Raw genomic sequence first — 122,666 nt, forward strand, 5'->3', positions numbered from 1 at the left:
TGTGTGAAAAAACATACAATGTGCCACATTGTCATATTGTGTGACCTGTGTTGTGGTTATTGCAAAGCCAGTGCTGTGTTTAATGTGGTGTGCTCGTTTGAAATACAGGTTGATTCAAACTGCAACTTGTGTGGTTTTCTTTGTATTTTATTATTATTATTATTATTATTGTTGTTGTTGTTGTTATCAGTAGCAGTAGTAGTATTATAATATTTAACATTCTCCATAGTGTTAATATAATATGAAACTTATTCAGTGTTAAAACAACACAATGATAGTGTTAATTTTTGACACTACACACTAGTGTTAGATAAATTCAACACTGGTGAGTGTTAAATTTCAACTATTGTGAGTGTTGTTCCAACTCTGTCACAGTGTTAACTGTTTAACACTTTCAAAAGTGTTATTTTAACTCGATTTAGTGTGGACCAATATAGACACTTTTAAAGTGTTGAATTTAACTCCCTAGGAGTTGAATTAACACTTCTGAATTTGCTGTGTACATCTGACAAATGCAAAAAAACTTTAAATAATTGGCTGCCAGGGGATTTAACGTTGTTTGGTAGGACAATGTTAACCAAGATTGAGTCTTTATCCAGATTAATCTATCCAGCATACTCCCTATCCCGCCAAGAAGTATGAAAAAAGAAATCAATAGAACAAATTTCAATTTCATATGGAAAAATAAACACCACTATATCAGAAATAGAGACTTGACAAAGGACTATTTGGATGGTGGTATAAAAGCAATTGATTTTGAAATTATGAATGGAATATTAAAGATCAAATGGCTCCGATCCTTCTTAAGGAATGATGATGATATTTGGTTTACCTTCTCTGTTTTCAACAAAGTTGGAGGTACTGAGTTTCTATTTGTATGTGACTTTGAAATATCCAAACTGCCCATAAATTTCACCAACAGGTTCTGTTAAATTGGAAAATGATGTTCAAGCATAACTTTAGCCCCCATAATGTGCCATTGTGGAACAATGGGGTGATATGGAGTCAGGGGAGATCTATGTTTATGGAAGACTGGGTGTCAAAACGAAGATGGTCTGTGATGCATTTAATGGATGGGAACGGAAACATACTCAAACTGAATGATTTCAATGCCAAATATAGCATGAGCTGCTCCATTGAGATTTATAACAAAGTCTCACAGAATATCCCAAAAGTCTTTATCCAATCGATAAAAAGTAATATCTTGAACATACCAACTCTAAATTTACATAAAGTGAGAATAGATGAGCTCAACCTAGTGAGCGTAAAAAATAAAACAGTAAAATTTTAAGGAAGTTTTTAGTAAACACCTTATATCCAGGTAAAACAAAAGGCTCACTTACTAATACCTAAAATTCCCAATTCCCCCAAAGTCGAAAGAAATTTATGTTAAAACTATAATTAATACTTCCCTCAATAATCCCTCAAATGAATTCATGAAAATTATATTTGAATTTGTGGTAGATAACTGTTGTATTTGTAAAACTAATCTGGAAACGACAGAGCACCTGTTTTATGAATTGTATAAAACGCAAAATGTTCATAGATCAACAAAATCGTTTCAACCGGAAGTGTTTACACGATCTTATTTTGTAGTTTTTGCTTAAGTTTCCTGTCCTGACTGTGACGCTAACTTGAGAGCAGAGTCTGCACCGGAAGGGACCCGACAGACAGAGGACTTGTGAGCAGACTCTGAGGGCGCGCGAGGGTCTCACGCCTGCTGCAACGTGTTCACGAGGACCATCAGGTAGGCTCACCTTTGCTCTCGTTGTCGCTGTCGGTCATTCAGCAGTACGTTCAAGTTAAACAAACATGTCGTTAATGCAAAATGAATGAAGACTCCCAGTAAGGTTCCGACTCTGTTAAATGTGAATACACCAATAAATAAACATGTAGAAAGTTCGGCAACACGAGCACCTGAACGTTTAAAATACGGGAAATGATGTGTGATTCGGTGTTGGGTCAGTGAGCATGTGTTAGAGGACGTCACCGAGGTCCATGCTGCTGTCGACCCGCCGGAAGTAACAGCCTGCACGTGTGTATGTTTGCCGCTTCTCGCATTTTCTTTGAGGTGCTCATTACAGGGTGGATCTCATTTCTCAAAATTGTCGTCTCCTCGCTCCTCGCTCGAACCGGAAGTACTTCTGGTCCGCCATCTTGCCGGCCGTCCCAAAGCGCAAATTGCGGTTCTGAGGAGTGAGGATCGAGGAGCGATGAGGGCCCTCGGAGGAGCTATGAGCGAGGATCCTTTTTTATTTTTTTTTATTATTTTTTTTTTTTTCCCTTTATTAATGTTGTTCACGTTGACAACAGGGAAAAACTAGGGAGTGAGAGGGTTACATGCGCAAATAAGGAAGTCTCAAATAAATGTTACATGAAGTCAAAAAGTGCAGGAAAAGAAAACAGAATGTACAGTATATCTTTTACAGGCCAATAGAAAATCAGTATAGAAACACGGAAACAAAGAAAGTAATTCTAGAGTCCTTATGGCTTTCTTGTTTTCAGATTGAGTAATTGTATTAATGTATTGTTTGATTTCCCTTTCAAGACGGTAAGTACATGGTATTTGATTGGTGAATTTCCGGTTGTGAATATGAGCTTTAGCTAAAAATAAGATCAAATTAATTATGTAATATCGGTCTATTTGGGAGGGTGGGAATGAAAAGAAACCAAACAATACATTTTGATAGTCCATAGCAAAGTTTTTGTCAATATGCTGACGGATGAAGGTAGTGAGATTTGACCAAAAAATCTGCAGGTGGGGACATGACCAGAAGAGGTGGTGAAGATCCTCTGGAGCATGTTTACAGAAGGAGCAGAGTTCGCTGATGTTTTTTTTTTATATCTTTGCATATATAAATTGGAAGGGTAGATTCGGTGAATGAGTTTGAGGGATACTTCTTTGGTTTTATTTGTGATTAAATATTTGCAAGGGAGAGACCATATGTTTTTCCAAATCAGATTTGTGAATGTATTGTTCCAGTATGATACGGCATTGGGAGTACTGACAATGTCTTTTTGGAACAGTGCTCGTACGGTTCGATTGTTGTCTTTTTCACTGAAAAGCAGGTTCGACCGACTTCTGTCTGCACAGGCTCCAGAGGTAGTGGGTCAGTTTCAGGCAGCACTTTTGAACAGCATAATTGCACCAGAGGGTACTGCATCAAATACTATTGCGTATCCTTTCGGAGGGATGGGAAATGTATATTTATTTAAGAATTCTGGGTATGATAACAATGTGCCATCTGGTCTGAGGAGCTGACTGACTAAAATTATGCCATGGGTGAACCAGTTTTCTATGAAAAGTGATCTGTGTTTGTATAGTATGTCCCTATTGTTCCAAATGTAGTATCTATGGGGGGAGAAGTTATGTTTATAAATCAGAGACCAAGAAAGAAGTATCTGTGTGAAAGTTGGCTAATTTTATGGGAAGTTTGTCAATATTGTAAGAGCAGAGTAACAAAAAATTAAGCCTGCCCACTTTAGAAAATATGTAGTTGGGAATGAAGTTCCAGATTGATGTTGGGTTTCTAATGAATTGTCTGATCCAGTTGATTTTGAACGTGTTATTTAAGGTGGAGAAATCAAGAAAGTTAAATCCTCCCTTTTTATGAGAATTTATTAAGGCTGATTTTTTGATATAATGGATTTTGTTTTTCCACACAAAGTTATAAAGAATTTTGTCTACAGCTGCAGTGGTCTGTTTGTTTACATCTAAAGACATTGCTGTGTATGTTAGCCGAGATAAGCCCTCTGCTTTAGCTAAGAGGATTCTGCCCTGGAGGGACAGATCTCTCTGGAGCCAGGAGTTGAATTTTCTCTGTGTCTTTTCTATGATATGATTAAAGTTCATCAGGCACCTGGTGCTTGCATTTTTGTTGATGGTGATTCCCAGATAAGTGACAGACTCTTTTACAGGTATGTTGGAGATAGATGTACTATTGCAGTTTTTGAGTGGGAGCAGTTCACACTTACTGAGATTTAGGTGAAGTCCGGATGCTCTGGAAAAAACTGAAATTCGGTTAATAGCAACTGAAATTTGTGAGGCATTTTTTAAAAATAAGGAGGTGTCATCTGCCAGTTGGCTGATGATGATTTCCCTGTCTGCTATAGTTATCCCTTTGATGGGGCTCTGTTTAATAAAGTCAGAGAGCGACTGAGCACATATCAGAAATAAATATGGTGATACAGGACAACCCTGCCTGATTCCACAACCTAAATCAAAACGTGGAGAAGTACCTGTGTGCATTTTAATTGAGCAGTTTGCTTTCTTATACATGGTTTCTACTGCTGAACAAAAGTATTTACCAAAGCCAAATCTCTGTAGAGCCTGGAACATGAATTTATGTTCAATCGTGTCAAACGCTTTGTGAAAGTCAGGAAATAACATAAAGCTGTCATCAGGGCAGTATTCAGCATAATCAATAAGATCCAGAACAAGTCTTATGTTGTTTGATATGTGTCTGCCCTTCATGAATCCTGTTTGTGTTTCATCAATAATGTCATCTAGTACTACTTTAAGTCTTTTGGCAAAGATTTCAGCTAAGATCTTATAATCATTGTTAAGGAGACAGATTGGTCTCCAGTTATCAATGCAGAGTGAGTCCTTATTAGGTTTAGGAACAAGTGTTAAAAGCCCTTGATATAAGGTCGGAGGAAGAGTCTGGTTATGGATGCTTTCGGTGAATACAGCATGGAGGAAGGGGGCGAGTTTGTCACAAAATGTTATGTAAAATTCAGATGTCAAACCGTCAGTTCCAGGAGATTTATTTAATTTAAGTTGCTGAATGGCCGATCTGACTTCTTCTACGGTTACATGTTTGTCACAGAGGTCCCTTTGGTCGAAGCTAATAGATTTGAGCTGAGAGAGATGTCCAAAGAAGTATTTTGTTGCATTTTCATCATATTGTGATTTATACAAGTTCCTATAAAACATTGAGCAGTGGTTAGATATCTTTTGTGGATCATCTGTGACATCTCCATCTATACTAAGTTTCTGAATGCAGTTCGCTCTGCCGCGTGACTTTTCTAACCTAAAAAAATATGCTGTGTTTTGCTCCCCTTCTTCCAGCCATTGCTTTCTGGATCTCACATAAGCTCCTTCTGCTTGAACTCTGTAGATTTCGTCTAGCTTGAGCTGCTGCTCAATTAGTTCTTGTTTTTCATGTTCTGTTAGACTGTCAGGCATACATTGAGTGAGAGTGGCAATTTTGGTAACTACTTCTGTTTCTTCTTCCTTTCTTAGTTTGGCTAGGGAGGATCCATACTGTCTTAAGTATTTCGCTATCTCGAACTTCAGTAATTCCCAGTTTTTTTGGAAACATTTCTCACTCTGCTATGAGCGAGGATACATCAGTGCATCCTACCCGGAAGTCTGTCAACTGAACGGTATGGAGACTGCGCCCCCACAGCTGTCACGTTTGAACGAGGTGGAGGAGAAAGTGCGCTAGTGTAAATATCCTGCAGTGAATGGCTGTAATTCAGATGAGCCTAACAACGCTACGTTCTCCAAAGAGCGATAATACAAGAACATGAGGATCCGTCATGTTTCAATCACGTAAGAGATGATGTTTAGTGAGCAGGGACGATAGGAACCTGCTCACTATTATCCCGCTTAGAACTCTGCTCACTACTAAAGCATTCAATATAAAGTGACACAAAATAGTGATTAAAACATATTTCTTGATTTAAAATGAGCCTACTCTCGTCTGTCATCGCTCTCACTGCGCAGCGGCTCTGAAAGTAAACACGTACGTTGCCTAGCAACCGCCTCTCACTGTGTGCAGGCCGGCAGGCAGGATAACTTATTACTTTACAGATATTCAGAGAAATCATGTCAAATGTGGAGAAGTGACGGGACATCCCAGACCTGAGAGAGACGTAGCTGGAGACAGAGTTTGGTTTACCGCTGTTATTTCTACTGATGGATAAAAGTCCCGCAGCAGCTGATTCCTGCGTTCAGCGTCAGACATTAAAACATCTGTCTCCAGTTTTGTCTCCACTCAGCAGTCTTTTATCTTCAACCTGTTCTAACACTAACACATCGGCCTCTCGTCACTCGTTCTGCGTGTTATCTGAGTGAAATAATGTGTTTCATGGCTCGTAGGTTTCTCTCCACTGACAGCTCTGAAATGTCTCTCATTGAACAGGACAGAAGACACAGCGAGGCTGATGAAGTTCAGGTCAGAAAATTACCACCTGTTCACCGGGAAGAGGCGTCCAGCCAAGAATGAAGCGTTAATAAAAGTGTTTCATATTTATTTGCTAGTGCTGGAGACTTTTTCTAAATAATGTAAATATAAGTATAAAATATAAATATATCCAGGGCGGGGGGAGGTGGGTGTGTGAATATAACGGTAAACGCAGCAGCTCCAGCTGTGTCGCGTCATCAGAAACAGACGTCGCTTCACGTGACGCTTCAGAGGAAAGGACGTCTCAATTCTCATAAAACATATTTCCTCGTTTCTTTTCTCCCAGGTGGTTTCCTTGCGTCCTCTCATGCATCCCTGGTGGGAGGGACTAAGACACAAGGAAAAGACGCAAGTGAGGGAAACGAGGATGCAATTTTGAGAAATGGGATGTACCCACAGCCTCTTTTCGAACAGACACGTGACCAAAAAAAGCTTAAACAGCAGTACAAAATCAATAGGTCTGTCCAATCAGGTGTCGTTATCTCGGTCTTAGTGCCATTAGCTGATGATAACTTAATCATGACACTAATGTAAGCAGGAAAACCAGAAAACTGCAAGATGTGAATCATCAGTGTGAGGTGGGATTTATGGCTTAACTATGTCTTATTTATCAGGTGCACCGTCTTCAGTGACCCAGTTAAAAATGTCACGCTTGTCCTTCAGGTTTCCTGCTCCTTCGGTCCTAAAGGCCAGCCCCTCCCCTCCTCCGTCAGTCATGAGTGACAGCGATGACGGCGACGTCCCCACACTGTCTGCTCACACGCTGGCCGCCCTGCAGGAGTTTTACGCCGACAGCAGGAGCCGTCCCACTCACTGCACCACGCCAGAGGACCAGTTCACAGTGGGAGCAGTGGAGGAGGACTGGGTGAGTTGGAGAAACCAGCACTGTGTCTCTCCTGTGTTGTCTGCAGTGGTGGTGGGGGTGGGGGGCTCAGGTCTTTTCTCGCTGCTTGTGTCCGCCCAGCCGTGACCTGGAGGATCACCAGCGTGTCAGCTGATTTTATTGTCTTATCCCAGCTATTTTCTTGATCAACCGTTGTTGCATTGAAGTGTTATTATGTGATTTCTTAGAGCTCGTCTGCAATCAGATCAAAAGATGCAACGTTGTTGGGGTGTGTGTGTGTGTGTGTGTGTGTGTGTGTGTGTGTCTGTGTGTGTGTGTGTGTGTGTCTGTGTCTGTGTCTGTGTCTGTGTCTGTGTGTGTTCTCATTCGTCCACCAGCGGCTGAGCCAGTTCTGGTACAGTGACGAGACAGCAGCTCAGTTAGCTGAGGAGGTCGTACGTGAAGCTGGAGAGGGAGGCAGGTAAAACTGCGCGCACACACACATGGTGGTTCTCAACCTCGGGGTCACAAGATAAGCCTGAGGTCACGAGACATTTAACCTGTCGGAAAATCAGGAAGAAACTCTGTTCCTCAACATGGAGTATATTTATTCAGATGTTCCTGTGATGCTTTCCTTCTCTTGGAGGACTATAAAACTTTTCAAGCTCAAACGGGGGTGGAACGCTGTTTAAAACATAAATACAACAGAATGTGATCATCTGCTAATCCTTTTTCACATGTTCTCAATTAAAAACAGTACAAAGACAACATATTTGACCTCATCAGCTTCATTGATTTTTGTAAATATCTGCCTATTCTGAATGTGATGCAGCAACACGTTTCAAACAAGTTGGGACAGGAGCATCAAAGACTGGGAAAGCTGTGGAACGCTCCAGAAACCCCTACCTAATGCTTCGTGTTTCCTTCCACTGACAGGATCGCGTGTGTGAGCGCGCCCAGTGTGTACCAGAAGCTGAAGCAGGGTGTGGTGGACGGCTCGGATCGGGTCTCTGTCGTCGTGTTGGAGTACGACCGCCGCTTCGCCGCCTACGGCGACGACTTCATCTTCTACGACTACAACGAGCCGCTGTCTCTCGCAGCCAGCACGGCTCCTCAGAGCTTCGACGTCGTCCTCGCCGACCCGCCGTACCTGTCCGAGGAGTGTCTGAGCAAAGTGGCCAAAACCATCAAGTACCTGAGCAAAGGCAAAGTGCTCCTGTGCACAGGTGAGGGGGGGGGCAGTTTGCAGCCGGCTTCTCACTCACTTCTTTTACTGTTAAAGCCTCTGTGTGTCGAGTTTTATGTGCTCGCAGCATCAAGTTTTTTCGGTTTTAAGAAAAACGGGCTGATCCCAGCGTAGCGGGTACATGGCCGCCTGCTTTAAGCTAGTATCACTCATGTTGGTTGTGTCCCGTCCGCTCCACAGGAGCCGTCATGGAGAACCTCGCCAAAGACCTTCTGGATGTCAGAATGTGCAGCTTCCTGCCAAAGCACAACAAACACCTGTCCAATGAGTTCCGCTGTTTTGTCAACTATCCATCTCGCCTGCTGTCCTGCTGAGGAGACGGACACCTGTCTGGTCAGCAGCCTGATCGAGGGAGACTGTTTCCATGAAGACCCTGAACTGGCGTGATGAAGAACAAGTATTTGGTAATGTGTTTTCTGTGAAAATACATGTTTTAATCCACGGAAAGCTAATTGACTTTCATTATAATTCATTTAAAAGTTGGTAATTAGACAAAAACAGCAAATCTAAAGTTGAGCATCTCCATTGTGAGGTGTTTTTTTTATATATAATTTCATACTGGACATCTTTGGACTCTTAGTTGGACGAATGATGATGTCACCTTCAGCTGGAGCTGTGATGGACATGTTTCCAGATACCTGCACAAGGGGAACTCCACCAGTTGAACAGGTGGAGCACGGCTCAGCTCGGGTGGTGCTTTGCTTTTTGTCGGGTGATGATGTCATTGTGATCCCCAGTAAAGAAAGAATGCTGAAACTGAAATAAACTAAATATTACAACACTGAGTATACCTGACTGTGTTACAATTGGACTATTGTAAGTATACTTCATATACTGCAAACATACTAAGTATTTTCTATTCGCTCATGCTATTATTCAATTTAAAGTACAACTGAAATACATTTAGAATGTAAGTTGTACTTTGAGTGAGTATTAAATCTAACATTAATAGAATACAAATGCACCTACATTGTGATACTACTTTATTTTTACTTGCTTCTTGAGCATTTTCAACACACTTTAAGGATGAGCAGGATGTACTGAACATGTGTGTCCTTAGATATATGATGCTTTCAATGCACATTCCTGTCCTTGGTTTATCTGGTACCTCTTATTGTCTGATCCTTGAAAAATGTTGCTCACTTCCTGTTTCCAGTCATTGACAGCATGATACATCATTCTGTATGTTTTTAATCTTAAGATGATAATAAAACAAGCTTTGAAAATGTGACACGATCATTGTTGTTCTGACAAAAGTATTAAATAAGTTTATGTATGACTCATACATACAGTATGAGGCCTTGTATGGACACCCTTCTGTGCATCTGTTAGTGCTACACTGAATGGATATTAGATATGTACTGTTTAGCAAGTAAAAATATTCTTTTGAGTATGTGATTACAGTATAAAATTAATAGACTTTTAGTCTGAATAAGGGGATGAAATTTTTTTTAATCTGAAGCCACGGCCATGCTGAATGCACACTGGAGGAGCAGTTCAAGACCCGATGTGGAGCAGGACAGGTTGTAGCATCACCAGCAAACAGGGAGAGCTCAGAGAGTGAAGTGAAACTTTAATGGGAGTCTTCAAACTGACGTTCACCTCCTCAGCCAGAGGATAAACACCTTTCAGCTGATCCCTCAGCAGAGGAGCACCAACTGTGGAATGTTTAACAAGAAGAAAGACACAGAAAGAATAAATAAAAAAGGAAAGCTAATCTTTTATGTAGTAGGCCTGTGTATTCTCTCGACCCCTTTAGTGATGACGATCAGCTGAGAGGACATGTGGGGGTTTGAGAATGGAACCACATCCTGTATCCTGAAAATGCAAAATGAGCCTGAGAAACATGCAGGTGCTGAGGTTTGGTTGTTCAATTACTGGGAGAGGTGAGCAAACGCTTTGCAAACTGATGTTTTGTTTGTTTTGTTTTATTTTGACTATGACACATACAATCATGTGGAATGTGTGTTGTTCTGATGCCAGCTCGTGTCAGAATAACATGAATGTATTCTCAGGTCTCTCCTGGTGGTCAGAGCAGAGGGCTCAACTTGCAGTTGTCTACCTACACCAGTAGGTGGCAGCGTTGATCAGCTCATTGATAATAATGATCGATATTGGTCGTTTGCTTTCATTTTCAAAGTAGCTCAGTCTGCAGGAGCTCTGTGCTAAAACCTTTAACATCCCAGAATTCAATGTTCGCATATTTAGGCCCAGTTAAAGGAGCGTTTACTTCACAAGCAGAATCCATGAAGTTGTCATGAACTTGGTGAAAGTGTCCGGGGGGAAAGAGGAAAAGGGTATAGAAATTGTTCATCGGCCTCCTTCACACCCTCTTGCCCGCAGAGAGGAGCTGTCTGGCTTTGGGCTCGGCTCTCTCCAGGCTCTGGTTGCCCCTCTGGCCGTCCCGCTTCTTCTCCAGCAGCGGCACACAGGTGCAGCCCACCGCGATGGAGACGTAGATCTCGGTGTAGGAGTGGCGACCGCCGACGCAGGAGCCGGTTCTCTTGAGGATGACGGAGGGCGCGTAGACCGGAGTGCTGCGGTACTGGTCGCTCTCCTCGCCGTACGGCCCGACCAGGCAGCCCTTACACAGGCAGTAGGCCTCGGGGATGAAACGGGGATACCTGCTCAGGTCGTACGAAATCCTGAAATCATGAACGCAACAGATGCTTTATTTCCTTCTGCAGACTCAGAGTCAGTCCTTGTTCATATCTCTGCCATGTCAGAGCAGAGTACTTCAACAAACCATCTGGAGAAAAGACACTTGCATTGTTTTGTATTCTTAAAAAAGAAGCATTTGTTTATTTTATTTATTCATTATTTATTTTTGTTTATTTTGATTGGACAGCTCAGCCATCCACAAAGCTAATCTGTTCAGGAGGTGTTTCAAAGCAATCTGGAAACGTTGTGCCAGTGAAACTTTAATTACTCACTATAAATAACACTTAATGATATTAATAAGAACACCATGTTATTTGTTATGGAAGCGTTTCCATGACAAAATGCCACGTGGTGAAAGCTTTGTTGAGTGTTTGGGAAATAACTTGCAACACTGAGCACAAATAAATGCAATATTTGTTGTAGTACTTTTTTCCATTCTAATGTGATGTTGGTGTTTTCTGTTGGAATGCGTTTTAATTGTAAATGAATGAAGGTAAAGTCGTTTACAAGCCTGATGTCAGTCATGCGCAAATTGCAATTTCCTAAACTACAACGTTAGTCGTTTTGCGTTGCAGCTGCTCTCACCTGTAAGCCCAGGGGGAGATGCTGAGCAGGTTGACCGGGAGGCGGGTCTTCTTCCTGTCGGTCAGGGGCTGTGCGGTGGCCGGGCAGGTCAGGTTCAGCTTGTCCTGCGGCTCCAGCTGCAGGGCGTGATGAAAAGCGCTCATCACGCCCACCGAGAGGCGCCCGAACATCTGCTCCAGGATCTCCTCCGGCAGATCCAGGCAAGACCGGGTCCTGGCGGCCTTCTTTCGAACCCGGCTCGCCCCGGCCGACCAACCGAGGAGCAGCACAGCCAGGTGCAACAGCAGCAGGACGCGGATCCGATGCGGCATCGCTGTGGGCAGCTCGGTGCGGTGCAGTGCCAAAATGTGACTCCGCAGAACAAGTCTCCACTGCGCGCTGCGTCGTCGCCTTCGCCGTTCTTAAAAGCTGATACGTGAATTATCAGAACACAAGTAGCCTCAGTTAATGAGACAGCTGTCGCCGTTAACAGGTTACTTTCCTCTGCTATAACCCAGTGAAATGCAGGAAGCGGCGAGGAGTCAGCGGCAGGCTAACAGTCCTCAGTCCTGGCTTGGAAATCGAGGCGCAGGCGCGCCGCCAGGTAAACAGCGGAAACATTTGGCACAACACGTCCACAGCGTCACCAGGGGTAAAAATTACCTAACTATGAGAAATTATTACCGAGTTGGGAGTTAAACACCTGCTGCTGCCTGTTTAAGAAGAGAAACATGCCACCAACTGTACTTTCCTGTTGCATTTCTTCAGTGATGTGTGCGTAAAATCCGCTTGGAGCGCTCAGACGCGTAGGAACAGTGTGATCCACCTCTCAGACCGAGTCCGAGTCAAACTGAACTGACAGATAAAAGTCCCGTCTTTAACCTCCAGCCACGGTAGGAAAAGAGGCCAGCGTTCACGCAAGAGGGAGGTCCGGACTACTGGCTCTGCTGGATCCTGGAGTCACACTGGTCTCCTCACTTCAAGATAAACTGGATCTTATTCCAACCTCCTGTCTGCTGTGCTGTCACAAACTATAACGTCAAGGTCAAACGAGAACATACAAAGGATTTGATATGACCGCTGAAAGCACATTTTTGTGTCTTTTCTCTTTCAAAGACCCCATATCCCCCTGCCAGTATGACGCGTGCAGTGAATTTATGCCATCAAGATTTATGCGAGGCAAAAGCTTTCAATTATATTGTACATATAAAAAGGCACTTAAAGCTTAATTCAATACAGCTTAACCTCCACTAAATCTCCGGTTTGATCTGCTGCCTTGCCAGGGAAAACCTCACATTAATAACTCAGATTGTAACAGGACACATGCTTTGGTTTTATCTACTGTGCTCAGAAGGAGACTGCTCAACCTCTCTGCTGAATAGTTAAAATATTTTGTCTTTTAATCACAGAATGAACAATGTGGAAGTGAACAAGAACAAAAAAAAATAGTTCACTACAAATGAACATTTCTAGAATAAGGAGGAAAGGAAGCAGGACCCGATGCGTGTGCATTACATACGTTTGGTGTATCATGTTGATGGATTTTCCAGAAGGTTCCCAGTGCAGTCAAAACTATCAGAACAGTGATATGTTCATTGTGTTGGCTCTGTGCCTGTGTCCCAACACTGCATTTCAAATGAAAAGGTGACAGTGAGGTCAAAATGCAGACTTTCAGCTTGAGACATGTTTCAGGGCGTTCACATCCATATTGAGTGAACGGTATGGAACTCAGAGCTCATTAACTCTGGGGAGGATAACTCTGTAACTTCTACACACTTCATCAGACATGAATGTAAACACATTCAAAGGTAAAGTTAAAATCCAGCTCTGTAACCTCATTTTGATTCATTCATTTTAAAAACACTGGAGAACACAGCCAAAACGACACTCTAGTTCCAGACTGCACTGGAATCAGCTTCTTGTAGATGTTTTCTTGACATTCATTCCATGTATATAGGTATTCAGGGTACAAGCTAATTGGGTATGTATAAATATTGTGCTTTTCAAGCATGGCTACTCAGATGTAAGACAGATGGCCACTCTGACAGAGGTAAAGACATCTCACTCATGGACTCTAACATTTCTGGTTTTTGCTAAAGAGCTAAGTTCAACATTTCAACGGTGACAAAAGTGCAAAAGTTCCAACAACGCAGTGAAGGCAGAGGGTGGAAGCAGCTACTCCGGCAGCAGGTCGTCTCCCAGCTCTTCGTCCGCAAAGTCGTCGTCGTCCTCCACGCGCTTCTTGGCTCCCGTCTTTGGCCTCTCCATCTGAGGCCCCAGTGGGTCCACGTAGGACGCGTCTGCACACGAGAGGAGCAGAGGTTTTACTTGTGATCTTTTTTTCTATGAGTGCTCTTACATTTCTACACTGGTTTCCCATATCAGCACATTGGAGCCAGTGAACGCCACGCTGTTCAGAGCTTCTTAACGTTGGCTGGCTGTGGTGCTGAAGATGATGCTGCTGAACACTTTAAAGTAACTTTGCCTGTGAGCCCTTCTTTATATCACAAATACATCCATCAGAAAGCATAAGTGTTGTAAAGAACTGAGTCATACTTTGAATTCAGACATCAGAATAAAACTAGGACAACATGCAGTGAACAGTCTTCAGCCTTCAGCTCGCTGCCTTTTAGAATTCATTTGATTGAGGGGAAGAAAAAAACTTCTAACACCACACTCAAAGTCACATTAAACCTAAAATGAAGCAGTGGTGGTTCCTGTATGTTTCATGAACATGCAGGTCATCTATTGTGAATATCATCATTGTCAACAAGGTGCAGAACTTGAAAATATATCAGGAAAGTGGCATCAGATGAATATATGAGATTAGGGAGAGGAGGAGGACGACGACAGAAACTGTCACTGACAGAAAATGTTGTTCACGTGTCGTGTTCTTCGTCCAGCGACGTCATGTAAAATGAGTGATGTTTAAATTAGAAAATACAACTAGTGTTCATTATGAACGCAGACGGTTCTCAAACGTGTTAGTCAAAGGTCTCCATCTGATTTGTGTTCAAGGTCAGTGGAACAGTTCCTGCAGCCTCCCCCGCTTCCAGTCGTCGTGCTACGTTCAGTGAAAAAAGGTCTCAAATACATCCCACATAGAGGATCCCATAGAGGATTCTACATGTGTTAGTTCATGTTTAAGAAAATGTTACTGAGGATACAAAATAAATATGAAATAAATAGATAAATATGCTGACGAGCAGAACTCTCCACGCACAGACAGTGTTTGCAATCAGGTCGTAGGTACTTCCAAACGGTGAATGGACTGAAATTACACGCCACTTTTCTAGTCTACAAACCACTCGAAGCACTTCACCAAACACAGTGAACTGTTTGTCTTCTCGTGGTCGATCAGAGACTGAAAAAACACGTTTCCTGCTCTCCTTGTGGGAAATATTATTGTGGGCAACTTTCAGACAGCAGCGAGATGCAGACTCCGGATGACAACTGTTTGAATTCTGTCATTATCTGGTATGTCCATATATGAGATTGGTGGTTGAGACGTAAATGTTCAGAGACAAAAGAGGGTGAGTATGAATGATGAGCTCTCATAGGGTTCATTGGATAATGGAGCCGTTCCTGCTAGTGACCATCTTTTCATTAATCATAATTATCTATCCACTCCAAATCATGCCTCTCAGTTTAATTCACATCCTGTCTCTGTTATCCTGTTGCACAAGGCTGGAGACAGGAGCCATCCAAATAACTACACACCAAAATTGTAATTACTCTGCTTCGCTAAAACTCTGAGCCACTCATTAACTGTCAACTGAAGGAATTCCTCACCACAAACTCTGTTCTCTCTGGTCTACACATAAAACGCTTTCTGCTATCACTCTGGTTGTGAATGACTTTGCCAAGGCACATGATGCGGCAGATCATTCCTTGCTTTTATATATTCTGAATGATGTCGGTTCCAGGATCACCTGTCTGATCTGCAGCAGTCAGTGAACTGGAGTTGTTTTTTTTTTTTATAACAGATAATAAAATATTGTCCTGCATGGCTGACTCTGCTCAGCTAGCTGTGGAAAGCTTGCAACATTCCTGTAACATCCTCCAAGCTGCACTTAATGATCTTAAACTTCTTTTGAATGCACATAAAACTAAGTTTATGTTGTTCTCTAGAGCCAGAGATTAAAAACGCTTGATATATTCCACTGGACAAGGATCTAATTCTGAGAGAGTCACAGAATATACCTTGGTATTCAGATAGATGACAAGCTGACATTTAAATATACAGTAATTAACAGACTCTTTTCTGGATTGTCGCAGCAGTTTTTCTCTCAGTTATGGGTTATGGTGGTGTGATTTATAGGCAGGCTCCTGACTCTACTCTGCAGGCTTGGATGCTGTTTTTCATCCTGCTCTTAGATTGGTGGTGTTCTCTGTCTGTGAGACAGGATAGGCATATGTGTGTGTTTATCTGTAAGTCCCTTATTGGGAAGCTGACTTCCTGTATTTCACTTATGGTAGTTTGGTCAAACTCAGTCTAAAAACTGGCTTTCACTACAGGTCTGCCCCAACTACCTGGAACTCCTTACAAAGCATCCTAAAGATTACCACTGTGTTATCCCACAGTAAATTTAAATCTGTGATCATGAACCCCTAAGCTTCTGTATGCACCTGGTTTAACTGAACATTTTTTTGTAAGTTGCATCTTTTATATATTTTGTCTCTTTTACGTCAGTTTAAATTGTTACTCAACATCACTGTCGATGAGGGCCCGCCCTCAAGGATTTAATTTAATTAAAGGTTTGAAGTGAGGCAGCTTATATCATGTAATTGATTACAGAAGGGAGAGCGAGCCAGAGGAAAAATGTTTTCTCACCTATTTCTTTTGGGCTGCTGGCCTCGTAGGGCTCATTGGAACCAGGAAGTGACCTCATCTTGGCACTCAGTCGCTCTCCTTTTGTGCTGTTGCTGCTGTGGCCGCTATCTGCACAAAGCACACAAGCAGACACAAACACATACCTAGAATTAGCAAATGTACTGAATTTTGACCGTTTTAAAGCATCACTCATCACAGCTGTGTTCCTCTGATACAGTTAAAAGGTGTTTACATGTTCCTCAGTGGTGGAGCACTTATGTTTCGTGTAGTGAGACAAGTTTAATCTCGGGGTGTGCTGTCTGTGTTCATATCACTGTCATATGACGATGTCAGGTGTGGTGTGAGAAGCTTCATGACTGTTTGCATCCTCAACAGTTTCAAACTCAACTAGAGTCAAAACTTTACGGAGGTCAAACTGAAAGTAAGTTTGTTTTTCTCACATTCTGAAAAGTCAACATGGTGGAGATGTGAGATTTTCATCTCACAGAGACAGTAGGTTATGAAAGATTTGTGTGTGTGTGTGTGTGTGTGTGCGCGCGCATGATTTTAAAACTAAACATGAATTTAAAAAAACACAATAAACATTTAAATACAAAAAAGTTGATATTTGTACAATCCTTCTTCCAAACAAAACAACATGATCCTACAAGTGCCATTGTTTAGGTTTGATTTATATTTTTATGCTAAGTTGCTTTTGTCAAGTTTACTTTCATACAACAGTTGGAAAAGCAGAAAGCTTGAACCCTTAATCTCTTACTTTCAGCTATCGGAAGTATTTCCCACGCTGTCAAACGGGTGTGAGTGAGGTGTGTCCTGTGCATTGTAGCCGGTAGTTTAATGATAAATTTAACAAGACATTCACTACAGCTCAGCCTCACACTGATTTGATTTACATTTTCTAAATGCAAATGAGTTTTTTTGTTTCACCATATCATAAGTACATTTATTTTTTAACTAGCTGAGTTATTTCAGAGCACCCTGGTTAGGAATTACTAGCCTAACAGTTACAAGATACCATCAATCAACCAAAATGTAGCAGTACTGCATCCCATTAGTCCTTTAGCAAGACGCTGAAGAACAGCAGCTCGGCACCTAACGACACAGAGCTGATACTCTTCATGAGATGTAATGTACAATGTGTGTGTGTGTGTTCCAGGCTCAGAAGACAGGCTGACAGAGTGGTCTACTGAGCTAAAGGACAGACATGATTACAGGCAGAAGCAGCCCACATCTGGCTGCCAGGTAGCCTTGGAAACTGACGAGAGCAAAGGCAGAAAGCTGGAAAACAGGAAGGAGAAGGAGGCCCAATATTCTAGCTTCCTTCAAAGTCTCAAACGTCTCACATGAGGCCTCTCATACTGCTGGCAAACTGAAACCTCTGCTGGAAAATAGACCTTTTTTCTCCCTTTTTCCCTCTTTCTTGGCGTCTCTCTTTTATAATACACAACTGGGACACGCAGAAAAGAGGGATGACATGACAGGTTGGAAGCCACACTTCAAATTGCATGTAACAGTTTCCATAATTAAAGTTGCAAAGATTTATTTTCTCCATAGCACGATCAGCCAAAATATTTCTGTGACGGTGTGATTAAAACACTGATCAATATCATGAGTCAACTTTCTGGCTTTTGCATCTTTTTTTCCAGCCCATTCGTATTTGGAAAACCATGTGAAACACTTTAAGATCATAAAAGGGTCAAAAATAAGGAAAACAAATACTCAGAGCCACTTCATGATATTCATTCAATATTACAACCATAACCTAAATTTGTTCATTTATTGCACAGAGAGAAACAAGTTGAAAAACAAATATAGTAAGAAATATTTGGGCATGTGTTGGATCCTGCAGCTCACGCACTCTCTCTCACACACACACGCAACTTTGAGTGCTGAAAACATGCAGACTCTGCAGAAACGATGGAAAAGTCTCAGGTGCACTAGAGGTTTTCTCAAATGTCTGAAAGAGGTTTGGGTGATCAGTGCCTCCTCCTCAGTGAGCGCGCTCAGTGAAAACCCCGACCGCAGGCCAACATCACAGCTGCATGTCAGCCAAGATTTTTGGACCAGTTTCAGGTGTTTTGACCGTAACGCTATACTTAGGTTTCTCGACTTGTGTGTTTACCTACGGAAAACTGTTCTAACCACTCACATCTGCTGTGCAAGTGCACAACGCTCAAAACTTCACTCAGACAGTTCTGAGTAGTAAAAATGATTTGCATTCATTTCGTACTCCGTGTGAAAGATGCAGTACTTTTATAAAACAGATTAAGACGCTGGTATAAAGCCAGTGAAACTATGTGCGTTTTTCCATTTTCCTATTGCGATGTGGCCCTTTAAATGAAGCTGTGAATGGTCTGTATGAATAAACTTTTGCTTTCTTGCATAAACAGAAAGCCCACACAAATTACTACTGCTGTGGTTGAAAGCTACTTCTATCCAATTCTTTTTTTTAATCTATCAACATTTTAAGAACTTCTGATAGCAAATGGTGAATTAAAAAAAGAAAGATGTTCATGCATTATAGCGCAAAATCTAACATTTGACTAATCTGGCTAATCTAACATCTGGCTAAAACAACAGCTGAAGATTGACCTTTTGACTCATTTACAGTGATGCTGATTAATGTGAACGGTCCCTGTAAAAATAGATAAATGGCCATGAGATAAATGCAGGAGGTTCATGTGACTGGCTTTTAAGAGTTTAGCCAATCAGTAATACAGATTGGTAGAGTAAATTTAATCTGTTTTCAATGTTGTCAATTCTTGTGGAAACTTAACAATGTAAGATCTCAGTCTTGTGACCATATGACCAGAAGTACAATCCTACTAACCAGCATGTTTCACATGGTTGATCTGGAGTGAGAATCTTACCTCTCCCTGAGTCCAACTGTGGACTGAGTTGTTTAGACTCAGGCTGAGATACTGGGCAGCAAAGAGGAAGCGAGAGACAACAGAAATGAAGCCAGAAGAGCCAAAGACCAGCAGAAAGAAAAAAGACAAGAAAGATAACAGAGTTGACTGAAACTAATTGCACAGAAATAGAGAGCAAAACATAAAAAGTACAGAGAGAAATGATTACACTAGCATGTGTCCATGTGTGAGAAATCATTTGTTGCCATTTTATAAGCTTAATTCTCTCACCTGCTTTAACATCCATCTCTGACGTGCCGTGACAAAGTAAGAAAAGGGTTTGGGGTTTATTTAACAACTTAAAAGTGTCATGACCAGTATTAAACTACAAAGAATCGAGCATGTCTGATGATGTTGAAATGCTTCTTTTTAACAGATCCAGTTACAGCTCTGGAAGAATGAAACTAAATCGAAAAGCAAAAGCACAAAAGTTTGAGGTTTTTCTAATCTAATTTGTCAGGACACAGTAGAATAATTGAAGTCTTGGCCGAGTGGAGCAGCAGGCACATTAACAGGTGCCTGATATACTGTATATATTTAACTACACTACAGAAGGTTTAGCTGCACAACAGAGCAAAGCTGGGCCTTGTTACAGTTTTTGGCTACCCTCTAGTTTGTCTGGATTGCGTTTAAAATCTGCTGACGAGCCAGCTTTCCAGTCGTGGAGCCAGTCTAGAGTATGTGTCTGTATTTGTTGTGGATCTGTCGTGAAGGAGGGCTAAAACTGTGGACGTTCATCTCTGGTGTCTGCTGTGGACGACTCAGTGTTCACAGGTAACCCAAACGGTCTAATACTACAAAGACATGAGCCTGCATTAGCATTCCACATTTTTGTATCTCAAAATGACTCTAGCCAGGACTCCGTGAGGTGTATCGAGGTATACCCATGGTGCTGGCCTTCTTAGGAGAGGTGAGGACAGGTGTGGAGACACTTGCTACCCAGCAGCATGTGTGAGTAACAGGTAGAGAGAGGGAAGTCATGACATACATGCACAAAAACAACCCCTACATAAATAAATGACCTGACCCTAAAGGCTACCAAAACAAAACTTCTACTACACCTCACTCTGAAGAATATAAACACTGATATTTTCAGATAAATAATTTTTTCAATAAGACAAATATCCAAATTCTGGACTCTGGATGTACTTTTACAAAACGTGGAGTTATGATGCATCTTGCAAACATTTCCAGACCTATGCCCACTGACTCACCAGCACTTCCGGCGCTGCCCTCTCGGCCTTCTCTACGACCTCTGGCACTGCCCTCCCGCCCCGACTTCACCCTCTGCAGGAAGAGAAAGAGTCAGGAGGGATGGAGAAAAACTAAGATCAAATTAAAAAGACAAAAATGATTAAACACAATTCTAAAACATGTATATGGTTAAAAAAACAGAACAAAAAATAAATAATATCACGCCCCCAAAGAGGAAGAGCAGAGACATTTCATGCTTGATAGTTGGATTACAGTGATCTTTTCCAGTGCTGAGCCTGTGTTGCTTTTCACCTCTCTCTTTAATCGTCTCTTTAAAAGTCAGTTTTATTGGCACAAAAACAGTTTGTGAAATTATCTCACATGTAAGTACGTCTTGCATTTCCAGATTGTGTGAAATAAACCAGACGGGGAGTCCATTTAGGAAACACTACCACAATGAGCATTTAGCAGCAATGATTGAGACAAAATTGTGAAAATAATCAGCTACAGCAGTGATTTGATTTTCATATATACGTTTCGGTTCAAGTCATTCATCATTGCACTCATAATGCAGTAATATTAGTAGGATCAGTTGCTTTACGCTGACAATCAGTTTGGAAAATTTGGGGATTAATGAGTCAACCCTCTGGCTCTGTCAGTCTCAGTAGGATTGTTTCTCCGCTCCAGCAGCATCTCTGACTCAAGAGCAGCTGCTTGTGATTTGAAAAAGTCATCCTTCTCATCTGTTCCTGGCTCTAATGCATATCTCCACTGGACAAAGGCACACGACTCCATTGCTCTGAATCCCGTCCTTCAGAACCACACCTTTTTTTTTTAATCACAGGCCTTTCATCTATTTTGGGCGTGGATCTTAAATTTGGCAGCCACCATCCTTAGTAGTTATTGCATCCTTTAAGATAAGGATGCAATACAGAAATCAGTTAAATTATGTGATATTTAGGGCCTTTGGGTGATTTTCTGATCAAGCATTTATTTGCAATGCCAAATCAGTGGTGAACACTTTTAAGACAAAAATGAAAGAAGAAAAGAAGGCAAGAACAGCAGCAGAGAACTAAAGAGGATGCTAGTTTATGGTATATTGAAGCAGGTCTCGTAGGATCATTTTCAAGGTGTCTAAACCTCAGATACAAGCAAACAGTGCATGTCAATCTAGGGATATGTCTCCAGTTATTCTAGATAAGGAAAACACAGACTTCATTTTCACCGTACAGCTACAATCATCCTGACCGGCTACAATCAAACCACTTATCTAATCCAAACAACTGCATGTAGCATCAGATATGTTGACGACTCTCCAAACCAAACAACTGTTTTAAATGACCCAGCATCAGCGTCAGCCAGGTGTTGAACAGCTGTACATCCGCTCTCCTCTGAACACGGTCTGATTCATGAAAAAACAAAAGAGGTGAAAAACAGCTGTTTTTTTCATGCTTTTCTGGAGCTGTGGTGACCACTGACCCATGTTATGGCAAAAGGATGTGTGTATGTTTTCGTACAGCTTGTTCTTGTCCAGGAAAGTCGACAGGAGTGAGGAAAAGACGATTAATGAAAGTTTACGAAAGGTCTGTAACATAACAACTGCAAGACAAGCAGGTCATTTATGGGGCTGCATAATGGTAATATTATTCAGATGTTCAATGATTTAAACGCTGTTTCATTCAAATAAGCAGCTTGTTTTATGTTAGTTAAAGTAAATCTTACACATGAAATCATTAGTGAGTTATTTCTTTTGATGAGTTGGGACCCTTGAGCGGTAATCCAGAATATTTTTATCTGATCTCTATTTTAGGTGATTACATCTGAACAGATCTACTGTCAGTCTTATACAGTTGACAGCACTGTGACATCTTCCTCAATAGCTTTCTATTTCTAGACAGTGATGTTAATTATTGAGGTTCCTGCTAACTACCCATCTCTTCTTCTATTTGTTTCAAACAAACTGGAAATGTAATATACATCCTTTCCCTTCCTTTGTGCCACACTTATGAGTTATCGGACATTAAGTGATGACAGCTGTAAAAGCTTTTATAGACTGCATGCAGGGTGAATCAGTCGGGCAACTGGTGGTAGAGAACAGCAGAACAGAGGTTTATTTACATAGACATGCTACAAACTGCTTTAAAAGTAAAGCGTGACAGCCCAGAGAGACACACAGTACCTGCTCTCTGATCTCCTTCATCTTCTCCACCTTCTTCAGCTTGGTGGCGTATTCTTGGACTTCCTTCAATCCCATGTCTGTGGACAGCCTCACTAAGAAACGCAGGCCTGGACAAAACACACACAGTTTGTATTTTCTTTACACTCCACTGATCAGTGGATCGTCTGCTGTTGGTCAGGGGTTCTGTTGAAACTTGTGTAACAAACGAGATGAATTACATTCAGCATTTTCTGGAAACTTGCGGTGAATGTCTTTATATGTTTCCAGAGCTTTTTGGTAGTTTCCTGTAAAGAAAAAAAGAAAAAAAATCAGTGTTCATAACATTAAATAAACTCATCACTAGTTCACTCAGCAAAAAAGCAGACGAAGTCAGTGATTCTGAAACTGAGTTTCCTACACTTTCCTCACAACAGTCCACAGTCTGGGAGTGAATCTACTTGTCTATGATGTGGTTTTCAGTTTTTCAGTATCAACCTGGCAGAGGATAGGTGGTAACATGCTATTTTATTATGCCATGAAACACCAGAATCATTCTCACCACTTCTTCTGTAGCAGCTTGCCACCATTAGTTGCCACTTCACCTGGGTTGGTCTGAGAAACAGAGAGATACCCCATCAGTATGAACACAGAACCCTGCACTGAACTTTTTTTTAAGAGATTGGTACAAATCAATTGTGAATTCAGCTGGAAGGTGAACAAAGCCAAACCATCAGTCCTCTTTGTTCAATAAAGAAACTACTTCCAGATGAGAACACGCCTCACGATTGGTGAAAGAAGACAAACACAACAATCAAAACAAGATGAAATAAGGCTCGAACCACTTGATCATGTCAGAAAAATGTAGAAATAACATAATTTCACAGATATTTTTCAGCATGATAGAACTCCTCCTAAGACTTGATTTTACCAAAAAAAAAAATGCTCAAGCTGCTACTTGCTAAAATTATCATTCATTTTATGCACATCTGTATAATTTGTTACTTATCCTGCTATTATCCTCTACAGTACTATGAATTAGCGGTTACTTACTGTATGAGTGTGGCTCTTTCAAAGTACTGAATGGCATTCTCACAGAACTGTGTCTCAATGTAGTAAGCCCCGAGCCACTCAATCACGTCGATGTTGGAGGGGAAGTACCTGAAGGACTGGACAGCAACACAACCCAACAACATCAGCACACTTTTACAGCATGCACTGTAATGTTAAATTAATCGGTGAAATGACAAATGAGTCAATTAGGCCAAAGACAGAAAAACATTCAGCTAGGCTTCCTGTACCTCGCAGTAGTACTGGAAGGCCTGGGACTTGTCCCCCTCGCCATCATGCAGCGCTCCCAGTTTGGCCAGTGCCTGGGAGTCAGTGGGAGTTACACTGATGACCTGCATCATCCACTCGATTGCCTGTTGGGGATCTTCCAGAAGCTCATAGATGAAGCCAATGAGTCAAGGACCAACAGATGCTCACACGAATCCCTACATGAACACCTTCCCAGCAACATCTGCTGCGGTATAACAGTTTGAAGCAGTTAACCCATGTGACACACAGACAAACACATTCACCAATCACACTTCTCATTAGTTGGATACAGGTTGGCCAGCTGGTACATGACCTGGGCACTGTTCCTCAGAATGCCATGGAGCTTCAGGAAGCAGTCCAGGGCCTCCTCCAGACGATTCAGTCTTTTATAGGTCAGACCTGGTACAAGTGGATTGGAGGCAAACTTTCAAATCCAGCAAATCTGATACTGATCCAATAACAAGTTTCTTTGATGGCCACAGATATTCCCTTGGAAAGGTGACACACTAAGTCCTGACAGTATACTTGATACACAGCAAGTGGACATTTTTAACATCAGCTGAGTCTACCTCTGATGGCTGAATCATACTGTAGGCCAGTAGTGATCATTACCTCACAGAGACACTAAAAGGATCATGTGCGAATGCTCTTTCTTCACCCAAAGCTGTTCACTGAGACTGATATGAAATGATTGTTGTAGAGAAATCATTAGCACAAGTTTACTTGAACATTTGTCAAAACATTCTGGGATGATCCTTGCATTATGAGAGGAGCATGAATGAATGAACCAATGTGGAAATGGATCATGTCACCCAGGTTGTAGAGGGCCTCAGTGCAGGAGGAATCATTCCTCAGCGCTTCTTTGTAGAACTCTGCAGCCTTCTCATAATCTTGCTTGACAAACACTGTGTTGCCTTTGTTGATAAGTGCTGCCGGGTTGTAACGATCAGCGTTCATGGCGAGGTCAGTGTATCTCTCGGCCTGGTCATAGTCTTTCTCCTGTAACAGAGGATAGCATCTATTAGGGGCAGGTTGGTACAGAAAATGGGGGCTGTGATTGAGCCATCCTTATGACTATGCTTAGATTTATCTTTAAGTATACTTGACACCAAATGTGTTTTTCATTGCAGTTTCAGGGCAAAAAATATTTAATCTAATTTAGACATTAGGCTTCTAAAGTAATTCCAACCCCATCTGCTTTCTTTATGTGTGTTATCAGATTGCCTTTTGATCTTACCAGGAAGTAGAGGAAAGAGAGGTTGGTGGCTGCAGCACTTTTTACTCGGCTGTCCTTCTTCTCAAATGTCTTCAGAGTTTCCACTGCCTGATTACACATAACAAAAAGCTGTCAGGGTAAAAGTTACACAGCAATACTGTATATCTTAAGTACAAGCTGAATTCCCAGGAGTTAAATGTCTATTTTGGAAAATGACAGTATATAAAGAAGACCAGTGAAGGAACCATAAACACAAAGTAAGTTCAAAAAGCATGAAGAGGATGCAATAGCATACCTCATGAGCTTTTTCTCCAAAGACATAGCTTTTTGAAATGAAAGCCTTACCATTTAATTGGCCACTGTAAGTGTAATATATACTGGGAAGACTTTCCAACAGTATCTGTGTGTAAAAGCTCACATTGTGACAAACCACCAGCTAGGCTACAGCTGCACTGATCCTGCAGGTTACACCACCACCACATCTGTCTGTCTGTCTGAGTATAAAAGCACCACACACATGCATCAGATGTATATGGAGCTCCAAATTGTTCAATATTAAATAAGGAATAATCTGTGAAACAATTTAAGACATTACAGAAAGTCAATTATTGCATCATTATTGTAGAATGTTATTTCATCCTTCTTATTTTCCTCACAGTTTTATAGAACCTTTCATGACAGCGGTCACAGTTCCTCAGACAAAGACACACAAGCCTTAAAAGTTACAGAAGCTTAATTACTGTGTCCGTATTTCTTTACAGCAGCAGCCTCTAGTTGGTTGATTCAGAAAAATGGCTGTATTGTTGTTGCTCTAGCTGACAGGAGCTTACTGACCACATTGAGTGGCAGCTGTTGAGCTTGCTTGTTAAAGACAGGCAGCAGGTATGTGATTGGCTGAAGGGTGAGAGGGTGGTCATGAAAAGTGACATGAAATAAAAAGTGTCATTATGACATAAAACTTGGCGTGAAATGTGTTATCAGGGATAATGTCATGATGAAACAAAACTTTCTGAAACAAGAAGCATTTTGAACTATCCACTTATTATGAAAATGAACAATGAAATAACTTTTCATAATAATGAAAGTGAAGTTTCAATGATTTCTTCAGTGATTTCACAAATATTTTAATCATATTGTTATTTATTTCATAATGTCTTTCTTTTTTTATTTAATATTGCACGTTTTGGGGTTCCACAGATGTAACATCTGTCTGTGCAGGACAGTTGGCTACTGCAATTCAACAGAAGTGGAAAAGGTGCCATCAGTGTTCTACGGTTTGCCACAGAGCAGCTCCGCTCAGTGAGAGCTCAGCGGTATATTGTTAAAGAAGGAACCCTGGTTAGAATTTCCTTTCTGCCCCAGATTTTCCTCACTGGTCTGTGGGTTTTAAACCAATAACTGCTTCTCCAACTTCTCTTGGCAGTGCCGTTACATGGATCAGATATGCTCAAATAGTGACATGTAAGGGGAAACCAACACAATCTAAATGCGAACATGGAAACAGAAGGCACACATACCTCAACCTTAGGCATGCAGATGGGAAGGAAACAAGACAAAAGCAAGACAGAATGGAGGGCAATGAGAAGGGGAAAATTTGAGTCTGATGCTGCACACTTTTAAAACAGCCTTAGGAGAAAACTGACATATATAAACAACACTGGCTAATAACTGTACGGAAACACAATGTTGTATAAAAGATGGAAAAAACACATATAAAAAGAACAACAAAGAACAGATCGTCCTCATGTTACATATATTTAAAGGGAAATACCACTCACTTTAACAATGTATAAATGTAACTGCTACCCGGTGCACACAGCATTGCTGAGCTTTAATGAGAGGACCTTTTCTATAGCTGAGATTTTAGTTTCAGGGATTCCCATTAAATGTTTGGTTTGAACTACGACAATAATGTATCACAAGGTGTCAAATATGAGCACAGGGCGGCTCCCCCTTTGGCATGTTACAAGGAAATATTAAGATTTCCTACTGAGCTCTAATAAATCATTTGCAGGTAGAACATTAACGGTGGGGTGTGCAGCCTGTAGTTGACCTTTGCTGCAACTGTGGCAACAACCACAGCCTAAAGGAGTGAGGTGTTTAAACTGAGTGGTATTGCCCTTTAAACTGTTCAAACTGTCACCTGGTTGAAGTCCTTCTGTCTGAGGTAGGTGATGGCTTTGTTTATCTCTAGATCGTTGGCTAGCTCAACATACTGAGAGCTCTTCACCATGTCCACGCACCTAAAAAAACATATATACACAGCATAATACTTTATGTATCATGTAACATCACTCTCTGCTTGCTGCAAAGAGCATGTATAGTTATTTGTTTTGTCTAAACAAAAAGGTGCATGAGAGCTGCTATCCAGCCTACATTTGAATTTGTTTTTTTAATAATGTCTTTGTCAAGATACAGTACATGTTTATCTGGGGCTGATCTGATCTAGTTGATACATTGACAGGTGACAACCAGCTTTTTTTGGTTTTACTCAGCTCCTACAACAAAAAATGTCGTAGGTAAGCTGTGATGAAACTTACTCCCTCGTTAAAAAAATGCAACCGAATGGTTGTGGAGAGAAGATGTGGAGAAGAAGGAGGGGGGCAAGAAAGGATGAGGGGGTTGTAGCCACTCTTAAATAGATTCATTACAGCAGCAAGAGGCGCATCAAACCTGCCCAGTCAAAAATATCAAAGCAAATTATTCCTGTTTCTGATTAAGTCTAAACAGTATTCTGAGAGAAAAGGCAAATCTGCTGTTTTCAAACTTTGCTCTGACAATTGAAGCTTCCTCTGAAAAACTGCTATCTGCTGTTTTATATTTGCTTTTACAGTAACCTTTCCGGATGGGAAATCCATGACAAGTTTAAATCTCATTAAGAAGAACTATATCAATAGAAAACACAATATGTAATGGCCTTCCCCTAATTTTGATTTTCAGTCTGAAAACAGAGGATTTTGATCAAGTATTTGAAACAGCATGTCAGCAAAAGTGTTGATTCATGCAGATCATACCTATTAATATTGCCAGCTATCTTCAATTACACCTGCATATCAGCTCCCACCTTGAAAATCATGTCTCTGTGTTTCCTGAGTCCCTCAAAGGACTGTAATGGAGCTGGAGTGCTCTTGAACATTGTATGCCCTCTGGTGTTAAGATGAAAAAAATAAAAACCCAGTAACACACCAGTCAAATCCAGCAGCAAAAGAAGTCTCAATGGCTGGAGCGATGAGCTTGGCTGCGGTCATGATGTACTTCTCAGTCAGGACTTTTCTACAGAGAGAAAACAGGACAGGAACTCAGGAAATAAATGGTACGATCACTAATATTTAAACAACAGTATGCCTTGTATTTCAAATGCAGCATAAAAAAAGAAGAGAAAGTGTCAGTGTTTCAATGTCATTGGCTTGTAAGAACAAAACAATGATCGTGTTTTGCTGAATCTTACAGATCTCTCTCCATCTGGTGAAGTTTGTCGTTTTTAATGGCCTCAATGACCATATTTGAGCTGGTGTCATCCTGAGAAAGATGACAGGACAATGCTGACATTAAGATGTTACAGGCATCACATCCAATCAGACCTGTTTTGTAACAGATCCTGGGAAGATCAAATTACAACAGACATACGAAAGCATCGCTTGCAGTGAGACAAAAAGCTATACAGACAAGTTAATGTAAAGATGACCCTCCAAAATTTTGAAAACGCTACTCAATAGGAAAACCAACCTGCCTTTTGGGAGAAAAAGAAAAATTAAACTGAGGGAACATTTCGATTAATAAAAGGCCCACACACAGCCTACTCACTAAATTCTATAAGGTAAATAATATAGATAAATTACTGTCACTCACATTAGATGGGATGTACTTGTCTTCATCATCGATGCCCAGAGGAACAGAGATGAGCTTCTGAAAGGCCTTCTTCATCCTATCCCTATCGCTGATGGCATAGTAGCAGAGGATAAGGTTGAAGCCTGTCTTAATGTTGGGGCTCTCGCTCATGATGTGCTCGAAAGATGTTATGGCGTCAGTGTACTGGCCCATGCGGACAAAGACCACGCCGATATTCTGTATGATTTTGATCCTCATTTCCTTGTGAGCGTTGGAGATCTGATCCAGTGCCATTCGGTAGAACTTGATGGCTTTAGAGTAGTTCTTCTGTTTGACGTAGATGTTGGCCATGTTGACTTTCAGACGGCCTGGGGGAGCAGCACGGGCACAGTTTGATGGAGAAGCATAGCAAAAGTACAAATGACAGTCCGATGCATGAAGTTTGTCTTTGTTTTAGTGTTATCTGGGATATTTCAACCACTGCTGGAGACAAGATAATGACATAAAAAAATGCAAATTATTGATCTTAAGACAAACAGCCTGTTTCTAGAAAGCTGGAGGGCCAAAGACCCTGTTCCAGTCAGGTTTATACGACTCATAAAATGCTACAAACTATACTATACTGCTATACTATACTCCAATTTTCCTTGTTTTTCTTATTCCCATCGGCGTGCTACAGTTCACAAGACAATATTTCAGTCAGCAAAATGCAGTAGTATACTTTTTTACTTATACTAGTACACTTACTAGTTTTTTAATTTAATTTTATTCACTCTAGTAATCCCAAACTGGGAAATTAGTCTCTGCATTTCACCCATCGCACATGTATGCATGTGTGTGACACACATGCGGGGGGGATTTAATACTCCACCACACCCAAGTTTCTCTGCCAGTCCGGTGGGGGGAATCGAGCTAGCGACCCTCCGGTCACAAGCCGCTTCTCCAACCTCTAGGCCACGGCTGCCCCCAAGTTTTGTTTTTGAGGTGCTGCACTGTCAGACCAGAATCAGTGTAAGGAATATTTTTGGCCACACTTTGTTCAGCTGTTGTAAAAATCTTGTTTACTTGTTTACTGCCAGTTTTTGTTTAACTGTTTGTTCTCTCCTGTATTGCTTATTTGGGGAGGTAAGACTTATGTCTTTTGGTTTCTTTGTTTTTATTAGGTAAGTTATATCCTCCCCAGTTAGAATTGTTTTGTTGTTTTGGCCTTGGTGCACTCTGAAGACCTTAGTATCTTAAACATTCTGTTCATTCATTTTCTTTTTGTAAATAAATATTGTGATCGGTTGTAAAACTTTCTCTCTGGCTCTGTAGCTACTTGGGACTTGGGGAAGATGGGGGCTCTTCTTCCTGTTACGTCTGTGCTCCTATAGGCCAGGCGTAACACCCATATTAAACATGAGATTTATGTCCTGCCTGCATAATGTGTGATTAATGTGTGCCACAGTTTAGACATCTGTAAGGAATATGATTTTTGAGTGGTCTGCTCACCTGCGTTACTGAACATCTTGTTCTTCACAATGACCTGGTAGCTGTTTAGGGCCTCTGGGTACATTTCATTGTTTTCATACTGGTTGGCAAGGTTGAGCAAAACCTGGTAATGACAGAAACGTTGAATATTTCTAAATCAAATAATAGAAAACAGGCAATGAAGTCGGGAACTGATTTTAGACTTCAGCTTCAAAATTTAATTTGTCTTTTGGAGGCCGTTAACCACTCAGCTATGTGGGCACACTTCACAGAAGACACAGAAGACTGGCTGAGGTTCAAATCCTGACAGACACTTTTTTTATTGTGTGTCCATCCAGCATGAAAATATTACTGAATATGAAAAGAAAGAGAATTCCCACTGTCATCTAATAAGCATCACTGTATGTAAGTAGAGAACATAGAAGCTACATATAACATTATGGGCTCAACAACAATAAAAAGGAGAATGCATCCTAACATATACATCAGCTATTAATCGTGTACCTGACATTCCTGAGTGCATTTGTTGGTGAGTAATATCTGCTTAAACACACAATGTATGTAACCCTGACTCCAAAAAAGTCTTTTGTTGCTCCTGTCCCAACTCGTTTGAAACTTGTTGCTGCCATCAACTTTAAATAAGCAGATATTTACAAAAATCAATGATTCAATGAGGTAAAACATTCAACTACTGTCTGTCTTTTTTCAGTTGAGTAGATGTCAAAAAGGATTAGCAAATGATCACATTCAATTTTATTTTTGTTTTACACAGCATCACAACTTTTTTTGGAATAGGGGTTGTAAGAATGTAAAACACAACGGGTCAGTTTTTGCTATAAGTAATTAAAACCAGGCATAAAGAGTGTATCTTCCAGAAGGTGGCACTTAAGTTTTAAGGCATTTCATTTCAGATTGTAGGAAGTCAATGATCATTTTATTTACAGACACTGGAACAACTTACGGAGTAGGTGAGGTCTAAATTGATGTGGTCTGCATTGCCAGACTGTTCCCTCTGTCTCACCAGTGCTCTCTCCGTCCTCCCTGCCTCTTTGGCTTTTTCAAGAGCCTGTAGAAACACGCATGCATACACGCACCACGCACACACACACGCACATACACGCACACACACACACACACACACAAACAGTAGGGACACATGCACATGCCCATAGTGAGACAGACCCCACATGCACAGGTCAGCAGTAGTGACACCCATGTCCAACATTAACAATACCTTGTTTGAAAATTATTGTTCATCTCCAAACACTTACAAGAAGTCACTTTTTGAGAGAGCTTTTGGATGCTTCAGTTCTAAATGGATTTCTGGTGCACTTCACAAGTTTTATTAATGTTGAATCTGACAGAAAGTGTACAATACACTTTTGCCTGATACTCAGTCCAGTGTGCTGGAGTTTAGGGCTGACACAATGAAAACTTCATCACTGTGTACTGCTTAACTTTAAGGCCCTTCTCTCCAGATCCAAACAGCCATTATTACTAAACCGTACGTTAAAGAATGACAGAGTCTGACCAGTTGTGAGGCCCCCATGCTCTGTCCCATGCAGCTCTCTTCTATCAGGTCATTCACTTTCTTCTCCAGGATCTTGATCTTCTCCTCAGGGCTACAAGACCACAGACACAGCAATACAATGTGTGATAATGCTGCTTCCCAAGACACGGCTGTTTAGAGACAGATTAGCAATAACTAAATGTTAGAAGAGTGACAGAAGCCTTTTATAGTGGATGGATCCAAAATTTGTCCCAATACATGATGCATTTTGTGACATGTACAATATATTAGAAATATATAAATACGGTGGATTTATTAGTTAGTAGTCAGTTGAGTCGTAATTGTAGTTGAAAATATCTTAATTAAAATATTACAATTATAATATTCATTACATTATTTTCAGTTCCACTGCAAAGCGTTATTTTGCTTTATTAATTGCTTTTACATTTTGGATACATTTTATTTGGATAAAAGAATTATACCTAACTTATGAGTAAATGTGCACTTTCAGAGCCTATGTCACACACCAGCCACATACAGGTATTACTAAGGGAAAACACTAACCTTGGACAACGCAGGGAAAATTTTGAAAGAAACACTAAAACAGACAAATCAGTTTAAAAAGTGACAACTCACGTGTTCTCATTCTTTGCTTCAAGTGGAGGTGCAGGGCCTCTGGACCGGCCCAGAGGGTCAAAGTTGGAGCCTGACAAAAATTATCAGTGTATCAGGAATACTATATTGTCTACATAATTACAATCTTTCCTTATAAATAATAAAATATTAATAAAAAATAAAAAATAAATAAAATATTGCTTCAGGTTTCTAAATATTAGAACCAGTAAGAACCAGAATAAGATCAATAAGACTACTGCTCCCTGCTGCTTGTACCATGCTGACATTGTCTCTCTACAACTGTGTGTGTTCCAGAAGAAAAGGTTTCACAATTCTGACAGAAAAATGAGCAGCCACAGAATTCTGAAAAACAAATGATGTGTTTATCCAAATCTGTGATAGACAACTTCTCTTTAAGAGTCCTTTGCACTCACCACGGGTCAGGGACGAAGTGTAACCTGCTGCTCTGACAGCAGTCATTGGTCGGGCTGCTCCATTCTGTCACATTTGAAAACAGCAAAAAATCAACAACAGACATGTATCATGATAGCTTGCCTCATGTGCTTCATTTTCACAATCACAAAGCTATCATGTTACTTGATATCTGCATTTCAGGTCTGTTCCTCTGTTATTTGCTCTTTTGTCTTTTCTGTGAAGCACTTTGTGACATCTACTCTTGAAAGGTGCTATATAAATTAACTTACTTGGTTACTGAGCAAAACCTACACTGGTCATATTAAAATCACTACACACTAAGTACTAAATGGGATTAATGGATAGTAAAATCTACTCTGGATCTTAAATGCACACTTGAGTGGTCAGTCCTGCTCACCTGCACAGCTCCAGTCATGGGTCTGCCCATTGAAGAGGCCAGTGGAATCCGAGACTTCATGAAACAACAGGTATAAGATAGGTGAGACTATGTTTGTGTACCTAACAAAATCATTCAATATGCAAATATGAGACAAAAACATGTTAATTGATAAGCATGCATATGTCAAGTGCTCTTCACACAATGAGATGCTTATGTAATATAGTGTGTAATTCATGTCATGTTTGACAAAGACTCTCTGAAGTAAGTTTGCGAGGACCAGACTATTATCTTGTACTAATTTCATAAACGTCTTAAAAGGAAAAGCAGTGTGCAAGTTTACTGGAGCTGCAGGTGTAAGTATTCAAATCAGATCTTATTCAGAGTTATTCCATTTCATTTCACTTACTCCAAAGGAAGAAGCTAAAGGCCGAGCTCCAATAGCAGTGCCAGGAAATTTGGCAGTCATCTGGACAATTAAGGACAAAAATTGAACAAAAAATTAACAACAAAATTAACAATTAACATCAAATGGGTGCGGTGAGAACCAAAATGTATCCTCTCTCTCACACACTCACTCCCACACACACACAATCGCTACTCACTGGAGGTCTTCTTCCATGACTTGTCCTCACTGCTTGCTGGAAGCCCACATCATTCTCCAGTTCCTTGAAATTGGTCAGTAATTAGTCTTAATCCATATGCATGCAATGCAGTGCAATGTGCAATCCAGAGGTAGGCGCTGTACCCACACAACTTTATTAATTATTTCACAAATGACTTGTGCTGCCGTTCGCCACCTATCCAGCTCCTACCGTACGTAGCATGAATTTTATCAGTTATCTGTACACTTGAATGCAAACGGATTTGAGCTATCTAGCCGTTAAGTTCAGCGCTAGCTCATATAACGTTAGCATACAACTCACCTCGGAGTCAAATGTTGGATTATAGTCGTTGTAACCCGAGTAAAGATCATCCTCTTCCACAGCAAGATGCACATTTTCCATTTCTCTTTCTCCAGTGAGGTGGTGTAATGAAACGTTCATGAATACGGAACAAACAGACCTCTAACCGAAGAAACGGCAGAAACAATTTTGTGGTCGTTTCAGGATTCGATCCCACAATTCAAAGCGGCGTGGGTGGGACGCTTTCGTTCACAAACCTCTGATTGGTTACTAACGCGTCAATCATCAATCAGCATGAACACAATTGGTCCAAACTGATTCCATCCGTTGCTAGGATACAAGCCTACGCTACATGCCCATCTTATAAGTTTCCAGCACAATAGATAGATAGATAGATAGATAGATAGATAGATAGATAGATAGATAGATAGATAGATATACTTTATTTATCCCAAGCTGGGAAATTGCAGTGCAGCAGCAGCATTACACACAGTGAAATAAGTGAAAATAAGACTATAAAGAACAAACTATACATAATAAAAATATAAAAATAGCGAGCAGTAAACAATGTAAATATAACTTGAACAACTGCTGCTAAAACATGGCGGATATGTGGTTGTTTTTGTTTTTAGTGGGGTAAGTGTCGTTCATTGCAGTCGCTTGGCTCCTTTTTGTCCTTCTAGGTTACCGTACGCATGAGCAGCGTGACTCGAGAGGGGCGGTGCTACAGTTGTGATACAAGTGGACCCCTTCATCGGACCTGCATTGACTTTGTGTCACGTTTGTCCGAGCTGAACCCAAAACTTCTCAAAGTGAGCTCTGCTGACATGAAGATCATTACTGTGATCGGCAGGTGAGCAAGAAAAGATGCTTTTATGATGTCCACTGGTTATGGAATGCATTCATGTAGCTGGCATGAAAGTCAGCACACTTAGAAACTGTTTTTGTGAAATGATACTCCTGGTGCAATGTTTTGTTTGAAGTTCTGCATATGATTTCTGAATGCAAGCGTAGATCCCCTGGCATTTAGCTAATTGAGGTTGCTTTCAATCATTTTTCATTAACGTTAGAATCCTTGCTATTGTAGACAAGGCTCAGCTCACCTTATGAAGTAGCCTAGTAGTTGTATTGAGGCTCCTACTTTGTTTAGGCTTACATTTTAACCAGTTTTCTGTACTCAGAAAAACTTGGCAGACCTCTGAAATGACCTCTTGTAGTCCTGGAAAGTAAATATAAAGCGTCACAGCCATAAATGAACTCTTTTGTTCAAGTTTTGAGACTTAATATAAACATGCAAACATGTCCATAATAAGAAAATCAAAACCCACTAGAAATACATCTCCAATGCAGGATTTTGCAAATTGACACTTGTGCTTAGATATAGCAACAGCAAAACCTGCAGGGCCTTTGCTGTGTAACTAACCTCCCTGTGTAGGGGAAGTGAAGTGCCAGGAACTGCAAAAAGAGACAGACAAAGCACGTGAGATACAGCAGCAGGACACAGGCCCAGATGTATTGAAGCATGTCCATGGAGGAGGTGATGGTGCAGACACACCACAGCAATAAGAACAGAAGGACTAAGACCAAAAAAGAAATTGTCAATTGCCAATTGTCACATTCAGTGTTCAACTGTACAGATCATTTAATGGGATTTCAATTTCATTACGAAGAAGAGTGAACATCTGAAATGTCTTTTGTGTGTGTGTGTGTGTGTGTGTGTGTGTGTGTGTGTGTGTGTGTGTGTGTGTGTGTGTGTGTTTCAGTGGGCTGATAGGCCGCTCCTGGGCTATGGTGTTTGTAGGTGGAGGCTTCAGTGTGAAGATCTATGACAACCAACCAGGACAAGCTGCTAAGGCCATCACAGAGATCAGGTCAGGCTTACTACACAAGCATAAACCATCCTGTAATCTGGTCTCAGTTAATGTAATCCATCCACTAGCCATAGTAATAGACACACTCCAACTTCTTCTGTGCATTTAGATCATCCTGTCAGCCATGACAGGAGGAGTATTCTAAATCCATGTCTATAGAAATAAAGTGTAAAAGTTTGGATTACAGAAAAAATTTTGATATATTTTGGTCACAGTACTTTGTATTTCTTATTCGTATCCCCATAGCTTCCACAAAGTGGTCGCTTCTCTACCTGGGGTCTGTACAAAACAATTTCAATAGAAAAACAACAATCAAAGTTACATAGTGTCAACAAAAACGCACAGTACAAGCCAGATACAAAGGTCAGAAAAGACGTGAATCGACTTTACACATGAAACTGCAAACTGTAGCAACCTACAGCGGTAACGAAAACAAAATTGTCTCCCAAGGCTCCAAAAAGAGCAACAATAAAATAACATCTAGTTGAATATGGATTATCATAAGGATCCATTTCTTTATATTTGTGACATGGTTTTGAGATTTTCAAAACTGATTTTTTGGTGTTTGGAGCACCACAAATCAAATACCATTAAGATCCATTTGAGCTATAGCCAATATCTCCAAGCCTTGGCAAATGACATCAAAGCTATCTGCATGGTATATCACACTTAGGCTAAGATAAGAAATACTGTTCACTGAGTTTTGGGGTTGACTTTATTGACTCTCTGAAGCTTATGATGATCTGTCTCTGTTATTTTATTAGTATTAGTTTAGTTTTAGCTAACAGGAGTGTATGGCTTCAAAACACGAAGAGAACATTAACAAGACATACAGACTGGCCTCCACGCAACCATGACTCACGAGGATCCTGTCCAAAATATAACATGTTCTTCCTTCCAGTGCCTACAGAGAAAACACATGGGCATTGCATGATCAGTGACTTTCTCTCACTACAAGAACACATGGACAAACACATGCTCTAGCCTAAAAACTCCTTCACAGCCCAGTCATCGCTAGTTAAACATTGCTGGTGAATGACAAAGGGCTTTTGGTGAAAACTGCTGTAGAAAATACTGTCAGAAAAAACAACCTAATATAAAGAAGAGCTGCAGCCCTTGAAACTATGAAACAAACCCCAACTCTATAGCAGGAAGTCATTAATATGACTTTGATTTATCCTGTAAAAAGCTCATCTGCTGCTGCCTCTGGTATTTACACACAAACATTTAGACTCTTGTAGATCCAGCTGCCGTATGAACAGTAGAGGTCGTCATTGCACTGGTCTTTCAGTCTCCCTTTGTGTGTCATTTCCTGCTGAACAAGCTGTGAGGACTGTCCCTAATGCCGTACCCTGTTTTTGTGAAGTGTAATTTACTTTACGTCACATTTGTTTTGACAAATAAATTCATGTATGCATGTTGCTGACTCATCTGAAACAATGTCTTCCAAGTAATGGCTGTGCCTGTGCTACCATAAGTGGCTGCCAGTTAATTTTGATTTGTACTTTGGCTGGAAAACCAGCCTGACAGCATTCAGGCATCTGCCCACAAGCATTTCTGTATAATCTAATCTAAGGTTTTGGTTCAATTCTTAATGTGTTAACATAATTTAGACAAGGTTTTATCGAACTACTCAAATGCTGCTGAATTTGTATTGTGGTAATGACTCCTTAGACATTAAAAGATGAAGTTACATGTCATAAGGGCCAATTTGTCTCATGAAGTCTTTGTAGAAACTGTGAGCTTGAGTGTTAACCGTAGCTTTCGCTCTGTGTTGGTACAGGAAGCAGCTGGAGGAGCTGGAGGAAGCCGGCATGCTGAGAGGGGAGCTGACCTCCACGCAGCAGCTCGCCCTGCTCAGCAGTTATGATGACCTGGCTCAGGCACTGGAGGGAGCCTTCTTTGTCCAGGTGATACAGTTGACCACTCCCAGCACCTGCACATGCCAGTCTGTCTGTTCCTCCCTCATGCTAAACTACTACAGATCCAGTCCATCACACATTCGACACAACACACGTATCCTGGTCGTGGTCAGGCTTTGGTGAAACTTGGGGATGTGTTGCCTCCCAGCGCTGCAGTGAGGATATTTTCAAATGTACAGTATAGAGTTTGAGACCCAATGGGAAGCTATTTTGTTGGTTCATTTATTGGCTGAACCATGGATCACAAGCAAGAGTCTGTGTCATTAATCAACTTTTGGAGTTATTACAGCTACCTCAGTGTGGTACGTTCTGGCATTTTCAAAATGAGACTGATTATCCTCAAGGGGGCGCAAAAATCATTGGTTAATTTGTGCCACATATAGCATGATGCCTCAGACACCACTGGTGACATTTTGAGTAAACCTTAACATACAGCTCACAGCTGAGTTTTTCTACACTTTTAAGTTAAAGTTTAGACCGATATCCCCAAAAGCAGTCACTAATTTACGTGGCTCACTCCTCTTGCCTTATCTCACATTCCCTTGTGTTTCATGCACTCTAATCACTCATCTCGTCTTTGTTATAATGAGAGCACAAACACAGACTCAACAATGAACACTTGCTTATCATCCTAACTCAGTCACGTTTAACACAGCCACTTAAAATGGAAACCAGGAAAATGTCTTGTATCTGACTCTGGTAAAGCAGACAATAGTGCTCTTCATCACGCCAGTGGTGATCAATGTACAGAGGGACAGGTGAGGCTAGAATAAATCAATACTCACCCGAACAAGGAACAATAGTGGACTTATTAGAAATGGGGAAATACCCTGTCAGCCCCACGTGTCCTGTTAGTAGGATACCATCTGACACAAGTTTCACCCTGTAGTAGATCACAGTTCCTTGTGGAGTAGAGGAAGTATAGGTGTTTATCTCAGTCAGACTGGTTACAGAGCATATCAATACCCTGTGACTGTCATCAACCCATACTAACCTCCCAGCCACACAGTGTTGCACTTGGTGCATGGGAACAATATGGGACATACCAATTGATAGTGGACCGTACATACGGCGCCACTCCTCACATTCCTCACTTCTGTCAATGTGCTGTGGTAAATGGACTGTGTTTATATCGAACTGTTCTAGTCTCACTGTCCACTCAAAGTGCCTCACAACATGAGCCGGCATTCACCCACTCACACACTGGTGGCAAGGGGCCACCCGCTCCTTACGAGCAATAACCATTCACGTGCACACTCGCACACCGCTGGCACAGCGTTGGGAGCAATTTGGCCAGATGTGCATGTCATAGAAGAGGACTTTTAGCCTGGGTAGAGATCAGTGCTCTCTGCATGCCCTCCTTGTTACGCAGCAGGCATGCTGCTTGCCCAGCCAGTTATTGCAGTTCTACACACACACAAATGCCATTTGAAGAGCATATTGTCATGCCACTACATCTTTTGACAGCCACTCCTTTCCAAAAAAAAATTACAAACCAAGCCCAGCCTGGGCGTATCCAGTTTTTAAAATGTAAAACAATACCTTCAACATGCTATTTGTCAGAACACATTTTCAGTGGCTCAGTAGTTTGTAGTTTGACGCATACCATGGAACAAAAACTTGACCTTTTGTGTGTGTGTGTGTGCGTACATCTCTTTCTGTGTGTACACTTTCCCTGTATGCATGTGCCTGCATGTGTTTTCCAGGAGTGTGTATTTGAGCAGCTTGAGGTCAAGCAGAACGTCTTCCAGGACATAGAGCATCTTGTGGGCAAAGACGTCATCCTGAGCAGCTCCACCTCCTGCCTGGTGCCAAGCAACGTCTTCTCTAAAGTACAGAACAGGAGTCGCTGCCTCGTCTCCCATCCGGTTAGTGCTACTTCAGCCCTCTATCAGCGGTTGTGTAAAGGCATTTCAACATGATGGGAAGCCATTTTACACTTACCCTGCCGTTACTGCTGTATCTAGTGGAAGCCATTGTAAAAATACAGTAAAAAACAGCCATAGACACCTGTTTACATTTAAAGAAAAATACAATCAACAGTCACACATCTCAAACATATTTAGAAGACATTGTAAATAATTTACTCTATTTGATTGGGATCTTTGTAGTTCATTACTGGTCGTCACAGTCATCAGGTTTACTGTAACACTAACACAAATCTGCCTTACTAAACTACCCACTTTTTATATTCTTATAATTTACCACTAAAATAATTTATCTAAACAAACCAGCTAGATTCTAACCTGTCAGGTCCAATAGCTGATAGGAGAATACAGTTTAAAATGTTCTGTCACTCATTTTATCAAACCTCTTTCAATGTTGTAGCCATAAGGAGGATTTATAGAGCACAACTTAACTTCCGTGGTGGTCATTGCTGCTGCCATGTACAGTAAGTAGTTGGTAGAGTTGTCAAACTTCGTAACCACAGCTACACCAGACCCGTCTGTTTGACTGGGAAAGTGTTGCTTCTACCACCTTCCATGTTTCCTTGTCAACTTTGGACTGAAGGGTGTCTCAGCTCACCACAGTCAGCTGTGTTGTTACATATAGACAAATAAGCAGATGTTTATCAGTGTCCCAGGTGTTTATGAAAATGCCACTGTCAATGGCAGTGATGCCAGTTGACAATCAAAAACGTATAAAAGTATATATAATATATAAAAAGCATACCTTTTTATTTTATGTGATTCTGAGCATTTACACATGTACATAGTAAGAAATAGAAATCATAAAATCATCCACCTATGCCAGACCTAGAGAACATAATATTTGCATGAGAGCATTGGTGTTTTCTCTGCTTAGTGTATCAGATGGGTTGTCATTAGGGCTTAATGATATGCAAAAAAAAAGATATTAGGTTATGAATTCATGATTTTAGTTTGATGGTAATTTTTGCATTTTGTTTTCAGTGAAGAAAATATGAAAATGATGATTTAATTTTTGCTGGGGTCTGTACCAAACAAGCATGTTCCCTTACATCTGGAGAACATGATTTGCAGGCCAGGGAACTCTGTAGCACCACAATGCTTCATTTATAACGGTGACACATTTCACCTTTATCAAAACATTTTAGCTCCTGCGATTTGGATAATCCCTTGGTCATATTGTGATTTTGATAATATCTGTGTTAATTGTTCAGCCCTAGCTGTCGTCAACATTTTCGATAATGTCAAGTCAATTGCAAAGTTGTGAATCGCAAACTGAAATTGGCACTCAGTCTATTAACGTTCAAACCATTGCAGTTAAAATGACAGGTTTAGTTACAGCTCAACGCCAAGCTTAATAGGGATTAGCTGTCAGCTCACAATTACACTATTTTGTTCTTTTTCTGACACTGATACCTTGTTAGTTTGGAAAGGTGGTGTAAGGTGTCATGTCAAGGTGTTGGTGCAGGATAGCGTACTGTGGTGTGGTGTGGTGTGGTGAACTGTATCATCTTCTCACTTAAATTATACATATTTGTAGAATTACATCCATTCTGTTAACATTATAAATGCTGCATACTTTACATAATCATATGCGTCCATTATCACAGTACAGTTGGTTCCATAGCCAACAATAATCCACCGTTCACTAAGGTACAGTTTTAGCGCAGTTGGTGGTCTAGTCAGTTAATGTTGATGGTGAGGCTTTGTTAGCAGTACCGTGATATGTTCTAAAATATTTTGAACAAAAGATACTGCAACTACACAACCTCATTTTTTATTGCCCACAAACCGATTTAGGATTACACAAATTTAATAACACATCACAATATATGAGAAGTTCACCATGTCATTTTATATATATTATTAAACTCACAACAAACAAAAAACTAAGCTTGATACAGAAGTTGGATTTAATGTTACCATAGATGAAGAAACTGAGGAAGCATGAGGGTACTGTTATTGTTTGTAAACATGTTTTAATGGTATTTTAGGAATCATCACAAAAAAATACCGTGACTTGAATTGCCCCCCCTCCCATCCTAGAGTTCTGTGAACAGTAATGACAATATTAACAGAAACACATAACAATTAACAATGATAATAATGAGTGAGGTACATTAATGTAACAGGAAATAAATGACTTTAGAAAAAATTAAAAGGGAAGTGTTGTACATATATGTATGAATCATTGCAATGAATAGTAAGATGTTGAGAGATTTTCAATGATGTGCCAAAAGTGTAGGAATCACCTGCCACTTCGTGTTAATCATCTCATCCAAGTAGGCAGTGAGGGTGGTATTGTACTGTGTATTGTAAGATAACACTGCAGTATTTTGTAGAATAATTCAGCATACAACAGAATGGTGTTTAATGTGTAGCATAACACAGGTTAATGTCAAGATGAGTGTAATGTGGTTATAGTCAGGTGTATCATGGTGCAGTGCGGCCTGCTATTTGATAAAAGTCTATGATAGAAAAGTGAATGTAGTAACCCTAATGACATACCAGCTCTCAAGATTTTTACTAATATGTGGGACTAAGTGAAGTACCCACTGGATGGTGTGTTGTTGTCCTGTGCTCTCCAGGTAAACCCACCCTATTATGTCAAACTGGTGGAGCTGGTACCTCACCCAGAGACAGCAGCGACCGTTATGGACACAACCCACGCATTAATGACAAAGGTAAAGATCCCAGATCCCACAATCTTCGGCTATCAATTACTATGTACGTCAGATGCAAAAAACTTAAATGAAAATGAAAGGAGGCCAGAACTGGACTAATGTGGTGTGTTTAGTGTTGAATCCCACCTCACAAACCATTTCACAGTGTCCATTTGTTTGTAAGTTGGTTTCTAGGCCTGGTTATCTAACATCCGCGTCTGATTGTGTCGCTAGTCCCTGGATTACAACACAATGATAACAAACCTCTGACAAAAAATAACGGCAAGAAACACTTCACTGTGGAGGATTTTATTTTCCAAGCAAGTCTCAAATCCTTGCAAGTCTCTGCAAGCTGAATTTCATAACATGCTTAAATACACCAATGTTAGACCAATGGCTTCTTGGAAGCAAATCGGTTAAAGCCCTGAGTGTACTAAGGTCAGCAGAAATGTAAATGTTACATTTGTACACTTCTTAAACGTGTAGAAACACAAGTACTGGATCTTAGGAGCTATTGACATTCTTGTCATGACTGATTTCTCTTGGCTCAGGTTGGCCAGGCGCCCGTCTGTCTGAAGAAAGAGATTGATGGCTTCGCTCTCAACAGAGTACAGGCGGCCATAATCGCGGAGTCCTGGAGGCTGGTCCAGGTCAGAGTCTGTCTGGGTGGTGGTCTTGTCCTTAGGTGAACCAGTTAAGTTCTGTCAGTGGTAGGTCAATTGTTGCACTTGGCACAAACTTGGCTCAGGCTTGTCACAAAAGGAAGTGCACACACACACACACACACACACACACACACACACACACACACACACACACACACACAGACCAGAGACACAGAGGCTGCCCAGCAGAGAGACTACAGCCTGGGAGAGCAGTCTTTTTGTCCCTCTGGACCCACCCACCACTCAGGTGCAGCCAGTTTCTCTGACGACCCAAAACAACAGAGCAGCACGGGAAGTCGGGCGGCGGTGGTGGTGCTGGGGGAGGGGGGGTTTGCTTCTGGACATTGCATTTACCCTTATTTGACATGACATTAACATCAAGTCAGAGTTTGAATGGTGGTTACTGAGAATAAGAACCGAGTGTGAGGCTTTGTTGAGCTGCTGATGGTTTTGGAATAGAGTCAGAAAAGAGGAAGCCCCTTATCAGCCCGCTGCTATAATCTCCACGGCTCCTTCCAAAAAGAAACACAATGACAGCAAATGAGCTTTAGCCTCCGATGACAGGCACCATTACATGCTAACTCATGGAGGAATGGCTAGAATGATAATAAGGACAATGAGCGTGATGACAATAGTTACCTGAACTGAACTCACATCAAGATTAGCATTTCATTGTGGTTCAGGCCTCAAATACTGCTGACACCAGAACCTCACACGACCCTGCCTTTATTGAACACTGTGACAACAGATGTTTCTGTAGCAGGATCATAAACTTTTGTACCACGTATTCGGTGACAACTTTCTTTCTCGTCGTCTCTTTTTATGGTTCGTGCTTTTCTCTTTTGCATTTTAAATGTTGGATGTGGCCATAAGCATACGACAATGTGTTGCATTGTAATATTTTTTGTCCTGTGGAATCGCTGTCAGGAAAAACCTGAAAATGTAAGATGCAGCTGCCTGTTAAGCTCTGAGATATTGAAGACCTACTGCAGTGATTTTGCATTTGGCATTAGAAAATGTGATGCATCATAGGGGTTATTTTCTCACATTTGATCTCTAGAGACACAGAAAATATTATGCAGTTGTTTGAACAGGTTAAGTTATACTTCCCTTGGCTATTAAACTGATCTCTCAGGGTGAATTTGGTAGTTTCCCTTAAAGACAAAAAATCTGTTATCAGAAATAGCGTGTGTTCAAAAACAGAGTCATAAACAGAATTTATAATCTCACTGACAACCAATATTGTGAATGCCTGCAATCATTTTGTCAGAGTAGGTGTTAGTGGTGGATGGTCCGAGTTTGGATTGGGTCTCTTACTGGTTCTTCCTACCAAACAAAGCCTCCTTTGTGCTGATTGTTGACTAGATTACAAGATAATTAAAGCTGTAATGAATTAGCTCTGCCCTCTGTGGGGATTAATTGCTACTGTCAGAAGAAATCCCATCTCTCACTCCAAGGCTGACACACACAGGCCATAATAACTCCAAAGAGGGACTAAGATCAGTGTCTCTTTTTCTTTCTGCCTCTTCATTCCATCTCTTTTCAGTGTAGAAATGTCACAAAGAGCAGCTCTTTCACAACTAAATCAGCACATTGTGCTCTTGTCCCTGACACTACTGTACTCCTTTCCTAAGTACATAAGTACTCCTACACTTTGTAACTCTATCAGATTGATGGACAATGTCTCTCTCTCTCTTTCTCTCTCGATTTGTGTCTCTCTGTCTCTCTCTCTCTTTCTCTCTTTCCCTAACAAGAAAGGTGAGTCGCCACAATGCGAACATGTAAGCAAATCTATGTCCCCATTAATGAGTAATACAAGAATGGGTTCAAAAACTTAGTTTAAGCATGAATTCAAATGTAAATAAGAACAAGAACTATGACGGCGAATTTCCCCAATAGTTTACATAATGTCATTACGCCCTGTAACAATTAGTCAATATAACAATATAATCAATAAGTTGTGAGCTGTTAAATTAATTGATAGCTATTATACATATACAAAACAAGCACTTCATCTTGGGCTTTGGGAAATACAATGTTTTTCACCATTTTCTGACATTTTATGGACCAAACAGCTAATTTATTAATCGAGGAAATAACTGATGGATTAATCAGCAAGGAAAATAGTTGCTAGTCGCAGCCCTATATACTTTACAACTTTGCTTAACCATTAAAGGGCCTCAATGAGATCTATTACAGGCTTACAATGAATTAGATAAAGTATTAAGAGAATAATCAAGATTCGCAAAGCACAGATCAAAGAATGAGAGCATAACACCAATAAATATTCCATAACAAGTCATATAAAAAACAAACACAGATTACAATTTCAATAAATGTACAAAGGGTTGAAACGGTGAAAAAGGGAAAAATAATGTTCAAATAGTCTTGTTATACAGCCGTGGGACACTACAAGGAATGTCTAACAACTTGGTGACCTACAAACAAGAGAAATATATTTTCATTACTCATGTGACCTTACACTCAAAAGGTTTTTTTTACACCCTAAAGAATTCTCCACAGTGCTGATGAATGCATAAAGGCAGATTTCTTCTGCTGTCAACTCATAGTAGGCTTTCCATTGACTGGGATGAGATTATGACAGTGTAGGTGTAGACTGCTCTAGATCATTTTTTCTTTAAACTTCCAATTATTTGAACAGAGAGAGTGCAAGTTTGAATCATTGCTGATGGGTAATAATAATAGATATTATTTATAACGCACTTTACATTTGAACTCAAATCTCAAAGTGCACAGACCATGATGGGTGTGTACAAACAGCTTTGTTTCCTCCTTTTTTAAATACCAGTCATTACTTACTCTTAAGCTAGTGTTTTGGAAGACTGATAAAGTTTGTTTCACATGAGTTACTGATAGATTACGTTCTCAACCTTGATGACCCCAAAATGTAAAATCTCTGTAACAACACTTAAGTCACAAGGAGGAAATGTACATTTTCATAAGTAATAATTGAAACTGAAAATAATTGATTGCACACTGCACTTTTACACCTTCACCTCCACCTTCACCTGCACCTTCTGTGTACTTAACATTAGGTACACACATGCTTAACTAAATGGTCAGCCATTTTGCACTATATAAATTTTAGTATATGTTTTTTCAGCTGCTGTTGAGTATAGTATATTTTATGCTGCTGGTATATTTTATGCTGTGGTATATTTTACTGTTGTTCTAGTATATTCTTATTGCCTTTCATTTCTGGTATATTTTTATTGCATTTACACATATTTTTATCTGCATGTTAGTTAAGTTTATTCTAGTATCTTTATTTTATTTTATTATTACTTTCTTATATTTTTATTATTATTATATATCCTGAATCTTGAAATTGAAAATAACATGGAAAAAGATCGGCTATCAGCTAATGGCATTAAACTTTTATTTTTCTATGGTGAAATCAAATTATGAAAGCAGCACTACCATGATGTGAAAAGCGACTTCTTTTCTGATCAGATCATGTGACATACTGACAGATTTTAAACCAAAGAAGCTGACGACTTAAGTGTATTGCCAAGAGGAATGTGCACAAACTGTCACAACAGGCTGGTAAACCCAGTTACTACTTCCTCAGGGTAACTTTGCATCTCTGTGGCATGTGTGCTTTCAAAGGTTCATTTCAGTGTTGTGACCATTAGTTGCATTCTTCTTGATGTCAAGGCATCCTCCAAATAATTCCAGCTGAATGATTACCGAAAATGGCGAACAAACCCTAAAGAAATTATGCAGTAGCCTGGGGAAACATGTGCACATGGCATTCATATGTTGTTGGTTAAGTCATTAGGCTGCTGGGTGGATTTTTCAAGATTTCACAAAAAATGTATAGTATACAGACAATTGCCAGAACAATGAATTGAACTAAGTACAATCCAAGGCAATAACCAAATAAATGCAGTGCTTAACAAATTTATTAGACCACCTGTCATAAAAACTAGACAACACAAATATTTCAGAAATCTGTCAAAAACTTGTTTCAAACTTATAATTGTATTGTTATTTATTAGACAAATAACAAACTGGAGCAACTAAATAGGCCTTATTCACATGTATTAACCAAAGATCTTAATATTTTGTATGAGCTCTTTTGGCCCTGATAACAGCTTGCATTCTTGCTGGCATTGTTTAGTTCAAAGTTAGTTAGTTAGTTCAAACTTGGACTCGTCCGTCCAGAGTACCTTCTTCCAGTCATCTACAGTCCAGTGTTTGTGCTCCCTGGCAAATTTGAGGTGTTTTGGGATGTTTGCAGTCCTTAATAATGGCTTCTTAGCAGCTATTCTTCCCTTTAAGCCTTGTCCCTATAGTCGTATGCTTATGGCCATTTTGGAGACTGTCTCAGATTCTGATTTAGAAGCATTAATCTCTGCCTGAAGATCAGCAGTGGTCTTCCTTCTGTCTCTAGTACCTGAAATCTTGAGGTGCCTGACATCTGCTTCAGTTAGCTTTCTTCTTTGACACATTTTAGAAGTACCAGTCCCAGAGTCCAAGGCATACTTACCACACTGTGAGAACACTTTATGTCTTGCCCTATTTGTCTCAAAGACCATCCGGCATCATGAAATGCTTTAATTCAGACTCTTTCTTTCTCAGTGAGTTCTCTGTGCGTCACCATTTTGAACAGGAGTGAGGAAATTTAAACTGAATTCATGTTTTTATACCCAAATTTGAGCCAGCACGCTGGAATTCTCTGAGAAGTCGGAAATTAGTGAAGAACAACCACTAAAACAAATGTTTCTGTTCAGGAATGCATAATTAGAAATTTGAAAAAAAACATGCAAAAAGATTAGCTATTTCTCATTTAATTAAATATATTTTTCTAAAGTTAAATCAAAATATGGAAGCAGCACTACCATGCTATGAAAAACAACTTATTTTCTGATCAGATCATGTGACATACTGACAGATTTTAAACCAAAGAAGCTGATGACTTAAGTGTATTGCCGAGAGGAATGTGCACAAACTGTCACAACAGGCTGGTAAACCCAGTTACTACATCCTCAGGGTAACTTTGCATCTCTATGGCATTTGTGCTCTCAAAGGTTCATTTCAGTGTTGTGACCATTAGTTGCATTCTTCTTGATGTCAAGGCATCCTCCAATTAAATTCCAGCTGAATGTTTGCCAGAAAATGACAGACAAACCCTAAAGGAATGTGCAGTAGCCTGGGGAACGTGTGTCTTCATGGCATTCATATGTTCGCAGAAGTGCTTGTGTGTGTGAATTAAGTGACATCAGTCAGCAGGCTGCTGGGTGGATTTTACCAGGCTTCAAACATTTCTAGTATAAAGACAGTTACCAGATTAATGAATTGAACTAATGCAGTCCAATAACAATCCAATACAATGATCCTGCAATAAATAATAACCTCTGAGAAACTGGATCAGCTCTATATTTGTCTTCAGACTGTCAGAGAAGACTTGACTATATGATTATTTTTAGCCATGGCTCTATGGATGACGGTGTGGACCTGTGGGTCTGTCAGTCCACCACTTTTACCCAGACTAAAAGATTTCAGCAACTATTGGATGGACTTCTGTGAAATTTGCCATGAAACATTCAGGGTCCTCAGAAGATGAATTGTACTGAGTTTGGGGATTCTCAGACTTTCCTCTAGCGCCACCATGAGGTTGATGTTTGTGGTTTTGACTGAAATATCTTTACAACTATTGTAAATTATCATAGCCATTGTGAGCATGTTGGTATATTTAGCTTGTAGCACTGCTGAACCTAAGTACAACCTTACAGAGCCAGCAGCATGCTGTAGACTCAGAACTACACTGTCATGTAAGGTGTTTATATTGTTTTGTTGATTAAATGTGGGTGTATTTTAACATCAAAATGACCAAATGACACTAATTGATGGCTGTTTTGAATTTTAGCTTGATCAAATATTTTAGCTTTCTAAATATTCCTCATCAGTTCCCTTTCATGGCAGATTCAACAAACAAAAGCATCTTTTTTCTTTCATGGAAATGGAATTTTTACATTTGTTCTCACTCTCCTCTAATGATTTTGTGTTCTGAGTTCCAAGAGGAGCTTCTTGGTCCACCGATGAGCCAAGTGGGCGTGCAGTCAGGTGAAAGCCCTTGTTTGGTCAGTCAATTCCAAACACAAGAAAACAACAACAGTCACTGGGGGTGACATTCCACTGGCTTTCAGCTTTTGAGACTGAAAGCATTCAGCATACCTCAAGGAAAGCAGAGATTGCTGTGTCCCTCTCCCTCCAGACTCTGTACTGGCTGTAACGTAGCATCCATGCGTCCACTGTGTGATATTTGTGTCTTCACACAGGCCTGTGGAAGCTCAGACTCATATCGACATGACATTCCATATTGTCCATGGATCCGTCACTTGTGAGGCTTCTGCTGTGTAGAATTGACCCTCAGGGCACTATTAGGTCATAGCTGACAAAAATGCCACTTTGCTGTTAAAAGTGTCAAACTTAGCCCTGAAAGGAGCTCCAGCTAAGTGCATTATAAATCATCTTGATGAACTGAAACTGTTCACAGTGAAGTACAAATGAAATTAAAAGGCTAACTGACTAGACAGAATAAAGGCAACAACTTGTCTTTGCACTGTTTGTACCATGCAGTTTGTTTGGGTCCTGTGTCTGAAACCACAGGACCACAAATCAAGTTATGTGTAGATGAAGACAGAGCTTTGAACTAATGGCAACTGGGCCTGTTAATGTCCACAGTACAATTTACCTGCATTAAAAGAATGTAATAAATGGTGAATTTCTGCCATTTTCAAAACAGCTCAACAATTTTGCATTTGGTTCATAAGATGTGGAAAAACAAGGACATAATGTCTCTGATGTCAAATCTATTGAAACATTTGGGATTACCCAGCAAAATCCCACTTGTTTTTAGCATGGGCGCTACCTCAACAAACTGTGAGGAAACCACGGCTGACCAACGTGCTTACTGGAGATTGATCCTTGATAGCAGGTCAACACTTCGTCTTATTCCCAGTATGTCCTCCTGATCATTGTTTTAAGACTCTGTAGTGGGCTCATGTTGTGGGCCCTTGCAGGTAAATCTCGCTCCATGTTGCTGCTTGCTTAAATTACACCAAGTAGCATCTTACCCGTATCCTGACTCTTTCTATAGGAGCAGACACTCTTGTGAATTTGACAGAGCAGCTAATGTTAGCAGTGTTTCACTAGCCAGCTAACATTCCACAAACTTGGCTTGTATGTTGCCTTGCAAAGGCTCGTTAGCAGGAATTAGGATGGAGATGGCAAATACTATGAGCTGCACAGTGTGAGCAGCTGACAGAAATGCATTTCTTAAAAAGAAGATTGAAATCAGATCAGCATCAGAAACATGAGAATGAGCGGTTTATTGACTTTATAGCAGCAACTGCACAAGGTGCAACTCAAAATGTAACTATGGGTCACACATCTGTCAGGAAGCTAACAGTACTGTTGCAGGTATTCACTCTACACATTCAAGTAACAAGATGATTATCATTCATGGTGAGTCTTTTGACATTCTGCAACTGGCTCTGAGGTCCTGAAAATGGACTTTTGCCTACTACTGGAGAAACTGATCAACTGTCAATGACAACATACATTAATTTCAGGCCCCGTTTCAAGTTTATTGACAATTTCAATGTATTTTGGAACAGTAAAGCATGTTTTAAACCTGATGGGATACGTCCAAACATCACTGGTTACAGACTACTCAGTCCTACAGCCTGCTTTATGCTCTTGACATGCCATATTAAAACAAGAATGAACAAATAAGCACAGGCTTTTTTATGTAAAGCATTTTGAGCTGCGTAGTTGGTGTGACGGGCTATATAAATGAAGTTAATTATTATGTGCCAGAGGCAAAAAACCCAACAACCACTGAGACTTCTGTTAATCAAGCAACCATGTTCCAAAACATGCTTTACTCCTTGATATTTGCTATTAGTACATCAAATTTTCAACTTCACTTCTGCGATTGGCAACAGCTTTCCACAAAATATCCACAAGAAATAAATCGCTAAACAAAAATGACAAACACAAACAGCTGATATAGACATGTACAATTCAGTTTGCCTTTTTTTTAATGGCAGAGCAGAAAGAGACCTTTCTCACAGAAGACGTTTTGACTTGGCGTACAATGAAGCAGCCTAAGGAAGAGCCGAGACAAAGATCATACTGTTCTACCCCTTTCACACTCATCCTGCCTCACTTGAAAGTCCCTCAACCAGTTGTCTAATTAGATAAAAAAATCCTTGAACTCATGTTCAACAATAATGTCTTACCCACTTACACTCCCTTCATGATTCTTGACATCATTTGCGTTCTCCATTGATGTGCAGAGTTGTCTGAATGCACGTGAATGTGTACACTATGTATTATGCTACTTTAAGTACTCATGTCTTGTGGTAATCTCAGTTATGTTCGATGGAAAATACCTTGGTACAAACCTTGTTTGTTTTTAAAGCGCTCTATAAATAAATTTGACCTTGGACTTTCCTCACGAAAGTAAGCAGCAGCTAGTTAACGTCCTTCAAGCAGAGAGTTATTTGGCGTGCTCATCTCTCTCTTTTCTGCTTTGCCAGGCGTTTTGCGTTCTAGCACCCATCTTTTGGGGTATAGAGTCTTTTTATTATTGTTTTATTCAAAGATTTCAATTTTAAATGAAATTGAAAGACACAAGAAATCCTCACAATCATGTTAACCTGCTCGTAAATCCTTTGTAGTGGAATGACAGCCAACCTGCTCGCTTCTTACTCGTGTCATGAGAAGTAGTGGCTGTGTTTTGGTTTCTTTATCGCTGGTACATCCTGAAGAGAAATTCCTGTGATGATAAGCTTTTTTTTGCTGTCTTTTTGGTAGTTGCTCTTGGCAAACTTGATCAACAGGTAAATAATCATCATTATTCAATTTATTTCAGTTTCAAGTTGTCATATCTGAGAATGTGGGCCTGGCTTTAATTAAGTCATGCTGAATGTCTAAGGTGTTACTCACCTGAATCTGCCTCAGAAGAAGACAAATTCTTCGTAACAAGGAGGGGTTTCTATTTTTGTCTACACTCAAGACGGCGATAAGCTGTGAACCTCAATTGCTGCTTGAGTCAGGAGCAGGATAACTAGATGAACCGGCCGACCTGTGCTTTACCCCTCTGCCCTCCCTGCTGTGTGTCTACAGTGAAGTGATGGATGGGTGGAGCACCAGCATAAAATGAATTCTCAGAATATGCTGGACTAGATTTATATCTCGGCACTAACAAGTTCTGTTATTATGTTTTGAAGTCGCAGTTTGGTGAAGTTATCTTTCAGTTTTGTCTTTGTGTGCGTGTCTCACCTATTTTTCATGTACAATTCATCTGTGTGAAATGAGCTACGATTCACAGCCGAACAGTGGGGTGCCCCAGTGGCCTTATGGTTGAGGCACATACCACATTACTGCAACGTCCACACTTTGACTCCCAGCGGAGGCACCTTTGTTGCATGTCATGCCCCTCTCTCTCCCCATGTTTCCTGTCACTCTTTGCACTGTGGCTGTTACATAAAGGAAAAAAGTCCCCTAAAAAAACATTGACTGAAACAGTTTTATATTATTGTAAATTGTATATGTTTGGGTATTGGACTATTGGTCACAAAAAATAAGCAATTGAATAATGTCACCATGAGCTCAGTGAAATCACGATGAGTATTTTTTTTTTTTTTTGAATACTACACATTCTGTTCAATATTATGATTTTACTTCTTGATTTATAGAGGTGTATTAGAGTGCATGGTTGTCAGTTTGTTTTAGTTTTGTCTTGGCTGCTCTAAAGGGTAGATGACAACTGACAGAGAAACAAAATTTGGAATGAATTGCCCCAGCTTTACCATTTTGTTTTATCAGAAGGACTGCAAACATGAACTATATGTTCAGTGTAACATACAACATACATTGTTAACCAATAGCAATAAAATTGTATTATGTAATGTATAACAGAACAAGCTGTGCAGTTACATTGAAGCTAATAATCTCCAAAACACAATATAGAATGAGTATTATTTTAATCAATCAGTGCTGCTACTTTAGAGCCCTTCAGTTATTGAAAAATGGTGCACACAGTTCTGTATTCTTTGTAGTCAGTATAGAACTGGGTACAATTACTACTGGCTTGTTTAAAACCTCGTAGTGCTATCATTTCTCAGCCACACTCACACAAGTTCGCAATGCAGTGACACACATTTAAGGATTTCTGATCTGGTTATTGGTTTAAGTGACACATTTGCTGTCACCTGAGGCACTTCATTTACGACGCCATAATTACAATGTGCAGGGAACAAACAGAACAGGTGTAGGTACAGAATTATGTGTGGCATCTTCTGATAATAGTGTTCTCCTGACCTCATTCACATGTGCCTATTACGCCCGTGTGACAGTGGTCTCAAATCAATCAGTGTCAGTTATGAGATCTTTGTCATTTGGGGGGTGACCCTCTGTTTCCATCAGCAAACACCAACAGAAGTTTGACATTGAGCAACAAGGCCTGTGGCCTGAGAGTGGCCTTGTGATCCTTCTTACATAACAGGGACCCTCCTTCACCCACAAACACACACAAGCAGAAAATGGTCCTTGAGTCAGGGCCAGCATTGGAAAGCAGAGCGGCTGAGAAAGCGGCTGGCTGCCTCCATTGATTGCCGTGGAGAAAAGACCCCACCCACCATCCCGCTTTGCTCAGATAACAAGCCCGTTGTTGCACGCAGGACCCAAACAAAGACGACCCTGTCCTTCTCCTCTTGCTCACCCTGCTCTCTGTATCTGTATCCGAGCTTTGATTTCCTCCGTGGCCGGCCAGCAGGTATCTCTAACCCAAAGACACCTGAACCACTCCCTCTGTCTCTCCTTCCATCCATCCCTCCATCCTCAGACCCTCTCCTCCCTGTACTGCCTGCATAATCCTGAGGACATAGAATTGGCTGATTAGGGAAACTCTATATGGTGGGAGTAGTCTGATGGGATCAAAGGGAACTTGGTTGGTCCAAAACCCTGGGGGTAAAAAGCCACAACTTTGTTGAACTGCCAGGGAAAATATATGCTTACGCCTGGAGACTAAATTTTGACGTGCACTTTTATTCAAAGAGTTGGAGCTGTGTTTGTTTGTTGGTGGCACCACACTCAAACTCTTGATGGATGGCTTAGGGTTGATCCGTTAGATAAAGAAAGTATTGTGTTTAAAGCTGCTGTAGGGACGTCTAGTCATGCATTTATTGACAGATTTTATCTTTTTGAAAGGAGTACAAAAGGGAGATTCATTTAAATGAAGTCAGTGAGATGACCATAAATGTCTAGTTGTAACACTTTTTTCCTTATTTCTCCATCAGGATGGCCTTATCTCTGTCAAGGACATCGACCTGGTGATGTCAGAGGGGCTGGGAATGCGCTACGCCTTCATAGGTCCCATGGAAACGATGCATCTCAATGCACCTGAAGGTAATCTGTCCTCTTTGGACTTTTCACTCAGACAAACAGAAGGTCAGCGGCCAACGTACCTCTGACACTTAACTATCTTTCATTTGACTGACAGAAAGGTGAAGAGAAAGAAAGATAGGACAGGTGACAAACGTCTTGGGCAGCGTGAAGACAGGACGCATAGTTGATGGTGGAAAGGGGCCCAATGGTTTTTAATGCAGTTTTTGATCAACACACTGAAAACAAACTGAAAACAAACTGAAAACACACTTACACAGACTTACATGGATTTTCTGTAGTCATTGTTAAGTTCTGTGGTGAGCCTATAAAATTTTGAAGTGTTAGTTTTAATTAAAAAGGAGATTATAAAGATTTTGTTCAGGAAAAAACAAAGTAATTTGAACTGAAATGTCTTTCTTCTTTTCAAACAAGGACAAATTCAGACACTGTCTTTCTCATATGCATGTAATACAAAAGTAAGGAGAGGACAGATACTTAGAAAGAAAGTTTAAGTAGTGTAAAAGTATAATTTCTGTTTATTTAACACAGTAACTGCACAGATTCTATTGTAGCACTCAAGAAGAACCTGCAAATTCTGTGACTGATGAGATTTATGTTGTGGGAAATATGTACTTGCACCTAAACATAGGTATGAGAGTGAAGCTATTAGCTCAGGAAATATTCCGATAACAATAATGGTAATTCCTCAAGAGCTTTCTCCAAGAACTGCAGCCCCGTAGGCACATGAAAAATGTGAGAGTCAACATTAACGTAGCTCCCATGTCTCCGCACAGCATACATGTACTGTACGGTCCTGTGGCGTTCCGCTGCATGTCAGAGAAAGAGAGACTGAGAGTGAAACCTCAGGGAGATGGAGAATATCAAAGGGGAGTGTGAAACCCAGAGAGTAACCCTGACTGTGTACACACACACAAAAAGGACGCTTTGGCAGAACAAAGCAGCCTTTTGATGAGTAACGGTGAATGCACTCCCTCACACCAGTAATCCAAAACTCGCAGAGCACACATCACGGCCTTCAAACCAGGTGCCAACTCTACCTGTAGTTACAGTGCTCAAGCTTTCTGCTGTTTTCTCTTTTTTCTGCTCAGGAAACAGTAGCATGATCATGTTCTCAAAAGATTGCTAAGACCATCTCCTGAAGTGACTTCCCGTCCTTAAATCATTCCAATCAGATACTGGAGCACTCAGGCTCTCTGTCTCTGTCTCTTTCTACCCTGCCTGAAAGACTTGGCTTTTGCAAACCACTTACCTGTACAGGAGAGCATTATCCTTTAAAGGAATAATCCAGTGAAAACCTGCAGCCGGTTGTCTTGAAAGAAGCTCTGAAAAGTTTGTAGCTTGCTCCTACATCGGCTTGGACTGACAACGGCTACAATGGATCTAAATGGGGATCCAGTTTCACAGCAAGAAGTCATCCGAATGTCAGTACAAGCTTACCAAAACACTGCCTTAGCATGATTCCCTACCCCTCCAATGGCTGCATTCCTATTTAGACATACAGTATAACTACCAGATTAATTACCATACACTAACAAGACCATCACCAAGCATTTTACATTTTGATTTGATTTAATTCTGATGCCATGTTAAATACACAGACTTGCTTTACAGCACAAAACAAGTAACATATTTTCTAGAGCACACTGAAGTTAAGTTTTCAGTGTTAGTATGTAATAACACGTGGGGGAAGAAGTGAAAGGCCAACGGAAAAAGAAACATTTTGAGTTTTAACCTGTCAAAGCTGAAATGTATAAATTTCCACTCACTGTCCACCTCTGCAGAGGCCTTCAGTAAACATGGGGTTGTTGTGGGAAACTCTTGGGAAGCTTTTCATTGACTTGAACCATCCACTGCAGAACTCTGAATATGTAGCAGAGCCATATGTGATACTGCTGGGCTCGATGCTTGATTTTGATGCATGGAATACAAACATTTGGAGAAATGGCGGTAAAATAGGAATAGCACAGCTTCAAATAACACTCTTATCTCCCTCCCACACGAAGTCTGTGCCTGGTTGAAGGTAGATGGTACTTATCACACTGCTGCGTCATATAGTGTCCCACTAAGTTTCATGTAAACATTCTAAGTTCCTTATCAGGATAAAACAGGAGATATGATGTGGATTTTAAGAGTTTAGAAATGTTCAGTTTTCTAGCTGTGAGTACAGTTGAAGACAAAACTGAAAGCTTTTACAATCATTTTCACGTTTGTTTGACTGAGTAATGTAAAGTAAGTGTCACACTTTCAAATCTTTGTGTGAAACTTCGTTTCAGTGTGACAGAACTATTTTAAATGGACACCTTCTGACCTGCCTTAATTAAAGAGCTGGTGTGAGGTAGTTTGGGAACATCTTTCTTTTTTCTTCACCTGCTGTGTTTCTTATCACAGCAGTGTCAATAAACTATAGCGCTGGCCCTCTTTATGATATGTTTTGTCCAGCCACAGGGGTCCAACAGCAGGAGTGGTAGGGTTTTTTTTTTCCTATGTAGCTCATGCAGTGGTAAAACAGAACCCTTATTTATTAATCTTTAACAGATTATTTGGCAGCACATTAATCATTCATCAGCCCAAGTGCCTATCGCCTACACCTATTAATCATTAAAGATTAATCAATGCGACTAATGAGAGATTAATTCCAAGAAATCACCCTGAGAGTGAGTGTAGACATAGCCTCAAAAGCTTCAAAGGACTGGAGAGGTATTCATGAGGAGTTCACGGTGCGCCGTCAGCAAGGAGGAGTTCTCATTTCACAGTGACTGATGTCATCGTTTCACGACAGCCACAACCGCAAGACGCTGCTTCTGAACTCATCTTGTTTTTATCTGTGGTTCTCTGTGGAGTCAATGAATTCAGACTCAAGACTGAGGCTGACCTAAAAGCATCAGGATGATAATGAAATAACAAGAGATATGATAATAAAAATAATGACAGAAACATCAACTAGAGAAAATGGAAAATTATTTTATGATGACTTAGTTGCTCTCATTTATTTGACAGAAACTGTGAGAAAATTATAATAATAATAATAATTATTATTGTTGTTGTTGTTATTGTTATTGTTATTATTATCCATCTGGCTTTACTGTTTATCTTTTGTTTACTGTACAAGAAGACCCTGGAAATGTTTGTAGGATAAAATTCTATTTTTATTACTAATGATTACTATAATACTGAATATGCATGGTATTGAAGCTTTGAGATATAACACATGCAGTCACAGAATCACTTCTGTAGCTGTAGTTTGATCTTTACAGTTCAGTGCTAGACGGCAGGTATATGCATTCTAGTTCTTATGGATGTATGCAGAGAAGGGTGTTATGGGTAACCACATCTGGCAGAGGCTTGCAGAGAAGCTAATGAGCACACCTCTCAGAATGCGTTGTACAATGCTGATTTACTGCATTTTCATGCCTCCCATAACATGTTTGTCCCCGCCCACCTGCGGGGAGCGCCTAATAGGTGGGGGACAGCTGTTCAAAATGTGATATTTTGAAATTTCAATTTTAAGAGCAAGCAACTTGTTCTGCCAGTTTTTTTGGCTGTGGGACACATTTCATGATGCATATGTGAACCAACTGCTGTAAGATCTGTGCTGTTCGACCATGTTCTCAATCCTGGCTTCCCCCTTTGATCAGCTGTCCTCCCACAGGTTTAGAAGACTACATGAAACGGTATGGAGAGGGCATAAGCAGGGTCCTGACCTCCTTTGGACCAGTACCAGATTTCAGCGGTGAAGGAGCCAAGAACATTATTAATGTAAGTGTGATGGCAGGATAAAGACACCATGCTTTGAATGCACAATATGTGACATTTCCACATTATAATTTGCTGAGTTGTGCACTTACATTTCTAACAATGTTCAAACCCAGAGAATTCCATGATTTTATATAAGGTAGCAGTGCGTTTCATTTGTCACCTGTCTATGGAGACGTGGGAAACGCCTGATGATACTTCAGAGGGTTAGGAAGGAAGTCAGCGAAGGTGACTAAACACGGCTTGGATCAAGTTTTAATATGCTGCCTCATCTGTTGTTTAACAATGCAGACAACAACTCCCATGATCCCATGCTACTTCACATCACCCTCAAACTATGTCTTTTATTTTCATTGTTTTGATTGAGAGACCCCTAGTGGCAGAAATGACACACAGTGTGTTAAACTGAACCTGTCAACACACCGAGCCTTACATGTTGACTTTTGGTAACTTGTGATTATACTGTATAAAATGAAGCAGTGTTCATTTATTCAGATCAAGGGGATTTAACCAAAACAGATGATGTTGCCTGATTTATGATTTCTTCCCACTGAATCAGTCGAATGAAGAGAATGTTTGTTGATTGTGCCTTTAGTTCTGCATGACTGAAAGTCAAGAGGTCCTTCTCACCCAGCACTAAATAGCTCTCTCCTAAGTAGACATTACTGAGTCACATGCTATCGCAGGCTGGTAAAATGTTAGCCACAGAAGGTCATCATGTGAGGAAACCCTGAGCCAGTGCAATAAATAGTTGAAGGTAAACTGGTTTCGAGTGCAGCAGCAGTCGATCTTGTTTTCTGGTGCCTTTTGCCTCTCTTAGAAACCTTCTCAATGAGCGCCTGAGTTTAGAGTTGTTAACAAAGTCATGTTCCCTCTGATTATTGCCTTTGCAAACTGACTGAATCAGTTGAATTTACGCAGCGTCCCAGTTTATATTCGAGAGCTCTACAGACTGACACTCAGGAGCAGAATTTTCAACAGTGACTAAAGGTACGAAAGCAGCGATGGATGCAAGACTAAAAATCCCACCACATTATCTTCAGCCATCCCAGGTTTTAAAGAAATACTGTACTGAAAACAAATGTTTGAGCAGGCCTGGAGTTTCTTCAGTTTAGGGGCAAAAATGTCTGTCCAAATGTCTGAGCCACAAGGCCATCAAATTGAACAATGGTTTTAAGTCTCCAGGGATTATGAATGAAACTCAATAATTAAGGATTATTTTATTTTTAATAATCAGTGAAATAAATAGTAATAATAATAACTAATAATACTCATTAGAACATTAACACTTCTTAGGCCTTAGTGATATATGAGCAGTTCGTGAAATGTTGAGTTTCTGGTCTTATTCATTCGCTAAATTATCAAACTTTCTCACTTCAGCTCAGTCGACAGAGGTTCGTACAGTCACAGTTTTGTGGCATTGGCACATCAGGATGACTTTGATTAGGTCTCGCGGTGCCACATTTGTGTCAAACTATCATCATGAATAGCCCCACTTTCCGGCAGCAGGCTCGAGCACGAACCTACGAACCAGAATTTCAACAAGATACTGGTGGCTAAAAACTGCATTGATAGGAAAGAGGCACAGGAAAAAACGGCAAAATCAACTGGGGCAGTGCGAGCGGGGCATCAAGGCCACTGTGGCTGAAGGACGGATCATTTCTGGGGGGACATGAGGCCAAACTGAGAGAGAGCAGCAACCATAGCTCTCATGGCCCATGTGAAATGTCTGCACTGGGTTGGAGTATCAACACACACCCCCTTTTACATTTGAAAGGTAGCAGTCTCTTGCTATCTTCATAGAGGAAATTAGCTGGATTCCCTTAAAACAGCAACCCAGAATCACAGGAAAAAAAGTGTGAAATCAGCCCGTGAACTCAAACCACGACTGTAGCATAATTTCTCTGCATCTTTATGCGTTCTTTCCTTTAGTTACAGCCTCAACTGCTAACCCAAGATGAGTCACAGCACATAACATGGTGTTGGGCTTTTTTTTTTTTTTTTTTTGCTGACTGGCCAGCAGTTACTGTGAATTAAAAGAATTGCCACATCTTATGCTCATGCTATATTCAAGTCTCCCCTCATTTCCACCCCGACTGAAGGCATCTCAACCAGCCCGTACCCAGGATGATAACCTGGCTAGCTTTACTGTCCACAGGCTTGGCTAACTGTGTCTGCCACAACACACGACCAATCCAGAGTCACCTGAAACCGTATGTCTCTGTGCCATAAAGTCATAACAAAGTAACAGAGATGAATTGTACATGTTCAATTCTGTAATTACTACTGCATATTTTTGCAAATACAATCTGCTATATTCTCATCCAATGTTTTCCAATTCCTGAGGAACTTCGGGTTGGCTGTCAAAGAGTGGTTCCTTCACCTGAAGGCCTACTGATCTTTGCTCGAGCAAACTGCTTTTTCTCACATATGTTTCCTTCCCTGATGTCCACAGGAGATGTGCGAGCTGATTCCCAGCGACCGGCAGCATCTGTCAGCCAGGATGGAGAGGCGGGACCAGCTCCTCATGGGTCTGGCCAAGCTAAAGAAGGAGCACTAAGATCAGTGTGCAGGGCCCAACGTCAACAATACGTCTGATCAGAGACTAGGAACCTGATTTCATTATTCCCAGTATGACCATAACCCCTGCAGGAGGCTTTTCAACACCTCTTTGTTTATGTTTACTCCAGCACCAAATGGGAAAGAAAATTGGCATTTTCTAGACGGATAAGATTTTAGCTGACAGACACCTCATTTGATTACAATTTTGATAGCGAGAATATATTTTGGGACGTTTGTGCTCTTAAATGCCTTTTTTGGATAGTTGTAGCACATAACTACCAAGCTCTCAAATATATGTAATATTTTATCCTTTTGTCTGCAATTTGACTGACAACGTGGTAACTGAGAACAGAATTGAAGCAATCATCTCACTTGGTGCTACACGCCACAGAACGGCCTCCTGTGTAAAAGAATTCTCTATATGATAATGAACAAATGTGAATTTATATGTCTTGATCAATAAAATAATGGAATCACAAATTTCTATATGTATAATTAATTTATTCACTTAATACAACATGTAAGAAAAACAAAACTGTGAAATCAAATGTTAGATGTGTCTGGATGAGAACTGGAGCGGCCTCTGTTCCCTCCAACAAAGCGAATGGATGATGTCTGGAGCATTAAATGGTTAGTGATAAGGTCCTGGATCCCAGGAAGCGAGGAACAGAAAAATGTCACGAGTGCCGATCAGGCTCGCTTTGCCGTTTCTGCTCTGCTCATGGTGCACATTTCATTTCACAGCGATATCAGGCCCAAGTGACCACTGCATGTGACAAGCTGCGCCTAAAACCGAAACACTATTTATTTACAGTGCAGGTTATATACGGGGGGTAAGTATATATGAATTAGAGGTTTGATAAAATGTATATATGTGTGGAGTATGTGCATATAGTGTTTGCACAGTGTACTGTAAAAATGAGGAAGAGCCTGAGGCTGGTGTGTCAGAGGTCCCACAGTGTTTGAAAGCTTTGAAGAAATGTCACCCTGGGCATGGATTAGCACACTTTTGTGGCCACCACTTACACAGTATCTTTCCACATGTTTTTAAAGCATCATGTCGTGTTATTCTTTATCAAAACATGAAATTAGCACTGATGACTTCATCTACTTTAGAATAAATAATCTGTTTGCAAACGGCTGAATATGGACAAGAGAATACAGCATGTAGCTGTGTAATGCAGATAATAGAAATAATCAAGGTATCCAGCTGATTTGGGGGTTTCTAGGGTTTTTTCTCAAAGGCAGAAATGTCAGCCAGGTGAAAGTCACCTGAGAAGAACCTGTAGCTGTAACCCATCAGAGTCTGACCAGCTTCATCATGTTAGTACCTTTTAGACCGGCTCTGAAGCTGCACCACTGAACTTCACCTCAGCCAATGAGATGATCCCTTTTTACTTGGGAACTTTTACTTGTTGATTATGAAACACACACACACATTTACTCAAAAACAGTAAGTATGCCAGTGACAGCTGTTTAGGTCTTGCCTCTTGTGGCTCTCTTCCACGGGGGCGTGGCTGGCCCTGCCCTGCGTCTGGCCCCTCCCCCCACCTCCACCCCTCCTGTCTCCAGCAGAGAGGATGAAAAGCCTCTGAAGACGCAGGTGCGCCTCACACAGCTGAGAGACGGGACAAGTCCGACTTCGTGCCCTACGAGCTAAACTCGGCACAACTTTCTCCAGATCACAGCAGAAGAAAGAATTAATGGTGTCTCCCTTCATGGAAGATTACTGAAATATTTTGGATAAACTTCACGCGGACAGGTGAGTTCGAGGGTTTCAGGTAATGTTCAGTTGGGAAGTATTTGCGCTTTGACGTGAATTCTTAGTGACGTTAAACAGATGATTACTGCTTATGATGTTGGTATTAGCAGTAATTATAATCTCTTTCGTTTAACAAACGAAATCCTATTTTGCATAATTAATGTCTGATGCGCAAATACCGTGTCATCAAAGCACCTTTGAGTCTAATTTACGCAAATAAAAGTAAAGATTGTGTAGCCTTTATTGTACATTTACTGAAGCTAAAATGACATGAATTCAATGTCGTAAAAAGGGGAAATTGCTTTTTAATACTGTATAGTGTTTCTCTCTTTTTTTTTTCTTTAAAGCAACCACTGGTATGCGAAAAGTCTGGTTTCTTTTTTAGGATGGAAAGAATAAGGATGAAAGGAAAGGTTATCTAGTGTTTGGAGATAAGGAAAAAGATGGTTTAATGCAGACCAGTGACTTCTCTCCTTCTAAGATAGTATGAAAAAGCTAAAGTTTATTGCTCTGGCCCTTTTTCACTGTGTGACCAGGCCCTCTGTGTCCCAGAGTTTGGGTCTGCTTTTCATTCCTGCCCCTCAAAGTGACTTTAAGTCCCACTCATGACTCTTATGTATTGTTTGTCAAAAATTATCTTAGATTATTTGTAATGTAGTTATTCCACTGCCTCCATCCTCAGTAGGCCCAAGTACAGCTCTGTACCTTCAGACAGCTGCTGTCTGACAGGCTGTTAATCTTCTGCTCAATTCCCGCCTTGTACAGGTCGTCTGAGCTTCCAGAGTCCTCTTTGCCACGATGAGTTGGGGGGCTCTCTACGCCCAGCTGGGTGGCGTCAACAAGCACTCCACCAGTCTGGGAAAGATTTGGCTTTCTGTCCTTTTCATCTTCCGCATCACCATCCTGGTTCTGGCTGCTGAGAGTGTCTGGGGGGACGAGCAGTCGGACTTCACCTGCAACACGCAGCAGCCTGGCTGCAAAAATGTCTGCTATGACCACTTCTTTCCTGTGTCACACATCCGCTTGTGGTGCCTGCAGCTAATTTTTGTGTCCACGCCTGCCCTGCTGGTGGCCATGCACGTCGCCTACAGGAAACGTGGGGATAAAAGGACCATGCTGGCCTCCAACGGTACTGAGAAGATGACAGATAATGACCTGGAGACACTGAAGAAGAGGCGTCTGCCCATCACAGGCCCACTGTGGTGGACCTACACCTGCAGCTTGTTCTTCCGGCTCATCTTTGAGGGCGGGTTCATGTACGCGCTTTACTTCGTCTACGACGGCTTCCAGATGCCCCGGCTGGTGAAGTGCGAGCAGTGGCCCTGCCCCAACAAGGTGGACTGCTTCATCTCCAGGCCAACAGAGAAGACCGTCTTCACCATCTTCATGGTGTCCTCGTCGGCCATCTGCATGGTGCTGAATGTGGCAGAGCTATGCTACCTCATCGTCAAGGCGCTCATGAGGTGCTCGGCCAGGTCGAACAGGAAGAGGCAAAGTTACACCAACACAGACAGCGTGGCACGGGAGAATGCCCTTCTGCAGAACAAGAAGAACGAGATGCTGTTGTCCTCCTCCACAGATTCGACCAGCAATAAGACCATGTGCTGAAGGACAGCCATCAGTGGTGGATGGCTGCCAAATGCATCCGCCTATTGTGGTCATACTTTGTGTCTGCAGTTAGTTGGGTTGTAAATGTGAGCAACCACCAGAATCGTCTCATGGGAAGCTGAAACGGCTTCTGAAGCAGATTTTGAGACTGCAAATTACAAGAAATGAGTTTAGCTAGACAGCAGCACATGTAGCTGGATGACCTTCCTTCCATTTTCAATTGTAGGGAAATCACTGTATAACATGCCTGTTTGTTCTGTATTCCTACATATGGCCACAAATTTGCCACTAAAGTCAGTCAGTGTTCTTATATCTTACACTACTTATTAGTGTAGAAATAATACATTTGTATCATTTTAAATTGTGAAGAAATCCCACCGGTGAATGTTACTTTGACAGCCTGTTTGTGTTCTCAGAACAAAAAGCCACCAGGCAGCAGTGAATTTCTCTCAAACACAATCATATCTTTGGATCTTCCACAAGATCACAAGTGCCACCTTACTTTTTTCACGCCATGGATGATTGACAGTGGTTTTATCCTGCTGAACATTGCTTCAGTGACTGCTGAGGTTTTGAACCAGAGAAGAATGAGTCCACGCTGACATCTAGTGGTTCACAACAGAACCTCTTAGAGCACCAACGCCTTCCTCGGAGCCTCAGTGATTGATTAGGCGCTGAGGTAGAGGAAGGAAAATAAGTGAAGTCCTGCGAAGTGAAGCAGAAAAGAAGTGCCTTTGTGATTATGCTTTAGTGTCTAGTTTACATGAGCTGACATTTGATTGATGTTGTAGCCGATAAAAGCAGATGAGTTTTTTATGATCCTGCTGTACTGAATCAAGCGAACGCAGCATCAAGTTAAGCCTGAAAATTAACTAAACGACATTCTTTGAATAGTGCTAGAGTTTCTCATCATTGTGTTTTTGATTACTGAGAAGTGTGTTGCACAGAATAAGATTACACTGAGAAAAGAATTTATGAAACATGGTGAAACCTTACCTATCACACCACGGTGGTTCAACAGGTTTGATGCTCTTTGCTGTTAAGTCAAACCAGAATGTCTTTTGTCTTTTACTTGAACTGAACATGTTTGAAATTGAAGTGCGTGTCCACATGAATAACACGAACACGCTGAGAATCTGCGCGTGTGGGTAAAACTATGAGAAACATATCTGTCTGGACTGTACGAGATGTTTGTATCCCTCAGGCTTGTGTCGCTGCTGCAGTGTGTACTGACCCCAGCTGGCTGTATCAGCTTTCAGCATGTGCCTTATTTTAGCCACCACACTAATCACTGCTCGCCCTCTTAATGTTAGGGACCACGGCCGATGTCAAAGTGAAAATGTCTTTGTCCTCCCTCCATCCAGGAATAACTGCATGGATTAGTCACATCTGTGTTGTTAAGAGAAGAAACCCACAGAATCCAGAGAACAGTGGTTTGGTGATTAGAAAAGTTTGGAAAGGGGTGTGTGAGACGAGTAGGTAAATACTTAGATGTGTCAATTTTTTGAATTTAGAAAAAGATCTTCTGGAGGACTGGTTTATTGACATTACATAACTGGTGCAGCTGATGCAGTCACAGAGTCACAGCACCAAGTGTAATGCTGACATTTTTTTCAATGGGTAAGAAAAGTTTTGACCAGATATCCAAAAAAAGTACTTGTGATTTATAAGAAATTGTCTTGTCTTGTACGTCTGCTCTGCTCCGACCTTTGACCTCTTGCTTTCTGTAACAGCCAAATGACATTCTGATGCTTGATAGCAACAATGTTTAATGCACATTGTTTTTAAGGGACGAGTCGAGCGTTCCAGTCCTGAGATGTTGTTGTTTTTAGCATTTTTCTGTTCAGAGTTCTTCCACAGTCTCCTGTTAGTCTGCTTTTAACAGCAAACAATGCACCAATGAGCAGACAGCTTTCTGAGGAAGAAATGAAGACATTGTTTTTGTTTGTGATTGTGTTTTGTACCCAAGAAGTCTTTATCCTACTCGCACTTTGATCCTTGAAGTCTTGTTGCTCTGTGAGATCTTTTTTTCATAAATGAGTAAAAAACAAACTGTTGTGGTTCATTGTGTTGCTGGCAGCGTGTCTGTTAGTGTGTTTTCACATATAATGCCATGCCTTCCTGCAGCTGAACTGATTCATTGTGTGGTTGATGCCCTGTATGAAGACAGTGAACATTCCCTTCAGTCACCAGATATCAGGTTTTCATTAATCTCTCAAAGCAGTTTGTGTCTATAGGGTGACCATGTGACCATTTCTTTGTGCTTCTCTGAAAATATGGCAGCTATTCATCTCTCTGTAAACTTTAGACTGTTGCTTTTGTTTTGGGGAAAAGTTTTCGGCACATTTGCGCAACCTTTACGCACAATTTGGACAGGTTTTGGGGAGGTTGGCAGGGGCGTGGTGTGAGACCGGACGGGCTGATGACTCTGTGGATTCACTCATGCATGGTCACACAATGTGACAGTCCAGACATGGCTGGAAACGGGAGGCAGCTCCGCCTAACCGAGCCCTATCTCCGACTCCAAGCCGCCTTCAAAAACTAACAACAACAAAGGAGAACTTTTCCTTGCGCACGGCAGCGGGCCCGGGACAGACAGACAGCCACACTGACCGCACGCCTGGAGAAGTTTGTGCATGAATGGGTTTGTGAGGCAGCATTTAAAAAAAAGAGTTTGTTGAGCTGTCAGGGAGGCGACAGGTTGCGGCTTTGGGAGCAGGGAGACAGAGGGAGGGTCGCTGCAGCCGCGGGAGGTCTACACGCTGTTCAGCGCTCTCAAACGATGGCACCAATGATGGCAGATGGATTTGCTTTTCATTTTTAAGTATGACATCTCCAGTCTAAAGGTATGATGGATGAACACTGCTGCTTTCCCCCTGTACTTAAATGGGAGTAAAGTAAGACCAAATAGAACGAAGAACGGCGTGTTATCAGGTAATTAAGAGCTGCTTCAGTTTTACAAGAGTGGGACAAAAGCCTGACAAAGCTTGTGGCGCTTAAAGGGAGTCTGGGGACTCTGGCACACTCTGTATTGTCAGCCTGGCAGCTATGGCTTTGTATTTGAACCTGGCTCTGTCTGTTACATTCATCACCATCCGACATAAATGCCACAAATACCTGTGAAACTGAGAGAAATGTGCGCAAAGTTTGCCACTAATAATTAAGTCATCACAAAGTCAAATGGTATAGGGAAAACAGGACTTTGTGACTGCTCCACTGTCCCCAGTAGCCTGCTTTGAACCCCAGAGTTACATCAGGTATTTCACATGCAAACTGTGTCTATACGATGAAACTCTTTTCAGCTGTTTCCAGTTTTCTTGTAGTGTTTTTGCTGTAATCTGGGTGCATTTTCATGTTTGATCAGAACATGCACAGAACCTCTTATGCTTTTTCGTTCAGTATTGGATTCTATAGTTTTGATCTGCTAACCCTTTGATTCAAAGTGCCACAAAAAGGAAGTGAATGATTGCTTGACTAATGCTTTTTTTCTTCCAGGTGTCATACATATTGTGAACCCTAGTCGATGGATTTATTACCTTTAATACAAGAATATTTTAGTAAGTTTCTCCTCTGGTCTGTGTGTGTGTATGTTGAATTGCACTGACGGTGTATGCTCAGTTTACATAATACTGTCTAAAAGATGTAAAGAACAACAACAGACGCTACTTTGCTCAGAACACATTGATCACCTGTCTATCCCATAAGAGGACACGTGATATCACGTATCTGTGAACATCCATTTGTGTTACTTTAACTTTCTGATGTAGTTTGACAGGCCTCTTCAAATGGCTGGTCTAAACCTAGCACTAAATCTGTGGCATCAAATAGTCCATCAGCAGAATACTAACTGACAACACTTTGTATAATACTACAAAGCATTATAGTGCTACTAATAATAATCAAGAAAAACTGCAAATAGCTTCAGGATATGCCCATTTTCTCTATTTTGTATTTTTGTTTTTAATTTACTTGAAGTTTGGACCATTGTTTGAGGAAACCCTGGAAATTTTTATTTCAATTTTAACATTTTAAAGACTCAATAATCTGATTAATAAAAGAAAAATCAAAAGATTAACAGATAATGAAAATAACATTTTCTGTTTAAGTCTTTTGAAACTGAGTTTTTGAAACTTAAAAACAGTGCCACTCTTAAACTTCCTCAACCTAAAGTCTGTCACACAGTTATCACATTATTATCTTTCGTTATTACAGTCAGTTTTTTCTATTTGTTCCCTGTTACAGTTGACAGAGGGAGAGAGGAAGGAAGGGTGGCGTGTATGTGTGTCTGTCAGTATTTGTTTCTGTGTGTGTGTGTGTGGGTGCGCACGTGTGCGCCACACCAGAGCCCCATCTCTGCTAAATGCTGTTTTCGAACATTATAATGTTGATCTCAGCACATGCCTGCTGGGCAGTGGAGCGAGCAGGTGAGAGAGAGAGACAGGCCTGACATAGAGAGAGAGAGAGAGAGAGAGAAAGGGAGAGTGAGCCAGGGTTCAGTCAGACAGGTGGCCTATACAGTGTACGAGCTGCTAAAAAGCGTCTGTGTTTGAAGCGAATGCTGTGTTTCGATTTGTTATCGATATCCGGCGCCAACGTGGCAGTTTTCTCTAAAGACCTTGTTGTGCTAAGCGTTTTATGAAAAAGAGAAATATGTCGGAGTCTAGTCGAAGCCTCCGCACTCATCCGTGTCCTTGTGTCGTCTTGTGTGTTCGTATGTGTGAAGTGTTTAACCTCGGGGTAAGGCCTTACGTGATGTTCAGACCGTCTTTGAGTACAGATTCATGAGCATGTCTTTAACTGTCTCTCACACTCTCTTTGCCTGTTTGTCCTCTCCTTGTTTCACCGTCGCTCCCCTCTTTGTCCACTCCAGCCTGTACTTTCTCCATAGGCTAGAAATCTTGAAGCATGGGCGACTGGAGCTTTCTGGGGCGGCTGTTGGAGAACGCTCAGGAGCACTCGACGGTCATCGGCAAAGTCTGGCTGACTGTCCTCTTCATCTTCAGGATCCTGGTGCTGGGGGCTGCGGCCGAAGAGGTCTGGGGCGATGAGCAGTCTGACTTCACCTGCAACACCCAACAGCCCGGTTGCGAGAACGTCTGCTACGACGAGGCCTTCCCCATCTCGCACATCCGCTTCTGGGTGCTGCAGATCATCTTCGTGTCCACGCCGACCCTCATCTACCTGGGCCATGTGCTACACATCGTCCGCATGGAGGAGAAGCGGAAAGAGAAGGAGGAGGAGATGCGCAAAGCGAACAGGTTCCAAGAGGAGAAAGAACTCCTTTATAGAAATGGTGGAGATGCTGGAGGAGGAGGAGGCGGCAAGAAGGAGAAGCCGCCAATCAGGGATGAGCATGGCAAAATCCGTATCAGAGGCGCATTACTGCGTACCTATGTGTTCAACATTATTTTCAAGACCCTGTTTGAAGTGGGATTCATTTTGGGCCAGTATTTCCTCTATGGCTTCCAGCTGAGGCCCCTGTACAAGTGTGCACGTTGGCCCTGCCCCAACACCGTTGACTGCTTCATATCGAGGCCCACTGAAAAGACTATTTTTATTATATTTATGCTTGTGGTGGCTTGCGTGTCTCTTTTGCTGAATTTGTTAGAGATCTATCACCTTGGATGGAAGAAAGTTAAACAGGGCATGACAAATGAGTTTGCCCCCGACCACGAGTCGCTGCGCCGCGTCGACATTGCAGAGCCCGAGTGTTTGGCCACGGCCTCCAGAACTGCCCCATCCAGCCTCAGCTACCCTCCCAACTACACAGACGTGACAGCGGGCAGCAGGGCATTCCTGCCGCCCCTGGGGCCGGCAGCCGTGCCCTCGGCAGCGGAGTTCAAGATGGACGACCTCCAGCAGGAGCAGTCTCTCCGCCAGCCCTCCCCCTCTTCCCACTACTACATCAGCAACAACAACAACCACAGGCTGGCCACGCAGCAGAACTGGGCCAACCTGGCCACCGAGCAGCAGACTCGGGAGATGAAGGCCACCTCTCCCTCCCCATCCTCCTCCTCCTCCTCCACCAGCACCAACAACAAGCAGCAGCAGCAGCCCGTCGACGCTGCGTTGCTCCTTCCCACCAGCAACACGACCAGTAACACCAACATCACCAACACAACCGCCACCGCCGCCTCCAGCAGCAGCGGCAGCGGCGGCAGCCCCGGCACTGCCTCCAACGCAGAGAGCTGGGGCGGGGGGAAGAGCGAGCAGGACGAAGGCCACGTCACCACCACCACAGTGGAGATGCACGAGCCTCCAGTATCGGTCAGCACAGACCCTCGGCGGCTCAGTCGGGCCAGCAAGAGCAGCAGCATCAGGGCCAGGCCAAGCGACCTGGCTGTCTAAATCTCTTCAGCCCTTTCATGTCCCTAAACCCTCCCTGACCGACACGCCGCTTCCCCCAACCCCACCCCCAAACACAGTGATTCTCAGACAGAAAAATCACAGGCATGCATAAAGCAAAAAAACAAAAAAACAACAAAAAAAACCAACAAAAAACAAAAGAAGGCAAGGCGACAAGAGACAGGAAAGCAGAAAACGTTTAGGCCACTGTGAAATGACATGATCGGTTTCAGTGCAATCGGTGAGTTGCAGAGTAGTCGAGGCAAGGTTTGTGTTTTTGGATGGTCTTAATTCATGCACACAAAATGTGATCATGCAGTGCTATAAAGCGGGAAGGCTCCACTCACAGCGGGGGGGTGGAGCCATGGACATTGTGATGTCACAATTTTGCTACAAAATGGACACATCTCACCAAAGTGTTTGGTTTGGGGGAGGATCTCATGGTGTTTCTCCACTTTTTCTCTTCTTTTTGTTCAGCTTAAAGGACGTTCGTCAGAACAATGACTGAATATTTTTTTAATTTTATCTGGAGGAGGCAGAGGTAGCTGGCGTTGTTTTGCAGATCAGTTATTTGATGTATAGCCAGACAATTCACTCATACATCTTGTCCATCATTTTTATCTGGTTTCAGAGCGCAGACGTGCGCTGCGTGTTCCACTCATGTCAACAGCTTCTTCCAGTTGTTGTCCTTTCACCTGGAAGCTCTTTTGCTGCAGCACTTCCTGAATTTTCTGAACAAACACCTGTCGCGTTAGAATTCATCAAGAAGTAATTTTATCAACAAACATTTAATGTATTGTGTTCCTTGTAGTTGTGCATGCCAGCGTGTGTAGCCCTACAACTCACCGATTCACTCACAAATCTGCATGGCAAACTCGGCTAGCTTGGTTTTACCCATGATCCATTGCAGCGCTTCCTGCAGAGACAATGAATACCGTAATTGAGATGGAATGGATTGGAATGTACAGATATTCCCTCAGAATAAACAGACATAGGTGCAGTGTGGACGGGATATGGGTCAAAACCGCTGATAGAAGTCATCCCTGTGATGCCCAGAATGCACTTGGGTTTCCACGTAGAGATCAAAACGTCCCCACCATGCTGTTAGTTTACAAGAGAGGAAAATAGGAGTCCCTTACGCCTGCCTCTGTCAGCGTCGCCTTCAGTCAACATGTCTGATAAGAAAAATGCTCTCCACTAACTGCACAAATGACAAAATATCGCCTTCAAAGAATCTTGAAAATATTCTGCAAATACATGGCAGCCACCATCTGATATGAAGACTGACAGTATTCTCCGTGTTCATTCAGATAAACAACCTCCCAAAGCTCCTTGGGTAGACTTGAAACTGCTCTTTTTTTTTTTTAGTTAGACTGTTGGCAGATATTTATGCCGTCAGACCCACAGCCCCCTCTTTAATCACCACATCTAAAGATTGAGAGCGACTTTGGGAGTTCAATGATTTTCACCATCACACATTTCAAGTGCTTCTTCATTGGTTTTATTCTGAAAAGTGCTATTTTTTTTAAAACTGAATTGAATTTTACTCATAAATTGCATACTTGTAGTAGTCAGTTTGTGATTGCGAAACAGCTACGATTAAGAAAGACAAAATGGCCGGCGTTGCGAGCGTCAAAGCGCCACGGTGCAGTCGACCTTGACGGCTTCTATTTTGTTGTGTTCATCTTGATTCTTAGAGATCTTTAGAAACCCAAACTTTTAAGTGAATTCAGCAGCCGCAGTCCCCTGTCTCTGTTGTGTTACTGTGCTGTTTGGTTCATTCACAACCCAGGCACTCAAAGCTTTTTCTTTCTTTTTTTTTTACTTTACACAACCTTAATCCACTGTATTATCCTGTGGGTTCACCTCTGGGGCAGAGCTGCAAGTGCAAAGTAACACTGGGAAAACTCAATAATCTGCATTGGACATATTGCACTCACAGGGCATACAATTAAGTAATATGATGAAGCACTAATATGTTTGTGCAAAGTATCCTCTCGTAACTCGACTTTTCCAGCAGCTAATGTGCAGGTTAATACACTGGAGTAAGAGCAGTGCAAAGTGGTACCAGCTGTTTTTTAAATTTTCTGGGGGAGGGGGGGTTACAAAATGATGGTACTGTACTGTGTAAGAGTATCTGTACCCATATAGGTATAATGTTAATATCTTACTTCAGTCGTTTAAATGACATTTAGTGCCAACAGAAGCACAAAGAGGAGAATATACGCCGACACAACACATAGGTCAAAGCAGCCTTTCTCAATCCATGTTTCTCGTTCAAAATGACAAAACAAAATCTTTGTTATCTGCATTTGTTTTCGATCCCTAAAGTTTACATTTTGGTAGTTGATAAAGATTTGCACATTTAGGAAAGGAAATTGCTGTTCTACAATGCTGATATTGGTAGTGAGAGAGAGAGAGAGAGAGAGCGAGAGAGAGAGAGAGAGAGAGCGAGAGAGAGAGAGAGAGACGCCAAACTGCCAATCTCTATGATCCTCAAAGGAAAAAAATGTCTTAAAACTAAAACGCAGTGGCTCTTCACAGAAAAGGCAGTATTAAAAAAAGAAACTGTTATTTATCTCAAGCTCACAAAATGACGAGATTGAAGATTTAAAAAGAAAAAAAAAACATAGAACCACAGCGAGAGAGAGAAAAAACAGTTGGGGTATTTTTCTGTGTGTTCACTCAGTATGTTCTCACAGACTGGCCGGGACTCTGGTTCGATGTCAAATCAGACGACTCCACTGGTGAGAGAATGTTAGCTGGGTAGCTGGCCCTTCCCTAACCCTGCATACGAAGCCCTGACAGGATGTTGCGTTCGAAGCCTGTCGTCCCCGTGACTCCTCCAAACTCTCTCCTCTTAAGTTTCATGCAGAGCATGATTTCTCTGGCTCGTCAGGGAGTAGGAACCATCTCACAATGCTCAGAACAGCAACCTGTTTTCAATGCTGTCTTAAACAAGAGAAGTGCCTTGTGTATGAATGATTCTTTTGTAAGAACAAGTTGATGTAAATGTTAATTTACCTCAAATGTTTACAAAACTGTTACTAAATAAATTTTTTGTACCATATTTGTCGTTCTTGGGTTCGCTTTTGTGAGTCTCTGTCAATGACTGCAAGGGGCCACACGGAAAGATAAAATGTGAAATTATCAGCTAAGGAGACAACAAAGCGTGTACGACCGGTACAAGTTCAGGGTCAAACATCCCTACAGTAATCCAGATATCTTATAATGAGATGTGACACATCACATGAGGAGAACACGAGCGTGAAAGTTCATTCTTTATCTCGGAAATGGCAGTTTGACAAAAAGAAAAACAGACTCATGGTCCACTTATTAGCTTTTCCATCCTTTCAGCCGCATCTCATGGTCTTCATCAGTGGATGGCGCAAGCTCAGTGATCATGAACTTGATTAATTCAACGCGGCGTGGCGAGAGAACCAAATGTGTCATCTGACAGATGCAGTTTCTAGGTGCTTCACAGCACAGTGCAGAAGTTGAATATATATATTTACTCCCAATGTCTGACTCAGCAAAATACTTGAAAAGGTAGACGTACAAAAAGACATGAAACTTTTAAAGTGCTTGAATAATTTGATGAAGTCAGTCCACTGTTATTCGTGGTTTTAGTAGTCATTTTTTAGTGCTTGTGTTTGTTTATATTAGTTATGTTGATTTGCTTTTTTACATTATTGATGCATGTCAAGCGTTTTTCAACTTCTGTATTTTAGTTTTATCAGTAGATTTGAAATTTAATTTATTTAGCATTTTATGTACAGGTCTACTGAATGAGTCACAGTGTTGTTATTGGTTCCTGTGTATGTGAGGATAAAGAATGTTTATGCCTTAACTGTAGTTCTAAGATCAGTATTGTTTCCATGAATTGCTACATAATCTGTCCACAGAGCAGGATGTAGTTCTGTTAATTTGAACTGCTGGCTTCCTGTGTGCTCTGTGGGTTATGTGCTGTGTAAATATTTACATGCTTTCTCACAACAGCTGCCAACATCAGCATCGGGAGAGCTTCTGAGTGTCTTTGGCATTGCTCTCTTTGTAGACTCTTTGACCTTTGACCTCCCGAGTGCTCACTCCCTCTGCATTCCAACAGCGAATGTCAGAATGTGACGCTGAGCCAGACACACACACACACACACACACACACACACACACACACACACACCGTCAGACCCACTTTATAACCACATCCAGAAATAATTAAAATAAGACGGGCTTGTCAATGTTGCACCTGAGAGTCAAACATCTATCAAAAAGTCAGGCTGCACTATCACAAGAACTGAAGGACAATTTACAACACTCTGCAATACATGATAGAGGTGGGTGAAATTTATAGCTGCAGGGAAGGTTCGTTTTGATCTTTGGGCACAGTGGGCATCCACAAACTCCAGCCAAAGCAGGCACTCATATAAATAACATATAGCAGTAGTATAGTGATGGGGTCATCATAATGGAGTACACATTTTAGGAGATACATTGTTTAAATTTTAGACAGTGAGATGAGAAAATAAAAAACAATCTCATATCTGTGTCAAGTATGGCAGCACGACTCCTGCAATGTGTTCAGATGCATGAGCTAGGCTAACTATCTTAGCATAAAAATATAGTGAAAACTGGAAAAATAGATCTTCGACGCCTACGGTTGACTGTTGTGTTGGATCCCATCTATTTATTCACATGCATGTAAAAACAGATGGATAGATATGAACTCTGACAGTAACTCCGACAGTGTGCCCAAAATATCTCCTGAGTGCAGCTAGGAGTAGCTGTGGAAAGTTTCGTGAGTATGGAGTCATACCCATGATATTTCTTACAGCGTGGGGGTACCATAGGGTGCTACTGGCCAGTGTTGACTCTGACGTCTGTAGGAAAACACATAATTGCAGTTACACGAAATAAGATGACTTTGCATCGCTGGCATACAAGGTCAGTTTAAGCAGCTCTCCACAATAAAATACTGTGAAACGTCCAATTAACAAATTGCTACACTTTTTTATTTTTAGCTGCAATTACCACATTACTTTGGCTAAATTAGCTGACTGTTTACAACATTATATAACCTGTAAAGACAGTCAATGTTTGCTGGAAAAAAAAACAAAAAACCTCTGCAAACATCTATGTCCAATGTTAGCTAATAATGCAAACACTAGCTTGCTATCAGCTAGCTTGAATAGCTAATGTTAGCTTTGCAAATACCCAAAAAACTGGAAAATTCTGGTCTGCTTATGGCATCCTTACCTGACACTGCACATTACACTGCTTTTTAATAAGCAAGTTAGCCTGGTGTTAGCTTCAGCATGAGAAGAACGTCAGATATTACAACTGTTTCACTGAGTTGCCATAGCTTAAACGAACTAGCTAATATTTGTGTTAATTTAAGGATCATAACTGATCTCCTTCTCCACAGGATGGCCAAAAAATGTCGGGCAGTGAGGGTGATTAAACATTTGTGCCTTTGCCAACTGTACGAATGATGATTTTTCAACTTCAACCACAACTTTTCTGAACAACTTTTACATTGTGGCAGCGGGAAGTTATTCTTGCAACATCATATGCTGACAGGTTGGCATAGAGTCAGTAAAGTTGGGCATTTTAATATGGAGGTCTGTGGGGATTGACTTGATTTTGAGGGCCATTCGAAGAGCTGCAGGTTTGGGCACTTCCATGTTGGTTTCATTTTTTGGCCACTTGCGAAAAAATGTAAAAAATGTGAAAGACCCTCAATAGAGGTCTCAAATTGAATGTTTCTTTTTCTTTCCCCTTGACTGATCATTCAGATCGAAATGTCTAATAGGTTAAATAATAATTATCACCATCATAATCATAATATATGTCATAACAATAAACAGCATAAGGATTTGGAAGGAATACTTTGTGCAAGATTTGGCATCGAGTCTAACAACAGAGTACAGTACATGAGTGCTGGGCTCTTGATTCCAGTGGCTGAGGAGTGATGGGAGATAGCGGATCTGTTGGCACGACTGACTGGAGGCCTCAGCCCGTCACTCAGGCAGCCTCGTTTCCACTGCAGGGCCAAACAGAACTCAGTGCTTTCCAGCGATACTTCTACACGGCACAGCAGCATTTCTTTAATTCACACTTATCCTGTTTTTATTTCTGTCCGGTTTCAATGATTTTCAGCGTTTAAGCTGGCCTACTACTTGCATGTGCAGACGGGAGAGTCTGGCACTTGGGGCTTCAAATTTAACAGCATTATATTAACTAACTGGTCATTGTTTTGTGCAAATAAAACACACAACACTTCAAAATCTCTACCTGATTCTAGGAGAGACGATTTTCATTTGAACTTTTATTTAAAGCTATGTAAAGCTAGAGTAGCATTTTCACTGAAAAGCTTTAACCGCTGAAGACATGTATCTAGCCATGCACTCATCACAAACAGCTCATTAATTGAAAGAATGAATGATAGTTTAACAGTGGAACATGCTGTCCTAATAAGGAAGTAAAGACATAGTGGTGGTTTTTATCCAGTTTGTGGCCCCTGTACAGCCCCTCTTGGCCCTGTGGTGGAAAAGTGACTGCTACAGAAAGAGAACGTCTGTCACTGAGTCACCAGTCTTCAGCTCGGAGCAGACAGGAGGCTATATTTAGCTTTTAATCACCTAACAAATTCACACTCAGCCCACAGCACAAATACCTCAGGCCCTCTTTATGTATTTCAGGAGTGTGATGAATTTGTTTCTAGGAGGCCTGACCGCTGGCCCATGGAAAGATTTGTTTGACAGAAACCTTTCTAGTTTGGTACCAGACTGTCAAACATCTGACTGCATTTTTTAAAGATCAGGTCGTTCAAACGCGAAGCTGTTTACAAAAATAATTAAAAATGGTAAAAAATGTACAATAAGCCATGACCAACAATAACTGTAAATTGGAAAATTAATTTTTAAAATCATCCCTGAGAAACGGAGTGGAGGAGGTGACTTACTGAAAACCAAACCTTCTGAGAAAAGAATGCTTTGACTGTATTTTTCATCTGAGTCAGTGCCTGAGCAAGGATTTATGAACACTGAGTTCAAGGGTCTAAATTCCTCCTTAGAAATGAAGATTGCTTCCAATTCAATCAAAATGCGTGACGATCTTAACACTGATTATGATAATAATTATTGCCATTTCGTCATAGTTGACAGGATTTTGCTTTGGAGAGCTCACCTGAGACAAAAACCTGAGGTTCACATCATGTGCAGGACCTACAGTGAGTGAAGCAAGTGGTAAAAACATGAAATGACCACAGTCAATGATAATGGCTTGATGCATGGAAAAAAAAAAAAAAACTTTTAGTCTTTTAAACAAGGGCAGGAAGTCAAAGCGATGTTGTGTCCCTCTTTCCTGTAATGAAATGGTTTAAATTTCAGTAGAAGATGGAAGCTCCTGACCTTTATCTGGTGATTTTTTTAATTACTTTATTTGCTAAAATCACATGATGAACATGAACTATGAACCATGAGTTAACATGATCAATAAAAAAAAAAATCTTAATCAGTTTTCAAAAACCCATCAGGGGTTATTTGTGTGTCATTAAAGAACAGAAACTCCTGTTGAGGTCATTTAAATCCCCCATATTCCCAGTCAGTAGAGAGGTCTGTTTCCATTAAGGTTGCCTCCTGGATTCAGCATCTGTTGGTTTTTAGAGAAAAAGCATCAGTTTCAGTGTTTTGTTCCACAACAGCAGACTGATCAGAAAGTGACTGGTGATCTTCAGAAATCTCAGCTGCTGATCAAATAAATTGCTACATGTCTGAAATATGTTATGATTATTCAGCATCATGTGACAGGGAAGCCCTCTGAAGGGTCATTGTTTGACCATGACTTGACAAAAAGAAAGAAAGTCGAAGAAATCTCATCTGGTCAGCCGACTCTGACACATTTTGAATGCAGTTCACTTAAAAGGAGCCTTCGTACACACACAATGTGCTGGTTAATACTCTAAATGATGTAATGTTGCAGCGGTCCTACAGTGTGCGGTCATGTGGGACGGCTTGTTTTGACTGTCTGTCCATTGAAAGAGGGAGGGGCTGCATGGGGCGTTATGACAGGATTATATGAGGAGAGGTCAGCTCTGCGGGGACACCTACAGGTCAGGCCAGGGTACGGGCCCAGTGTCCACAATGCACCTGGCTGACTTCACTTGGGTACTGAAAGCATGAGGGTGCAGCCATCGTGACTCCTAAAGGTGCTTTCTAAAAATCAACTAAACGCTGAACTAAAAGTGAAAATAAGTGACGGTATAAAATATTATCTCCATCCACCTTTGTGGTGGTGACAGATTGTTTGATAAGGGGAAAATGCGAAGATTCATACCTCAACACCATGATGCTTTGGTTTCTGCAGCGGTTTAAGAGTTTTCCTCTGAGGTAATCTGTGCTCACTGTATTTTCCTGGTAATCTGTTTCTGAGAGTCATCACATTCTGCGCTTATAGTGGTTCAAACATGTAAATTTCAGGAAAAAAAAGGAATTGGAAGGATGCTGGAAGGTGTTCCTGGTGTCCTCTGATTGGTGGACTCCTCACAGGTTAATATACTGTATATGGTAATGGTGCTGCTTGACAAAGTCAGTCTTACCTAATAAACCGACGTTACAAAGCACTCAGTAAAGTGAGTAGAAAGAAAGTGCAGGATTTCTGGCTTCTTCTCGTGATGACGGCTAAAAAAACAGGGGTCCACCCTTCAGTTCCTGTGGCCGCTGCTGGGTGAGGGGTCAGACACTTTGTCTTTCAGCTTGACCACCATGCAGTGCATGTTCTCCTTGTCCTACTGAGGAGCTCGTCACCTCTCTGTTTTAAATGCCCTTTTCTGTTTTACAGGCCAAAGGTCATAACTGCAGCTCACGTCATCAATGAACCCGTGAGAGCTTGCTGTTAAACTGTAGCTGAGCAGCTATCACTTTTAAACGACCATGTGAAGAAGAGGAGAGCGGCTGCTGATGAAGATACAGGGGAGGGAAAAGTGATCCTGGCTTCAAAGGGGAACGGTGTGTGTGTGTGTTTGAGTGTGTCTGACTGGCTGATGTGTCAGGGGGGTGTTTTGGAAAAAGATGAGTTTGGTGACTCTGCGCTGGAGGGACTGCTGCACTCACTGCTTCACTATGGCTCACCAAATAGGGTCGGGCCATCCTAAATTTAACCTAATCCAAGCCCCCCACTCTCCCCTCACCACCAGTCAGAGCCAAGGTTACGCTGTGTGTGTGTGTGTGTGTGTGTGTAGGGGGTTGACAGTTGTCCATCAAATGAAACGCAGATATTGCCATCCTCAGTTTGGAAGAAGCCATAACTTCTGCAACATTCAACAATCAGTGGACGTGATTGGAGCATTTGGCAGCAGCAGTGAGGAATGAGGAAGGATGAGCGAGGGGAAATATCTGTGCTACACTTGAACACCCCAGCTGTCCCAGCTGAACTCGTTCCCGTCCCTCTGCTGGTCCTGCGCTGTGCGTTGGGGCACACAACCTGAGAAATGCAGTTGTCATCCATTCCTGCCCTCTTGTCCTCTGTTCAGCTGTACACTGTATCTGCACACACACACACACACACACACACGCACACACGCACACACACACACACACACACACACACACACACACACACACACACACACACACACTGTCTCTTCCCTCCCGGTCGCTGTTGTTTTATCATTAAATGGCGACATTAGTTCATATCATGTGATTCGAAGAGGATTCATTGCACATTAGAGGCCCTAATCGCCACCTATAGTCTACCCCCCGGGCCTCGCCCACATGACCCTGCTGAGCACAGCGCTTCCTTTATGCCCCCTGAAAGAGCTGGGGATTGAGCCCAAACAAAAAAAACCCCACGAGGGTGAAAAAATGTTTTTACACCCCTCGCAGGCCTGGCTGTGTGGGCGCACAGGGCCGTTTTAGCTTTAGATCAATGGGACAAGTTACTGGAGTCTGGCCAACTCTGACAGATAGCACAGAAAGAAAAAAGCTTGCCTCTTCAAAAAATTGGGTTTTGTCACCGTGTTTTGTACCTCCACCCGTTCACCACCCCCCCAAAAAAATGTGAGGTGAAATGGGGGAATGTTTTTCCTCAAAGCCTCCAAAAGACTTCAGTTTTCATGCCTTGCTTCTTCTGGGTGGAGGGACAGAGGGCGAGGCTGGGGGTGGGGAGGAGGAGTGTGCAGTGGGCTCATGGGTGGAGAGGGGAGGCCGCCTCACCTCTTGTCAGACGTGGGTCCTGACACGGAAGCTCAACAAAGCAGCGGCTCTTCCTGTGGCTGATGATGGGTGTTATAGTTTAACAACACGTCTGGTGATGATGATGATGGCGGTGATAAACCAGGAGCTCACGGATACTCAGCCGGGAAGGGGTTCACAGCGAGGGCGTAGCGCCCCCCGTTGGGAGAGACAGGACAGTGCTCATTTTCTCTCAGACACAAAGACAGACGCAGCCTCGTCTCTGTTCACTCGTGTGCTTTTGTCTGCCTTTGTGACAGGATAAAGATCTGTTTTTCTTGCTGTAATCAAATGAAAGGACCAAACCCAACGATGAATTTATAGACAAGAACTGCCCATGCAAGTGTTGCTCTGTGCCGCAGAGCTCCACTACTAAATGACTAAAAACTCATCAGTGAGCCATGCTGTTGCACTGGCTGCTGTTCCTTCATTACCCTGAACACACACTCTGTAGTTTATTTTGATTCAATCCCACATACACGGTCCTGCTGCCAAAAAAAGTCACCAAAGCACCAAATGTGTATTAGTCCGCCACTGAAAATAGTCCCCAACATAGCTACTGTTTGCTCCTGCCTGAGTAACATTTGCTCTTCAGCAGTCACCAGCTGTCTCAGGGAAACGCTGCCTTGTCTTTTTAAAAGCAATGAACTATATATTTGTGAAGATTTTCCTATTCACTTGGAACCAATGGGCTTGAGGCTTAGTGCCACAGGCAGGATAGAGATGTTGGGAAGTACTGAGATGGACTTGTTCCTTCTGATCTGTTCATGGGATTTGCAGACAGAGAGAAAATAAAAGAATAAGAGCAACCTCACCATGTAAGAATGAGCTAGTCATCGGACAGAGCAGTCAGGAGTAACTTCAGTACTTTATTCTCTGCATTCAAAAGGACTAAATGTAAATTATTTCTTCTGGGCTTATATCCTACAGGTTTGAACATAGATAGCTGTCAAAAGCTCTTCATAAATATAGGAATACTACAAGCTAAGAGAGTGATAGCTCTGTCGTGGAAGAAGATCGGCAAATCAAGCATTGGGCAGTGGTTCAAAGAATTGTCTTTATGTCTATGTTTGCCATTGGAAAAAATAACGTATACTTTAAAAGATTAGCAAGAAATGTTTCAGAAAGTGTGGGGGGGTTATATTTGGTATATTAAGAACAAAGATTTGTCTAATTTGCTGAGCGAAACTGGGACAACATAACTACTCCCAGTACAGGACCACAATCATGAGCTGCACTTTATTTTTCTTTTCTTTTTCTTCTTTCACCTCATGGTCTCAAATGCTGTTTTTGAATGTACCTAATGTCTGTTTATTTGTTTGTTTACCGTTAAATATGTGTGTGTAACTTTGATATATCTGCATCAAAATTTCAATAAATATATTGTTTAAAAAAAAAGGACTAAATGTCCTACATGAAGAAGTACTGCACTCGACTGTGGCAGAATTATTATCTGCGTTGTACATTTCTTTAATGGGACTTTAATGGGGCTCTGTTCTCAAAGGACACATCAGGGCCACAGCCCCAAATTTGGATTATGCTTCAAAAAAATCAAAACATGATTTAGTTCATAGTCTTCTAGTGTGCAGGTCTTTTAGACCTTTACGACTACATCAAAGTCTCCTCTGTAGAATTTACAGGCAACTTCATGAACTACATGCATCCAGGCTCCTACCCAGCCCCCACGTAGTGACACAACACATCGTCTCCAACACGCCTTCCTGTCTCGTGAGCCTGAGCCTCGTCTCCCTGGCTGCCGCGCTGACCCGGGGGTGTCGACAGGCCACGCCTCCTCCTGCCCTGCTGTCCGTCATCTCCCAGATAACTCTCCCCGCCTCGGTGTCATGTCCGCCTGGCACCTTGTAAAATATGGGACATGATAGCCAGGAAGGTCAGAACACAGTGAAGAGGCCCCCACGTTGTGCCAACGTTAACACGCTGTAATAATTTTAACCTGGACACTGGGGGGGGGGGGCTCACATATTTCTATAATCTCTGACATTAGAATGGATGACAAGGTCATTGACCCATGATTGTAACTGCTCCTTTAACACCTGCCTTTTTGCCACACATCCACCGCCTCCCAACAGCGAGCAATGGAGACATGCAAGAAGATTGTGCCAACTGAATTCATCTTATATCATTTTCACTGTTTATGTGAGTAATTAATTTGATGACCTGTCATGTGTGAAATGTTCGGAAAAGAACGGCACACTGCTTGGTCTCATGTCATGAAGGATAGAGTTATATTGGACACACCTGCACGCATACTTTTCTGTGTCTGAGGCTGCTGTTCTTGGTTTGGATTGGCTCCAATTCAGCAGCACACTATGACATTTTAAAGAGTCCAAACAGTTTGGCACAGTTAGGCACTTTTCTGCTTCAACATGGCAGAACCTTTCGTGCATAGAACCGGGTGATAAATGTTTTTTGCAGTTTGTTGCAGTTTCTCAACAACTTGAATGAAGTGAAAACAGCCCTGACCTTAACCACATCCTACACCTTTGGGATGAACTGGAACACCAACAGTGAGGCAGAACTTATCACCCAATTGAAATGTTGGTCCTCCCCAAGTGAAAAAAACAAAAACAAAAAAGACAGTTATTAGTATATTTGCAGTGTGTTAAGTGCACTTAAAATAGTCCCATTTTAGCGCAGTCAAGTATACTTAATATAGCTTCAGTTGGACTCTTGTACAATTCAAATGCAGTTTAAGTGCAATAAGTACAAAAGTGGTTGTGCCAATTTAGCATAGCACACTATTGAGTCAGGATGCTAGCACACTTTATTATAGTCAGCATACTAATATTTAGTATATTTTGGTGCATCTTTTCGCCACTTTGTCACTAATGCTCTTGTGTCTGTGCAGTCTGGTGGAAAGCCTGAAGAGTGGAGGCTGTTCTGGCAGCAGATCAATGCTCATGCTTTTGTCTACATACTTGTGACCCTGCGCTGTGTATAAACAAGTAATATCTGACTTTTAATTCCCTTTTCCCGTATGGAATTTTCTCCATTTCCCCATTTGGGGGATTTGCACCATCAACCTTCTGCACACAACCCTGGTTCTTTAAAGGGTAAGTTCACAACATCACAACTGGATATTTCTCGTAGCCCTTGCACTATTAGGTTCTGATGTGTGGCTTTCTGCTATCAAAATCAAAATGCAATTTTTAACAAGTCATTTGAATTAGAGAATTCTTCAATGAAACTTGCCTCGTTTTTAATGCTTAAAGATTCGATTCACCTCTATCATACTGGGTTAGAAGCGAGACAATGTCAACGCCTCAACACATGAAAGTAAAACTTCACAGCTCAGGACCACTAGGGGCAGGTAAAACTTTATTATAAGGTGGTGACCTGACCCTTTAATGTCCACATTACTGTTTTCACTACAGGCAAATGAAAGCGCACCATTAAGGAGTCTGGTTAGAAAATGAAACCATTTATTTAACATGACCGCATCAGCAGATCAGCCCACACACATAGCATCAGACTCAAGTCACAATCACTCACTTTCAGTATATACAGATAGGCACGTTCACATTAGGCATTAAAGCCAGCCACAGCGACTACCGTAGGTCCAAACCTGTGGCAGGATTGGTCTCTGCCTCTGAGTCCAGCAGGAAAACTAGCCAGGTTAACCGGGGTCCGCTGATCCTGTGTCAGTTTTGTTAAACTGCAGTCAAGTTTAAAGGTTTGGATTTTGGGCTGGCGACACTCCTCTGGTGTCAGAAATCCAGACCGACGTTCTCCCTCTCAGTCCACTGCCTTTGTTCCTGAAATGTTACACTGCAGTTCAACACCATTAAACGCACAGTCAAGTGTACAAAATAACAGGAACACCTGCTCTTTAGACAAAATAAAACTCTGGAGGTGTATTCCCTGACCTTGATCCCCAGGTAAATCCACTTCAATCAGGAGGAGCCGTGATGTGGATCATGCAGAGAAGACATGTTTGATTTTTCATCAGTGAGAAATTTGAGACAGTGTTCATGGAGGGTCAAACTCAACTCATCTGGAGGGTGTTCCTTACATTTTGAGCACTAGTAGTGGAAACATACATTTGCTTGGTGTAAAAATGTTTGCCTAGTATTCTATTTAAATGAGTCAATAAGTGATCAAGGAAGAAGTAGAAAAAAAATCTTCAAATAATCTTCACTTGATTTTAACTTGACACTTTATCCAATTTATTGAAACAATCAGAGAGCAAATTATAATAAAATTCATAAGTAAAAAAGGGGACTTAAACCACAAATGTAAAAAAAAAAAAAAAAATCCAACAAATTAACACTGGAAAGTGTAACTCTGATAGAAAACAGGAATTCAGCTCATGAAAATGAAAAAAAAAAAAGTCCAACCAATTCATTATTAGAAGCTTTTGCTTTGCAGTGCTAACACTAAAACAGCTGGGAAGAAGAAGAGGGCATTTATTAACAAGTGCTCAGTTTTCAAACTAAATCGATGTTAAGTTTAAAGGCGACTAATTGAGAAATGCCAAGAAAATACGAACACAGGGACAAAAGCAGAAAGGAAACATTCAAAAATAGTCCGTTGAGTTCTGAATAATCAGCGTCCTTCATGGTTAGCAGGTTCCTGCACAATATACCCTTTAACGGACAAGAGAGAGACGAGGGTGCAGGACTGCAGCAGGTGTTTAATGAATGACAGTTGAGAAGGAAACGGCACTCATAGAAATCCCATCCCAACGTTAAGAGGATACAGTCAAACTAATAAAAAGAGAAATAAATAATCAGTCTTTTTAAAAAGGCTTCTTGAGAGGCGGGTTTTCAAGCTGAAGGTTTCAGAGGGAGTTTTTATTTCCCCCCAAACTACACAGTGTCCCTCTGTGTTGACTCCATCTCAAATAACCTCCTCGTTCAGAGATATTTACACTTCAAAGCAACCCAATCTGGGCTTAGTACGCATATAATGCTACATTGCATGAATGAAGGTTCCCCCAATGTCCCTTAAAGAAATGCAGCATGTCGGTAGGTTGCCTTTACCTGACACCACAGCGAGTCAGGTCTGTCGGAAGAGAGATAACACACGCTTTAGAGTCAGTCCTCTTTTACTGTCCTGGGATCAGTCCTGACTCCTGCTCCTCTGAGCTGAAGTCCTCTGTGGTGCAATGGTTTTGCCTGAGAGCAGTACTGTCAGAGGAAGAGCGGTGAGCGGGATGATGGGATGGAATGAAAGCAGCTGTTGATGGAGATGAGTGATATGGTAGATCGCCCCGGCTGAGAGGAAGAGGCTGCTGGTCTAATGCTGCGTTCCAGACAAGTTGAAGAGTCAGAAATTCCAAATTTTACCATATGAGGCAAAATTAGTCAGCCTGGAGGTTTCTGTTACGCACTTTGACAGTGTTAGCGCTGCACAGCATCACTTTTTAAATACTGACACTCATCAACATACACTCAAGCCCAATTAAGTTAAGGTTAAACCCTTGACCTGCATACACACACATACAGAGGTGATTTTACCTGATTAGATACCTTTACTAGACTGTGCAGGTCTGTGTGACATCTTTCTGACCCTTATGTCACACCTGTGAAGGTGGGACGATTTACTTTTATTTCTTGGTACACTGAGTTTGGTGACCTCACAATATTCCCTGCATAAACACACACACATAATAAAACTGCCCTGCACACGCCCTCTGAAAAGGGAATAATGTCATGTTTCTGATGCAGGTGAGAAATAAATATTGATCAGAGCAAATCCCAAAGAAAGCAGTGCTGCAGTTTGTCCCCTGATGGTGTGACTATGCACTAAATATGGCGATGAAACAGGCTAAAATTATAACTCTGAGCACATCCATCCAGTCAAAGGCTGGAGAGCCTGCCGAAACAGGAAATGCACGCTTGGATTTGTACGGACTTGACGGAAAACTGAGCGAATATTTGATGGATGCGTAATGTGACCATGTCTTCATGGTGCAGTCTGAACAATTCATTTCTATGAGGAACAGATAGAGATCACAAATTGATCCCGTCCTCTTTGCCTCCACACAGACTTTAGACTGAACTTTGGCACGCGACAACTTGAGGCTCTCCAAAGTGCAGGTAGTTTGTGGGAGTGGGTGGGACTGCACGACCAAATACTACAAGCAGAGAAGAAGTGACACTAATTTGCTGTGCTGAGTGCAAGGACAAGTGACAGAGGTCAATGAAAATGTTTGATGATGCTGAGTCTAGCCCTGCTAAGCTCCTGCAGCTACAGCCTTACACTCACCATTTCCTGCCCAGCCTGCTTGTTGTCATACAATAGTCTGACTGCACCTTCACACCAAACTTTAACCTGAGCACAAGTCAAACAAACTGACAGGTGTGCTTGTGATGATGTTAAATCTATTAAATCAATTCATGAAACTGAATATGTTAAATGCACAAATTGACACCTTTGCTTCCATCTAAGAGCAGACATGTTCACGCCTCATCAGAGAATTAGCACGAGACAACAGGGCGTTATTACATCACTGATAGCTGATGTCGAAGAAGCAAGAGACCTGAAGCTGTCCACCACCCACAATGCATTCCTGCTGGAGGATATTTAGTGTTTCATCACACATTAAAATATAACTTTGTATAAAGTAGCTCTTATACCAGCACGGTTAGCTGCTAAATGTGGAACCGGAGAGAATTTTTGCCGGAAAAAACTTTCACCAGCCATGTTTCTATCTTTTTATTTTTTATTTTTATTTTTTTTTAAGAAGCTGAACTACAGATTGCATCGAAGAATTTCAACCTACCAGGCGGGAATTTCTAACTTCCAACTATGCAGACACAGCATCAGCCTCGCACCGCCTCTTCCTACTCTCCTCCCCTGGGTAGTGGTTCTGGTTTCATCCAGACCCTTCTGCCTGCCTTGTCCCTTGCTTATTGATTCTCTTTGTAAAAAATAAGTTACTCTCTTGACCCCAAGCACTCCACTCCCTCCTGTTGTGGACACCCCTCACCAGGAGGAAACAGCAAGTCAGCGAGGAGGGGAAGGAGGGGTAGATGATAAGACAGGGGAGGAGGGCAAACACTAGCTAGCCTCTGCTGACTGTTCTGGCTCTACTAGCAGAAGTCCAGGCGACTGCTATTCAACTGCTTCGCCCCTGTCCTCTTCCTCCTCGTCTTCCTCCAGGTGCTGTCTGTCTGTGTAAATGTCCCGGACCAGGAGGACTCTGGTGAGGAGACCCTCCAGGATCCGTCGCTCTAGTGGTGTGGAGCTGAACCACAGCGGGTCGTCGGGACCGCAGGCCGGATCTGGCTGAACGTAGAAGACATCCAGACGCTCCCGCAACAACGGTGGACTAGAGGGAAGGCGGGAGGGTGAAGATAAGAGTGAAAGTGACGAGACAAAAGTGGAGGGAAGGAAGTAAAGAAAGGAGAGAAAGGAAAGAGAAAGGGAGCCGATAAGCAGAAGCATCAAGAAAGGTGTGAGGAGAGAGAGAGAGAGAGGGAGGGGGGGGGGGGGGGGAGAGAGGGAGAGAGAGTGAACCTCTTGTTCTGATTTTCCTCTGGAGTAATGCAGAGACACTTTTGACAACGGGCATTATTTCATAGCAAGTCCTCATCTTTCAATAATCAACACTGTGGTTCAGGATGTGAACAGCAATGAGTTATAATCACAGGACTCAGAGAAATACACAAATCAAACTACTTAACTGAGTTACTGATGCAAAACAGCAAATTAAATCAAACATTCCCTAAATTAAACTTTTTACAGATTAACATTCTGAAATATATTCAGTGCAGAACAAGTTTCATCCATCCATATGTTAACTGATAATATTATCATCAGTTGCAGCCCTTGTTTCGATGTCAATTACTTCAGAATTAAAAAGCAAGGGCTTCTCTCCACAGTAACTTCCAACACCTTGAATGACTCCTGGAAATGCCTTGAGCATGAGACTAATGATGCGGGAGAAACCTGCTGCACAATCTGCTCCTCTGGGTAAAACCAGCAGGAAGATTTTTAAATTGCTTTAAATATAGAGGTAAAGTACCGCGGTGAGGAAGATGGCAGGTTAGAGAAAGAGTATTTTACTTGCGTCAGTTGCACCAGTAAAGATGAACTCACCACTTTGATCTGTAGAGGTCATACAGGTGACACTCGTGCTTCTTCACCGGGCAGCGTACAGTGGAGCCTCCCGAGTCGTCGTCTGGTTCATAGTCCTTATCGCTATCCTCCAACTTACGCTTCCTCCTCCCGGACTCTGTTTGCACTGAAGGGCCAGAAGACAAAATCAAACATTTTTAACAAGATTACGTGACCTTATTATTAAAGGCTGCAGCTAAAAGGAGGTACTCATAGGAGAGATGATGTCAACAACAGATTAACAGATTTTCATGCAGATACAAAGAAAAGCTGTGGGACAGTCATGTTTTTCCTTTGTTTTGGCTCTAAACTCTAACATTTTGGATTTGAAATGAATGAAAACTTACCTGAACACTTTTTCACTGACTGTTATACATGTACTTTACAGGGGCTGTTATAACATGCAGGCACTGTTCACTCTCACTCAGATGAGAGAGATCTACTTCCCACAACACCGAACGAACTATGACAGTCAAATTAATTATTTGATTTTTTTTTTATCATTTAATGATTATTCTAAAATTTGAAAATCATACATAAATCCATCCCAGTCTATTCACCTTCCACAAAGCTTCATAACAATATTTACATTTGATTCACAAAGAGCAAATCATTTTTGTCAATGCTCAATGGCCTTTACAAATGTCTAACTACAAGTACACAATGTTCCCCTTGAGTTGTACTGCAATCAAATTCTTCATTATAGCAGCTGTTTGAAACACACCTACTCAGTGATAAACTGTGGGTTACACTGACACTGCTGCCCTTGTATTATATAGAGAATAAAAACACAAACAACTGAGTCAAAGAATCCATTTAATGTATTCAAAGATATGCCAAATTCTACAGCACAGCTGAAAATCTCACATCGCTAAGATGCATCAGAAAAGTGATAAAAATGTTCAATTATGTCTATTTGCAGGCCTCACCATGGTGATCCTGAGAGATGGAAGGCACGCGGATGCAGACAGTGGTCTCCTTGGTGACAGGATGGACGGTGTCAGGGCTGTAGACGTTGGCGAAGGAGAGGCGGAGGTGCTGCTCCACCGTGCGCAGGCCGAAGTATTTGGTGTTCAGGTAGACCAGAGAGCGCAGCAGAGCGGCGGGACTCTGCTCACCGAGCTGCCGGCTGCTCCACAGGCTCTGCTCCTCCACTCGACCCCACAGCGAGCCTGGAGAGCAGCAAACACTTTAAAATCCATTTTACGACTCTCATTCCAAAACATTTGGACTGCTGTGTAAACATAAACAAAATGCAATAATTGGCTAATCTTTTCAGACATTTATTCAATTTAAAACAGTAAAAAGACGATTTGTTTAATGTTAGAAGTGCCGGAGGGGAAAAAAAGGATTTCAATTCTCACTAGCACTCAAGTCATTGATCATGAAGGTAAAATTAAGCTTAAAATGTTTTGCCTGTTAGGGTTGGTAGAGTGTCCTCATATGACATTAAAGTGCAATCACAACGTATCAGGATGTGAACAGCAGAGGAGATATAATCATTGGACACCGCTCAAAACAGAGAGCAACACTACAGCTTAACAGTCACTAGTTGGTGCTAACAAGCATACACTGCCACATGTGCAGTGTCGTCACCATCAGTGGTGGATGATTTACTTTCTAAATTCCAGATTTTTGGATTTAATCTGTCAAATTTGTTTTTTTTTTGCAATTTTTGTGTACATTGTTGTTGTATTATTAACTTATGTGGTGATTTAAAAAGCAGTTACTCACTTATCCAATTGGTCACATTTCTTATAAATTAAAAAAAAACTGACAACAGCCCTTTGGTGCTGGGATGATTATGTTTGTCTGCACTCACCATCAGGAAGCACACTGGGCTGCCAGTCCTTCAGGACCTTATTAAGCTCCTCTCCAAACTGCTGGTAGCACGGGTCACTGAACAGGTCATCCTTCCGGCCTTTGGCATGAAGATGCTTCAAACAAATAAAAATACAAATAAAAAAAAAAACAGTGAAACAAATGCAAGCTGTGGTTGCCCATATACATTAAAACTTTAGTGTCCTCATATTTAAATCATCATCACTGTTTTTCAGAATGTGAACAGCAAAGAGTTATAATCACCGGACACATAAATCAGTACTTTCAGACCCATCTGGAACAAAACACGCTTATTTCCAGTTGCTAAAAAAAAGTCTTCACCTCTGCAAAACCACACAAATTAGGACATTTCTAAAATGGAGGGAAGTGCACCAGCAAATTACTGCAGGCCCAGAAAAGGTACAAGCTATTTTCAAGTGTTTCAGGCTGTAATAATCGATCAAACTGTAAATAAACCAATCCCATCTCAAAAACATGATAGTTCTTACCAACAGAGTCATTCTTACATTTCTCTGTGAGGAAAACCACACTCCAGAGGGCTTTGGACCATCCTGCACTCCACTCTGCAGCCATGCCGTGCTGCTGCTCACATGTGAGAGCAGGAGGGAGGGCTGTGCGCCAGTACTATCTGTCCTACTGGAAACACACCCTAACTTTGGTTCCTACCTCTAAAATGACCACAGATGGGATTTTAATGGAACAAAAAGGATTAGCAGGGCTTATTCTTACTTCTTATATTTACTTCCTGTTAATATTTATATTGTTTTAGAATCAATTTAAAATGTAATTGTTATTTTGTATTAGTTTAAGAAATTTTCTTATTTTAGTTGGTGAAACAGTGATACTTAATGAGAGCAAGTCAACAAAATCAGTACTGAACTGAGCCTATTACTACATTATGGCAAGTACCAGAGATGACTTGACTTTGTTTTAGTTTTTAATTTTCATAATATCTTTAAAAGTATTTTTTAATGGCATATTTGCCTTTAATTGACAGACAGTCGTGAGGTGACAGGAAGTGAGGGGAGAAACAAAGGAGGGACGGGGCGCGCTCGAATCAGTGGACTGTGAATTGTAGGCGGCAGGATGTCTCATTCTTTCGTTTTACAGTATAAACCGGCCACGCTAGAAACAGGTTACTGTTCCCAGTATAAATAATAGTTTGTACTGTATTGTAATTAAGACTATAATGATTGTGATAATTTCATTTTTATTTGTTATGACGGTTCATGATCAATCTCAGCCGTAAACTCATATTGTCATTTTATACCTTGTGATGTTTTTCATATTTCAAGGACGCAAAGAAGATGCTTTGTCCACTCTGTTGGCCAAATGTATTCTCTTCAGTGAAAACACAGCAAGTTATCCACAGGTCTGCTGCGTGCCCTGCCCACCGTCATCGGCCACATGCCCATGCATATTCAAGTAAGAACCTTTCATTTCATTTTTTAGATAAAAGATAATAGCTCCTTGGTTTTTATTGGTAGTCAACAGAATGAACGAGTTTGATGAAGGTAGATTGACATATGGAAATTTAAAAAAGTGTTTTCATTTCAAGAAACAACATGACAACTAGGATTACTGCCTCATGGTTGTCTGCCTCCACCAACCAGTCTAGTTGTAGTTCACACCCATGACTGTCCTGACTCATAACACATGTAGTAAAGACTTTGAAGGGATTTATTAAAAGGTATTAAGTGTATTTTTTGATGATGGAAGTTATCTCTATATTGACATGTATGGTTCCAGTGAGTAATTTCCAGGTAGAAACACGTTGTCTTCACTTAGAGACAATTTTTCCAGAGGAGCTTCATCACATGGTGCAAAGACAATCACCTGAAGCTCAATATCAGCAGAACCAATGAGCTTTTGGTGGACTACAATGATTCAAATATGGATGCTGCTACACAGAAGCTGGAAATTGTGAAACATGGATGCTTCACAGACATCTTCAAGAGAGAAGATCTCTACAATCAGCACAGTTTGAAGGTGGACACCCAAGATTAATGTCACCAATTCAGTAACTGACGAAACGTGAAATGGTCACAATCTCCCCTTCTGTTCCTGAGTTATGGTGCTCAATAATGGCCACAGAAGTCTTTTTGCAGAACATGATGTCACAGAGACGTACATAAGTACAGACAGATGGACAACCTGGAAAGATAATGCCTGTGGCCACGGCTGCTGCTGGCGCAGAGGCACAATGAATACAGAAACGGATTGTATGTACTGACATGTGGTGCACTCTCAATGATCAGTGTTTCTGGGGTTTGATTGTCTGGCTTTGTACCAACCTGCTGGATCCCCAGACAGAGGTAGAGGATGCTGTCTGGAGAGTAGCGCTCCCCACTGGGCCTGCAGACCTCCCTGACAAACCGGGCCAGAGCCACGTTCAGCTCCTCTGAACTCAGCGACAACAGGTTACTTTTAGTTCGGGCTGCAGGAGATGCGAACAGACACCGACTGCTGTTAGCCAACACATCCTACTAGCGTTCAAATATGACAATCAACCTTTCATTTCAGGCATTTTCAGCCAAGCAACACACATGGACTCTCAAGCTGTACCTACTGAGCCATGGCAGTAGTTACCTGGTTTGGAGCTGTCCTTTACTTTGGTGTCATCTGTTTGGTCAGGAGGAGACAGCGCCCAGCGTTTCCAGGCATGGATACCATAGCGAGCTTTGAGAGGCAGTGATCGACCTTCTGAGTGTCTGCCTGTTGGATGGGAAGAAGAAGACGAGGCTGGATCTGCGCTCTCCTCCACCGCCTGCCTTTTGTTTCCCTGCAACACAAACACACCAATTACTACACAGTTAACTGTAGCTGCCCACAACAAAGTACTCAGATTGTTCCATGCATGTGTTTGTGTTCCTGTGCATACTTGTCTCCTGGGCTGTGGTCGAGGCGCAGACTCCTGCAGCTCCTCCTTCACCTCTGCCAGGACCGGAGGTAGAGAGAAGCCCATGTCTTCATCCATTCCCTCCAGGACTGGAACAGGTTCTGAGGCTGAGACAAGAAACATTGTTGAATTATTTTCTTATGTGTTATATGATGGAAATATAAACCCGGTCAGGATGGGGAAACAGGTAACACAAATTGAAATTTACAGGTTTATACACTGGGTTGTCAGTAACCCGGCATTCAGAGTTCAGTGGCTCAGCACTAGTTCAGTGACTTTTTGTTAAGACATTGAGTGTGTCAGTATTTTGGGGTTACGAGTCTCATAATTACACACATTCAACAGAGCAGGTTGTTCAGACAAACAGGTTTAGGCAGCTTTTCAGACATGTTTACATGCACTGTCACTGCAGATCCATGTATACTTGCAGCAGGTCAGTAAATTGGTATCCCCCTACCCCAGTAGTATTTTGATTGGACTGCATTATTTATGTGTTTAAACTGACTTTTTGTTTTCTTTGCTGTGTGTGTTGGAGCAAAGAGACAGAGCGAGTGAGTAGACAGGCAGATAAACAGATCACAACAGAAATGTGTCTGAATTTAACACATATGGGGATAAAGCACTTCTATCTCTGCTATCATCCTACCGCTCTACAGCCAGATTTATCATGCCTGATGTCTGTGCCTTGCATGTGTGTACTCAGAAAAGCCAATGAGAAACCATGTTACGCGTATATATGGTCAAGAAATCAGCGTTCTTCAGGAGAAACCTAGTTGGGAAAATCAGGTTTCTCTAAGTGTCTACCCAGATTATGGAAAACAGGCTTCCCATTAACATGACATTTAAGAAATGTAACCCAGTTACTTAAGAGAGCGCACTGAGTTTGATGGAAAGTACCACTCAAATCACAAGTCGTCTTGTGGATAGGAGAGAAGACAACTCAACAGCTGACTGGTGAGATGCTCTATGCTAAAAACCTGTCTAGCAGGAATGCTTTTCACGTCAGTAGTAAAAACAGTAGCAGCTAAAAGAAGTGGTTTCCTTTTTGCTGGGGACACAGCCAATCCACAATGGTTACACTTTAAGTCCCTCTATGTATCCTGTATGATCATTAGATCACAATGTAACAAATAGTTCAGAACAAACTATAATGTAGCTGTAAGCAGATCTAAGTGTTTATTCATGTATTTGCTGACAACTTTAACTCCTCCTGAAGGCTGCTGAATAAACAGGTACTGAATGATAATATAGTAAAACTCAGCTGTATTAATACAAAACATGTCTTCATAGTAGATGTAACAGCTGTTGACAAATACTGAATATTAATACACACTTAAAAATATCCTTATATCTACATTAGTGTATTATACACAATTGCAATACATATTTCTATACTGTATAGAAATGGTTAAAATGTTACCACTTTAACTTGTAAGGTAAAGAACGCTCCTTATGATGCCCTTAATGCAATTTATTTACCAGAAATATCAAAGAATTCAATAATACGGTTTGTAACCTTTATTATTATTATTCAACCCTGCATTTTAACACTTGATTACAGTCTGTCTGATACCTACAGGAGGGCAGCAGTGGAACAATATTCCAAAGAGGAGAGTTTTCACAATAAACAAAATATATACAAAAATACCGAGTGCTGAACATAATGAGAGTTTTTGAAATGTGGCTTTCTCAATTTAGGGCAAAAACACTGTTTAGTTTGCGGTACAGACCCCAGACCCCCGCTATGGTCCCAAGGAAGGCCCTAGTATTATGGTTGAAGCCACGCTTGAAGTACGTATGATCATGGCTCAGCAATACTGGGTCAGTGACAGATACATAAAAAATCCAGTTACATGTTACATAAGCACTGCTTCACTAAACAGAATGCATGATATAGCTGGCGTTACAAATTTTTATATTCAGTTATGTTTGGTATGGAATGAATGACGAAAAGCACACCTAAAAATGTAGGTTTTAATGTTTTTATAGTTACAGTTAATTTAATGTTGCTTTTCCGTATCAAAGTCAGTCTCTGTCAATACCAAATACTGCAGAACTATTATTACTCATGGCTTTAACATCATGACAGTGAGTTTTCCTGACTGACACTGCCTCACTGGCCGAGCATTGGCAGGTCGAGAACTCCGTGTACAGGAGGTGTTTACCTTGAGGGAAGTCTGCCTCCAGGTCCAGGTCAGACTCGTACTTGTCCTCGTCCTCATCCTCCTCCTCCTGTTGCTCCTTCTCCTTCTTCTCCTCCTCGTTCTTCTCCTTCTCCTCCTCTTGCTCCTTCTCGTCCACAGACCTGCTGCTGGAGGCCTCGTCCCCTTCACACTCCGTCTTCACCTTCACTGGCTCCACATCTGAAACACACAGTCAGGTAGGTGCTCACTGTCATTATTTGCTGCTTTATTTAATATCTGACTGAACTTTTTGATGGATGTCCCCGTGTGTGACTTCTTCTGAACATCTGACACTTTTAAACATAAAAAAAAAAATAAGACCAACACCTGGCGTCTGGTCCTCCTTGATCATATCAGCCATGGCGAGCAGGCTGGCCTCCAGAGGATCAGAGGGCACTTTGTTTTTCAGTTCGTTGATGGTCTGGATGATCTGCTCTGCCCCCTGCAGGGTAGTGGGCAGGAAAACGGGCACAGGAACCTATACGGGACAGGACATGTAGCTTTTTGGTAAGTAATCAGACAACTCGTTGGTTAATGTCTCCTCACTTTGTTTGAGTGAAATTTTTGGCCACTAACATTTTCAACATTTTTCTAGACCATAATTTGTACACTTAATTGTTGTGTTTGCCAATTTGTTCTAACAAGAGCCATTTTAAGCAGTTTAAGCATTTTAACCTTCATTATACAGGCTTTTATTGATTTTTCTGGTCTTCCTGAGTTAAGGATCATGTCTTACCGGTACAGGCAGAGAGACCGGAGTGGGAGTGACCTGGGAATACATGTTCATGGGCATGGGGATGAAGACGGGCACAGGTATGGGTACAGGAACATACTCCCTCTTCACACCATCATCTACATCTGTGGACAAAGATATGCCAAATCATAACGTTATCTCTGCAAGTCAGTATGTGTATTAATTGGTCATGAAGTAATGATTTCAACAGGGAAGCAGCAGAATTTTATCAACCTCCACATAATGGTTAAGATGGCCCCGGGCCAAAAACTTGATATAATACAACAATGCCCCAATTCCACTGGCTCGCTATAGCAAACTTCAGCTGCGTCTCACCTGTGATCACCTGCTATTGACTGGGCCCTGCACAACATCTCTGATTCAAATCCAGCAACTACCGCATATAATTTCCCTCTATCTAACTAAATTTAACTGTCTAAAATGAAAAGACAAAAATATTTATTTCAATTTGTAGCCCTCTTCTGAGTATGATGCTGCTGCGTTTACCGGTCTGTAATAGTTTGCTCTGCATGTGTGGCTTGCAGTAGGTAGCCTTGGTCAGGGTGAGCGGCTTGCAGAGCACTGCCTTGTTCTTGACATCTCTCACCAAACCTCCCCCAGCGTACGCCACAGAACCCTGGTTCACCAGCTGCGTCATGGCAGGAGAAAAAAAACATACAGTTTTAATTTCAGACAGAAATGACATTGGGATTTGTTTTGAAAGGACAGCAGATAAGTAAAAGTATAATGTAAAATATAAATGAACTACATCTCAGAGCAACTGCATGATACAAAAATCTTTTCCAATCTATTCCTACTTACCCCGAGTTTAGTGCTTTGCATGTCAATCCCTGTAAAGTGGAAAATGAAACACATCACATCTTTACCTCATGATGAAATCTTGAATGACACAAAGTAACATAAGCAGGCAGGCTTGACTGTTTTTGTATAACTACGCTTCAGATGACATTGATTCATTCTGTAATACTTGACCCTTAAAAAGCGTTTTCTGTTATATGGAACAGTAAGCATGTGCTCAAGAGGGTCATCTATAAGACCTTAGCTCCACACACACACGGACACAGACGCATACACGGACACACACACAGAAACACACGGTTTGTACCCAGGCTGGTGTTCTCGGGGCCTTTCTGCGTGACCATGATGGGCTCGTTCTGCTGGCAGTAGAACTTCAACAGACACTCCTGGTCACAGAAATGCTTCACCTCTGCTCTCCACATCACAGACTCTGTCAGGTTACCCTGCACCTTACAGCAGTCACACCTCGCCGCCTAGTGGCCACAAGCAGACGGTTTCAGAACATTCACAAAAACTATAATCTGTCTCAATTTAGTAATGGATACACAGAGTATGAGCAGACCTTGTAGTACCAGTCATGGAACTTCTTGGCACAGGTCTCACTGCAGAAGTCCCGGGTCATGCCACCGAGCTGCCGGGTCACACCTCTCTTACATAGCTGGTTGCAGTGGTTACAGCTGACACACTTCAGACCCAACCGCTTGATAAAATCCTGCTTAAATAACAGCTTACAGCCTGGGATAAAAAAAAAAAGAAAAAGGAATCTGATGATGAATAAAACAGAAAGCAGACTCATCTGGGATAGGATATGTCTCTCTGACTAAAAGTGTAAAAAAAAAATCCTCGACGGGAGAGGAGCTGAGTACCTTCGCTGCAGAAAGGTCTCTTCACCCCGGAGAACTTGACCGTCTCGTGTAACGTCTTCTCCTCTTGGCAGTATTCACAGAACGTCACAATGCAGTGGAGCTTCTTGTAGTCCTCGCAGCAAGCCTTACTACAGAACTGGTAGACCTTATCCTGAAGACACACACATTTAGCCCATTGTGATTCTTTACCAATATGCTCTACATGCTGTCAAAAACTGAAAAAGGGTGCTACTACAGCTGAAACAAGTTGTCCTACACACAGGGTTTGACTTAACTCGACACTTTTTCTGTTCAACAATCAACTCTACAGACGGCCTTGGTCTCTGAGGGAAGCACTTGTCCCAGACCAAGTCAGGCTAGGGTTACAGCTTTCATTGCTGCTTAATCTGCCAATCGTTTTCTCAATTAACTGATTTGGTGTATCAAACATGACAAAATAGTAAGCGGACATATTCACATGCTTTGTTTTGTATGACCAACTATCTTTTACTACATTCTATTATCACAGAGTACTGCAAATACCAGCAAATATTAATATTTGAGAAGTGAGAACCAGTGACTTTTGGCAGTTTTGCTAAAAACAAACAAACAAAAACCCTTAAATGATGCATGAAAATTATTGCAGATTAATTTTCTGGCTAAATTTTCAGATCTACGGTAGACATGTTGCAGCTTTATTGTCTATGGTTCTTTACATTACTGCAAAGCATTAAAAATAAACACAAAAAAAAGAAGTAGAGCATTATTTGTGGAAGAAAAAGACAAGACTGTCTGTGTAGCTGCGTTTCCATTGCCCCTAGAAATTTGTAAATTTCGCAAATCCTAAATATCGCAATTAAAAAACTGGTAATGGAAACACCATAATTTCGAAAATCCTCTCAAATATCGTGTATTTTGTATGTTTTCTGGATCTCAATAAGTAGCAGACAAAAACAGTACAGCTGTTCCAGCTGTCATGCTTGCTGATCCGTTAAAGACAACCCGACAGCTGTGATCTCGTCCTGTGCGCACTTGGCAAAATCTAATCATTCCGATGAACTTGCGCACAGACGTACAGCACGGTGTTTGCGATTGTGATGAGTGTGTGCACCTCAGCTATGTGGGAGGCACGCGTGCACGCCATTAACTTTAATATTTACACATAATTGCTGATAGAAAATATGTTCAAAGGACACTTCAGTAATTCACAGTCCTGTATTCTGCTGCTGCTCCGCCGGCGCGAGCTGACGCTGTCAGAGCGAGCCTCGCGTAAAAGCAAAGTGATAAATAATAGGCCATTAAAATCAGCGATCACTCCAAGTCAGCAGGTCTTTTCTTTATTTCACCTTCAGCATTTGTGCATTAGAGTAATCTGTAAGCAATCCTACAAGGCCAGGAGCATGCATGTGCTTTTTAATTATAGGGCTTTGTGTTAAGTTTTACCGACACACAGCACGCACACACATCTCGCGGGACGTCCGAGAACTTACGAGAATTTCGGCTGCTTCGCAAAACACTGTTCAATGGAAACACCTGCAAGTCGCATTCGAACTTTGCCGAAATTTCAGAAATATCGCTTTTACTTTGCGAACAATTGTAATGGAAACGCAGCTTGTGTGATGTCTATAAAAATGAAGCTGCTCCTGAGGACGGTCTCACCTCCCACTCCAGAGTTTCAGGCTTCAAGCTGAATGCTCCTCGACAGTAGTTACATTTCAGCTGGACAGTGTTGTTAGTAGTGGAGAGGGGCGTCTGTCCATTGGTGGCCGTTTGAAGAGTAGCATTCTGTAATAAAAAAAAAAATCACAGAGACAAAATGCAGCTGATGTGTAACAACATCCAACAAGCCTAATGCCCGTCCATGAGCATCTTGATGCTTGATATATCAAAACACACCACCTGGTTGTACTACAGAGGTAATTATTGAAGCTAATTAACACAATGACTTGCAAATATCTCCATGCTCACAAACGTGTCTTTCCACATGAGTGCTATTATATGAACTCTGTATCTATCAATGATAGAGTCATGGAAGTCAATATGTAAATGTATGCAACATGATGCTAAAAAACTAATCAGGTCATGAACTCGACTGAGGGAACCTGCGGTGTTTTCTGTTTGTGTTTAGAGCTGCTGTTTTCATGAGGATGTGTCAAATGGGTAGAAGACAATGGTTAATCTAGGGTTTATGTTCCAGGGGCTCCGCACCACACAACTTCACATTACAGTGTAGATGGCACTGGAAACACCGACTATCAGTACGTCTACTTTGACCCAATTACCTAAGATACTAGCTGCAAGATATTCTTATGTGATAATGATACATGGTATTCTTATTTCAAGCAGCATCCTGCTTCCCTGTAGCAGCAGCAGACACTGAAGCCGGATGAAACAATGTGGTGTTTTCATTCAACTACAACAAATAACTACTGTGCTTAATAACCCTCAACACATTAGAGGAACATGATGCACTAAAAAAGAACTTATATTTGTGTCTTCTGATTTGAAATGATGAAACAGTCCCCACCTGGAACTTGGTAACACACTGTGAGCTGCAGAAGTTGAGGATGTTTCCCTCTGGCAGTGTGGCCTGGTACTGCGGTAATGAATTCCTCTTACAGAAGTGACATGTGGGCTCTGTGTCTGCTTACAGAAAGAAATTAAACATTAAAACTCGTACAAAAAGGCCAAGGTCAATTCAGTAATCGATCATCAGAACAAACAAACAAACCTACAGACAGGGAAATTATTTACTTTAGCACACATACAGCAGGCTACCCAGCACTTACCATGACTAATGCACATTATGTTTCTGCTACTGCGTAGGGTTGGGCAACATGATGCTATATGCTGTACAATGGGAGAAATGTTCCCACCGGTAGAGATTTGGCAAAGCTGTGTCCACAGCAGGAGCTATCCCTTAGTGTCTCTGCTATATATTTGGGGCAGGATCAGGGCTGGATTCTCACATGATCTCGCGATTCTGATGAATCCAGCTGCCTCGCAATGAAATGTGCTTTGGGCAGCAGGATTGCTCACCATGTTCTCACGTGGCAACAGCTGGTGATAGAAACGCACCTCTGAGCTGGTTTGCCAACCACCACAGATGAAGAGAGTGAGAAAAAAAATGGAGGACTCAAACCTAAAATGCTTGAAATTATTATTCTCATTTGGAGCCATAGCTTCTATTCTGAAAGAATGTTAGTTTTACTGTTTAGATTTTTTTGTTGTTAACTCGAGCCTTGTCTTGTGTGAAGCAGTTCTTCTGGTTTGTATGGAAGTTCCAAAAAACTGAACAAAATAATCAAATATGGTGAAGCATGGTGCAGTATGGTTTCTTCGTTTATTTTAGAGGACGATTACTGTATTGGGATATCTATCATCATCACAATAGAAAATTACACACACTGTGACAGAAGATTTTAGCCATATCACCTACCCCCACTACTGCCCACCGGCAGCACCGAGAACATAACTTTGTGTTGCTCAGATCTGTTTAACATCTGGTTGGATCTGTGCACATTTAATTCTGGTGTAAAAAAAATTCAACAAGGTGAAAGGTTGAAAGTGAAAGGCACATTTTGGATGGCCCTTTCAAAAATCAATATCCTTGACCCTGGAAAGTTTATGGTTCACGAAAGCTCTGAGCTTCAAGCCTCTTGCTTGTGTAGTCTGGTTACTCACTGAGGAAGGAGGTTGACGCCAGTTTGCCCTTGTTCATGCAGTTGACAGAACAGTAGGAGCCCATAGTGCCGCCTGCTCCGAGGCTGTGGAGCACCTCGCCTGTCTTGATCAGAGTTTTGCAAGTCAGGCAGCTTGCAAGTTTACTGTGGGCCTAGGACAGAGAGGGAAAACATCACATCAGAACAACATAATGTTCTGGAATGGCAATAAGATTCTATCAATTCATTGATAAAGCTAGTGGAGGGAGTAAAAAAAAACACCAGAGAGAAAGAAAAATAGATTATTATTAATTGTGGGAAATCTTAATTGAAACAAGAGATTGTAATGTGTTTGTTAGGAATCCAACGCAAATCTCCCATGTACTATAGCCAATAGACTACATGCTCCATCTGTGATTCTTTTCCCTCTGCTTTGCCATAAAGGAGCACCGATTATACTCTTTATCCTATTATCATCACAGTGACTGGCAGTAGCAACATCAGCCCTGGGAATGCATTACTTGATAAAATGTACCTTCGATATGTGTTGTCAGACCTGGTTTTATTTATTCCTCACTACAAAGTACATCAAGGAAGATGCAATTACAGCTGAGTGAAGAGAAGTGTCATTTTCCTCAGTGTGCTAAACAGCAAGTATTGAATTTGAGTTCTTCAAAGATTGATTTTAAAGTGCTGTGGCATTACAGAATTCAGGATGTGTCTCCTCTCTCCCGCTGGCATAAGTTATGATTTTTCTGTTTAGAGGAACTGATAAATTGCCAGTCTTGAAGATTTTTTAACTTTTTATAGAAATGTAGACAACAGAGCTACTCAGATATAGAAAAGACTTGTCCGTCAGCCATAGAAACACTTTGGTCTCAACACTATAACTATTTCACCAGCATAGCTGGTTCGTTCTACTGTTCACAGTGGATGTCTGAGAAACACCAGCTGACAGCTTCAGTGAACAGTCAGCCTGTCGTTTGAATTTTATACCACTGACGCCACGGTTTCTTCCACTTATTAGCAATCGCGTCCAATAGGCTGGTACTGCCAAGCAAAAAATACAATTCCAACCTCTAACTTTTTGGCAAATATTGAAAATTAGCACAATTTAGTTGTAAAATAAAAGAGGGAATAAAACAGAATTACACAAGATCCAAAGGGTTGGTGACACATGTCTTATCAAAGCCTGCCTTTCATCATGTGGAGGTTTCTAGTCCATCTACACAACTTGGCAGAACAAACAGAGACAATGGCTGCTGAATTTTGTAACTGCATCAACAATCATGACCAAGACAGCACCTTTAAAAAAAATAGTACAAAATTCACACAGCGGACCCCAACATGTAAACAACATTTGTAGAAAAGAACAAACATCCTGAACATAAAATGCTCATCAAACCATTAGTAATATGTAGTGGAATATAGCACCTTTGTTTTCTGTGAAGGTTTATAAATAAACAGAGTCCTGGTTCATTTGCTTTGTTCATTCAAGGATCATTTGCTGTCTCACTTGGGTATTCATTTCCTACTATTACAATGCACATTATTGTGTTGCTGCAACTGTTAATGTTTTTTTCTTCAATATTTTAGTAAGGCAAGTAACAAAGCCAGGTTAAGTATTTTATTGTATTTACATTTTAGTTACTGTGGAGGCAGATGCCTGGCTGTGAGGAGGAGGGGTCGCCACAGCTAAATTAATAACAGAAACTTTTTCACGTATCAAAGCCCTGGCCGTCAAGGCACAGCTGTAGTTGTAAATGGATATGGTTGAATAAAATAAATGAATCAATCACATAGGCCTCAATCAGGCAAATCCTACACACCTGCGGCCTGCGTTTGGGCCTACAGTACCTGCTTGTACTCCCTAATGCAGTTCTGGCAGCAGAAGCGTTTCTGTTGGCCATCGACCAGCAGGAAGTGGTTGGCTGACGCTCGGCTGGGCAGGTAGTCACCACATTGCTCACAGCAGTTCATGATCAACCCATTGGCCCTGCGGTAAACGTTGAAACATGTGTCGCTGCAGATCTTATGAGTCACAGTCTTAAAGCTAACCTCGTGCCGTATCTGTTGACAGAAAAATGCAGAAATGGCAGCAAGAGCCGATTAACTACACTTCATTGACCTTTCTTTTAAACTGCAAACGTCTCCTCAATCTGTAGTTATGCATCACACTGTTTCGCTTAATTTTTGTGGAATTCTAGCTTAGTCGAAACAAACTTTTAAATGCAATAGTGCTTCCCATTGTGAAAATGGAGGCTTGTACTTGAACAGCTGATCAGCACCTCTTTCATGTGTTTGCTGGTCCTTTAAAGTTGTCAGAGGTGTGCAAAATTAATAAACGCACGTGTCCAACCAGCCATTTCAGTTCATCACACACCTCTGAAAACTGGCATGGAAGGTAGCCCATACAATTCATGTCTTACTGTGATATCCTGAAATTAAACTTAGTTAAAGCTATAGGGAATGACAATTCTACTACAAAAACCTTGTTTAATTTGTACATCTGCATACTGTCCATGTTATGTGCATAACAAATCCCTTTAGGGTAGTTTGGCAGGGGCATTGCTGTTGCTTTTATATGCAACTTAAATCATGAAGGAGATGTAAATAATGCAAATGATTCTACAGTGTCACAAATGTAGACAGTTGTGGTTGCTAGGTGACAATAGTACTGATTCGCTGTGGCACACAGTTATGCAGGTAACAGAAGAATCCCACTGCCTTATACTGAACATGTGAGCTAGAAAATACAGTGAAAAACATTGCTAAGCTCACAAGTAACTGAATGGTGCTAGAGCAGTGAGGGCACACAAGGAACAAGGCAGAGATAAATATTGAATGAAAGTGACCTGAGGAGGAAGACGATAAAGCAGAGAAAAGAGGAAGAGAGACAGACGCTGTGTTAAGAGAATGTTGATTAAGGGATAAGAATAGAAAAAGACAGAGAAGAGAGTGAGAACATGTACATAAAATACAACAAAACAAACAGCCAAGCCAAGGAAGTAAATAATGACAAGAAGGTGAAGCCTAACAAGAGTCTGCAGTCATGCTAGTGACTCTCTGTATTGTACTGTATTACATGAAAAGGGCGTAATGCATCCATGTAATGCATCCATGTAATGTTTTGTGTATTAGAGGCACCTCTAGCTTTCATTAAGCTTTGATCACACTTCAGTACAGACGCAGACAGCAGCTGCAGACTGTGTGTGGACAGTGGACATTCTTCTACACATACTACAATTGTAGAGCTCCTCTATTTAATGTGTTTGCCTGAACAACATGAAAAAGTAAACAAACAAAACGGTATTTGTGACTGCTTAAGGAGAATAGGACCAAGGATGGGGAATGCAGGACATACACAATGTGCACAAAATAAGAAATAACCTTGCCTTTCTAGTGCATGTGCAGTCGGTGCACTTGTATTGAGGACCCTGGCTAATTTGGGCAGATGACAGAAATTTACGTCACGCAAACCCTAGGGGCGACGTGGATGTGGAAACAACGAATTGGCTGTTACACTTCATAGGTGTAAACTAATACATTTTTGTTACCACTGATACTCAGTTATTCATTCCATTGTCAGGAATATAGTGGCAGGTACGTTGCTCTGGTTAGGAATGACAGGTAAATGGACAAGAGTATGTGTTGTTCAGTGTGTCAGACAGACTGACCTCTGTGAGCTTGCCGCAGACTGTACATTTGGTTTTGAGGCCTGATTTGGGTGGGTTTTGCTTGTTCTCGTATGCACCTAGGCAGCCTGTGCTGCAGAACTCCTGGAAAGACTCACTGGAGTCGACCTGGGCCACGATCGTACCCTTCATGTTTGTGATGTCCCTGAAAGACACAAACACATCACAGGGCACGGACAGATTAGCATCTGCAGAATATTCATGAGTTAGATAAAAGAATAACAGCTGTCCATGTAATTAGATGTTGTGTTTAGGACTTACTATGAGGTAAAACTCAATAACTGCAACAGACAAATAACTCAAAGCTGCTGGAAATCCACTGAAGAACTCTTCTTTTCCCTTAATTCAACTCAACCACAGATTTGTCTTATTGTTACAAATATCTCCTGTTCAATGGGTTCCAGCACATTTGGGACGAGACTCACTTTTTGCACATGGTGCAGCTCTTCTTGGGGGCGGGTTTGTGCGAGAAGGCGGAGAGACAGGTGGTGGAGCAGAAAAGGTGTGTGGAGCCTTTACGCTGGTAGGCTGTTTGGCCTTTCTTTAGAGGCTTTTTACAGTTAGCACAGGTCACCTGTGATGAACAAACAACAATGACTTAATGATTTAACAAGCCAGTTTTACAATGGCAATAGGTAAACTATGACTTTAATCCATTGGCTGCAAGTAGAACTAGTGCCCTTCTGTACTATTAAATACAGACAGAAAAAGAGACAAGAGGAAACAAAGAAAGAAAACAAAAACACAATTTATTTCTCCCTGACACAACTGCTGTTCTACTCCCTCTAAATACAGAAATAAACAAGGTAATGAACGTAGGAAAGTATGTGTTAAGTTCTGCTTGCTGTTTCAAAGAAGAATACATTTGCAGTTTGGAAGTTTGGCCATGCCGTATTTGTACTGATTAACTCGTGTGGTGGCTGCAGAGGGAATTCTGTCAAACCTGGCTATGTGAATGTATTTATAAGACAGCATCCTAGCATTCAGTCCGCACTATAAGGCGCACCTAAAAGCCTTTCATTTTCTCAAAAACCGACAGTGCGCCTTATAATCCGATGCGCCTTTTATATGGATCAATATTGGTTAATTATGGCTATCGTAGTCAGGGGATGTGGCCGAAGTAACGGCGGTAAAAGTGTAAAGGGCGTTTCACTCTCTGCGTGCCGTCATCCTTTTACTGGCGCGTGCTGTCAGCTGTCAACCTGAATAATAAAATGACTATTTCACTGAACAATGAAAAAATATGAATATGAATAGCGCTGTGCGCCGTCACCTGCATCTTTACGCAGGATTGTAAGCTGCCATCTGTGAGCGGGCGCAATGTTTGTTTCAAAACGAAAATCGAGCATATGATGCACTTTTAACACTGTGCTTTATATGACAATGTAAAACACAGACACAAATGTTGCATAGATAAATGAACCTCTAACTCTGGATTAAAGAGGTAAAATAAAATAAAATTTCCCGGTTGTTGGCCCTGTTAATGTCTTTCTGTACATAACGACTACACCTGATGTACACAGGACCTCAATGAACGGAGTGGATCACCTTCACTGTCCTGGGCTGTTGCTGGGAGCCTGAAGAGGAAGTAGATGAGGAAGACTGGCCTGGAGGTTTGGGCAGGGAGGTGGCTGGTGACGGGGAGTCGACCCCCGTCTGTTTTTGGTTGCGAGGGACAGAAGCTGACTGGGAAATCCACGAGTCTAGAGGGAAAGAAAAAAAAATCAATTAACAGTTGTCTCCACCCTTCATCTCTTTGTTTCTCTGAGTTAACAAACAGTTCATGCAAATCTATCAGGAAGATTCAGATTGTCAGAGCAAGACTGAAGCCTCCAGTTTGGAGTGACCCCCCCCAAAAAAAACAAAGGCTAGTGGTAAAATAATGGCATGGAACAACACTTGTGACTGGTACACAACATTAGACGCTGACAGGAACACACAACACATACTAATACTAACCCTTCTCTGCATTCCTTTAGTGATAATGAATTTTTTTAAGATGATTTATTTGCCATTTTTTGCCATTATTGGACAGACAGTAGAGAGGCAGACAGGAAACAAAGAGGGGAGACATGGGTGAAACGTATAAAACATACCTGGCCTGAACCAAACAAGACATGGGGGAAAGTGGTCTGCATCGTAACCATTAGGGGCTAGGGCTCCACATAACGAAGCACCTTGACCAGTCAGATGATAAAATATCCATTTATGCTGTATAGCTGTTTCACAACTTGGGTAAAACTGACAACCAAGAAATATCATCAGACTTGCTGTTAACACCACCAATCCATCTGGCCTGAAGTAACACAGCCACATACTTGTTGTGTCTCCAGCCAAATCATGGTTTGTTGTTTTTGAGGTTGTAAATCTGGATAAGATGCTGTTGCAGCAAGATGTGGCTGCTCAAAATGTGATTCTGCTATACTGGCTTAAACTGCAAACATCCCAAAACATAATCCTCCAGCAGCCAGTTTTAGAACAGAGTGCCACTGCAGTCAACAGCACCATCTGGAGTCTGTGCAGAGCAAGACTGGAGCATAAAACTGTCTCAGGCCCAGTCCCAATGTCCCACCTTATCAATTCACAGACTTAAATGCCAATAAGTCTGTGAGGGCTCGGGGCTGCGCCACCATGAAATCAGAAAAGGCCTGATGGCCCACTTGGGAAGTATTTAATCCCTGTATGCACACTCTCCACAGGTCTGCAATGCTGGAAAATTTGCTTGAGGGAATTATCCAATTTATAGTGCCCTAATCTTAAAAACAAGTATGACAGGCGAGGAGCAGGTAAGAACAAGTGTACTGTGTTTGCTTTTTTGTCTTATGAGGGCATGGCTTCACAAGATGCTGTACTATTCTTCATGAAGCATACTAACCCACTCACACCCTACACTCAAACACCTCTGCTTAGCACACAGGTGGAGTTTATCAAAGTCTGTGATGGCTCACTGAAGAGGTCTGAGGGTGAAAACTGGAATTTGTCTACATGAATCACAATACTTGGTCACTGAACTTACCTTGCACACAACTGGTCAGTAATCAGCTTTTTCCCTTCCTCCTCAAATTTCCATTGTTTTTTCTAGATGTAAACATCACCTGCGCTCAGTGTAACAGAGGGTTTTTTGTCTTCTTTTGACAGAATTTACACAGCAAATTGAGAGTGCCTGCATCTAGAGGTCAAAAACTCCACAAGATTAAATTGATTTTGGGATTTAATTATTATTCACCCTACTGTGAATACAATGTGATAGCAAAGCATGACAAAATGCCCTGACCGGTTAAAAAACTTGTTATGTTGCATTCTAACCAAAAGAAGCACTATAATGGGCTGATTTGGCTGGGGTGCATAACTTCAGTCACGAATGGGACAACGAGACAAAACCGTGCAGAAAAGTTAGTTGGAGTAATATTTCAGAGTTTGGCGGATTATCTTACGCTAAAACACTAGACAGTGTTTAATGCTGTGCTTTGAGTAATGCTGCATTGCGTTGCAGCAAAAGTTAAAGCAGGTTCAACTGTTTTTTAGGATGACCCTGCTGTTCGAATGAGTGAGAGGGCTATGTTTTTTCATAAAATGTGCAATGTCTACCTAAACACCTTAATCATTTCTGTTAATCGCTTACCTCAATTAAGCAAAGCTGGTTTGTTGTTTACATGTTTATACACGTAAACACACACACCTGTTAGACTTTTAAAGAGCACTCATGATGTACAGATGTATGGTACATATCAGCTGATACTGATCCTGCACCTGATTGGCTGTGCAGTCTTGCACTGTATCCAGGTTAACGGTGGGGTCAGAGTTCTAATCAAACACAGTGTTCAGTGAATATCTCCTCCCAGTCCACTAGCTGTCTGACCTGTGTGTGCTCTGGAAAAAGTCTGTACGCAGCCCTGGCTCTGTAAATGGCAAAGATACAAAGTGGTTTGGACCGAGCACTGTTCCAGCCAATCAACAACAGGTGGCGTTCATGCTTATGCGCAGTACAAGGGGAAGGGGACGGGGAGCAGTGGGAGTGAGAGAGATGGTGAATCTGGCCCATGTTAATGTGTAATCACATTGTGAAGAAGGAAAGATTTGCAGAGAAAGTCAGAAGAACAAAAAAAAATGTGTTATGATCACGCAAGGACTAAGAGTTGTGTTACATCATTGAGGCTTTTCAACAACATCCGAGAGTTGAAAGTCATGAAGAGCGATTTCACAGAACGTAGGCCTTGTTAAGACTGCCAGCCCAAATTTTTTGGCATATCCAGATTGCATCCAGATCAATTTTAGAAAATCTGGAAAGTTAAAAAACCATCATGAAATGCGATTTTTGCAAATCAGACCCAAGCCACATTTGGAGGTGGTTTGAAATACAATCCCAATCAGATTTCTACAGACATGTCTCAGTCCGGACACTCTGGCCACACAAATCAGATTTCAGTGTCTTTTGTGTCCCCTGTAACTTGATACACAACGACAACAGCAAATCCAGTGATGGGAAGTTCATCAGAGTGGCTGAGCAGAATCCATGCTGCTGCTAGCAGACCGGTATGGAGGAGAACACAGAACAACAGTCCGTGGACAGACGCTGAAATAAACCGTCTGCCTGCACTTTGGGAGGAGGCTTCTTTACAAGCATGCACGGCACCGCCGTACATAGTTACTGATGCCTACGTCGTTACGACAGCAACCCATGAAGATAAGTTGTCTGGACACACAAATCTTAGCTGATCACTTGCAAATGACTTTGCGGACATCTGTCTTAAAGATCTGATTCGAGAAACAAATCTGAATTGCCTGTCTGGCCAAGGCCAAGACCAAACAGTGAGGGCTGAAGGGACATGCTTGCCAGGACAGGTGGAGGCAGCATGCAGGCTCCTCAAAACAAAAATTAAAATTAAGTGATAAGTGATAGTAAACAGAAGCCTGTGGCCTACTATCACTCACATGATATTGTTGACTAGCTTCAGGTGACACTGTAATGGGGGTGTAAGCAAATGAGGCTCTAATTTTTGACAAGTTCAAAGTAGTAGCTTGCATGCACTGCAGTGACCAAAGCTACACATCACACCTCATTATAGTCGTACATAATCCTTGCATTTTACCTGTGAGAACATATCAATTAGACTTTTTCTAGCCACATGATAAATTCCTTACCTGTCCTGTTGTGCGTCCCTGTGTCTCCATTCTGTACCAGCTGGCCCATGGGGCCCGTGCCCCGCCCAGGGTTGAAGGAGGATGTTGGTCGGCCAGGTGGGGTGTCGGGATTCAGGCTGAATGTGCTGCTGATCTGCAGACCATTTTCCTCTGCCTGGCCTTCACCTGCCTAGACAAACAAGTTGTTTGGGTTAGTTTTTCTCCTTAGTGATGAAACAATTGGAAACAAGATGATAAAGAACCAAAGACACAAGGGTATCGTACGCTGTGCGGTGTGAAGAACCTACAATGAATCCAACCTTATCTAACTAGGAGCTGCCAGTGAAACTTGAATGAACATGAATAAACCCTGGCATAAAATATGGGCACTCAGCAGTGTCATTACAAAGATATCATTATCCACTTTGCCAAGAATAAACCTGCTATGCCAAACAGAACACCTGCTTTCACCAAAGTCTACCAGCAGGCAACATCAGAAGAAACAACGTTTCCTGAAGGCAATCAGAAATGTAAAAAAACATTTGTACAAACAGAGAAAGCAGAGATGAATGTCAATGAAAAGAAAGCAACATAATCTGGATAAATAAAATCAGTTCTGCTGATTCTTACTGCTGCGACAGACGCCGTCGTGTCCTGCAGTGATGTCACTGAAGTTATCATCAGGTTCATGTCTGCCTGGATGTCCACTGGATGTGGTGGAGTATTTACTACAGCAATGGTGGAGCTTCCTTTCTGGCTACTGGAGCCCAGTGTGGTGACACTGGAGATCCTGATCTCTGAATCTGGCTCAGTGCTGCTGAGTGCACCTGGTGAGTGGGATGGGGAGGAGCCTCCAGGGTGCGCTGGTGAGGAGGGGGAAGTGTCTTTCTGTTCAGAGTCCTCCTCATCATCAATGACAATAGGCTCCGCTGCTGTGGTTGGAGGTTTAGGGGGTGTTGCCACCGTAGATGTGCTGGAAGACGCGGGCGAACTGGGGGTCTTGGAAGGCATTGCTGCCATGGACATGTCTACAGTTTCCACGGTAGCAGCTGGCTCGAGGCAGTCTGTGCTGGGCGTGTCTTGGGAAACGGTCGTGGCAGAAGGCTGGGGAGCCTCCTCCCCTACGAGAACCACATCATCATCATCATCATCATTGTCCTCTGTGCCACCCTCCTTTGTGGCTCCATCTTCTGTTACCATGGAAACAGCCTCCCCAGCTTCCTCTGAGGGGGGCGTGGCCTGTTCCTGAGGGGAGGGAGTGGCATCCGTGGGCTCCACCCGCTCCCCTGCCTCCTCTGCTAAGACAGGGTTTGGTTCCGACTCCCCATTCATTGCTAAGGCAACCACCTGGCAACACAAACAAAAGGCAGTTAAGAGATAATGAGGTGAAGCCAGCACCAGTGACTGGTTTTATGATGTCTGACAGCTGCGCAGGTAGCGCAGGTATCCCCAGAGGCAAACTTCCCCCTCATAGCTTTCTCATGCCTGATGGAGACTCACTGAAACTGCTAGCTACCACCTTTTCTGTGTAAAGAGGAATTCTGTAAGGGGACCTCACAGATTAAAAAGAAATCAATTTGGAGAGCTAGACACCACCTACCACTAGATAACTAAAAAAAAAATGTTTTGTTTTGTTTTGTTTTTTAGCAATTTGGTTGAACATAACCTTTAAAACATCCATCTAATTTTCAACCAAGCTTGTCCCAGATACGAGTCTTTCATTTTAAACCTCGACCTGATTCCTCCAAGATGCAGTTACAACCACGATTTACCCGGATGCTCTGCTCACAGTTGGAAATGGATGCCTTGGTGATGCTGGGGCAGATGTGGGAGTGCTGTGTCACTTCACTTAGGTCATTGTGGCCAATTCAAACTTTCCCTACTTGACTATGAGGCTCAAAACATTTGACTTATTTTGTCAAGTTAATAAGAACAAAGAATGGTAGCAGTTTACAGTGTTGCGAGATCACATCACCAGTGACTTTCTTCATCGCTCTCAGTATTCTTATTATTAAATCACTGGTGGAACCTTAAACTGAATTGCCGCTACATGTTCATGTATTTTCACTGCAGCCTTTGGAGAGATTAGTCGGGTCCTCAAATAATGTATAGCTCTGAAATCTTGAGAATAATTGCAAAATCAGCTCTGAAACCTTGCTGTTCTGATAGGACTGAAGGATGGTGGAGGGTTTTGTGCTCCAGTAGCAGTAGTGCAACAGTAGCAGCGATGTCTTCATGAGTGAATGTAGACTCTCAAGAACTGCTACATGCCTGCCCAGCAACGGGGGGCAACTTTGCTCCTCCTCCTCATCACGTCTCTTCCTCTCATCCTCCTTTTTCTCCCTTCACCTCCTTTAACCAATCACCCAGAACTCCACTCCTCCTCTCACCTGCTGTCTTTCGCATACCTCCCTCCCTCCCTGCTCCCCACCCCTGCATGTCGCTCTACACAGCTTCTCTCTTGTTGCCCCCGGCAACTGGTGAAGCTACACCTTGGTTGCCGTGGTGACGGTAAGGCCCACCACCACCACAGGGACTTGTTCTCTGTGTTCTACATCTGGGTGCTGTTGAGTTGGCTAACTCAATATTTAAATGGTTCAGATATCACCCTTCATGATACTGAATTAATTCATTAACAGCTATTCAGCAATGCATGTAGCGTTCAGTGTAGAACAGCATTGATCAGTGAAGTGTTACTAAATGTGGGCTTCTGAAGTATCTCTATAAATCCAAAAGAGAAGAAATACGTTGTCGGCTGATTCGGTGTCACGCTCAGGATCAAATATTATTTAAAGCACTTTTGGGGATGTCTACACTCTCTGTGTTGATCTGTTTCTGTCAAAATCTCCTTTTCATGTTACACGGCAGTGAGGGTGGCTGTAAGCCACACATCACATGGCTGCTGACAGCTGCAGCACAGAAACGCACATACACACACAAACAGATAGAGGCTCACAGACACACTCCTGTGCAGTCAATGATCTTTGTAGCTCTGTTCTTCACCTCGACATTCACAATGAACAGCAAGAGCCTCAAAGCACCTGAATATAGCCTTTAGAGCTATGAGTGAGCACAGCCTACATAACAGGAAGCCAGGTCACTGCCTTGACATCACTGTGGCGGCCATTTTGGCCCCAGCAACTGTGGGGAGCATCCAATAAATATCACAGGTATCTTGGAGGAAACACCTTTTTTCATAGTTTCAAATTTTCACTTTCCCCATATACATAGCTAGCTTAGTTAGTTTCATGAACAAATTTAGATTTTGTTATATTTCAGTATGTGAGATGCTAAATATTATGGATATATTATTATATTTTTTGTTAATCGCAAATGGGTGGGATGTTAGTTTGAAGGTCCATCCTTTATACAGACTGTCTTGATTGAACACATTGCCTGACCCCCAATCAGTCCCAAAAGGTGTTGCGCTGCCTGGCAGGTGACACTGACATCCGGACAGGACTCAACAAATCAGCACTTGGTTACAAACTGGGACGCATCTTTCTACGACTGGAGATGATTCATGACAGATATCTCAATGCTGTTTACAGCCACGTACAAATGAGATCTGCACTATAGATTTCTGCATATTTTCCAGAATGTGCCATTCCAAAGACATGCAAACTAAAATTATTTTCCTGACTTTCCAGACATCTTCATTTATTGGCTATTTTCATAAGATAGGGAGTTGGCCTGCTGGTGTGGGTTAGTCATTTAACCATACTTTACTTGACACTTAAGTCAAGAAAAGTACAGTCTGGTAAGAAACAAAGGGTGGGAAAAGATGAAATCTAAAGCCATAGTCCTCGTGCAACTGGGTGGGGCATAATTTTAAAAAATTCAGCACTTGTGCCAATTGGACAACTGTCAAATGTCAAACCTAAATATCTTATTTTGAAATCTAACAAAAATGTTTTTCATTTTATAAATGACATTTTCCTATACACAGTGCTGTGGATGTATTCCACTCCATACCAAAAAAAGTATTCATGTGTGATACCAGACCTAATAGCTCCTGACAACACATGCAAAACAGTGAAAGCGTATTACATGCAGCGGTGATATTGAACGGAAGACCTTTTATGGGCTATTCGCACAGCAATCACCTTGTAGGTGATTCTGTTACAGGTTACACACCATGTAAACAGCAATAAAGCAATTGGACCACCAGAAACATACATATATACACACAGACACACAATCATGCTGCATTAATTGTGTTAAACCGAACCCCTTGTATAAAGTCCATGTTACCCTGACAACTCTATTACTGACAACTGGAAAGGCTGCATTACTAGTGAGAAAAACTTCCTCTAAATTTAAAATATGAGCATACCTGAATTGAGTTTTGCTGCTACTACTACTACTACTAATAATAATAATAATTCACCAAACCAAAACCAAAACTATTAGCACGGTCATTTTTTCCACATTGATTCATCCAAAGTTTCAAAAGAAAACCTTTGTCTGGAGTGTAATTCTATGTGAAAGTTTATCCAAGTCTGTACTTTTCGATAATAATTGTATAATATTAAATCCCACTGCTGCAAATTCAGGAAGGACACTGCACCAGAGGTGTGTATAGTATGTATAGCATGTGATTGTTAAGATCTACTTGACTGTAAAACACTGAAGGTGGAAGAGGAAGAGAGTTGCTCACAGTGACCATGTGACAGGAAGCAAAAGCCAAAACAGCATGACATTCAAGATCAATAAGCTGTTCTTGACTGTTCAGAAACAGGATGGGATCCCAAACCATTCTCAAAGGCCAGTGACTGTGCTGTGTATCCTCACTCAAGATACTATTTTAGAAGACATAACCCAACCATAACTCCAGAGACCACGTGGGTTAGGGTTACAACACATCTGTCTGTGACCGCGGGGTTAACTGGTGTCAAAATAGAGAGGACCCAAAAGCCCCCTTCTCCCCATGTGCAAAACCTCCCCGAAGCCAAGCTGTGCTGCAAAAAGAAAAATGCATCACAGCTTTTCTTGCCTGATATTACACCAACAGAAAGGGAATCTATGTGCAAAGCAACTGAGTAGTGCTCTGAGGGGAAAAAATAGCCTGGTCTAGACTCAGTTCAGACTGCAATGCAGAGCTATGAGCCAGCCTGCATTCACGTGGATGAGAGGGAAACGAGGTTCCAGCATTAATGAGCTCTGACATGCAACCCTGCACCCAACGTCAGCACCAGGTGGACAGAGAGGTGGTCTGTGCTGGGCTGTGAGACTCCCCCCCCCCCCCCCCATGAAACAAAACACTCAGCAGACAAGCAGTTAAAATCAACAGCTGCGCCAGACCAACCCCAGCCACATCACCACCTTTCATAGGTGCTCCTTTACCTTTCCAACACTATCGGTTTGCGCATGCAGCCAGGTTGACATCATTTTTCCCGCAGGTCACAAGGTGGAGACATGCAGCTGTTTGCGCCAGTTGCGCAGAGAGCAGCCGACTAATAACATATTCAAATCAAACGCCTGAGATTATTATATAAGGCTTATGTCACTGAGAAGTGATGCGTAATGCGCAGCCACCAGAACATCCCCCAAGCCAGCTGATGGGCTAAAATGCAGCCCATTCCCTGTTTACCTGGCAGCTGAACGCAAAACTAAACCCTCACTATTCTGAGCTCCTCACAGCTGATGAGCTCTCCTCTGAAATGTTTGAAAATCAAGGACAGCCTGTACCAAGCTTTCAGGGGCCGCTAAAGTCCCCCTGGCTGTGCCCTTGATTATCAACACAGGCTAGAAGCTCAGCTCCATGACGAGGACCACCACAGCATCAAATCCGGTCCACGCACCGGGTTACCGAGGTGACTATGACTCGACCTGATCCGAGCTCCCCCTCTCTCAGCAGTAATATTTACCAAACTTATCTTATGGAGAGCAGGTCCAAAACTTTAATAAAGGAACAATAAACAGAACCAGCACTACCTGAGCTGCGCAACTCTTCCATAAATAACCCAGGTGAATGAGGGGGTAGGTTGGCTTCCAAGTTGGGATCCAGAAGAAACGTGGTTCAGGGTGTTCCGTTCCGTTCCGTTCCCACCCCTGCCCTTCCTGGCGCAAACAGCCATTGGATTAGCGGCGGATCGAGGGGAGGAGAGCAGACGCTGACTGCGCCGTTGTTGAAATACCACTAAAAATGATCACAACTTACTCGTATCAAAAAACGAAAATAGAAGCAAATGTTGCACGGGACACACAGTGTGACACTCAAACACACAATCTCTAATGGCTGGCAATGTGTGGTTTTACTACACACCCCCCATCTCGTCCAGTTTCTTTTTTCTAGCCGTACATAGGCGAGAGCCACCAGAGCAGACCCGGAATCCAAATAAAAAGCCCGATTTTTATGATACCTGTGACGGTGGGGTTTTAATTGGAAAGTTACCCTGCACGTCCACCCTGGCGCAATCAGTGGCAAATATACCCGGCCACCGCAAGGGGCGCCCTAGTGTTACGTATCACATGAACTGTCTTCATTTGTGTCATGCGGTGGTAAACAACGCGGCTCGAATGATTTCCAGCATCGTGTTGACATGGGTCTCTGAGGAGTTACCGTGACACAAAGTCAGGTATAAACCCAATATATTCTCAACCAGATAGAATTTGCCCCCCCCACTCCCCCCACCACACTCCTCCTCCTCCTCCTCCCCCAGCGGAAAGCAGCACTGCCTGCCGTCCGCCATTAGGGAGCCAACTGAACAATACTGGAGACTAGAGGCGGCAGCAGCCACAGCACACACAGAGCAGGGGAGAAATCTGTTCAAATTAACTGTTTATTGTTCCCTAAATGTGTCTCCTCGCCCCAGCGTGACTGCTGAGAGAGTCCCTGGAAATCCGCCTGGCGGCCCGCACAAGTTCCCGAAACTTTGACTAATTAGGCGTAAAACTGGAATATAAAAAACGGCTGTGAAATTCGCTTACCGGAGTACAGCTCGGAACGGTGTAGCGCCACTTTTGTGCCTTAACATTAATCCCGGGGAGCGCGTGCGCACAACGTAGAACTTTCCACTTTCGGTCCAAAGATTGTCTAATGAGCAGATGAGTCACTCCGCACGGACGGCTTTTCACTTGACGTAACACGCCGGTTGGGAGCCCGATGAAGCCTCAGCAATAAATTGCTATTAATTGTTTGATCTATCCGCATTATATACACTCTTCTGAGTCATTTTTGTATGAATATTAGCTAGGTTAAGAATCTGGTCAGCTAGCTATCACTGTGTGATCTCAAGTGACCTTTTGTGCAGACATTATGACATTTCAGATGGGATAATAATCATACTGATTTTTAAAATTCAGTAGGGAAGTTTGTAATGTGGGTTCCCAGGCTTGATAAACAGTAGGCAAAGATAACCACTCGCCGTGGTACCTAGAGTGGGGGATGGGATCCCCACATGGAGCTGCAAGATAAATGTTTATTTTTCAGACTGACCTCTTTTTTTCTTGTTGAAACTTTTGCTTATTCAGGACTCAATTGTTCAAACACAGTAAGAAAAACCCATCTATGATAATACTGTTCAAAGCCAGTAGACATATGCAATCAGTGTTGGGTGGCTGCTAATAGGAGTTGCAGTAATGGGACAAATCTGTGGGTTCCTATGAACTGTCAGAGTCTTCAAACTAGAGGTGTGTAATCTATGTGAATGTGTAGTCTGCAATAATTTTAAGTCATTATAAGTTATGTTTCAGTGCGGGATAATGCTGTGCAGACATCGAACAATCACTGACCAATATTACAACATTAGCATTCATATTCACATTCAGAATTCATAACTTTCATCAACTTCCTGATCCCTGCAGGGAAAGTAATTAATTAATTAACTGTAATTCACGTTTTTCAATTTCTGCCAATTACTTATTCTACAGCACAGAAATTAATGGAAAGCAATGGTTGTTTGAAATGATACAGAATGTGTTGGAAATGGTTATCATTAATGCATATTTAACAAGTGGAAACCTCTCAGGAACACTGGCAATGTCCGGAAGTCCTCTTGCATATATGCTCACGTTTATTGTAACCGGAAGTAGTGTCAGAGTGAGACCTCACTCGTTTTTTGCTCTCTCTGACGGCATCCATTCGCATTTCTTAATTTTTTTTTTCGGTGCGCAAGCGCAGGAGGAGCAATCAGGGGTTGCATGGTTGGCAATTAAATTCTCCATTAAGCTGATTTAACCTTAGCGACGCATATCATATCTCCCGTGTAAACTGACTCCAGTTCCGCTGACAAATGACATAGTTTGATAGCGAAAGGCTTTTGTGGAACAGCTACAACAAGCTGCATTGAAGTACAGAGCTCGGGTCCAATCAGGAGCAGGGATCCGGGTTGAGAGGGTTCATACTCTCAGCCCTGTCGGTGCAACATCGGGTTTCCTCACGTAATTTCATCCAGACATGCAGCAGAAACTGAACGACCCAGAACGTGACTAACATGTTAGTCCCATAAAAATAAAACACACCTCAACATCATCAGTCCCTGGGTGATAAGTAGGCTAGGATGCATGCTAATGTCAGAGGAGATAAAGATGCGATAAGATCAACTCAAACTCACAACTTCTTACAGCGGGCCGATTGTGAGTCTCAAGAAAAAAATATAAGGGGAAAGCTCGTCGTTTTTTTTGCGTCAGACGAACTGCTGGTTACGTTTTAAATATGGCGGATCAGGTGCGTTCAAAGCAGTGACCTGTGCGCCGCTGAAACGTGCAGATCGGACTCACGTCAAGAGTCGGCGGGGCGGAAAAATGACTTCCATCTCTACAGCAGCACACATCTCTAAACCCACCACACCAAGGCACGCAATGAGCGGAGTACAGACTGTCTACATCAGTCTGATGGAGTGAACAGATCTCCTGTCTGTTGCTGAGCTAAATGTCGGAGATTTTTATGTTCTGCTGTAATATTCTTCTAGTATGTGAGCCTGGATCCAGACTGAAGAAGACAGGCAGACTGATCCTTTATCACCCCCATCCAGCACACACAGCCTTGATGAAACTACGGTGTCTGTGCGTGTTTGTGAGGCGTTTGTAAATGTGGTGTACCTGGTCCCATCCATCCATGTGCCTCTTTATTGTGGACGATCTTCGTACATTTACTCTATGCGTCATGCCATGGAAACACGTCCCTACCCTGTACACAAATATTACACACGAAGAACAGTTTGTTGTTTGAGCAATCGCACCTTCACGAGCCATTAATTTGGCAATATTTGGTTTTTAATCAATTATATAGAATTGCAAGTGTAATGTACAGAGGTCAAGTGCTGTATTTTCAGGTCAAAAACATGTTTTCTACCATTTAAAATGTATTGAAGTAAACTACATTGAAAAATAGAATATATTACATATAAACTAGAAAATTCCCTCTGGGAAATTTTGAAAGGGACACGGGGGGGGGGGCTACTGTCGGGGGAACCATCTCTGTCAACAGGGAATTAAAGCCATGACCAGAGCTAATCACACAGACACATGATCATCTTTCACTGAGCAATGATTGAAGAGCTGTAATCACATTAAGTCTTCTGTGTGTGTGTAGAGGGACAAATGGGGTGTCCTCACCCACTTTGTCACACACACCTATAACAAACCTTTTTCAAGTATTTATTTTTCTTCAACCTTTGACCTTTCAACCTCAAATGGACGCAAAGCCACAAAAAATGATGAAAAGGGGTGTAGGCCCATGTGACAGAGCAGAGTTAAGTGGGAGGGCAGTGATGATCTTCCATGTTGTCTGCAAATACACACACAAAGTCACTTTATTTATAAATTTTATATGTAACCAAATGTAAATGTCCTGCGTGTCAGCTGGGGAATAGAGAAACTTACTTCATTAGCTGGGGAACGAGAGGTGGAGGGTGCATCAGAGTTAAACCAGGGCCAGCTAGCTGATGAGGGAATCGGTGATTGGGCCGCCTATAACAAAACATAATACCAATGAATCTGAACACATGCGGCAACAGAACTGACTACACTGATACAAAAAGTTGACCAAATTAATTTGAATTAGCCAGTACTATTTGTGAAATGTAGAGAAAGATAATGGCATCAGAGATTTAACATTTAGATGCAGCGCATTGTACTGTAAACATTTTTTTTGTGTGTGGATTGAAGAGGGAAGAAAATACCTTAGCTGGGGAGGGGGGGGGGGGTCGCAGCCTGTGTCTGTAATGGTCCAGGATGGCACGGTTGGTGAAGGTGTCTTGATCCTGGCCGCCTGACAACATATTTCAGCACATTGAGTGAAATTGAAGACTTTAATGAAACGATGCACTTTATTAAGATGGAGTTAAATTTACCTTTGCAGCCGGAGGACAGCAGGGGGTTGCTGCATCACCCAAACTCAAGGACATTCTGGTTGGGGGTGATCCAGCCAGCTGTTGACATGAAAACCAATATGTCAGACAGAGTGGACAGTCTAGTAATGCTTCGGTGAGGACGCTGTGTATTCTGGAAGTGTATGTTGTTTGTGTTAGCTGTGAGGAAAAGTAGCATACGTTGCTCACTGGAGACCTGTGGTGGGGTCTGGCTGTGGCCTCAGGTCGTCTGGCCACCTACACAATGAAAGAAAACAGGATACCAATTAGGCTTTAATCATTACAGTTACACAAGTCACCCACTGAATATCCATTAGAAATATGTTTGAGAATAGCTTGAATTTGTCCAACTACCATTATTATTTGTATCAATGCTTATTTTTAAAAGTCTAAGCAGTATGTAAGCCTCAAATAATACATAATTGATAAAATGTGAATCACTCGAATTACCCTCTTGTGCTTTGGAGCGGTCTGGTAGTCCACTGAGGAAGAGACACCTCCTCCATAGCACTTAATACTGTGCTGCTGAACCAGACTGGGTTCAGTGGAAAGAAGCACTCCTCCCTCTGTGAAACAAAAAGCAAAATCCACTGACAATATGTCATGTCAAATACATAAATTATACAATAATAACCAATTAAGATATGTTAAGAAATATTAAAAAAAAAAAAACCTGCTGCTGAGCCATCCTGGTCTGGGCTGAACCCTTGGACTGGGAAGGTTCACCAGGCTGGCTCGTCTGAAATGAAAAAGAGTATTGCATTGCATTAAACAAATTGTAAACGACTTGAGAAATAATTTCATTCAGTCTCATACACACATTCCACTGTAAAAATTACCTTGCAGCAATGACTGACTGGCTCCCACTGAAAGGGGTCAGATGACCGTGGAGCGGGGGCCTCTCCCCTCACAACCAGTTTAGGAGCGAATTTCCTAACTGGTGGTGAAGGCCTAGGAGAGACCTGCTGTGCTGGTGGTGGTGTCTCCAGTTGCTGCATGGTTGCTGACCACAGCAAATGGACGAGGATCCCCATCCCATCATGATCGCTCAGATGGACCTGCAGAAATTACATAACCAAATTAATTTACAGACAAAGTTTTACCCACAAAAAGCAGCTGCTGTCAAACTTTTTTTTTCCACACAATGACCATCACTGCTCCACAGCTGCAGCCGGTTATGGGGGAAGTACTCCACAGCTGAGAAGTACTGCACGCCTAAAAAAATAAAATCATCCAGTATAATCTCCATGCATGTAATTGTGACTTTTTACTCATTACAACACCTCAATGCATATTGCATTTTAAAAATGTAACTCCATTTAATCTAAGAGTCTTTTTACGTACCCATGCGCGCTGAAACTCCTGGCGAAGGAGGTCCTGGTAAGACACCTCACAGTCCAGGCGGGGAGGGAAGTCACCAACAAAAACCTGTAGAAAACAAAAACATGTTCATTTCATTTC

The 122,666-nt window shown here is 41.8% G+C and overlaps 7 protein-coding genes across 13 annotated transcripts; 4 read left to right on the forward strand and 3 right to left on the reverse strand.

Moving 5' to 3' along the window:
- Positions 1-1,634: 1,634 nt before the first annotated feature.
- On the forward strand, positions 1,635-9,505 carry eef1akmt1 (EEF1A lysine methyltransferase 1). 5 transcript variants are annotated; one of them, XM_041950800.1, is made up of 6 exons: positions 1,635-1,747; positions 6,150-6,182; positions 6,855-7,056; positions 7,413-7,495; positions 7,951-8,240; positions 8,441-9,505. In XM_041950800.1, exons 2-6 carry the CDS (start codon positions 6,172-6,174, stop codon positions 8,572-8,574), a joined length of 720 nt encoding a protein of 239 aa, XP_041806734.1. In that variant the 5' UTR covers positions 1,635-1,747; positions 6,150-6,171; the 3' UTR covers positions 8,575-9,505. The 5 variants fall into 5 exon arrangements, 4 of the variants coding, with proteins under 4 accessions (XP_041806734.1, XP_041806735.1, XP_041806736.1 ...); XM_041950801.1 differs by lacking the exon at positions 6,150-6,182 and having other exon boundaries at positions 1,644-1,747; XR_006007292.1 differs by lacking the exons at positions 1,635-1,747; positions 6,150-6,182 and having other exon boundaries at positions 6,462-7,056; positions 8,441-8,664; positions 8,841-9,505.
- A 222-nt stretch (positions 9,506-9,727) lies between these two features.
- On the reverse strand, positions 9,728-12,268 carry il17d (interleukin 17d). Its single transcript, XM_041950804.1, has 2 exons — positions 11,507-12,268; positions 9,728-10,905 (listed from the first exon to the last, which is right to left on the reverse strand). Exons 1-2 carry the CDS (start codon positions 11,815-11,817, stop codon positions 10,584-10,586), a joined length of 633 nt encoding a protein of 210 aa, XP_041806738.1. The 5' UTR covers positions 11,818-12,268; the 3' UTR covers positions 9,728-10,583.
- A 569-nt stretch (positions 12,269-12,837) lies between these two features.
- Positions 12,838-34,451, reverse strand: ift88 (intraflagellar transport 88 homolog). 2 transcript variants are annotated; one of them, XM_041950791.1, is made up of 26 exons: positions 34,274-34,451; positions 33,953-34,015; positions 33,757-33,816; positions 33,369-33,422; positions 32,971-33,034; positions 32,558-32,627; positions 31,943-32,033; positions 31,373-31,477; positions 30,433-30,535; positions 28,963-29,309; positions 28,562-28,632; positions 28,300-28,386; positions 27,257-27,356; positions 25,135-25,221; positions 24,710-24,896; positions 24,188-24,296; positions 23,879-24,029; positions 23,631-23,746; positions 23,140-23,192; positions 22,820-22,885; positions 22,602-22,708; positions 20,443-20,515; positions 19,460-19,477; positions 19,190-19,240; positions 16,320-16,427; positions 12,838-13,785 (listed from the first exon to the last, which is right to left on the reverse strand). In XM_041950791.1, exons 1-26 carry the CDS (start codon positions 34,391-34,393, stop codon positions 13,661-13,663), a joined length of 2,586 nt encoding a protein of 861 aa, XP_041806725.1. In that variant the 5' UTR covers positions 34,394-34,451; the 3' UTR covers positions 12,838-13,660. The 2 variants fall into 2 exon arrangements, with proteins under 2 accessions (XP_041806725.1, XP_041806724.1); XM_041950790.1 differs by lacking the exons at positions 19,190-19,240; positions 19,460-19,477.
- A 536-nt stretch (positions 34,452-34,987) lies between these two features.
- cryl1 (crystallin, lambda 1) lies at positions 34,988-61,526 on the forward strand. Its single transcript, XM_041950797.1, has 9 exons — positions 34,988-35,105; positions 36,016-36,123; positions 37,907-38,033; positions 39,752-39,913; positions 42,562-42,657; positions 43,188-43,286; positions 54,638-54,746; positions 58,396-58,502; positions 60,955-61,526. Exons 1-9 carry the CDS (start codon positions 35,080-35,082, stop codon positions 61,057-61,059), a joined length of 939 nt encoding a protein of 312 aa, XP_041806731.1. The 5' UTR covers positions 34,988-35,079; the 3' UTR covers positions 61,060-61,526.
- A 1,145-nt stretch (positions 61,527-62,671) lies between these two features.
- gjb8 (gap junction protein beta 8) lies at positions 62,672-66,483 on the forward strand. The gene is made up of 2 exons (XM_041950798.1): positions 62,672-62,823; positions 63,589-66,483. The coding sequence occupies exon 2, from the start codon at positions 63,622-63,624 to the stop codon at positions 64,429-64,431; it is 810 nt and encodes a 269-aa protein (XP_041806732.1). The 5' UTR covers positions 62,672-62,823; positions 63,589-63,621; the 3' UTR covers positions 64,432-66,483.
- Positions 66,484-69,336: 2,853 nt separating this feature from the next.
- On the forward strand, positions 69,337-72,040 carry LOC121616137 (gap junction alpha-3 protein-like). Its single transcript, XM_041950795.1, has one exon. The coding sequence runs from the start codon at positions 69,337-69,339 to the stop codon at positions 70,777-70,779; it is 1,443 nt and encodes a 480-aa protein (XP_041806729.1). The 3' UTR covers positions 70,780-72,040.
- A 12,386-nt stretch (positions 72,041-84,426) lies between these two features.
- zmym2 (zinc finger, MYM-type 2) lies at positions 84,427-117,909 on the reverse strand. Of its 2 annotated transcripts, none has more exons than XM_041950783.1 (25): positions 117,823-117,909; positions 111,520-112,236; positions 110,911-111,079; positions 107,317-107,471; positions 106,194-106,342; positions 105,751-105,913; positions 103,931-104,143; positions 102,096-102,246; positions 100,939-101,054; positions 100,071-100,196; positions 98,433-98,583; positions 98,129-98,301; positions 97,874-98,039; positions 97,570-97,598; positions 97,255-97,396; positions 96,751-96,872; positions 96,342-96,492; positions 95,997-96,194; positions 93,814-93,938; positions 93,522-93,714; positions 93,227-93,369; positions 90,913-91,027; positions 90,020-90,262; positions 89,073-89,217; positions 84,427-88,302 (listed from the first exon to the last, which is right to left on the reverse strand). In XM_041950783.1, the coding sequence occupies exons 2-25, from the start codon at positions 112,219-112,221 to the stop codon at positions 88,086-88,088; spliced, it is 4,257 nt and encodes a 1,418-aa protein (XP_041806717.1). In that variant the 5' UTR covers positions 112,222-112,236; positions 117,823-117,909; the 3' UTR covers positions 84,427-88,085. The 2 variants fall into 2 exon arrangements, with proteins under 2 accessions (XP_041806717.1, XP_041806716.1); XM_041950782.1 differs by having other exon boundaries at positions 100,939-101,057.
- Between the last annotated feature and the right edge of the window lie 4,757 nt (positions 117,910-122,666).

Source organism: Chelmon rostratus, chromosome 13, assembly GCF_017976325.1.
Source record: "Chelmon rostratus isolate fCheRos1 chromosome 13, fCheRos1.pri, whole genome shotgun sequence".
NCBI lineage: Eukaryota > Metazoa > Chordata > Actinopteri > Chaetodontiformes > Chaetodontidae > Chelmon > Chelmon rostratus.

What these genes read in the sequence shown, in the direction of transcription:
- LOC121616137 (XM_041950795.1), top strand. Translation starts at nt 69,337, where the DNA reads ATGGGCGACTGGAGCTTTCTGGGGCGGCTGTTGGAGAACGCTCAGGAG.
- zmym2 (XM_041950782.1), bottom strand. Translation starts at nt 112,221, where the DNA reads ATGAATGGGGAGTCGGAACCAAACCCTGTCTTAGCAGAGGAGGCAGGG. An exon ending in AGGGACGCACAACAGGACAG is followed by an intron (nt 107,472 to 110,910) that starts GTAAGGAATTTA and finishes CTTTCCCTCTAG; the next exon opens with ACTCGTGGATTTCCCAGTCA. An exon ending in CAAGGAGGACCAGACGCCAG is followed by an intron (nt 96,195 to 96,341) that starts GTGTTGGTCTTA and finishes TGTGTGTTTCAG; the next exon opens with ATGTGGAGCCAGTGAAGGTG.
- ift88 (XM_041950791.1), bottom strand. Translation starts at nt 34,393, where the DNA reads ATGAACGTTTCATTACACCACCTCACTGGAGAAAGAGAAATGGAAAAT. An exon ending in GCATGGGGGCCTCACAACTG is followed by an intron (nt 31,478 to 31,942) that starts GTCAGACTCTGT and finishes GTGTTTCTACAG; the next exon opens with GCTCTTGAAAAAGCCAAAGA. An exon ending in TCTCTTTCCTCTACTTCCTG is followed by an intron (nt 24,897 to 25,134) that starts GTAAGATCAAAA and finishes CCTCTGTTACAG; the next exon opens with GAGAAAGACTATGACCAGGC.
- il17d (XM_041950804.1), bottom strand. Translation starts at nt 11,817, where the DNA reads ATGCCGCATCGGATCCGCGTCCTGCTGCTGTTGCACCTGGCTGTGCTG. An exon ending in ATCTCCCCCTGGGCTTACAG is followed by an intron (nt 10,906 to 11,506) that starts GTGAGAGCAGCT and finishes TCATGATTTCAG; the next exon opens with GATTTCGTACGACCTGAGCA.
- eef1akmt1 (XM_041950799.1), top strand. Translation starts at nt 6,790, where the DNA reads ATGTCTTATTTATCAGGTGCACCGTCTTCAGTGACCCAGTTAAAAATG. An exon ending in GAGCAGTGGAGGAGGACTGG is followed by an intron (nt 7,057 to 7,412) that starts GTGAGTTGGAGA and finishes TTCGTCCACCAG; the next exon opens with CGGCTGAGCCAGTTCTGGTA. An exon ending in CAAAGTGCTCCTGTGCACAG is followed by an intron (nt 8,241 to 8,440) that starts GTGAGGGGGGGG and finishes TCCGCTCCACAG; the next exon opens with GAGCCGTCATGGAGAACCTC.
- cryl1 (XM_041950797.1), top strand. Translation starts at nt 35,080, where the DNA reads ATGAAGATCATTACTGTGATCGGCAG. An exon ending in GCTGCCTCGTCTCCCATCCG is followed by an intron (nt 39,914 to 42,561) that starts GTTAGTGCTACT and finishes TGTGCTCTCCAG; the next exon opens with GTAAACCCACCCTATTATGT. An exon ending in GAGCCAAGAACATTATTAAT is followed by an intron (nt 58,503 to 60,954) that starts GTAAGTGTGATG and finishes TGATGTCCACAG; the next exon opens with GAGATGTGCGAGCTGATTCC.
- gjb8 (XM_041950798.1), top strand. Translation starts at nt 63,622, where the DNA reads ATGAGTTGGGGGGCTCTCTACGCCCAGCTGGGTGGCGTCAACAAGCAC.